The sequence below is a fragment of the Neoarius graeffei genome, chromosome 3 (assembly GCF_027579695.1).
Source record: "Neoarius graeffei isolate fNeoGra1 chromosome 3, fNeoGra1.pri, whole genome shotgun sequence".
NCBI classification, from domain to species: domain Eukaryota; kingdom Metazoa; phylum Chordata; class Actinopteri; order Siluriformes; family Ariidae; genus Neoarius; species Neoarius graeffei.
This window is the reverse complement of record NC_083571.1, coordinates 5,276,414-5,390,410: the sequence shown is the minus strand read 5'-3', so window position 1 is coordinate 5,390,410 and position 113,997 is coordinate 5,276,414. Positions and strand designations below refer to the sequence as shown.

General features: G+C 41.5%; 1 protein-coding gene across 1 annotated transcript; it reads right to left on the bottom strand.

Moving 5' to 3' along the window:
- Positions 1-6,978: 6,978 nt before the first annotated feature.
- On the bottom strand, positions 6,979-58,417 carry LOC132882489 (uncharacterized). Its single transcript, XM_060915604.1, has 6 exons — positions 58,288-58,417; positions 15,451-15,609; positions 14,903-15,058; positions 14,400-14,492; positions 14,085-14,193; positions 6,979-7,048 (listed from the first exon to the last, which is right to left on the bottom strand). Exons 1-6 carry the CDS (start codon positions 58,415-58,417, stop codon positions 6,979-6,981), a joined length of 717 nt encoding a protein of 238 aa, XP_060771587.1.
- Between the last annotated feature and the right edge of the window lie 55,580 nt (positions 58,418-113,997).

The following is a 113,997-nucleotide window of genomic DNA, read 5'->3' as shown; positions in this document are numbered from 1 at the left end:
TTGTTGCATGGTTTGTAATCGGATTTCATCAAACATCAACATTTCATAATTTGAGAATGGTCGAGCTTGTCCCTAAACCTGGTGGCAACTGTTTAGAAGATTTTAGGGTTCTGGTGATAGAACTGATGGAATATATTGTACATCCTGCAGACAAACCCCAGAAGCAGCATGAATAACGAAAACAGAACCAGGCCCAAATCGGAGCCCTGAGGTACCCCATCAATGACAGTTGCTGAAAAATGAACCAAAAATAACCGAAAAGTGGTGCTTTTAAGCTAAATAGTGACTTATTCAACCTATTAAACTGTTCGATATTTAAAGAAAAGAAATACCATGCTATCATCTGTAAAAAAAAAAAAAAAGATTAAACACCAAAAGCCAAAACAAAAGCACACGGAGGACTAAACAATCGAAAATGAGAAGGAAATTTATGACAAATTATTTGAACTTTCTGTTGCAGTAAATAAGAGAATCTTTGAGTCCATTATTAGCTCATCCGGCCGACAGGTGATGAATTTATGCCATCATGTGTTGTCTGTCATCCACATTTCATGAAAATCGCTTCTTGTCCCTCAGTTCTTCACCGATTTATATTCTTTTTGGCAGAAAGGTAGGTCTGCCTGGGGTGCATATGGCTTCTACACAAATTTGCATAATTGCAATTAATAATGAAGATACATAGTAATTAATCAATCCCTAATGAGCAGTTTCAACATAAATCGCTTCTTCTTCCTCAATACTTCACCAATTTTGATTCTTTCTAGCATGAAGGTAGGGGTACTTAGGGTGCATCTAACTTCTACCCAGATTTGCTTCATTACAATTATTAATGATGTTATGGACTAATTAAGCCTTAATGAGCAGTTCAACAAAAATTGCAGTCAATTCCTCGCCGTTCTGGATTCTTTCTGGCAAATAGGTCGGTATTCCTAGAGTGGATATTGTGTCTATATATAGCATGTATATAGTGTATATAGCTTGCAACATTTATTGCGCAAGGAAGGTGGCCCACCAACACTGGACCAGATGGGGCCTGAGTGAGCTACGCCGTCACTGATGGTCTTGTTAAAATTCCCTCCAGTTGCAGCAGCTGGAAAATCCTGCAGATATTTTCAGCTGCCCTGACGTCACCCTGTTTTTAAAAAGGTCATTGTGTTACATATATATTAGCAGTAACCTGTAATCTGTACAGGAGACGGTACGACAGGAGTCATCCAGGTCATTTATCATTTTACCCCAGGAATAAATCTGCAGCGATGAAAAGCAAATAAAAGGAGAAAACTGCAATGATGGAGCTCTCGAACAGTGCTTTTAAACCCAGATCTGGTTTTGAAGAAGAAGATGATGATCTCGTCGTTCTTTCTGAGCGGTAACAGAGATGACTTGCAAGTTTGTGGGATTGTCGGTGCAGTAAGACGAGCGGCGTGTTTCTGGCATTCGCACTCTGTGCTCCCGGCAGCGTGGGCTCTCCTCAGCACCATTACGACCCCGGAGCCTTTTAAAGCATTCTCAGTATTTCCTGCTCAATGGACATTAGCGCATAATTGCTCTGCTCAGATTGATCTTGTTAGCCGAAGGATACAAGCCTGACTTTTTCCTCGTGCACAGAGCATTTCTGGAGATGAAGCTCAACAATTCTTCAGAAATATTAGCACCCTTCAAAAATTTAGGCGTGGAATATTGCAGAAGATGAACACTCCACACAGTGATTTATTTATTTATTTATTTATTTATTTTTGGTGGTTGTTTTCACTAAAAGCTTCTGATTAATCATATTTGAAGTCATATTTGTAAATATTAGGATACAAGACCCCATCAAAACCATAGTAGCAAAAGTTTTGGCACCCATATAAAATATATTAATATTTCTACAAATGATCAGAAATTCATATAAATTGTGTTCAATTTAATGTTACACCGGTACATGTGTAAAATCTCTTCATCAGCAGTATTATGGAAAACAACAACAGCAAACTAATACAGAGCCTTGCATAAGTATTCACCCCTGTTTAAACTTGTTCCACATTCTGTAGTAATAGTGATGCAACCTGGAACTGGGATTTTATTTTACACCATGGTAATAATATTAAAATGAACGAATAGCTTCCAAAACACTGAAATCAATTTGTTTGCCATCAGAAGTGACAATTATTTCAATGGAGTCAAGCTGTGAGCAATTTAGGTGGCATGTGACCTCAGTATAAATACACCTGTTTCCCAAAGCACTGCATGTTGGTTGGTTGGTTGGTTGGTTGGTTGGTTGGTTGAAGAATATAATTAAACACACAGCATCATAAAGAAACAGAACCAAGTTCTGGTGGAAAAAAAAAGTATCAGAGTCTGTCCAGTTATTTAATAAAGCAACCAAGAAACCATGAGTAACTTTCTTGATAGTGCTACCACCACCATGCTTCACAATGGGGATGATGTTCTCAGAACAATGAAGCAGATCCCAGAATTGTCTGGTCATCGAGTTTTCAAAGGCTCTTAGACACCACCTTGAATAACAATCTGCTTTGGAAAGGAAAGTCACGTCAAAGAACGTGCTCCTGAGAAGAACCTACATTAGGAAATGAACGGCGTATGCAAAGTCATTATTCTTAAAGGGTGCCAATACTTCTGCACTCGACTCAGTAGTAGAACAGAGCAAATCAAAACCTGTTATACTAATCTGGATCTGCTCAAATCAAAATCAAATCAGTGAGAACATATGAACCGAGTGGATATATTTGATATCAGTGATTAATAATTGACGCAGATGAACAGTAGACGTGGAGACAGGAAATAAACCCAGATACTGAGCCGCACTCAGGCTGGTCACCGGGAAAATCAGCACCTTCATTTAACAAGTGAAGAACTGCAGTGTTTAGATAAAATCCTGTACAGAAGCACATTCATGCTGAACAGCTTTGGAAGTGAGACATTATTAGTAACACAAGACAAACTGAAATATCTGGCCACCAGTGGGGCTTTAAACAGATGGTGCTGCACTCGTTTTTTTCCCTCTTGTGTGTTTCTTGCTGTTGTTTTGTTGCTCTTTGAGAACTTTATTACTTTCAAAGAGCCTCACTTCTCAATAATAATAATAATAATAACCCATCCCCCACAAGTCATGTGTGTTTAAGGCAACCAAAACAACATACTCCTGGTGCCTCATGATTGTAAACACCTCTCCTGCAACTGCTACAGCGCAATGAGCGCCCTCAGTGGTGAAAGTTCACCAAATTTGGTATACATGTCAAGGGACCTATGAAGAGTTGTTGTGTCAAGTTTGATCAAGTTTGACCAATCAGAAGCCGAGATATAAATTGTTGCCTGAAAACAGCGCCCCCAGTGGCAAAAGTTCACAAAATTTGGAAGATCTGTCAGGTGACCTGTTAAGAGTGTGCGTATCAAGTTTGATCAAGATTGAGTAAATAGAAGATGAGATATTGATTTTTGAAGAATAAATGTTTTGGTTTTTCCCATGTCAGTAGGTGGCGCTATGCTGTACATGAGCGATTATGAGTTGGAAAAATAAGTGTCTACAACAGCAACGCACTATCACAAGGTAGTGGTGTGAAGGAAAAGCATTATGGAATTATTTACCAAAAACCCGTTTTGGAGCAATTGCGTCGGCCAAAAACAGCGCCCCCCATGGACGAAAATTTCCAAAACGTGGTATACATGACATGGGAGGTAGTAAGAGGGTGGCCGTGAAGTTTGACCAAAATTGAGGAAAGATTGGAATTTTTGCCCAAAAATAGCGCCCCCAGTGGCGAAATATCACAGAAATTGGGTCACATGTCAGAAGCCCAATGAGTGATTTGCTTGTGAAGTATGAGCAGTTTTGAGCAATTAGAAGATTTGTTATGAATTTTTAAGCATGTAAAATTTTGCATTGAAAATTGATTGACGTATAACTTCTGAACGGTTAATCCTACGTGAAACGTATTTAGGAACTTTTGTCAGCCATGTCTGTAGATGATGTCTATCAATTTTGGTGACATTCCTATGAACGGCCTAGGAGGAGTTGCGCCGTCTTCGTGGCCATGCATTTCGCACAAAAGTGAAATTACCTCACTTCCTGTTGGGCGTGGCTAATGCATTGGCATTAAATTTTTGTCCGGCTTAGTGAGATACATATGCGTACCAAATGGCATGCCACTACTACAAACTACATGGCACCCAGGCACCTTTATGCGGGAGGCCAAAATCACAACGACTTAGGGGGCGCTAAAGAGGCCCTGAGGCCCGCCTGGATCTGGGCTTCTGGTTCTCAGTAGCGGTGGCAGTCTAAGAAAAAGGAGCCAAATTTCGTGCGTTGTCGACCATGGCAAGCGCCCCAATAAGGGTCTTGTAAAGAGTTTGCTTGCCAAGTTTGACAAATCAGAAGCTGCAATATCATTTTTGCCATAACCAGCACCCCCAGGGGCGAAAGTGCACAAAATTTGGCATATATGTCAGGTGAGCTATGAAGAGTTTGGGTATGAAGTTTGATGACAATTGAGTAAATAGAAGATGAGATATAGATTTTTGAAGAATAAATTTTTTGGTTTTTCCCATGTCAGTAGGTGGCGCTATGCTGTACATGAGCGATTATGAGTTGGAAAAATAAGTGTCTACAACAGCAACGTACTATCACAAGGTAGTGGTGTGAAGGGAAAGCATCATGGAATTATTTACCAAAAACCCGTTTTGGAGCAATTGCGTCGGCCCAAAACAGCGCCCCCCATGGACGAAAATTCCCAAAATGTAGTATACATGACATGGGAGGTTGTAAGAGGGTGGCCGTGAAGTTTGACCAAATTTGAGGAAAGATTGGATTTTTTGCCCAAAAATAGCGCCCCCAGTGGCGAAATATCACAGAAATTGGGTAACATGTCAGAAGCCCAATGAGTGATCTGCGTGTGAAGTATGAGCAGTTTTGAGCAATCAGAAGATTTGTTATGAATTTTTAAGCATGTAAAATTTTGCAGCGAAAATTGATTGACGTATAACTTCTGAACGGTTTATCCTACGTGAAACGTATTTAGTAACTTTTGTCAGCCATGTCTGTAGATGATGTGTATCAATTTTGGTGACATTCCTATGAACGGTCTAGGAGGAGTTGCGCCGTCTTCGTGGCCATGCATTTCGCACAAAAGTGAAATTACCTCACTTCCTGTTGGGCGTGGCTAATGCATTGGCATTACATTTTTGTCCGGCTTAGTGAGATACATATGCCTACCAAATGGCATGCCACTACTACAAACTACATGGCACCCAGGCACCTTAAAGCGGGAGGCCAAAATCACAACGACTTAGGGGGCGCTATAGAGGCCCTGAGCCCCGGCCAAGTTTGGGCTTCTGGTTCTGAGTAGCGGTGGCAATTCTCGGAAGTGGCGCCAAATTTCGTGCGTTTTCGCCCATGGCAAGTGCCCCGAAAATGGCCCAACAGCGGAGAAAAATAAAGAAGAAGAAGAAGACGGAAGAAGAAGAAGAAGAAGAAGAAGAATAATAGTGAACTCTTACAAGAACAATAGGGCCTTCGCCCTATAGGGCTCGGGCCCTAATAATAATAATAAGTTAAATTTATATAGCGCCTTTTTCACACCCAAGGTCGCTTCACAATTAGCGAAGGAAGGAAAGAAAAATAAAGTTTACCAAAGGAGGGTCAGGATGTAATTCCAATGGCGTCGCTACCACAGTCCCACCAAAAGGCATACGAGGATAAGTCCCACACTGCCTGCACAGCCGCCATGATGCCACCGGGCAACATCGCTCGGAACACCGCACCAAACACAAAAGCACTGGACAACCCTGATGTTAAAAGAGCAACGAGCTCACTGTAGTCCATACCGAGGAGCACAGGCATCACCCAAGGTCTGGAGAGAACCAACGCCTAAAACTGGGTCTGGAGCTACACCACAACCAGCGGACAAAACATTCAAACAAAAAACAAATGTCAAACTATACAAACACAAAAAGAAAAAGAAAGGGAAGAAAAAAAAGAAACCACTCTGGTGAGAAGCGGCAGCCAAAATGTGTACAGTGTACTCTCAACCAGAAACGGAAATGGGGAAATTTAGTAATTTAATTCTCATCTCATTATCTGTAGCTGCTTTATCCTGTTCTACAGGGTCGCAGGCAAGCTGGAGCCTATCCCAGCTGACTACGGGTGAAAGGCGGGGTACACCCTGGACAAGTCGCCAGGTCATCACAGGGCTGACACATAGACACAGACAACCATTCACACTCACATTCACACCTACGCTCAATTTAGAGTCACCAGTTAACCTAACCTGCATGTCTTTGGACTGTGGGGGAAACCGGAGCACCCGGAGGAAACCCATGCAGACAACATGCAAGCTCCATACAGAAAGGCCCTCGCCAGCCACGGGGATCAAACCCGGACCTTCTTGCTGTGAGGCGACAGCGCTAACCACTACACCACCGTGCCGCCCGAAGCTAATTATTGTCAATAAAAAAAAAAAAAAGTTCTCAACTGGCGTGGGAATGTTGTCCAGGTACACATAAAAGACACGATAAAAAAAGAAGCAGCAAAATACAGATTTTCTAAAATAAATTAAAAATCATTCAAGCATCAAAATGTCACAATATTTGTCAGTTTATGACACAAAGACTATAGTTCACTTTATTTTCTTGTGAAAATAAGCTTTGGATTATAGCGTATTGCTTCCTGCAGTATGACATTATACTGAATATATGGTATTTTTTCAAATAAAAATTAGGAGAAAAACATAAAGATGTATTTATATCCATATTTTCTTTTAATTATTTCCAGTTTTTTTAATAATTTGTGACAATCCTGTATGAATATTTGGAATGTTTACTGTTTAGTTTACGAAGGGTGCCATTATTAACGGACCTGACTTCATGGCTCTCCTGAGAACAGCTCCAGCTGTCTAATGTGTTCAGTGTGCTGAGATGCAAGATGTTTACCTGCTCAGCCCGACACTCCGTGGTCCTCACGCCGGTGTCTCGTTAGGCGTTGCTCTAACACTCGTGCACTTCCTGTGTGCTGTCACGCACTCGCCTGGCTCGTCGGACTTTAGTGCTAATCAATCTGAGAGTGTGGGCGGAGAATTAGATTAAAGCCCTGATATAAGGAGGACGGTGAAGAGGCTTTGCAGAGGGAATGCATGAGGAAGCAGTTCACCTTTTAAACATCTGGTTCATGAGTGCCATAAATACACACCGCACTCTGTCTCGCTCTCTTTATCTCTGTTTTTCCACCAATGCAGGGCGGAGTCTGAGTGGCTCAGTGGTGCGATATTCTGACCTTGAACCAGAGATATCTTGAGCAACAGCACTTTGCCAGTTTGATTCAACCACAATACACTCACCGGCCACTTTATTAGGAACAATCCCTTGACAGCAGCACGATGCATGATACAAATCAAGCGCTTCGGTTAATGTTCAAACATCAGGATGGGAAAAACTGCGATCTCACAATGAAGTGTGACTTCCTTTCACTGTGTGTGGCATGGGTGTTGGTTTGAGCCAGATGAGTATTTTTGGTTTGAGTATTTCTGAAACTGCTGATCTCTTCCTGGGGTTTTCACACACACCAGTCTCTAGAGTTTACACAAACAGAATGGTGCGGAAAACAAAAAAACATCGAGTGAGTGAGCGAGCGAGCGACGGTTCTGTGGATGGAAAGTAAACAAACGCCTTGTTGATAAGAAAGGGTCAGAGATCAGAAAATGGACAAATTTGAGGTGGTTTGAACATTTTTTTTTTTCCAGGAAGGCTATAGTAACTCATATAATCACTCTTTACAACCGTGGTGAGCAGAAAGGCATCTCAGCATGCAACAGAAAACAGAAGAACACACTGGGTTCCACTCCTGCAGCCAAGAACAGGGATCTTAGAATCAACGACAAGAAGTTCCCATTAAAGTGGCCGGTGAGTGTATCACACAGTGAATTTTATGTTTTGGCTGTAAAAAAAATATATAAATTTGCAGTGAGACGTTTACCTACACGGACATGAACGTCATGGTCATATTGGGCTTTCGGTGATTCCTTTGAATTGTTCTGGTTCTGTGGTTGAATAATTGTACAACATATATCTTTAATAAGAAAAAAAAAGAATTTAATGATATTAATATTTTAGGTTTTCTCAAATCAACACAGGGTCAAAAATATACATACACTAACTTACTCATAGATCAGTGGTTCTCAACCGGGGGGGCGCGCCCCCCTGGTGGGGCGCGGAGGTACTCCAGGGGGGTCGCGAGTAGGCTTCATGTATGGAGGAAAAAAAAAATCTGGGGCTAACAGGCTATAGTAGCTAAGCAGATGCAACACATTTACCCATGTCAAAATGCAGGACATTGGACTATTACATACAAATCAATACTATTATAAAATCTATCATCAATCTATCATAAAATCTTGTGTGTAGGTTATTTTAAGCCCGTGACGTGAACATGACGCAACGTCACGTGAGTGAGTCTGCATACCGTGGCCACCGTGTGAGTGCTTGCCACACACACACACACACACACACACACACTAGTCTGGCTTCTTGCTGAGTTAACTCGTGCCGACTCTCGCTAGTCTACTATCATCAATCCATCGATACAGCGCAAAACCCAAACAGTCTTTTTAAAGACTACTACCCCACACTGTATTTTTGCTTTCCCCATTTCAGCTCTACCCAAATAATTTGTTGTTTTTGTTGTTTTCTTACTGCTAGTCTACTATGGATAATGCTACTACTGCTGCTACTACTACTACTACTACTAATAATAATAATAATAATGATAATAATAATAATAATAATAATCTAGCCCAGGGCTATCTATCTATCTATCTATCTATCTATCTATCTATCTATCTATCTATCTATCTATCTATCTATCTATCGGTCGATATAAGGTGCTGTAGGTCGGGTGGCGTCACTGCGGGTGAGTGTGTTTGGGGGGGGGATGGGGGCGGGGCGAGAAGAGGGGCCCCCAACTGCAATGAACCAGCTTTGGTGGGGCCCAGGTTGCAAAAGGTTGAGAACCCCTGTCATAGATTATTAATTCAGTGGTGCTGAAAGCTCCAAAGCATCTTTTAACTTGTCAAATCCAAGGTTTCTTAACTTCCTGTTAGTGATGATGATTGATTACAGCTGGTAGCTTTTCTGTGCACAACATAAAAAGGGTTTGATTGACACTCATTGCATTGACCAACACATAATACAATGGGAAAGTCCAAGGAGCTCAGTGCAGATCTGAGAAAGAGGATCATAGATTTACACACTCAGGAATGACTCTTGGAGCCATTTCTAAATGAGTACAGATTCCAAGATCATATGTTCAAACAACTGCATGCAAGTTACAAGTTCTTGGGAGGTGGAGCCACTTTGCCAAGCCGCTTTGTTGAAAGAAGACCCAAACTGTCCCCCTCAGCTGAGACGAAATGGGTTTAGATGGTCAGGAACAACCCAGGAACCACCAAAGCACAGATCTGCCATGAACTGGAAGCTGCTGGAACACTGTCTACCATCAAATGAGTTTTATATCACCGTGGACTGAGAGGCTGCCATCCAAGAAAGAAGCTCCTGCTCCAAAATCAACACCTTCAAGCTTGACGTAAGTTTGCAGCTGATCACATGGACAAAGAAAAAGCCTTCTGGAGGACAGTTTTATGGTCAGATGAGACAAAGATTGAGTTACAAAGACCAGAGGTACAAAGGAACACTGGACCTACTGTTAAGCATGGTGGTGGCAGCATCATGACACAAAGTGGATGAAATAATGAAGGATCTCGGAATTATTCGGCATGACCGGGAAACATCAGAAACTTGGACACAAATGACTGTTCCAACAGGACAATGACCCCAAACACACATCAGAGCTGGCTGTAGAGGACAAAATAAGTCCTGACCTCAACCCTGTCAAAAATATGTGGACTGTGTTTAAAAGTTAGGTCTGTTCCAGGAAACACACAAATTGAATAGAACTCTGATCATGCTGCTAAGAAGATTGGACAAATATCCAACTGACAGAAGCTTGTTTGATCAGGTGTTGAACAGTGATCGATCCCATCCCATGCCATTCTCATTATCTGTAGCCGCTTTATCCTGTTCTACAGGGTCGCAGGCAAGCTGGAGCCTATCCCAGCTGACTACGGGTGAAAGGCGGGGTTCACCCTGGACAAGTCGCCAGGTCATCACAGGGCTGACACATTGACACAGACAACCATTCACACTCACATTCACACCTACGGTCAATTTAGAGTCACCAGTTAACCTAACCTGCATGTCTTTGGACTGTGGGGGAAACCGGAGCACCCGGAGGAAACCCACGCGGACAACATGCAAACTCCGCACAGAAAGGCCCTCGCCGGCCACGGGGCTCGAACCTGGATCTTCTTGCTGTGAGGCGACAGCGCTAACCACTACACCACCCCCCAGTGATCAATGTGATCATTAAAAGTAGGACTATTCATACAGCGACATTATCTTTATATGTTACATCACATTACATTTGAAAGCAAAGGAACAAACAGCTATTTCCGTTTTCAGTCCGTATTTTCTATCCCTGACTTTTTTTTTCCAGTTTTAAATGCAGTACTGAAAATTGCAATATTCCCCATGTAAAATATTTAAGTTGCTGACTCTGAACAAAAAAAGTCTTAAAGTGAAGTGTTCTACTTCTCTCCGCTGTTTGAATCCCATTTCAAATATTTTCATTCATCTTTACTCTGGAGTAAAGTGCTAAAAAAAATCATGCTGTGCTGTTTGCTGTCTTCTCATACATTTTAATCCCACAGAGAACGGCATACTGGACACTTGAAATCCTTCTTCTCTGAAACCGAGTGGTTTTTCACTGAGTTCTGCCACACCAGAGAGGACGACTGCCATCCCTGAGCACGTTCCTCTGTCCCACTTACATCAGGAGTCAGGACTCGATAAGAGGGTTCTAATAAAACAGGGCTCTGAGGATGTGGTTTAATAAATCACTATCAGGAGATCATAAAAATAAGTGTGGTGTTTTCCACTGAAGGCTGAACCAACCACTGTATGGGAGTGACACGAGGTGTAGGTAGGTCATTTTTATTTATTTATTTTTTCTAGGAGGAACTTATTGGATTGATACGTGTTTTCGGATCATAAAAGTTTCCATCCACATATAAACATCTTTACTGGGAAAGGGAACAGCTGAACACTGAAACCATGACCTTGACCAGGACGTTATACACCTCTGTAGTAGAAGTAGATCTGCTCTTATTGAACGAGTGACTAAGATGAATGAATCTGGACCATTAGGAGTCGTTCCTGTCATGTGGTTCGTGCTGACGGACTTTGCAATTGCAAAATGCTACAGTGCTCACTTTATTTAAGACTGACCGACTCATCAACAGACAGCAACTCATGCAACTGAATGAATCAGTGGATGAATCTGAATGAATCATTGAACCGAATGAATCAGGGGATGAATCATTGAACCGAATGGACATAAATGACTCGAGTCATTAAAGGATTCCAAACTGTAAAGCCAAGCAGTTTGATAGAATATATAGAATCACAGGAGTGCCTTAAAAAGAATGAAAATAAAAATAAAATAAGAAAATAAATGCAGGAAAAAATACAAAAGAAAATAAATACAGAAATAAAATCTAATAATAAACAATAAATGCTTTTCTTTATTCCTTTTGTTATTCCCAATTGCTTTTTCATTTGACAAAATAATATTTTATTATTCTTTTGCTTTTAATTTTATTTCTTTTATTATTTTTTCTGCATTTATTACCTCACCCGCTACGGAGTAAGCAGGGCGAGGTATTGCTTTTGGTCAGATTTGTTTGTTTGCTTGTTTAAGTGCTACCTCACCCGGTATGATGAATATGAAGGAAGATATCACGAAAAAACAATTTTGACCTTTTTGGTGACCTTGACCTTGACCGCATGACCCCCAAAATGTTGGAGATTGTATTTGAGACTAATGGCTGGACAAACCTTCATGAAACTTTCAAGATAGATGGCCGTTGATCTCAAATAGAATCTCCAACATTTTGGGGGTCATTCGGTCAAGGTCAAGGTCACCAAAAATATCAAAATCGTTTTTTTTTTCACGATATCTTCCTTCATATTCATCATAAGTGCTACTGGGAGAGGTTTGTTTTGCCTGGCAACACTTGTTTTTGGTCGGGTTTCTTTGTCTATTTGTTTGTTACCTCGCCCAGGATGGAGTCCAGGGGGTGAGGTATTATTTTCGGTGGGGTTTCTTTGTTTGTTTGTTTGTTTGTTTGTTTGTTTGTTTGTTAGCAACATTATGGGAAAATGGCTGGACCAACCTTCATGAAAGTTTCAGGATAGATGGCCATTGGAATCAAATAGAACCTCCAACATTTTGGGGGTCATCCGGTCAAGATCAAGGTCACTAAAAAGGTCAAAATAATTTTTTCGCGATATCTTCCGTAACATTCATCATAAGTGCTACTGGGTGAGGTTTGTTTTGCCTGGCAACACTTGTTTGTTTGTCCGTCTGTTAACGATCTAGCGTCTAGACGGTTGCACCGATCAACTTCAAATTTTCAGAGTAGGTGGGCAATGGTCTATAGATTACCTGATTAAATTTTTGGGGTAATCAGGTCAAGGTCACTGGAAAGGTCAACCTTCCAGTCAAAATAACATATTTTCCATTATAACTCAAAAACAGTTGTTGGAAGACAGATGTTTACTATTATGAGCATATAGGAAATCCCATATGGCCTTTCATTTGGCATTATGATATTTGACCTTGAGTGACCTTGAAAGGTCAAACTCAAGGTCACGGATTTTCAGAGGGTTGTAACTTGAAAACGGTTGATGGTAGACAGACGTTTATCATTATCAACTTATAGGAAGTGCCATATGGGCTTTCATTTGGCACCATGATCTTTGACCTTGAATGACTTTGAAATGCCAAACTCAAGGTCATGGGTTTTCAAAAATTACCATTATCACCATATAGGTATAAAATAAGTGCTGCCGGGCGAGATTTGTTTTGCCTGGCAACACTTGTCTTATTATTTGTTAACATTGGATTAGCTTCTACTGTTATGCTGATGACACACAGGTGCATGTTTCAAAGCCAGAAGAAAGATGGTAGCTTCATAAACTCGAGGAACGTATGAAGGACATTAGACACTGGATGCTTATTAACTTCCTTCGACTTAATTCTGACAAGAACAAAGTACGTGTACTGTGATACATGCAGCTAGACGTAAGCTTTCTGATTACGTAGTAAATCTGGGTGGTCCTTCAGTGGCGCTGTGTGCAGCAGTAAAAGATCTGGGTGTGATTATTGCTTCCAATCTTTCATTTGAAGCTCATGTAGATAATATTACAAGGATAGTCTTCTTTTATATCAGAAATATTGCTAAAATAAGAACTATGATATCCCATGATTTGGAAAAACTAGTTCATGCTTTTTTTAATTTAGCTTATATTATTTAGTGTGACTTTTTTATTTCACACAATGGGATATCTTTGTGTGTGTGTGTGTGTGTGTGTGTGTGTGTGTGTGTGTGTAATGTGTCTAATACACCTCCCTGGACTTTCAAACATGTGCATGATATGATGTTGGAAATATGAAGTTATCTTTGAAGAAAAATCTTAGAAATAAAGAGGACTACTGCGTTGAATATTCACTTTAGATTTTATTTCATGAAAGACATATTTCTTCTGATTTTCTGCCTAATTTATTCCAGTTCCCACCCATGAGTTAAGTCTCCCCTGTCACACAACAGCTACCAATCAGGGAGGGCAACGTGCTTCTTCTGAGACACATGAATCCAGCCTACTGCATCTTTTCAAACTGCTGCTTATGCAACATCAGGGCAGCATAACTCACTCACAGATGCCCCTGAATGGCTCGTGTTGCTGTGATTGACAGGGGAGAGAGAGTCTGTCCCACCTCCCTGACAGCACGACCAATTTTTCTGTCTTGGAGTCTCAGCTGGATGGTTGTGGCATCATCAGGATTAGAACTTGAGATGATCAAGGAAAAGATTTTGTGCATTAAATGCAGCCATAAAATACAGCTGGTAAATACTTCCACATTACAGTTAGACCAAAATCATTCCAATTTTTTTTTTTAATTAGCTCTCATTAAATCGAACACATTATCTTCTGCTTTAATCAGTATTTCTTCTGTTTGTGTCTGAATTTCTAATTTGAAAACAATCCAGATTATTGTATAGATAATAAGCATGAAGGTAATAACCCCAACTCGACAACCGGAGAGAACAACACAACTGGGACGTGTATGGAAAAATAAAATTGCTTAAAAAAAAAACAGGAGCTGAAATATATAATAAAATACGCTGAAAAACAAAACTTTAAATATTGAATGATTTATGAACAGGAAAAGGTTTTAACTAAGAAAAATTCTCTTGCAAAAAGTGAACGGAAGCTTATTTGATCAAAACTCTTACCGTTTCCATATGTGCTGCTTGAACCCTGGTGTGTAACACAGTCTGTGTTCTTGGTAACCGTTCCTGGTGTAGGACAGCATTTTATCTCTTCACCTTTGGGGGAGTCCCATATACGTTTTCGTACATTGGGGGAGTGCCTGTTAGAGAGCGCACTTGTCCTGGGCCATCGGCATAGTGAGGTAGGGTGGCCAGTTCCTTTCCTCGCCGCCTTTAACTTCCCCAGTGTTTCCACCAGGTCCCCATTCACTGCTGGGTGAACAGGGAGCGAGCCCCAGATCCCCGTCAAGCCGAGGCTCGAACCAGGGACCGTTCGCTTAGCGGTCAAGCGCTCTAACCACTTGGCCACCTGCGCTCCCTCTTCACCTTTACAAAAGCAGCAAAGAAACAGAAATGATACGAAATACGAATGGTGTGAAATATTCAACGTTTAATGCATATGTACACATCATTCTGGTTAAAGTGTTGATCTGGAATTATCAGGTTATGAGAGTAAAACTGTTTACCTTCAAATTGCAGACGTGTTCCAGATATGAACTTTACTACAGTTCCCTCAGTTACTGCACAGAAATATTCTCCTCCATCCTCTTTTCTCGTTTCTCTAACGTTGAGATCAAATTTATGGCCGTTTACAGTAATACTGACATGGCTACCGTCAAATGCTTTATCAAATGATTAGCACGGTCGCTTCACAGCAAGGAGGTTCCGGGTTCGAGCCCCGTGGCCAGCGAGGGCCTTTCTGTGTGGAGTTTGCATGTTCTCCCCATGTCTGCGTGGGTTTCCTCCGGGTGCTCCGGTTTCCCCCACAATCCAAAGACATGCAGTTAGGTTAACGTGGGGCGGCCTTGGGCTGAGGTGCCCTTGAGCGAGGTACCGAACCCCTGACTGCTCCCCGGGCACTCTGGTGAGGCTGCCCACTGCTCTGGGTGTGTGTGCGTGTGTTCACTGCTTCAGATGGGTTAAATGCAGAAGATGAATTTCACTGTGCTTGAAGTGTGCATGTGACAAATAAAGGTTTCTTCTTCTTCTTCAAATATGTAGCCCAAAGTATTACTGTATGGTTTTGCCAAAAACTGAGGCACTTTTCCAAAACTCTGTCTGAACAATAGTAAATTCTTTTTGTTTGTGATCATGCTAAAGTTACACTCCATAGTTACAGCTTCTCCACGCTTTACTGTTTTCACATGAAGCTCCTTGATGCCAGAAGTTTTTACTGTAAAAAAGTGTTTCATATTTAATGTCAGTAAATTAGTTAAATATGTTAAATTACTACTGTAAGCGGGGCGGCATGGTGGTGTAGTGGTTAGCGCTGTCGCCTCACAGCAAGAAGGTCCGGGTTCGAGCCCCGTGGCCGGCAAGGGCCTTTCTGTGCGGAGTTTGCATGTTCTCCCCGTGTCCGCGTGGGTTTCCTCCGGGTGCTCCGGTTTCCCCCAAAGACATGCAGGTTAGGTTAACTGGTGACTCTAAATTGAGCGTAGGTGTGAATGTGAGTGTGAATGGTTGTCTGTGTCTATGTGTCAGCCCTGTGATGACCTGGCGACTTGTCCAGGGTGTACCCTGCCTTTCGCCCGTAGTCAGCTGGGATAGGCTCCAGCTTGCCTGCGACCCTGTAGAACAGGATAAAGCGGCTAGAGATAATGAGATGAGATGAGACATTGTCACAAAGCAGCTTTACAGAATTTGAACGACTTAAAACATGAGCGAATTTTATCCCTAATCTATCCCCAATGATGAAGCCTGTGGCGATGGTGGCAAGGAAAAACTCCCTCAGACGACATGAGGAAGAAACCTTGAGAGGAACCAGACTCAAAAGAGAACCCATCCCCATCCGGGCAACAACAGACAACGTGACTATAACATTAACAGTCCGAACATAAAGTCAGCTTCGTTGATGTTATAATCCCCCCACCAGTGGAAACCCGAGCACAAAACCGTTCACGACAACCGTAGTTCCAAAGTCAGCAAGTCAACTGCAATCCTAAAGTCAGCAAGTCAACCGCAGTCCCCAGCCACAAAAGCACCACTGCAAGAGTCCAGAGCGTTCTCCAGGTGCGACCCCCAACTGTCCACATGGGCCGCCCTCCACAGGAGTGATGCGATGAGACTCCAACCAGACACAGGGCACCAGGATGGATCAGGCAGGTCCGAGGAGCAGAAGAGGTTCAGCATCTCGATCCCAGGACCAACATGTAACTCAGAGGGACAAATTTGGGGGCGGTAGAGAAAACACAGGTTGTTAGGTATGCCCAATGCCACCTGAATACTGACTTGTGTGTTCAGTAGAAATCCAGGTCCAGACTCACACCTGATTGGATGTTGTGAACTGATTTGATTGGTCCATTAGCTGTACGTAATAAGATGTGAGGCTCACAACAAATTCTTGTCTATTCTGATGCTGTGAGGAGTCCCATGACTTTTCAGATATCTACTGGAGGTCGGGCTTTCCTGTGTGCTGAAACCTCGCTGATAGAATAAGCGTCATGAAGTGCTTTTAGGTCACCAAGAGAAATAATGTATAACCCTGCTGTGGGGGAGGGGCCGCAGGACAGGATCAGTAAGGTCCTTTCACAAATCATTTCTCTCAGGTAGAAACTGGATTGAGCATACAGTTGTGGTCAGAAGTTTACATACAGTGACCTGAATGTCATCTTGGATATGAATGTCATGGCAATATTTGGGCTTTCAGTAATTTCTTTTAACTATTTTTTTTTTTTTTTTTCTGTGGCAGAATGATTGTACAGCATACAGCTTTAATTAAAAAAAAACACTAGAATTTGGTGCACAAGTTTTAATTTTCTTTGGGTTTTCTGAAATCAACACAGAGTCAAAATTATACATACAGCATACCTAATATTTGGGTAAAATGTCTCTTCGGAAGATTCACCTTGACCAAACATTTTTTGTTTACCATGAACAAACTTCTGGTTGGATATTTCACAACTCTTCATGGTAGAATTGGTAGAGTTCAATTCATTTTTTTTCTTGGCATGAACTCGACTTATAAGCACGGTCCATATATTTCAACAGGGTTGAAGTCAGGACTTGTTTTAAGCTTAATATTAGCCTGCTTTATCCTCCACAACCAGCTCTGATGCGTGTTTGGGTTCATTGTCCTGTTGTAACTCCCAAGTCCCAAGTCGTGTTGAATTTTCTGATGGTTTATGCTGAAGAATTCTGAGGTAGTCCTCCTTCTTCATTATTCCATCCACTTTGTGCAATGAACCAGTTCCACTGGCAGCAAAACAGCCCCAGAGCATGATGATCCTACCACCACCACCAGCTGGTACAGTGTCCCTCTGTACATGGTGGTCATTGTGGCCAAACAACTCAACCTTTGTCTCATCTGACCATACAGCTTTCCTCCAGAAGGCTTTTTCTTTGTCTGTGTGGTCAGCTTCAAACTTTAGTTAAGCTGAAGGTGTCAATTTTGGAGCAGGGGCTTATTTCTTGGATAGCAGCCTCTTAGTCCATGGTGATCTGAACTGTAGACAGTGATCCATCAGCTTCCAGTTCATGGCAGGGCTGTGCCATGGTGGTTCCCAGGTTGTTCTTGACCATCCAAACCAATTTCCTTTCAGCTGAGGGTGACAGTTTGGGTTTTCTTGAAGTAAAGTGGCTTGGCAAAATGACTACACCTCACAATAACTTCGATACAATTGTTTGAACTGATCTTGGAATTTGCAGTTGTTTAGAAATGGCTCCAGGAGATGTGTATATCTGTGATTTTTTTTCTCAGATCTGCACTGAGCTCCTTGGACTTTCCTATTTTACTGTGTGTTGGTCAATCCAGTGAGTGCTGTAAACAAACGCTTTTTATGAAGGCACAGAGAAGCTACCAGCTGTAATCAATCATGATCACTAACAGGAAGTTAAGAGACCTCGGCCTTGGCAAGATAAGAGACATTTTGGAAGTTTCAGCACCTCTGAATTAATAATCTAAGTAAGCGTACGGTATGTACATTTTTGACCCTGTATGTATACTTTTGATCCTGTGTTGATTTCAGAAAACCCAAAGAAAATTGTGCACCAAATTCTAGTTTGTTTTTTAAAGCTGTATGCTGTACAATCATTCTGCCACAGAAAAAGAACAGCTCAAAAAATTCCTGAAAGCCCAAATTTTGCCATGACATTCATATCCAAGATGTCACTGTATGTAAACTTCTGACCACAACTGTATATACAGGGTTTTACGGTAGACACCAGACACTTGGGAGGAAAAAAATTCATCTGTATTATTTAAGATGAAGACAGTAGAAAAGGTTATTTTTATTCATTCTTTCTTTTAAAAAGATATACAGCAGTTAATAAGAAAGTGATGTAATTTTACGTTTACTTATTAAAAGAGGAGTGACAGGTTTTTTTTCCAAAGTGCTTAATGTTTACTGTGAAACCCTGTATATACACACACTAGAGTTTCTACACAACGAGCTTGACCACTGGTCGTTAATTTATATATTTAGTGACCGGGTCTTACCATTTATCAATGCTACATATTTCATGTATTCATTAACTTTATCAACAGAAATGCATTTACCCTTTTAAGTTTCATGATCAGTGTGTTTTTATGTGACGTTAATAGCATTTGTCATATAAATTAATCCCAGTAGTTAAGCATTTAGTATTTGTAGTTAAGTCTAAGCATTTCTAACATGAGCATGGATGAATGTAGTGTGTGATTTATGTTTGTGTATCTCCAATTACTTTCTGATACCTGAGTATGGATGTTTCAGTTTCACTCCTTTCATGCAGATTAAACACCTCAATATCACGTCGTGGTCTGGGGATCACTGTATGGAGGAGATGAACTTACTGGATAGCTGAATGAGGTTTCAGGTTTGGTGATGTTGGGGAAAGGGTTGTTATTGTCAGTGGAGGAGACAGAATTATTTATTGATAAATAGAACCACACTTTGCTCAGACTAGAGCCATGGTACTGTAACAAGATCACCCTTGTTGTTTGGGTGTTTGTACTGAGAATAATGAAAAATACATGTCTCATGTAGCTAAAATCCTCATACACCAGAACAGTACCTGATTTGCAGGTATTTCTCCATGATGACATGCTGCTTTTGTGCTGGTACAAAATAAAACCCATGAAAAAAAACAATAAAACGACGAACCTCCAGTAAAGTTGTGTATACACAAGTGATGTATGGAATTGAAATGATCCATGGCTCAGAATTTATTTCTTGTGTAGGTGCAACAGGCTTATCGAATCAGTCTTAGGTAAAAAGGGATCAGTCTCATAAATTCATTAATCATTAATTCAAGTGTCTAATAGTTTATAGCTAAACTATTAAATTCATTGGAATAACTTGGTGGTGATGCTGCTATTGTTTTAGTGAGTATTGTAGTTCTAATGTAATATGTTTACTCTAGATCTATAACATTCATATAACAACCCAATGGACGAAGGCAATTAGAATACTTGTTTGGCAGAGGTTGGCATTCAGTGAATGTTGTAGCAATAGACAGGACACAGTTTACTCCAAAGGTACCATTTAATGAAACAGCTGACATGAATTAGCAAACTAATACTGATCAGATATAGCAACAATAGCAGCCAATGAATAATTCAATATACATGGTGATGCAATGTACAACCCCGATTCCAAAAAAGTTGGGACAAAACACAAATTGTAAATAAAAATGGAATGCGATGATGTGGAAGTTTCAAAATTCCATATTTTATTCAGAATAGAACATAGATGACATATCAAATGTTTAAACTGAGAAAATGTATCATTTAAAGAGAAAAACTAGGTGAGTTTAAATTTCATGACAACAACACATCTCAAAAAAGTTGGGACAAGGCCATGTTTCCCACTGTGAGACATCCCCTTTTCTCTTTACAACAGTTTGTAAACGTCTGGGGACTGAGGAGACAAGTTGCTCAAGTTTAGGGATAGGAATGTTAACCCATTCTTGTCTAATGTAGGATTCTAGTTGCTCAACTGTCTTAGGTCTTTTTTGTCGTATCTTCCATTTTATGATGCGCCAAATGTTTTCTATGGGTGAAAGATCTGGACTGCAGGCTGGCCAGTTCAGTACCCGGACCCTTCTTCTATGCAGCCATGATGCTGTAATTGATGCAGTATGTGGTTTGGCATTGTCATGTTGGAAAATGCAAGGTCTTCCCTGAAAGAGACATCATCTGGATGGGAGCATATGTTGCTCTAGAACCCGGACATACCTTTCAGCATTGATGGTGTCTTTCCAGATGTGTAAGCTGCCCATGCCACACGCACTAATGCAACCCCATACCATCAGAGATGCAGGCTTCTGAACTGAGCACTGATAACAACTTGGGTCGTCCTTCTCCTCTTTAGTCCGAATGACACGGCGTCCCTGATTTCCATAAAGAACTTCAAATTTTGATTCGTCTGACCACAGAACAGTTTTCCACTTCGCCACAGTCCATTTTAAATGAGCCTTGGCCCAGAGAAGACGTCTGCGCTTCTGGATCGTGTTTAGATACGGCTTCTTCTTTGAACTATAGAGTTTTAGCTGGCAACGGCGGATGGCACGGTGAATTGTGTTCACAGATAATGTTCTCTGGAAATGTTCCTGAGCTCATTTTGTGATTTCCAGTACAGAAGCATGCCTGCATGTGATGCAGTGCCGTCTAAGGGCCCGAAGATCACGGGCACCCAGTATGGTTTTCCGGCCTTGACCCTTACGCACAGAGATTCTTCCAGATTCTCTGAATCTTTTGATGATATTATGCACTGTAGATGATGATATGTTCAAGCTCTTTGCAATTTTACACTGTCGAACTCCTTTCTGATATTGCTCCATTTGTCGGCGCAGAATTAGGGGGATTGGTGATCCTCTTCCCATCTTTACTTCTGAGAGCCGCTGCCACTCCAAGATGCTCTTTTTATACCCAGTCATGTTAATGACCTATTGCCAATTGACCTAATGAGTTGCAATTTGGTCCTCCAGCTGTTCCTTTTTTGTACCTTTAACTTTTCCAGCCTCTTATTGCCCCTGTCCCAACTTTTTTGAGATGTGTTGCTGTCATGAAATTTCAAATGAGCCAATATTTGGCATGAAATTTCAAAATGTCTCACTTTCGACATTTGATATGTTGTCTATGTTCTATTGTGAGTACAACATCAGTTTTTGAGATTTGTAAATTATTGCATTCCGTTTGTATTTACAATTTGTACTTTGTCCCAACTTTTTTGGAATCAGGGTTGTATACAAATAATAATCAGTAGTGTATAAAGCAATAGTCAGTAATAAGTAGAATAATAACCAGCAGTAAACAGAGTAAGAAGTCAGCAGTGAACATGATGATAACTAAGGCACTAATGGTGGTCAGAAGTAATGGGCTATATGCAAGTGTTCAGTGTAGGGGCGAGTGGATGTTAAAATGTGAGAGGGAAATCACGTGTTTATGTGTGTCTGCGTGAGAGTGTAGGCGTGTGTGTGTGCATGTGCGCGGCTGCGCACTAATGAGATGAGGAGGAGCTAGGGAGAGAGAGCATGCGCAGGTGCACAACAAGGAGGAGGCGAGTGAGGGAATGAAGCGGTGCGCGCAGGAGAGTACCAAAGGGATCTGTAGCTTAAAACTAGTCCAAGCTAGGCCTTAAACCCAAACTTCTACTCAACCCTCAGCTAATCCTGAAATCCCAATTTTGAGGGGTGTAGTGCGACGGAGGGAGTTAAAAAGAGAGAGAGAGAGAGAGAGAATGCATGCACGATCTCACTAAATACAGATAGTAAACAAAGCAAATCAAACAACACGCAGTCTAAGACCGACTTTCATGTGAATCAAAATGCGTACATTGAAACCATGAATGAATTCAAATAAACAACACTCTTCGCATTAACTAGCCACAACTAAGACTAACAATTGCCCAGATGCCAGCCTTACCTGAGATCGCTCTTGCTTGGCGACTGAAAGTGCGCCATCTGTTATCCGAAGACAGCGCGGAGCGCAGGTCCAGGGAGAAAACAGTTCTGTTCCTTTCACTTTTACAGCTCGTCAGCTGAAGATTGTTGGTGTCCTGTCGGTCGTCCGATGATCTGGAAGGAATCTTGTTTGTAGTTTGTCGATGTTGCGAAAGGGAAAAGGGATCCGGTCGCCTTTTCTCTTTAAAATACTGCGTGGGCTGCAGTACCTAACCGGTTCAGTTATTATTACAACTATGTGAAGTTCAAATACATTGAACTTTGGCTAAAGGTCCGGTATCAATAGCTCGTTCTTTGTCCTTTGTTCTTCTGTAGCACCGATGCAACGACGTCTCTTTCAGGCGTGGAATCCACTGCCAGAGAGAAAGAATTTTGATTTCGCCGCGGGTTTTAAAGCACAGTCGTGACGTCACTGTATTTGGTATCTGGTATCATCTCTGTATCCAATACCATTACAGGGAGTCAGAAAAATGGGCGGAGATAGAACATGGCATCGAGTACAGGGATTGTTGTGTTTAATGCTGTAACAGTGAAAGGGGAGAAGATGAGCCATACAGTGAAGTAGGGAATTGTGGGTACTATGGCTACGGCATGGCAGCCCCCCTACACTTGATGTGAAAACAAACCTGTGATTATAAGCCCCACCCCCTAAACAAGCCAAGAAGCAGCTATGAGAGTGTTCAGGCCAAGTGTAAAAATGCTCTTAACACGTTTGTAGACGTGTTACTGGCTGCATCAGTGCTCTCACCTTATGCAGGTTTTGTTTAACAGAAATAGCCTTGTGGTTTCTGAGGCTGAGTGTTTGAATCAGTAGCTCACACAAACTTATTTAGGGTCACTTCAACAGTCTAAATGTCTTTATGTTCGAATCTCGGGCTAAAACACAAAAGAGCTGGAGTACATTAATAAAAATATACACTACCTTTCAAAAGTTTGGGGTCACCCAGACAATTTTGTGTTTTCCATGAAAAGTCACACTTTTATTTACCACCATAAGTTGCAAAATGGGTGGCACGGTGGTGTAGTGGTTAGCGCTGTCGCCTCACAGCAAGAAGGTCCGGGTTCGAGCCCCGGGGCCGGCGAGGGCCTTTCTGTGTGGAGTTTGCATGTTCTCCCCGTGTCCACGTGGGTTTCCTCTGGGTGCTCCGGTTTCCCCCACAGTCCAAAGACATGCAGGTTAGGTTAACTGGTGACTCTAAATTGAGCGTAGGTGTGAATGTGAGTGTGAATGGTTGTCTGTGTCTATGTGTCAGCCCTGTGATGACCTGGCGACTTGTCCAGGGTGTACCCCGCCTTTCGCCCATAGTCAGCTGGGATAGGCTCCAGCTTGCCTGCGACCCTGTAGAAGGATAAAGCGGCTAGAGATAATGAGATGAGATGAAGTTGCAAAATGAATAGAAAATATAGTCAAGACATTTTCTGGCTGGGCGGCACGGTGGTGTAGTGGTTAGCACTGTCGCCTCACAGCAAGAAGGTCCGGGTTCGAGCCCCGGGGCCGGCGAGGGCCTTTCTGTGTGGAGTTTGCATGTTCTCCCCGTGTCCGTGTGGGTTTCCTCCGGGTGCTCCGGTTTCCCCCACAGTCCAAAGACATGCAGGTTAGGTTAACTGGTGACTCTAAATTGACCGTAGGTGTGAATGTGAGTGTGAATGGTTGTCTGTGTCTATGTGTCAGCCCTGTGATGACCTGGCGACTTGTCCAGGGTGTACCCCGCCTTTTGCCCATAGTCAGCTGGGATAGGATCCAGCTTGCCTGCGACCCTGTAGAACAGGATAAAGCGGCTAGAGATAATGAGATGAGATGAGATTTTTCTGGCCATTTTGAGCACTTAATCGACCCCACAAATGTGATGCTCCAGAAATTCAATCTGCTCAAAGGAAGGTCAGTTTTATAGCTTCTCTAAAGAGCTCAACTGTTTTCAGCTGTGCTAACATGATTGTACAAGGGTTTTCTAATCATCCATTAGCCTTCTGAGGCAATGAGCAAACACATTGTACCATTAGAACACTGGAGTGAGAGTTGCTGGAAATGGGCCTCTATACACCTATGGAGATATTGCACCAAAAACCAGACATTTGCAGCTAGAATAGTCATTTACCACATTAGCAATGTATAGAGTGGATTTCTGATTAGTTTAAAGTGATCTGCATTGAAAAGAACAGTGCTTTTCTTTCAAAAATAAGGACATTTCAAAGTGACCCCAAACTTTTGAACGGTAGTGTATCTAAAAAATTTCATGTAGAAAGTTGAGAGCACCACTGACTACCTCACATACGACAGATGACTTGTTGATTATTTTACTATTCCAGCACAATACAGAGTGCTGGTATTTATTTTTACCTCACCCATGATGGAGTCAGCGGGGTGAGGGACTGTAATCACTGCTGTTTGTTTGTCTGTTAACAATCTAGCGTCTAGACGGTTGCACCGATTGACTTCAAATTTTCAGCATAGGTGGACAATGGTCTGTAGATTACCTGATTATATTTTGGGCGTAATCCGCTCAAGGTGAAGGTCAAGGTTACTGGAAAGGTCAACCTTTCGGTCAAAATAACATATTTTCCATTATAACTCAAAACAAGTTGCAGAGAGACAGATGTTTACTAGTATGAGCCAATAGGAACTCCCATATGGCCTTTCATTGGGCACCATGATCTTTGACCTTGAAAGATCAAACTCAAGGTCACGGATTTTCAGAGGGGTGTAACTTGAAAACAACTGCAAGTTGGCCTAGTGGTTAGCGTGTCTGCCTCTTGATCGGGAGATCGGGAGTTCTACTCGCAGCCAGGTCATACCAAAGACCATCATAAAAATGGCTCCTACTGCCGTCTGGCAAGGCACGCTGCAATACAGAAGTGAGTGGGGAGTCAAACTCTTGCGGTTAGCAGAGGCCCAGCCCCCCACTGTAACCCTAGCTACTGTATGTAACAGGCAAGAGGCCGAAGGCTACAGAAAAGGAGATCGGTGCGGGAAGGAATTTTAACTTGAAAACAGTTGATGGTAGACAGATGTTTACCATTATCAACATATAAGAAGTCCCATATGGGCTTTCAGTTGCCGCCTTGATCTTGAATGACTTTGAAATGTCAAACTCAAGGTCATGCATTTTCATAGGACTATAACCTGACAGCTGATGATTGAGAAATATTACCATTATCAACATATAGGTATAAAATAAGTGCTGCCGAGCGAGGTTTTTTTTGCCTGACAACACTTGTTACCTCACCCGCTACAGAGTAAGCGGGGCAAGGTATTGTTTTTGGTCGGGCTTCTTTGTCTGTTTGTTTGTTTGCAATATTACGGGAAAATGGCTGGACCAATCTTTATGAAACTTTCAGGATAGACAGACATTGGGCTCAAATAGAACCGCCAACATTTTTTTTTTTGGGGGGGTCATCCAGTCAAGGTCAAGGTCACCAAAAAGGTCAAAATATTTTTTTCCATGATATCTTCTTTCATGGGCGGCACGGTGGTGTCCGCGTGGGTTTCCTCCGGGTGCTCCGGTTTCCCCCACAGTCCAAAGACATGCAGGTTAGGTTAACTGGTGACTCTAAATTGACCGTAGGTGTGAGTGTGAATGGTTGTCTGTGTCTATGTGTCGGCCCTGTGATGACCTGGCGACTTGTCCAGGGTGTACCCCGCCTTTCGCCCGTAGTCAGCTGGGATAGGCTCCAGCTTGCCTGCGACCCTGTAGAAGGATAAAGCGGCTAGAGATAATGAGATGAGATGAGATGAGATCTTCTTTCATATTCATCACAAGTGCTACCGGGCAAGGTTTGTTTTCCCTGGCAACACTTGTTTACATATTTGTTCTTTTCTATAGCTCTTCTGAGACTCCGTAGTGGTAAACACTCACAAATACATAAACATGACGACCAGTTAATTAATAATGTCATCTCCTTAAAGTCAATGGAGAGGTTTTTTTCCTCTTTATTAAGTTGTTTGGGCGGCACGGTGGTGTAGTGGTCAGCGCTGTCGCCTCACAGCAAGAAGGTCCGGGTTCGAGCCCTGTGGCCGGCGAGGGCCTTTCTGTGTGGAGTTTGCATGTTCTCCCTGTGTCCGCGTGGGTTTCCTCCGGGTGCTCCGGTTTCCCCCACAGTCCAAAGACATGCAGGTTAGGTTAACTGGTGACTCTAAATTGAGCGTAGGTGTGAATGTGAGTGTGAATGGTTGTCTGTGTCTATGTGTCAGCCCTGTGATGACCTGGCGACTTGTCCAGGGTGTACCCCGCCTTTCGCCCGTAGTCAGCTGGGATAGGCTCCAGCTCGCCTGCGACCCTGTAGAACAGGATAAAGCGGCTACAGATAATGAGACGAGATGAGATGAGATATAAGATGGCCCTCAAACCATTTGTATAAAATTTACTCACTGCCTAAAAGCGGAGCTCCTGAAGAGAGTACGAGCAAAATATTTCCAAAGGCACAAAATCCCCCTGATTAAAATAATAATATTACAGCACCATGAATGAACCATCGAATTGTATCGTGTCATGTTTTTCACCTCAATAAGACACTCACTGCATTGTCTTGTGACATTTTTGTGAGACCAATAATGAGAGACTCATCGCAGTTACGATGCATATTTATTCCTTTCTTTGATGTCGCCTGCTGTGCGCCAGAAACAACACCAGTACATTTGTTATGGTGTGACTCTGCTGGGTGCCTGGTGGACAGCAGTGAACCAGCGCTTTCACTTTTACATCACTACTGTAAAGTTACCATCCAATATCACACTCGATACGTCAAACAGGTGTCTGGTTTCATCTCTCACGTCCATGAATGTGCAACACCATTAGGACTAATGACCCTGCACCTGTTCCTGATTAGAGCTCAATCACAGCACAGACAGGTTTTGACCCTGTTTGTGTTTTTGGACTGTGAGTATTGTATTCCCTCCGATGTCCTGTCTGTGCCTCACTTCACCACTGCCTGTTTCTCGACTCTGCTTTTGCTTGTGTGTTTTCAATCAAACTCTTCCTACAATTACATCCATCTATCACCCTGACATGACACAAACGGTCAACTGTCCAACAAACAGCGAGTGGACTAATAAAACTGTTTTAACTCGTTTTATATGAAACTGTCATGAATATTTTCCATAAAATGTGTCAGTAAATAATCCCATGCTATTATTTAAAAAGCAAATTACAAATAAACGCTGGATAAAAACCCATCTATCTTAAGGAAATAAAGGTACAAATTGTGTTGTCTGGTGGTCAGGTGTTTATGAGATACGTCACCTTGCACTTACGAGCGGGTTCCCTGTGGTGGTACACGGACGTTTTTCATACATACGGTCGCAAAAGCCATTAAAAAAAAAAAATCAGGTCAATGCTTTACCATATTTTCTTAAGTATGGAGTGCCGCTCTGCACGCACAAATAAGACATACTTCGTCATGGATGGATTTCGATCTCTGGTATACGTCCTGCTGATCTGCAGCATGTTGTAAAACGTTCCTCTCGCCGACGTCTGCTGACATTTAAGTCATTGTTTACTGCACAGAAATCTGAGTAAGCACCTGCCTTTCCCCCTCACACTGACCTCCAGTAAGATTTGAATGAGGCTTTCTTAAAGATGACCTGATTATCCGTTTGTTCCTCCAGGAGCTCATTAGGTAAAAGTGCAGTGACCTTTAGGGAATCGAAATGCCTCGCTGCACAAATTTTATTGAGACGATACACAAATAAATTGACTTTCAGTAAAACACAACCACCGAGATTAACCTAATCTCACAAAATGTCACCTTCCTCTTATCTCATTAGCATTTATAGAGAGTACGAGATGCTACAAGTGACGACAAACGTTTCTAGTGCGCAGATTTAAGGTGGCATGCAAAAGTTTGTTCACCCTCAGTAGCTATATTATAAAGAAAACCAAGTAGCGTCGTACTGTATCATGTGTTTGGTATAACAGTTTCTAAAATTATACACTAGTGTATATTGAGATATTAATATAAATTTTTGGTTGTGGTCAGATGTGTACTACTAAATCACTGCAAAATACAAAGCTCGTCTTTGTCCATATATTAAATTTGCAGCGACTTTTTCTCGCTTCAGAACAGCCTCTGATTTTTGAATATGTGTATAATGATGGGAGGGGCATAACTTATAATAAACACTTAATTTATGCCTTGTTTCCCCTCCCAGTCTCTCCCACACCCAGCTATCGAAGAATGAAAGAAGTCAAGATGCTAAACAACGGCACAGGCAGTACACCATACAGCGCAACAGATCATCAAAAATTGAAATACACTGTTAATAAATATGCGTTAGCCCAGGGGTTTCAAAGTGTGGGAGAGTCGGCCCCCCCTCAGAGAGCAAATAAACAACAGCGCCCCCACACACACAATTTTTGTTGTTGCTATATATAATGTTCCATTCGTATTAAAAAAAAAGGTTGTTGTACACATTTTTATTTTTTTCTTTTACACATTTTAAACATCTGTGCTTTTTGAAAACATCTTTTTTTACACATTTAAAACATATGAGCTTTATTAAAACATCTTTTTTTTACACATTTTAAATATCTGTGCTTTTTTAAAATATCTTTTTTTACACATTTCAAACATCTGTGCTTTTTGAAAACATCTTTTTTACACATTTAAAACATATGAGCTTTATTAAAACATCTTTTTTTTACACATTTCAAACATCTGTGCTTTTTGAAAACATCTTTTTTTTACACATTTAAAACATATGAGCTTTATTAAAACATTTTTACACATTTTAAACATCTGTGCTTTATTAAAACATCTTTTTTTACACATTTTAAACATATGAGCTTTATTAAAACATCTTTTTTACACATTTTAAACATCTGTGCTTTTTGAAAGCATCTTTTTTACACATTTAAAACATATGAGATTTATTAAAACATCTTTTTTTTACACATTTTAAACATCTGTGCTTTTTTAAAATATATTTTTTTACACATTTCAAACATCTGTGCTTTTTGAAAACATCTTTTTTACACATTTAAAACATGAGATTTATTAAAACATCTTTTTTTTTACACATTTCAAACATCTGTGCTTTTTGAAAACATCTTTTTTTACACATTTAAAACATATGAGCTTTATTAAAACATTTTTACACATTTTAAACATCTGTGCTTTATTAAAACATCTTTTTTACACATTTTAAACATCTGTGCTTTTTTAAAATATATTTTTTACACATTTTAAACATCTGTGCTTTTTTAAAATATATTTTTTACACATTTTAAACATCTGTGCTTTTTGAAAACATCTTTTTTACACATTTAAAACATATGAGCTTTATTAAAACATCTTTTTTTACACATTTTAAACATCTGTGCTTTTTTAAAACCTCTTTTTTTTACACATTTTAAACATCTGTGCTTTTTTAAAAAAAAACATCTTGTTTTACACATTTTAAACATCTCATAGCATCGTTAGCTAGCACCTCTTGGCAGACAACACACTGTGGCAGTGGAGCATCTTCAGATCCAGTCCATGAAAATCCAAACTTTAAATAATTGTGGTCATACTTCCTTCTTTGTTTGCTTGGCCCAGACTCTGTCTCCTCACTCACTGTAGCTTTAAGTACTAAAAATCGATCCATTTTGTCTCTGCCAAAGGCTCGCTGAAGTTCGCTAAATGTCCGCAATAGTAACTTATTCTGATTTATTTTTCCTCACGTTGCGCCCCCCCTGAAGAACTCTGGCGCCCCCTAGGGGAGGCACACCCCACACTTTGAAAAGCCCTGCGTTAGCCTCATGTCTGTAGTTTCACAGAAAAGCAACATCTCTCTTGCTCAAAGAACAGAGAAGAATCAATGATGTAAAGACAGAAATCTCATTCTTGAAGAAGCGGATCGACAGCTGCCTGCATAGTTGGTTTGGAGAAGCCAATCTTGACAAGCCAATCAAATTCTGATAAATACGGTATAACCAAAACCACCTACCAAAATATGATGTGTTACAGTGTTGCCAGAAAAAAAACACACCTGTCTTTCATTTTTGTTAAAGGCTAAACTTTAAAAATATTTTTAGATTAGATTAGATTAGATTAGATTAGATTCACTTTATTCATCCCACATCGAGGAAATTCACGTGTTACAGTAGCAAGAAAATGTCAAACAGATAACAAATATAGCTGAAATAAAACTTAGACAAATGAAGGATTAAATACAGAGGGCTATTTGCATTATCTACCGTGAAAAAGTATAGAAAAATTGCCTTATAGACCCCTTCGCATGTTTGTAAATAAACCAACCGTTGGCAGGATGCGCGTGCAGCCTGGACTCAGAAACAATGGCGCTGCCCATAGACCGGCATTATGAGCTGTCAGATTATGCCAATCAATTGTCGTTACAAGATCGAGAATGTTACATAAATAAGTTAACTCTAACAAGTGGACATCGCCTACCGGATCCGCATTTAATTAAAGAGTGGACGGACGATGTTAGTAAGTTCCCTGGTATACAATGGCCAGATATATACTCGTACCTTATTGACAAGGCTTCAGTGTACACCCACGAAAAACTTCGTGCCTACAAGTCTTTAGACGCATATGATTATGTTGTGCGGGCATGTACAACTTGATTAACAATGGGACATTCATATTCATTTTGTTTTAATCAAATTATGCCAGTGATGTGATGGCAATGTGGCTTTAGCTACAACAGCAAATCCCAACACTAAACAGCAATTTGCAGGAGGTGATGGCATGAAAGGAATGATAGTGTAAAGAGTGCAGCTAAGAGAAATCAGAGCTGCGTAAAAAGCGAGAGGCAGAGAGCAGAAATGAAACTGAACGGGGCGGGAGCTAGGGTAGAGCAGTCAGCGTAAGTTGGCATTTAGAGTGAGGGCACACAATTTTACCTTTCCATCCTTGCTTTAAAATTGTGATTTTTGGCATACACAAATAATGATGGCACAAAATCTGGACTGCTTGAGTCAAGTGAGACCTCTCCTACAAACAAAACTGCATGCAAAGCTAAGTTAACATGCTAACAATATTCATTACATTGTGTAACTATGACCCAGCTAATCAGACAAACGTTACCAAAGTATTTTGCTACATCAATAAACGAAGACTAGAAAGAATAAAAAAGAAAGATTTAATAAATAGCCTGATCTTACCTGTGATGAAGTGGGCGCTGCAAACCCGCGCATTTTTGATGGTGCTTTCATCCCAGTCTACACGTTTGATGGCTTGTAGTCATAGACGTCGGCGATTTTTTTGGAATGGGTGAGATCCTGCTGGAATTCTGTACATTTTAACCCTATCACTGCTACGATTCTGACACCCGACAACACAACAACTAGGCATTCACTGAGTCTTTTTTGGGTCCAGGCTGCGCGCGCAATTTCCGCTTACGTATGAATGATGTTTACTGCGAAGGGGTCTATAGAGAGGCTCAGAAAAATTGCACATTACAGGTAGACTCTGTACATATACACACATATATAAATAAATTATATATATATATATATATATATATATATATATATATATATATATATATATATATATATGGGCGGCACGGTGGTGTAGTGGTTAGCGCTGTCGCCTCACAGCAAGAAGGTCCGGGTTCGAGCCCCGTGGCCGGCGAGGGCCTTTCTGTGTGGAGTTTGCATGTTCTCCCCGTGTCCGCGTGGGTTTCCTCCGGGTGCTCCGGTTTCCCCCACAGTCCAAAGACATGCAGGTTAGGTTAACTGGTGACTCTAAATTGAGCGTAGGTGTGAATGTGAGTGTGAATGGTTGTCTGTGTCTATGTGTCAGCCCTGTGATGACCTGGCAACTTGTCCAGGGTGTACCCCGCCTTTCACCCGTAGTCAGCTGGGATAGGCTCCAACTTGCCTGCGACCCTGTAGAAGGATAAAGCGGCTAGAGATAATGAGATGATATATATATATATATATATATATATATATAAGTATGCATAAAAATAGTTTAAGGCCTATATTATTGCACATAATAATTGCATCGATGAGAGATGGCAGCGGTAGTAGTGGTGAATTAGTGCAAATTAAATGACAAACAGGTTATTGGTGCTACGTTACAAGTTGTGGGTGTTATACAGTCTGACAGCAGCAGGTATGAATGACCTGCGGTATCTCTCCTTCTTATACCGTGGGTGTAGCAGTCTACTACTAAAAGAGCTGCTTAAAGCCCCCACAGCCTCATGTAGGGGGGTTGTTTTAGTTGTGATAATCTACAGTGTAATATTTTCCCTAGAGAAATGGCAAAATTAACTGATTGATTGATTGATTGATTGATTGATTGATTGATTGATTGATTGATTGATTGATTGATTGACACATTTTTGCCCAGAATGCATGGGGGATTTAAATGTTCTCATTTTACAGTTCAGCACCACATACAGCAGCATAAATAAATAAAGAACTCCGTCCATGTTCAGAAATTATCCTGAGGCTCATGATTGAAAATAAATTCCAATTTCTTCTGGGGTTTTTTTTTCATCCACTTATTTAACTGATGTTTACGCCAGCATTTTGTTCACAGATTGTCTTTATGGCATTTTGATTTAAAAAAAAAAAGCCTTGTTACTCAGAGAGCCCTCCAGCCAAACATTACTTTATAGCATGCAATCACCAGCTCTTGGCTCCAATTTCACTGAACGCTGTTATTTTTCACTCGTATTTTAAAAGCTCGGCTGGAGCGATAAGGCCGATGAAATGTGTCTCTGAAGTGTCAGCCAGAGCCCAAGTGAACCAGTGGCACTTTTATGCCAGTCGAGGCTCCCTGGCTATTTCTTAACGAGGGCCTCGATTCATACGAGGCAGCCGAAAACCCCGCGAATATGTTCTTTATTCTTCAGCGTAATTGAAGTCTTTCTTTTTTTCCTCCTTAATGGCGGCGTCCACTCAATAATCCCTTGATGCAGTGGTCTGTTTGAAGCGTGTGATGTGCGACGCGGGGCCGATCGTATGCCATTAGCAGAATGAATTACTCAAACGGTGGGGTGAAGACAAAAGAGGCTGCTTGGATCCCTTTCTATTGAACCAGGCTGATGATTATCATCAGGTCTGTCTTCAGAGGTGCCATAATGAAGCAAGGTTTAAGTTGAGGTCAGGCGGGACGACGATACCTGCTAATCGCCAAGTCAGTTAGTGCTACATCGTTATAGTGCCACAAAGTGTTTCATTCATCTTATACCACAGCAGTTTGCCAATGCTGGTATCATTTAATTTATTTATTAAAGAATAACACATTGTACTTTTTATCCATCTAGTGGTTAGCATGTCTGCTTCTCTACCGGGAGATCATGAGTTCTACGCGCGGTCAGGTCATACCAAAGACCATCAAAAAAATTGTACCTAATGCTGTCTGGCAAGGCATGCTGCAATACAGATGTGAGTGGGTAGTCAAACTCTTGCAGTTACCAGAGGACACCCCCCCACACACACTACTGTAACCCTTGCTGTATCATACAACCCCGATTCCAAAAAAGTTGGGACAAAGTACAAATTGTAAATAAAAATGGAATGCAATAATTTACAAATCTCAAAAACTGATATTGTATTCACAATAGAACATAGACAACATATCAAATGTCGAAAGTGAGACATTTTGAAATTTCATGCCAAATATTGGCTCATTTGAAATTTCATGACAGCAACACATCTCAAAAAAGTTGGGACAGGGGCAATAAGAGGCTGGAAAAGTTAAAGGTACAAAAAAGGAACAGCTGGAGGACCAAATTGCAACTCATTAGGTCAATTGGCAATAGGTCATTAACATGACTGGGTATAAAAAGAGCATCTTGGAGTGGCAGCGGCTCTCAGAAGTAAAGATGGGAAGAGGATCACCAATCCCCCTAATTCTGCGCCGACAAATAGTGGAGCAATATCAGAAAGGAGTTCGACAGTGTAAAATTGCAAAGAGTTTGAACATATCATCATCTACAGTGCATAATATCATCAAAAGATTCAGAGAATCTGGAAGAATCTCTGTGCGTAAGGGTCAAGGCCGGAAAACCATACTGGGTGCCCGTGATCTTCGGGCCCTTAGACGGCACTGCATCACATACAGGCATGCTTCTGTATTGGAAATCACAAAATGGGCTCAGGAATATTTCCAGAGAACATTATCTGTGAACACAATTCACCGTGCCATCTGCCGTTGCCAGCTAAAACTCTATAGTTCAAAGAAGAAGCCGTATCTAAACACGATCCAGAAGCGCAGACGTCTTCTCTGGGCCAAGGCTCATTTAAAATGGACTGTGGCAAAGTGGAAAACTGTTCTGTGGTCAGACGAATCAAAATGTGAAGTTCTTTATGGAAATCAGGGACGCCGTGTCATTCGGACTAAAGAGGAGAAGGACGACCCAAGTTGTTATCGGCGCTCAGTTCAGAAGCCTGCATCTCTGATGGTATGGGGTTGCATTAGTGCATGTGGCATGGGCAGCTTACACATCTGGAAAGACACCATCAATGCTGAAAGGTATATCCAGGTTCTAGAGCAACATATGCTCCCATCCAGACGACGTCTCTTTCAGGGAAGACCTTGCATTTTCCAACATGACAATGCCAAACCACATACTGCATCAATTACAGCATCATGGCTGCGTAGAAGAAGGGTCCGGGTACTGAACTGGCCAGCCTGCAGTCCAGATCTTTCACCCATAGAAAACATTTGGTGCATCATAAAACGGAAGATACGACAAAAAAGACCTAAGACAGTTGAGCAACTAGAATCCTACATTAGACAAGAATGGGTTAACATTCCTATCCCTAAACTTGAGCAACTTGTCTCCTCAGTCCCCAGACGTTTACAGACTGTTGTAAAGAGAAAAGGGGATGTCTCACAGTGGGAAACATGGCCTTGTCCCAACTTTTTTGAGATGTGTTGTTCTCATGAAATTTAAAATCACCTAATTTTTCTCTTTAAATGATACATTTTCTCAGTTTAAACATTTGATATGTCATCTATGTTCTATTCTGAATAAAATATGGAATTTTGAAACTTCCACATCATTGCATTCCGTTTTTATTTACAATTTGTACTTTGTCCCAACTTTTTTGGAATCGGGGTTGTAGATGACTTGCAATCACGTGATCAAAATGTGCTACGTCATGAGCGTCCGCCACGATGGTGGATATACAAAGCAACTCGGACGGCAGCTGCTGAAAGCATGTCTGTAAACAATGCTGAAATTTCTCACTATTACGATGATTTGAACGCTCGAGCGAAGATTTGTTACAAAGAGAAGATAGATATGTGTGGGTTTTGACCCGTATTATTTAAAAAATTCGGACTTTTCTGATGATAAGACGCTTCTACTGACCATCGAGTACCCAGATATCACGTTCTATCTGGTTCGGCTGCTGAAGAATCAAGTCCTACCTTGGACGAAACATAGCCCATGTTCTGATTGGGTGCCCAGTCTGGATTGTTTCTATTGTATAATTTTGCTGGCGCTCCTAGAAGCGAAATGCTAATACACGTGTTAAAATTATAACAATGACCGAGTGAACCACGACAAGAGAACACTCAACACGAAATAAAATTCTTCCATGATATTATCGAGAAAGCTTTTGAATCTCACCTGAGATAAAATGATCACCGCAAACACGAGCTGTTTTGGTTTTAGCCTCTGTTAGATCAGCCCTGCCGATGTTGTTCAGGCATGCTTGTCTCCTTTCCATACTGAGCCTCAGAGTTTCCTGGTCCTCTTTCCGAATCATGGACGGAATTCTAAAAAATCAGAATGTGCCACGGTCACGAGTCCTGTTGTGACCACAACCATATAGAGTACAAAGATATGGCGCAGCTAAAAGAACGCTTAAAGCAGTGGAAAAACAAAGAGAGTTGACTATGTTTTGTATGGAATGTTGCTTAACCCCGGATTTGTATCTCCACCAACATGGCCGACATCCAGGTTTCTATTTTGCTTTGACGGCACTTGCAAGTCAAGGATAGGTGAAAAGCCAAGGGCTATAGAAGTGGAGATCGGCGTCGCCCTGAAGGGTCTGGTTAGTACTGGGATAGGAGACCACCTGGGAAGACCAGGTCCTGGCATGGGAGGAACTTTGACTTTGATTGTTTTTGCTCAAAAAAAGGTGTGGTTGCACGCCAGTGATACTTAGCAGTGGTAGAGTTGACTAACGTCACACTCTGTTGTGTTTCCATCATGTGTTTTGCCACCCCTTATTCACAATACTTCACATTAAATTTTGATAGAACCTTCTGGAAAGCCAGATACCAGATGTTCAACCAGACTCTTGAAGAAGAGTCTTATCGTCCTGTTGAATCTATCTGCTTTGTTGGAATAATTTAAAAAAAGGCCCAGAATATTCTGTTCCACAGCTGTATTGAATACAGGTTCTGTAGAACTGTTAGTAATTATGAATGGAAGCTACAACTGAAAATTAAATGACCTATGAGTGGTTTTCAAAACGGGTTACACATTTTTCTTCTTCTTTTCCTCCAGATTTCCATTTCCCCCATCACATCCAGTCCACCTTTGTGTTGTTGTCCATAATCTAATTCCACTTTCAAGCACTGTGCTGTCGGCTTTATGTGATATCCACTGTTTTATGTGATAGCCATCGGTATGAAGAATTACGAGCAATCCCATGACTTCCGTTACACCAGAAGAGACATTCAAGACTAAACATTTTAAATCAGTTACTGAGAAACCTCATAAAACCATGGTGTTTATTTTTCTTCTTTCTCAAGGTCTTTTCAGTGTTTTGGCTAATAGTTGGGGAAGCCATGGCCTAATGGTTAGAGAAGCAGCTTTGGGACCCTGGTTCGATTCCTTGGACCAGCAGGACTGGATGAAGTGCCCTTGAGCAAAGCACCTAACCCCCCAGCTGCTCAGGCAAGCGTGGTCACGTACTTTGTGTCTGATTAGCCAAAGAAGAACCTAATGATGTGATTATCAGTTCAAGTGGTAGCCTGGCCAAAACTAAAACTAGTTACCAAACTGAAATCACTCCAAATGCTGAAAATAAAACCACTCACTCAAAGCCCAGACCTCAATCCAATCAAGAACCCTTTGGGTCCATCCAGAACAGGTTGATTTGTACAGACATTGTGTCACAGATCATGCGACATTCTGATTGCGCAGAGTTGGATCTTTAACAACTAATGATGCTAACCCTCCAAAAATCCATTTTAATTCCATTTTGTAATGCAACAAAACAGGACATTACCTTCATATCAGTGCTCCTCTATTCTCAAAGCACCAAAGCGTCACTTTGGACTCCAACAGTCTGGTCGAATTGCTAGTTCTTTGAGCATAATATCAAATTAGCTTGTGATATTAGCGATATTAGAGTGCATCTGAAAAACGGATAACACCTCAGAGAAAGGATTTCCATTTCTGAGCCATGCATAGAGACAAATAGCTATTTTATGCATATGAACATCAAACAAAAGAAAGAAATCACTTGCTAATGAACGGTAAAGCTGAGGCTCTCAAATCTATGCCAGTCCACGATGGACAGGACGTGGATGCGTTTGGTAATGAGGCAGCGATAAAGCCTATTGCATTATGCAGAATCAACACGTAAGTAGGCAAAAGGAGCCATTTTATTTTCTCAGATCTCATGAATATATACATACATAAAAAGTCTTTGAATTTGTTCCCAAAATAGGCCATTTCCACTCCGACAACGAATATCCAGGCATCCGTTCTCGCTCTGCGCTTCCACTTCAGACCTGCCACCGGTAAAAAGTGTCTCATTACAAGAACTCGATCTGTATATTAAACTCAGAAATGTCCACACACCTTCATACTGTGTGTCATTGCTGTAGAATTCAACCTGCTACAAAAAAAGAAAAAAAAAGGATTCGAAATTTGGTTTATTGATCATTTCTGAGCTCAATACTGGCATTGGTGATTAGTGTCGAGGCAAAGCACTGGTTCTTATTTCGTCAGTTATGAATACTGAACAAGGCTGGGGTATGATTGGTGAGGTTGACCTCAAAATGTTGAAGGAGTTTTCATGATGATTCCTCAGAAAGTCCTTCGGGAATCGCGGACGATTGCTCACACATATTATTGAGAAGGCAGCGTCGTGGTGAAGGCGATGGAAATTGGGTGTCGCTTATGATTTGAATTTTCCAAGTTGGTGTGAAAAACAAGTGAAGCCAGGGGAACACAAGGACATTGAGTACGTTGTGTTTAAATCCTAGCAGTTTTGCTCATGGGAGATCTCATCTACATCTCCATGAGAAGCTGTCATTATGTAATAATATATATATATATATATATAAACACCTCTCTACTTGGAGAAATTCCAGTGATGAGATAAATGTAGCTTGATTTAACACAGACTCCAGCTGAGTGACAGGTGATACAGTACTCTGTACACTGATGATTCAGTTTTTATTCAGGATCAGAACTCATTACACACAATCAGTAGTCCAGCAAACCAGAGTCAACTTTAATCTTCATTTACAGTGAACTCCATCATCACTGAGGGTATGAACCATTTTTACTGTTTTAAATTTCAAGTCGTAGTCCATGTTCAGATCAATTGACTCGTGTCAATTCAGAACACATTCAAATCAACTGACTCATGTCAATTCATAATTGACTCAAATCAACTGAGTTGTGCCGATTCAGAACGGACTCAAATCAACTGACTCGTGTCAATTCAGAACGGACTCAAATCAACTGACTCGTGTCAATTCAGAACGGACTCAAATCAACTGACTCGTGTCAATTCAGAATGGACTCAAATCAACTGACTCGTGTCAATTCAGAACGGACTTAAATCAACTGACTCGTGTCAATTCATAATGGATTCAAATCAATTGATTCATGTCAATTCAGAACTGACTCGAATCAATTGGCTTGTCAGTTTATAACGGATTAAAATCAATTGACTCATGTCAGTTCAGACTCAAACCACTTGACTCATGTCAATTCATAACTCATTCAAATCAGTTGAATTGTGTCTATTCAGAACTGACTCAAATCAATTGACTTGTGTCAATTCAGAATGGACTTGAATCACTTGACTCATGTCAATTCATAACTCATTCAAATCAATTGACTTGTGTCAATTCAGAACTGACTCACATCAACTGACTCATCAATCCAGAACTGACTTGAATCAATTGACTTGTGTCAATTCAGAACTGACTCAAATCAATTGACTCATTTCAATTCAAAACTGACTCAAATTAATTGACTCATGTCAATTCAGAACTGACTCGAATCAACTGACTTGTGTCAATTCATAATGGATTCAAATCAATTGATTCATGTCAGTTCAGAACTGACTCAAATCACTTGACGCATGTCAATTCATAACTCGTTCAAATCAGTTGAATTGTGTCAATTCAGAACTGACTGAAATCAATTGACTTGTGTCAATTCAGAATGGACTCGAATCACTCGACTCATGTCAATTCATAACTTATTCAAATCAATTGACTTGTGTCAATTCAGAACTGACTCACATCAACTGACTCACGTCAATTCAGAACTGACTCGAATCAATTGACTTGTGTCAATTCATAATGGATTCAAATCAATTCAAATCAAGGCTCAATATTGGGTCCAGTCCTTTTCACCATATACATCAACACCTTTGCCTCTGTTGTTGGAAATGCTAAGATCCATCTGTATGCAGATGATACAGTTTTATATTGTGATGCCTCTACCTTGTTTCAAGCGAATCAATTGTTACAGCAGTCCTTTAACTCATTACAGAGTACTTTTGCTGACCTAAGATTGATTTTAAATGCCAAAAAGACTAAGGTCATGCAGTTCACTAAATCACGATTAGCTTCCACTCCCCTAATAATAACCACCCTAGATGGCCAATGTATAGAGAAAGTCTCAGTATACAAATACTTAGGTTTGTGGATTGATGATAAGATCACTTTTAAAGTTCACATAGAGAAACTGGCCCAGAAACTGAAAATTAAGCTTGGATTCTATTTTAGAAACAAAGCATGTTTTATTCTTCAAGCTAGAAAGAAACTGATAAATGCCCCCTTTCTTCCTGTACTGGATTGTTGCGACATCTTATACATGACATCCTCTACCACCCTACACGCCCTCGATACAGTTTACCAGGGTGCACTACGTTTTATTGCGAATGCCAAACCACACACTCATTGCACTCTCTATGAGTTGACTGGTTTTAGCTCTCTCTCACTGCGCAGATGGATCCATTGGCATATTTGTATCTATAAAGGTATTATTGGCAAATTGCCTTCATATTTTTCTAATCTACTGTCTCAAATGCACTCATCTTATAGTTTGCATTCAAATAACATTATACTCTTAGGCCCTGTCCACACGGCAACGGATTCAGGTGACTCCGATACAATTGCTTATCGTTTAGGCCTGGCGTCCACACGGCACCGGCGTTTTGGGTGCCCAAAACGCAATCTTTTTGAGAACGGGTTCCAGAGTGGAAAGATCTGGCAACGTTGCCGTTGTGAAGTTGTCTGGATGAGTAGAACGTATTTGTTTATGATGACATCACAACCACATGACTGTGAGTGCTTCACGCCGGGAAGAAGTGTAACGAACTCGATGTGAGTTGTCAACAAATCCTATAACTTGGTTCATAAAACGTGCTTACAAAATATTTTCACTGTGAATATTTATTGTGTAATGGTGCAAAGTGAGAGAGAGAGAGAGAGAGAGAGAGAGAGACTCTGCCCTTAGGGCAGAGTCAATCCCGCCAGCAAAAATAGGGAAAAAAAGGAGCGATCTCACCTCTTCAGATGTTGGTTTAAGTCCTACAATACATTCCTCAAAAAGGGCGTAGAAGAGCAAATTAATCCATCAACGTGTAGCATTCAATTTATTCCGGACCATTAAAGACGCCGCCTTCCGCATAGAATCATACGTCATCCTCGCCGCCATATTGGAGAGGTCAAAGCGGAGAATAAAGATTCATGTGCTGCGTTTAACTGTACCAACAGGTTTACCGTCCAAACGAGATCACATGGGATTACCTTTCACAGGTGAGAAACAACAAATTAATCCATCAACGTGTAGCATTCAATTTATTCCGGACCATTAAAGACGCCGCCTTCCGCGTAGAATCATTCGTCATCCTCGCCGCCATATTGGATAGGTCAAAGCGGAGAATAAAGATTAGCTGCGTTTAACTGTACCAACAGGTTTGCCGTCCAAATGAGATCAAATGGGATTACCTTTCACAGGTGAGACTGGAAAAATACTTTTCATTGTATTTGGTCATTATAATGTAATTTTACGAACAGATTTTCCTGACTTTGTGGCTAATATGAAGTCTCGCACATAATAGTTTATGCGCATGCGTCCTTACTACTTCTATTGTTCTGGTGTCTCCGAAGGGACCGTCTTACAGCGCCCCTAGAGGTGTGGCATGTGTATTGCATCGTTTTCAGCAAGCGCTGCGTTGCCATATGGACCTGATATTTTACTGATCGTTGCCCATGTGGACGCGATATATTTTTAAATAACATCTCGTTGCCGTTGTCGTGTGGATGTAGCCTTAGACACACCACGAACACAGACTGAGTTAGGTAAGACAGCTTTTAACTTTGCAGCTCCCTGGTGCTGGAATCTCCTTCAAAAAGATCTTAAGTTATCTGTTGCTATTCCTCTCAACCATTTTAAAAAGCTACTCAAACACCTTAGATCTGACAGTTGTAAATGCTTTCACTAACGAACCATTCAGTTATTTCTGTGTTGTGCGGTACTTGTCTTGATTTGCTTACTTGTTTTTGTATTTTAATCTCTCCAGTGTTATGTATGTTTTGTTGAACCTGTTTTTATGTGCTCCGTTTCTATGTTTCGTCATACTTTGTGCAATGTCTATATGTCTGTATGTCAGGGCTCCCTTGTAAAAGAGGCTGAATGTCTCAATGGGACTCACCCTGGTAAAATAAAGGTCAAATAAATACAATTTAAAAAAAAATGACATGTCAATTCAGAACTGGGCGGCACGGTGGTGTAGTGGTTAGCACTGTCGCCTCACAGCAAGAAGGTCCGGGTTCGAGCCCCGTGGCCGGCGAGGGCCTTTCTGTGTGGAGTTTGCATGTTCTCCCCGTGTCCGCGTGGGTTTCCTCCGGGTGCTCCGGTTTCCCCCACAGTCCAAAGACATGCAGGTTAGGTTAACTGGTGACTCTAAATTGAGCGTAGGTGTGAATGTGAGTGTGAATGGTTGTCTGTGTCTATGTGTCAGCCCTGTGATGACCTGGCGACTTGTCCAGGGTGTACCCCGCCTTTCGCCCGTAGTCAGCTGGGATAGGCTCCAGCTCGCCTGCGACCCTGTAGAAGGATAAAGCGGCTAAAGATAATGAATTCAGAACTGACTCGCATCAACTGACTCGTGCCAATTCAAAACTCATTCAAATCAATTGACATGTCAATTCAGAACTGATTGAAATCAAGTGACTCGTGCCAATTCATACCTGGCTCAAATCAACTGAATCGTGTCAATTCATACCTGACTCAAATCAATTGAGCGAGTGAGATTTGGTTGGATTTCGTTTGATTTCACACTGTGAGTCCATGTCAGCATCTTCAGGATTGAGCGTTAAAAATATTAATTTGAGCAGACACACTGCTTTATTTGAACATGATTCCTCTGTGTGTGTGTGTGTGTGTGTGTGTAACACAGCTCGTTGCTAATAAACTCCAGTGCTGGTAATGAGTACTGCATTATACGGTGCATTATGTTCACACTGACCCTCTGCTGACCTCCAGTCTTACACGACCAGGTCACATTGATAACGGCTAACAGCTAACGGCTAATCCATCTACATGTAATCACAGAGAGATCAGTGAACAGTGCAGATGCGCAGGATCGGAGTTGAATGTCTTACAACGAGGCTCAAGGTAACGTTAAATGTTAAATGAGAGAAGAATCAATGGATAATTATAACGATTCATTCATGAAAAATATCACACATATATCACATCGCCTTACCACCGAGTCTCTGGGCAGGAAAACACACAGATACACAGTACAGCAGGGCTTTAAGTTTTATACCCTTTTACAACCCCTGGCAAAAAGTATGGAATCACCAGTCTTGGATGAGCACTCATTCAGACGTTTTATTCTGTAGAACAAACTGAGATCACAAACATGATACAATAATAAAGTCATTCCAAAGTGCAACGTCTTGGCCTTCAGAAACACTAAAATAAACGAAGAAAATACACTGTGATCGTCAGCAAATGTTACTTTTATAGACCAAGCACAGGGAAAAAATATGGAATCACTCAATTCTGAGGAAAAAAAATATGGAATCACTCAATTTTCAGGTAGAAAATAAAGGCCAATTTATGCTGACAACCCAGTCCTCGCAGATGGCATCGCAGACAGCATCTGCGTAGCCCCCCCACCTTCGCAGACGCTCTGCGCGCACCTCCCAAAAATTGTGACCACCGCAGAAGCCTCGCAGACAGCGTCGCAGACAAGAGGGCTCTGATTGGTCCACTCTACATCCGCTGTACACGCACTTCCGCTTCCCTACTTTCCCGGTTTGGTTTGTTTTCACGACCGCCATTTTTAAAAACACGAGCGAAGATGGAGCAGCACGAAGAGCGGTTGATCGAGGAAGTACGTACATCTATACGACTCCAGTTCTAGTCATTATAAAAAAAAAAAGTTCTAGTCATTATAAGTAACCGGAGGATAAACACTCCACTAACCACAGCCACCAACTACTCCTAGCGACTTCGCGCCCCCTTGCGTTGTGCCGGTGAATAACATCGCGCACGCCTATTACTCCCCGCTCAACAATAAATTACAACTGTCTGCGAAAAGCTATCTGCGAAAGCCTTGTCGCAAGAGCATGCAGAGGCCTTAAGGACTCACCCAGTCAATTTCCTTTCCCTAAATTGACACCTGCCTCAGATTAGATCTGCTCGTTAGTCTGCAGTTAGAAACAGCGCAGTTATCACACCTTGGAGGGCTGCTGGACCAAGTGGATTGGCAAGAATCATGGCTCCAACAAGAGAGATGTCTCTTGAAACAAAAGAGAGGATTGTCAAACTTCTTAAAGAAGGTAACTCTTCACGCATGGTTGCCAAAGATGTGGGCTGTTCACAGTCAGCTGTATCTAAGATATGGACCAAGTACAAACAGCATGGGAAGGTTTTTAAAGCCAAGCGTACTGGTAGACCAAGGAAGACATCAAAGCGTCAAGACAAAAAACTTAAGGCCATATGTCTTGAAAACCGAAAAAGTACAACAAAACAAATGAAGCATAAATGGGAGGAAGCTGGAGTCAATGTACAAGTATGTGACCGAACCGTGAGAAATCGCCTAAAGGAAATGGGATTTTCATATAGGAAAGCTAAAAGAAAACCATCATTGACACCTAAACAGAAAAGAACAAGACTACAATGGGCTAAGGAGAAGCAATCGTGGACTGTGGATGACTGGATGAAAGTTATCTTCAGTGATGAATCACGAATCTGCATTGGACAAGGTGATGATGCTGGAACTTTTGTTTGGTGCCGTTCCAGTGAGATTTATGAAGAGGACTGCCTGAAGAAAACATCCAAATTTCCACAATCCTTGATGATATGGGGCTGCATGTCAGGCAAAGGCACTGGGGAGATGGCTGTGGTTACTTCTTCAATAAATGCACAGGTTTACATTGACATTTTGGACAGTTTTCTTATCCCTTCAATTGAAAAGATGTTTGGGGATGATGAAATAATTTTCCAAGATGACAATGCATCGTGCCATAGAGCAAAAACTGTGAAAGCATTCTGTTAGGACTGGGACTGTTTTGGCCTCTAGAGGCCACTGTTATTTCCTTTTCTGGCCATGTTTGTTTTGGGCCTCTAGAGGTCACCACTGTGTTCTGTGTTTTGTTTTTGTCTTATTGCCTGTTTCCTGCCCCGCCCTGTCCTTAATTAGTTTGTGTATTTATACCCCTGAGTTCAGTCCTCTTGTCACGGAGTCTTTGTGCTGTTATGTTTAGCTCCAGTTACCCCTGTTCTGATTTCCTCACCCGTGTCTTTGTGGTTTTTGTACTTTGCTTTCTTTTGGACTTTGTGTTTACCATTTTGGATCCTCTGAGCGTTTGCATTTTTGCCTCTTCTTTTCTGGTTTTTTGGCTCTTTGTTTCTTTGGACTTTTTTTTTTTTTTTTTTCCTGGTTATCTTCTGAGCGTTTGGATTATACTTTTGTTTTTGCCTTAGATTGTAAATAGTGTAAATATTGTAAATAAACCTTTTGATACTTTTTCTACTTCCACCTCACGCCTCTGCATTTGAGTCATCCCCCTGGTGGCCTAGTGGGGGTTTGCTGGATTATCACACCAGCGAACCAGGTTCGAATCCCAGCAAAACCCTAACACATTCCTTGGTGAAAGACGCATCCAGTCAATGTCATGGCCTGCAAATAGTCCAGATCTCAACCCAATAGAAAACTTGTGGTGGAAATTGAAAAAAATGGTCCACGACAAGGCTCCGGCCTGCAAAGCTGATCTGGCAACTGCAATCAAAGAGAGTTGGCACCAGATTGATGAAGAATACTGTTTGTCACTCATCAAGTCCATGCCTAAGAGACTGCAAGCTGTTATAAAAGCCAGAGGTGGTGCAACTAAGTACTAGTGATGTGTTTTGAATGTTCTTTTGTTTGTCTGTTTTTCATGATTCCATATTTTTTTCCTCAGAATTGAGTGATTCCATATTTTTTTCCCTGTGCTTGGTCTGTAAAAGTAACATTTACTGACTTCCACAATGCTTTTTCTTCATATCTTTTAGTGTTTCTGAAGGCCAAGAAGGTGCACTTTGGAATGACTTTATTATTGTATCATGTTTGTGATCTGAGTTTGTTCTACAGAATAAAACATGTGAATGAGTGCTCATCCAAGACTGGTGATTCCATACTTTTTGCCAGGGGTTGTACATGTCAAATGTTATCGAAGAGATGTGATTTGTATCATTCTTTTCTCTAAAATACCAAAATTTGCTGTTTTGTTGTTATATGATTTTAGATATTTTTTCCATTTTGACAATAAATCACATGGCTACATGATGTCCTAATTCCCTCACCCTGGATAAAATGCAGTACTGAAGTATAACATGGTAACACTTCACTTTATTTAAGGAATGAATAAAACACTGCATGTCGTGCCGTTATAGGAAAATAATCAGTGTTGCGGTGGTGTGATGAAGCGGTAACACCACCCTAATGTTAATTATTAGCTTAACTGGCCAACAGGTGATGAGTTTCAGCCAGTATCTCACTGGGCTGCGACAGCTTGCGACAAATTGCGAACGTCATTCACGAGAGGGTTTCAAAAGTGTCTTGAAACACTTTTCTCAATTTCTTCGCATGAGTCGCAAAGTGTCGCTCCTTTGTCGCTGAAATTTTGAACATGTTCAAAAAATTCGTCCGACAAAATTTCTCTCAAAATGTGTCGCTGGTGTCGCAAAGCCGTCGCGAACCCTTCTTGAGTCAGTTTCCGTGAGGCTTCCTCTACTTCCCTGCCTGCTGAGGGAAAGCTGGGCTGCGACAGCCTGCGACTAGTTGGAGACACAACAATTGTGGTAAAATATGCGAATATCAATTCAGTGTGATTCCAAGTGAAAATTGCCGCTAATTCTCATATTTTATCGCAATTGTTGTGTCTCCAACTAGTTGCGGGCTGTTGCAGCCCAGTGAGATACTACCCTTATGCCATCGTGTGTCTGTTGTCCGTCAGGCGTCGTGCACATTTCATGAAAATCGCTTCTTCACTGATTTTTATTCTTGTTGGCAGGAAGGTGTCTGGGATGCATATACAGTAGTTTCTACCCAAATTTGCATAATTGCAATTAATAATGAAGATATGGAGTAATTAATCAACCCCTAATGAGCAGTTTCAACATAAATCGCTTCTTCTCCCTCAAGTCAAGTTTATTTGTATAGCGCTTTTAACAATAAACATTGTCGCAAAGCAGCTTTACAGAATTTGAACGACTTAAAACATGAGCTAATTTTATCCCTAATCTATCCCCAATGATGAAGCCTGTGGCGACGGTGGCAAGGAAAAACTCCCTCAGACGACATGAGGAAGAAACCTCGAGAGGAACCAGACTCAAAAGGGAACCCATCCTCATTTGGGCAACAACAGACAGCCTGACTATAACATTAACAGTTTAACATGAAGACAGTTTCGTTGATGTTATAAACTCTTCATTGATGGAAACTTGAGTGCAAAACTGTTCATGACAACTGCAATCCTAAAGTTAGCAAGTCAACTGCAGTCCTCAGCCATAAAAGCATTACTGTAAGAGTCCAGAGCGTCCTCCAGGTATAACCCTCAACTGTCCTCATGGGGCCGTCCTCCACAGGAGCGATGCAATAAAACTCCGACCAGACACAGGGCACCAGGATGGATCAAGCAGGTCCGAGGGGCAGAAGAGGCTGGCATCTCAATCCCAGGACCGACATGTAACTCAGAGGGACAGATTGGGGGGGGAAGAGAGAGAGAAAGAAAACACATGTTGTTAGGTATGCCCTAAAAATGACAAGTATTAAATCTGTGTGGTAGGCTCGCAGAGACGAGAGTCTTTACATCAGGCATAACACACAACAATGGCATGTTAATATGGTAAAAAATATATCATGACCTGCTCTGGCTGGATGCTTGATTGGGTGATGGGAGCACACTCCTCAGCAATGATGAGATGCAGATGGGACCCTTAGGGCTGGCCAAGACAATTCAGTTACATTTCACCGGGTCTGGGACATGCGACAGAATGTCTGACGGCTGATTCCCTGCAGGCTACGATAGCCAGTCGAGGTCTCCACCCTCTCCACCAAAAGATTTCCTGTTGACTCCATGTGACTCAGAGGGACAGATTTGGGGTGGGGGGGAGGGAAAGAAAACACAGGTTGTTAGGTATGCCCAATGTCACCTGAATAAGTAGGAGCAATACTTCAATACTTCACTGGTTTTGATTCTTTCTAACATGAAGGTAGAGGTACCTAGGGTGCATCTAACTTCTACCCAGATTTGCTTCATTACAATTATTAATGAAGTTATGGACTAATTAAGCCTTAATGAGCAGTTCAACAAAAAGGTCAATTCCTCGCCATTTTGGATTCTTTCTGGCAAATAGGTCGGTATTCCTAGGGTGGATATCGCTTCTATATATAGCATGTATATAGTGTATATAGCATGCAACATTTATTGTGCAAGGCAGGCGGCCCACTTTAGATCGTTCCTTCTGGACTAGATGGGGCTGGAGCAAGCTACGCCGTCATTGACGGTCTCGTTTTCTGATAACAGTGCATCCAAAGTATTTTGTTCCTCTTATACTACAGCACTTAGACTCTGACAATGATTATAATTTTTGTATTTATGAAAAAAAGACACATTGTACGGTATGTTTTATTCATTTATAGTTACATTTAGTGTTGGGGAATGTCTATGTCCTGAAGATGTCAGGAACAGATCTCTGACACCAGAGAATCTTTCCATAAATGTAAAAAAAAACCATCTCTGAACAGACAACTTCACCAATTACAGATGTTTTTTAATCTGTTTCAGCAGGATGAGTGGTTACTATACCTACTCATAGAAATGAATGTGAAGATGTGATTTGGAGCTGCTGTTATAGAAAACTAATCTACACCTTCCTTTATGCTTTGGTTAAACTGAATCTCCAGGGTGTGGGCTGACAGCCAAGTATAGCCGTCCAGCATTAGTGATATCTTCATAACTAAGTGGTAAATCCTAAAGAACCGTCCGTGATCCATAAATGACCCATCTCACACCCACTGTACGGTAGCTGCATGTTCTGCTCTCGGCTGCGATAAATGTACCTCCTGCTGTCAATCCTGAGCTGAGAGTGTACTCGGCAGGGATGGCTGCTTCCCACGTCTGCGATATTTATACCTGCATTTATAAGTCACATGACATCAACCTAACAGTCCAGTTATGGAAATGTCTTCATGTCTCACTCAGACGGTGTTCACTAACGTCTCAAATACAACAACAGTGTGGATCTAGAGCACTGTGTAACCAATCAGAGGAGCTTAAAAGTGAAAACCTCTGGTGTGTTGTGTCTGTAGTTTGAGTGTGATTATATCAAACAGGAACTTGTTTCCTAAATGGTGCTATAAATGGATAAATACTATGACGTGTTGTTGATTAATGAGCTAAACGGGCACTCGGTAGAGTCCATTCCTACGCCAAGCCAAATATTCAGATTTGCATCAAAATCTAGTCAGTTGTTCCGTGGCCCGTGGCTCACCTTTCCTCCAAATTTCATCCAAATTGCTGTGGTATAAGCAGAATAAAACACCACTTTTACAGTCACATGCTGTTATTGGGAATTGTTATACATACAGGACTTTCTGGACTGCCAACTGAGGTTCTCTTCCAACACAGAAGGGATCCTGAGGGAGTGCCACCAGAGGAAGGAAACTGAACTCTTTTTCTGTCAGTCAGAACATCTTGTTGACGTTCTATTATACATTCATTGAAAGTGTTTTAGCTTTTTCTATATGCTGTTGGTATTACTCCATTACTGTACAGGATAGGAACCGCCTGCATAATACTGTCAAGGTGTGTTCTAAGGGTGTTTTCACACTCGGTCCCTTTCAGCCATCTAACCGAACTCAGATCGATGACAGCATTTTTTGTGCATATGTGAACACTCCAACCGTACCCAGACCCCTTTAAAGCGAACCGAACTGAGACCACCTCAGGAGGTGGTCTCAGTACGGTTCGCTAAAAATCAACGGTACGGTTCGCCTAATCTGCGCATTGTGAACAAAAAGCGCACCGGGTTCACTTCGCCTTTTTCACTGTAGTTTAACCTTCTTCGTTTGCCGTAGTTGGTCACGTGACTGTAGCAGGGAAACTCAACTTCCTTTTGGAACTTACCACAGCCGCTGGAATAAATTTATTTTCCTTAATCTGCACTATTTTGATGAAAGAATACAGCAAGGCAAGCATGGCAGCAGACATTTTGATTCAAGAGAAAATTACCCAGAATTCCGTGCACTGGGGGTCTGAGGGCTCTAGAGGACCTGGTGTGAACAGAAAGAGGACTGAGGCCCCATCAAACCTTAACTGGACCAGAAAGAGAACCCAGTCCTCTTTGTAATAAATTCACAGTGTGAACACAAAAAGAACTGAGTTCTTTTTCTGTTGGTCCACTTTTTGGTCCACTTAAAGAGGACTGAGTCTGGTTCCTTTAAAGGGGACCAGGTGTGAAAACACCCTAAGATTATTGGACTTCCTGCTCGCCACCTGAATACTGCGTACGAGCAGCAGGCTAGCGGCCTGGCTCGTCGAATTCTTAAGGACTCGACTCATGCGTTGTTCCCGGCATTTGAGCAGCTGCCATCTGGTCGCAGGTTCCGCTGTCCGGCCTGTAAGACCCAGAGGAGGAGAGCAACCTTTGTTCCAAGTGTTATTCTCCTCCTGAACTCTACGAAGTCTTAAGACAGTTACAATAACGTAAGTCTTCTGTACAATACTCTAGTGCAATATCACATGTCCTGATGTGCAATATTACAATATCACCTTGTCACTTTAACTACAATGTCACTCTAATCATATTGTCATTTTAATTTTATCCACGCGTCATTTTATTTATTTGCCATATTTTATCTCCTGCCTTTTTTTTTTTTTTACTTTATCACTGGCAACAGGCTTGCCATTGTATATTGTACATAATACGCTGTTTGTTTGTTTTTTTGCCCACCCATTTTTGTGATTTTATTCTTTTTGTGATTTTATTTTCTTGCTCTTTTAATGTACTGCTCTTCGCCCTTCTAATTGCCCTTCGGGGATAAATAAAGTTTTGTCTAAGTCTAAGGACACTTTTTTCATGGAATAAAAACATGCTCTATTCCCTTCTAGCGGGTTTCATTGATTTGCTTGTTTAGCATGTAATATTGTTCGCATATCATGTATCCTACATGTATTACATCACTCAACCCAAAGGAGAATGAGCGTTGAATATGGTTTATGATATTGCATGGTTGTCAAGACAACATGACGTCATGCGTCGGCAGGGGCACTGCTAGAAATTTTGGGCCCTATGAAAGAATATAATATTGCCCAATCTACTGATGGTTCACCATCAATTCTGCATCTCCCGTGCGCAGCTAACGTTAGGATTGGAAAGCAACAAACCTAACGCAGTGTCATGCTCTGGCTCCGCCTACACAAGACTGTCATGAATAGGGAGAGGCATGAAATTTCAAGACTATCTATTCTAACAATTTTGCAGAAAATGGAAAACCAAACCAGAAGGTTGTTGTATTTGCTCGTTTTAAGAGACAAAATTATTAAAGATATTTTTATTAAATTAACTTACACATGGTAATCATATTAATATTGTCCTCTTAGGGCCCTCTGTCAATGCTGGGCCCGTAGAATCATCCTAATGTTTCCTCCCCTTAATGGCACCCCTGCATGTCGGAGACGTAAAACTTCCACGCTAGCAAATGAGCGACTGTGATAATTTGTAAACAAACATGGCCGCCAGGTTTGCTTCATTAAATACCGAAGATTTTGAGAGAATTTTGAAAGAGAAAGATGCATTGAACACCCGAAAGGAATGTGTATGGATAATAATAATAATATTGGCTGGCTTTTTTTCGTGGTCTATCAAATATATTCTATTCAGCTACTTGTATTCGACTTGTTCAGTATCATGCTAGCTGAATGGAATATATCTGATATACCACTCAATGCCAGGCAATATTATTTAAATAATCAACTTTCTGACTGCTTCATAACACCACGCCATTGTTGATTAATTTACTCTAATAGCATGACACGCGATTTATTCCTTACTTACATACTATTCGATTATATAACTGTAGAAACTGCACAAAGTTCATCATGTTACACATACAACCCCGATTCCAAAAAAGTTGGGACAAAGTACAAATTGTAAATAAAAACGGAATGCAATGATGTGGAAGTTTCAAAATTCCATATTTTATTCAGAATAGAACATAGATGACATATCAAATGTTTAAACTGAGAAAATGTATCATTTAAAGAGAAAAATTAGGTGATTTTAAATTTCATGACAACAACACATCTCAAAAAAGTTGGGACAAGGCCATGTTTCCCACTGTGAGACATCCCCTTTTCTCTTTACAACAGTCTGTAAACGTCTGGGGACTGAGGAGACAAGTTGCTCAAGTTTAGGGATAGGAATGTTAACCCATTCTTGTCTAATGGAGGATTCTAGTTGCTCAACTGTCTTAGGTCTTTTTTGTCGTATCTTCCGTTTTATGATGCGCCAAATGTTTTCTATGGGTGAAAGATCTGGACTGCAGGCTGGCCAGTTCAGTACCCGGACCCTTCTTCTACGCAGCCATGATGCTGTAATTGATGCAGTATGTGGTTTGGCATTGTCATGTTGGAAAATGCAAGGTCTTCCCTGAAAGAGACGTCGTCTGGATGGGAGCATATGTTGCTCTAGAACCTGGATATACCTTTCAGCATTGATGGTGTCTTTCCAGATGTGTAAGCTGCCCATGCCACACGCACTAATGCAACCCCATACCATCAGAGATGCAGGCTTCTGAACTGAGCGCTGATAACAACTTGGGTCGTCCTTCTCCTCTTTAGCCCGAATGACACGGCGTCCCTGATTTCCATAAAGAACTTCAAATTTTGATTCGTCTGACCACAGAACAGTTTTCCACTTTGCCACAGTCCATTTTAAATGAGCCTTGGCCCAGAGAAGACGTCTGCGCTTCTGGATCGTGTTTAGATACGGCTTCTTCTTTGAACTATAGAGTTTTAGCTGGCAATGGCGGATGGCACGGTGAATTGTGTTCACAGATAATGTTCTCTGGAAATATTCCTGAGCCCATTTTGTGATTTCCAATACAGAAGCATGCCTGTATGTGATGCAGTGCCGTCTAAGGGCCCGAAGATCACGGGCACCCAGTATGGTTTTCCGGCCTTGACCCTTACGCACAGAGATTCTTCCAGATTCTCTGAATCTTTTGATGATATTATGCACTGTAGATGATGATATGTTCAAACTCTTTGCAATTTTACACTGTCGAACTCCTTTCTGATATTGCTCCACTATTTGTCGGCGCAGAATTAGGGGGATTGGTGATCCTCTTCCCATCTTTACTTCTGAGAGCCGCTGCCACTCCAAGATGCTCTTTTTATACCCAGTCATGTTAATGACCTATTGCCAATTGACCTAATGAGTTGCAATTTGGTCCTCCAGCTGTTCCTTTTTTGTTCCTTTAACTTTTCCAGCCTTTTATTGCCCCTGTCCCAACTTTTTTGAGATGTGTTGCTGTCATGAAATTTCAAAACGTCTCACTTTCGACATTTGATATGTTGTATATGTTCTATTGTGAATACCATATCAGTTTTTGAGATTTGTAAATTATTGCATTCCGTTTTTATTTATAATTTGTACTTTGTCCCAACTTTTTTGGAATCGGGGTTGTATTTAAAAAAAAAAAAAAACATCCTGTGCTGATATAATCCTGATGCTGTACATCAAAGTGACCAGGATGTTTGTTTGTCGAAATTTATTTCGTTATTTGCATTTTCAGCTCAATTTATAACCTCATTCTGAGTGTGTATATGTATATACAGTGCTGTGTAAAAGTCTTAGGCGCATGTAAAGAAATGCTGTTGAGCAAAAACGGCTTAAAAATAATGAAATGAAATGTTTCAACGTTAAAAAAAATACTATAAAAGGTAATCAGTAAGCCATAATAAATGAAACAAAGTCAGTACTTGGTGTGAGACAAAATTCCACACATACCGGTAGAAAGGCCCCCATCGAGTGCTGGGCTCAAACCCAGAACCTTCATGCTATGAGGCAACAGTGCAAACCACTACACCACTGTACCGCCCTAATGGTGATGTCAAAAAATAGAAATCTATAACAACAGGGTGCCTCAGACTTTTGCACAGTACTGAATATGGAGCTGGAAATCTCCAAAACACAACCGTATGCGGTAAAGAAATAAACTGAGACAGATGAATGTGAAAGGGAAAGCGACTGATGATTGAGGCATCGGTTCCTTATTAGCCTTTACACAGACACCCAGTCAATAAAATCTTGGCACACTGTAATTCTTATCAATATTTAATGCTGAGGTGTTGAAAGGTCTCTCGTGCTGATCTAACCCAAGGCGCTTTGATTTTTTTTCCTTTCTGAAATGATAGGAAGCAAAAATGTGATTCATGTTGTGCCAATAAACTCGGATTTTTATCGGAAATAAAGCACCACTTCATTTTTTTTCTGTATCAGCCCAGTCTCCTGAATGCTTTAGGGCTCATAAAGAGTAACACCGTGTCCTCAATAGATGTAATACGATGTTATTTTAAAAAATAACCATTTTAGAGCTCATTATCTCTCTATAATGAAATATATGGAAATAAAATTTCCATTTCGGTCCATTGGCCCAGTCACAATCCAGCAACCATTTTCCACTGGTTTAATTTTCCATTCATAAGAAGAAAAAAAATCAATCAGAATTTAAGACAAAAAAAAAAACAAAATAAAGAGATTTCGAGTAGGGCGGCACGGTGGTGTAGTGGTTAGCGCTGTTGCCTCACAGCAAGAAGGTCCGGGTTTGAGCCCCGTGGCCGGCGAGGGCCTTTCTGTGCGGAGTTTGCATGTTGTTCCGGTTTCCCCCACAGTCCAAAGACATGCAGGTTAGGTTAACTGGTGACTCTAAATTGAGCGTAGGTGTGAATGTGAGTGTGAATGGTTGTCTGTGTCTATGTGTCAGCCCTGTGATGACCTGGCGACTTGTCCAGGGTGTACCCCGCCTTTCGCCCGTAGTCAGCTGGGATAGGCTCCAGCTCGCCTGCGACCCTGTAGAAGGATAAAGCGGCTAGAGATAATGAGATGAGATTTTAGGAAGGATACAAAATTTTCCTCCGTGATTGGATCTTTCGCAGGCACGAGACAACAAAGTGTTCGGGTGATTTTATTGGAAAAACAAGTCAACATGAGAGATTCGACCGGAGTTTCAAGCTGATTGAACTAACAGTGAGTGAACTGGAAGAGACAGCAACAAAACACACGGACCGGTGACAAATATCACTAAAAAACCCAAGAGGGTTGTGCCATCTTGGCGTTAAAAAACATTTAAAGCAAAAGCTCATTGCAACGCCGCAAAAAATGAACAATATATTCCGTATATACGATAGTTTTATGTAGATTAAACACTTTTAAATGTCTTTAAAGGCCAAACAAAGACATGCCGTTCTCTCATACAGATGTACAGGAGGTTCATCAGCACAGCGGCGTGCCGTCAAGGCAAGTGTTACAGCCTGGAACTGAAATCAACGTAATTGGGAATTATTTACACAAAATATCCCATTCTCTGGATTCACTGGATATGAGCAATCGTGCGCTCTGATTGGCTACTCTACAACTAGGATATCAGCTCATATACCTGCCATGAGTAGAGAAAAACAAAATGTCGGAGCCTGTTGCTGAACCAACCGAGGATGAAATAAAAACTCGACTCGAAAACAAAACCACAAAAAAGCAACAGCATATGGAATGAAAGTATGTGGTGATAAGAACATCTCATCTCATTATCTCTAGCCGCTTTATCCTGTTCTACAGGGTCGCAGGCAAGCTGGAGCCTATCCCAGCTGACTACGGGCGAAAGGCGGGGTACACCCTGGACAAGTCGCCAGGTCATCACAGGGCTGACACATAGACACAGACAACCATTCACACTCACATTCACACCTACGCTCAATTTAGAGTCACCAGTTAACCTAACCTGCATGTCTTTGGACTGTGGGGGAAACCGGAGCACCCGGAGGAAACCCACACGGATACGGGGAGAACATGCAAACTCCACACCAAAAGGCCCTCGCCGACCACGGGGCTCGAACCCGGACCTTCTTGCTGTGAGGTGACAGCGCTAACCCCTACACCACCATGCTTTTTTATTTAATTGTAATGTATACTGATGACACTCATCCATGTGGAAGGTCACGTCATATTAGAAGAGCATAAAAGGGAAATAAACGTAACCCTTTGTATGGTCTAGCTTCATTTTAGTTTTGTAAATAAGCTCTATAAGGACCTGGTCACACTACAACTCGTGATGGGTTTTGCGAATATTTGGCAGTGAAAAATTGGTAGCAATCGTGCAATACATGGCGAGTGTTCTCCAAGCTTTGCGAGTTGTTTTTTTTCCGCCTTGTGAGTGAACTTCGCAAAGAATTTCAGCACATGCATTGAAATTTGGTGGCGATGGTTTTGCTGGCAAACTAAGCAGCGAATACTCGCAGATGGGTTTGGGAATACTTCCTGAAGCTCGGGGAACCTAATGTATATTAGCTACCTTGCCTATGTGTTGGTGGCCCAGAAACCTAACTGACGAAGCTAAACATGCTACACAACATAATGCAATGGCATATGATAAGCTAACTAGCTAATGAAATGATAGAAGCAAATGAATTTAAGGTTCTTATCATCTAATAACAAATTTCCTGATAAGGCACATCATGTTTGCGCAATCGATATGATGTCAGCAGGTCACTTAGAATGTTTCAGCTTTGAGATGTAGTCTTCTGTCCTGTCGTTGAACATCAAAGCTACAACCCCAAATCAGAAAAAGTTGGGATGGTACGTTGAAATTGAAAACTGAAAACACTGATTTGTAAATAATCTTTGACCTCTGTTTCACTCAAAACAGTACACTAACACGGTATTCGATGTTTTACCTCATGAACACATTTCAATTTTGATTCTTGGAAAACACTTCAAATAAAATTTTGGACAGTAAAACATTTACCACTTTATAACGTTCTTGTTCCTTCTCACAACACTGGAAAGAGGTTTAGGGACTGAAGACACCAAGTGATGACATGTTTCAGGTCCTATTGTATCTCATTCTTCCTGCAAACAGGTCTTAAGGTTTGTCTGTTTCTAAACTCACTACACATTCTCTATTGGGAACTGAGGTGACACGCCCTCTTCTTCCACAGCTAAGCCTTTGTAATGTGTGCAGAATGTGGTTTTATGTCTGCTTGTTGAAATCTCCCTGAAAAAGACGTCGTCTTGAAGGCAGCAGACTTTGCTCCAAAATCTCACTGTACTTTTCTGCATTAATGCTCCATCACGGAAGTCTAAGTTACCTTTGCCAAGGGCACTGACACGACCCCATACCATGACACACCCTGGATTTTGGACTTATTCCAGCTAACAGTCTGGATGGTCCTTTTCACCTTCAGACCACATGACGTCCATTTCTTCCAAAAAAAGACCTGGAATACTGATCCATCTGACCACACTGTGTGATGGTCCATCCCAGATGCCTCCGAGCCCAGAGATGTCGACGAGACTTCTGGACACAGTTAACATAAGGCTTCCTTTTTGCACAGTAATGTTGTAACTGGTATTTGTGGATGTAATTCTGTATTGTAGCTTGATAAAGGTTTTTCAAAGTAATCCCGAGCCCATGTGGTTCTATAAGCTGTAGATGAATGATGGCTCTTGATGCAGTGAGGGATCTGAGATCACGGGGTTCAGATTAGGCTTGAGCCCTTTACCCTTTACATGCTGAAATTCCTCCAGATTCCTTGAACCGTTTAATGGTATTATACACTGTAGAGGATGAAATATCCAAATCACTTCCTGTCTTTCTTTGAGGATCATTGTTTTTAAACATTTCAACAATTTTCTCATGCATTTGTTGATAAACTGGAGATCCTCAGCCCGTCTTTACTCCTCAAACACTCGGCCTTTCCTGGATACTGATTTTGTCCCAAATCATGATTACAGTCACCTGTTGACATCACATCATTATTTTACCTCATTACGAACCCTAAATTTCCCCTGTTACAACTTTTTCTGATTTGGGGTTGGATTATTCAACTCTGCTAAGTCAGTCTATCTATCTATCTATCTATCTATCTATCTATCTATCTATCTATCTATCTATCTATCTATCTATCTATCTATCTATCTATCTATCTTTAACCATGAGGTGACTGTATGACATGTGACATGATGCATCTCATGGATGCACTGGGACGGACCATCAGTGATGTAACCTGGAGTCACTGGGTGTTTCTGGTCTTTCAATATCATACACCCTCTCGCAGGCGACCCAGTCAGGGTTGATCAGACCCCAGCTTGCTTCCCAGTAGCATTCATCCACGGATACGCCCTCTTCATCCAAAGCCACTGTCATGGTCCTACCTGTGGGCTTCTCTCTTCAGGTAACATCTCCACTCAGCATTACCGGCCACGCCCGCACTCACTCCCTCTTATTATCTTTCAGTGACTGTCATTGGCTGTTGCCAATCACCTGCTCTCCCCCTGTGTGTATTTAAGCTGCAGTTCTCCCTAGCCTCAGTGTCAGATCATCTGCAACTCTCAGCCTGATAACCTGCTCTGTGTTCCTACTACTCTGACTCCTGAAGATTTCCGGTTCTGTTTGACTCTGTCTGCTCTCCAGCCCCAGTAACCTGATCTGCCTTCTGTTCTGTCGACTCTGCCGCTTGCCTGCCCCTCCTGTACCTTCACCTGATCTCCAGCTCGCTCAGCCCTACAGCCACTCCTCTCTGACTATGCCTGGTCCCATCTCATCTCTGCTGCTAAGCAGGGTTGGGCCTGGTCAGTACTTGGATAGGAGACCTCAGATATCACTACCAGCCATCCCTGCCTCTCAGTTCTCCTGCCACTGGACTTCACACACATTCTTCCAACTCCCCTATTATTAATAAACTGTGGTTTGAGCGCATTTGACCTCCTCTCCTGTCTGTTCCGTGACAGCCACCTTGTGGCTTTCTTTGCGGCTTCTGCTGCATTCTTCATGGCTTTCTTCTTTGCTTCCCCTGTGATGCCCAGCATTGTAAATGCCCTGCAGAGTAACAGTCCTGCAAAGCCTCAGCAACCCACTTCCACTGGCTCACATCGGACCCACCAGCTTTGCCTTTGGCATGTGTCCACAAGCTCCTGGTACTTGGTGCACTTTCTCTCATTGGCCTCGTCCACACACTCTTCCCAGGGTACAGTTAATTCTCACATGAAAAATATACACCAAATGAAATGTTGTGTTTTATTGAAACTGAAGCCAAGAACGAGTCTTCTTTTTCTATTTGTCCACTCAGCAACTACGAACAATACACAGACAGTTCAGACACAAAATACGATTGCCCCAGCCACCCAGACTGCTGATTCTTCCTCCCCTGGCTGGAGATATCAGACATGAGAAAGTGTCACTCTGGAGTTGTCGGATAGCTGTCCCCTTATAGCCAACTGGACACTGACAGGGTGCCATTACCTTTGAGAGCATGTCCTTTTATGTTGTTTTGGTTTCAGTATGAAGAAAGAGAAGAAAGCCTTTCTCTCCCACCATTCATCCTGCATTCTGCACAGTAAGATGAAGAAAGAGAAAGTATCGTATTTTTATTTAGTTTGCATGATGAAGATACTTTACAAATTGTTAGTGATATTGTTTTATTTCGTATTTTAGCCTTACTCACCCTGAAGCTAATCCTTCTGTTTCATTACATCCATATCACGATGACAAATCTGTGGTTTGGGGTTTGGTGTCTGTTCTCACTTTCCCATGTCACGAAGTAGCCTGATGTGGACTTGTTCGAAATAAAAACGGGCTTGTCGGAATCGACCCACTTCATCAAAAACAAATCAATGAGTTTGTATACAGCAGTCAGATGAGAAAAGCGCAGGAACAGGAATCTCCTCTGGGCTTCATGGAAGAATGACAGTTTGGACTTTGCAAAAAGATAAAAAGTGCAATGTTTGGGAGAAACCCTGAGAATGTTATTCCCACTGTGAAGCATGGTGGTGGTAGCATGATGTTAAGAACGACTCATGGCCTCTTGCTTGTTTCTTCCATTGACTAATCTTCTCTTTAGCTGATCACAGATTTTACATGAACGCTTTCCTCTTGTGACATATTTTTTATATTTAAAAAACAAAACAAAACTGAATTTAATGCTGCACTGTGTGATTTTTTTGTTTGTTTGTTTGGTTTTTTTAAACAAACCCTGACTGATACTTTTCCAATACTTTGCTGCTGAAATTTTTTTGATTGGTCTTCAACAATAACAACAAAAACTTTATACAGTCCATAATTATCGACACCTTTTCAGATTTATCAATAAAAACAATTTTACAAAGCTGAGTTTCAGATCCAACAGTTATTATTGGTTAATTAATCAACAGGAAGACCCGCCCCCTCACCCTTTGAGCTTGTTGTCTGATGACGCAGCTCGTTACCCGAAATGGAATTTTTTCAGCACGATCAGCAATTTTTCGAAAAACCCGGACGTTATCATCGCAGGTAAGCATGGTGGAAAGATCACGGACATGTTTTTACTCATCAAATTCACTGATATTTCATGATCTCCTCGTCAAAACCTACTTTGTTTCTCACTCTTTCATTCGACAGCCGCCATTTTGTATCTAAACGCGCGTTTGAGAAGTCGCTCACGTGAGGTGTCGATAATAGTGATCACTTTCCACTAACGGTGTCCACCATTATCAACACCCTGTGGGATTAAGGGACATTTACAACTGTTATGGATCGATCTTTGTGTAACATTGCTGAAGTAGAACAATGAAGTACTTTAAAAAAAATAAAAGTGCTGTGATTTATAATATTTTTTTTTCTGGTTCATAACAGAATGGAATGTTTATAGAGTGGAATCTGATTGCAATAAATAGAATTAGAGCAGAATTAAATTCCGAGCATATAAAAAATTACATGCTTGAAATATTCAGATTTTTCTATTCCGTTCAGAAAATATATATATGTTATTTCCCAGCTGGGAGGTCCGTATCGTGAAATACCGTGACCGAGGTCTTGAAAGTACTGAGTGAGGCCCTCTGGGCTGAGGTCAGTATTTAAGGCCGAGGTCACGGTATTTCACCATACGGACCGACCTTAAGCTGGTAAATAATATATGTATTTTTTTTCTTTACCAAATTCTAACAGAAAACGAGAGCGCCCGAAAGGGAAAACCGAGCCGAGCCACCATTTTGAATCCTCATTCACGGCTGTAATGCAAATGGTTTCCTCCTCGGTATACAAGTGCACTTCCATGGCAGGAAAAAACTACATTTTGCCGCCTATGTAGTCCCCTATTTATACAAATAGGATTCATTCAGGATTCAGCCATGTTTTTGCTCGGCGTTAGCAACAGTTACAGGTTTTTAGCTTTCTCCTGAAATGTTTTCTTTTATTTCTTCTTCCTCAGGGTAGTAAAACTCGCTTTCGCTGTGAACACTGTCGTTATCGCTATCCATGCTGTAAAATTAATGCTATTCTCCTGAGAAATGCTGGCAAAAAATTAATATTTTTGATAATCTTATAAATAAATCTTATAAAAAAAAAAGATAAATGTTGACAAAAAATGCCGCTATGTTTGTTGTTGTGAACGACTGAGTCACCAGAGGTCCGTAACCGGGGTCCGTAACCGGGGTCCGTATCATAGGATACAGACCTGCTCGCCAGCCAATCAGGGCGCAGGATTTGATGGAAACCACACCGCAAAAAAATATATATATTTTGCAGTTTGTTGTAAATCTCTACCACATATTACAATATCAGGAGACATTTTATATTTGGGTTCGAGGAATGGCATGCGACCTTTGACCTGGATGTTCATGTGGTTACAATCTCAATTTCCTGTTGACATTTATCGGTAAACAACAAAACTAGAAATTAATACAAACAGCAACGAATGATGAACAAAATGTGATCGATGAAAATATTTAGAAAGTGGAACAAAAAGATTTTCTGATGCAGGTTAAACATTATCAGTTCATTTGTTTACGAACATTAGAATTACTTCCTCATTTACGTAAACACCGACATCCGTATATTTATATAAAAGATATTTTGGACTAAATATAAGTCTATGGAAAACACATTTTAAATAAAAACTATGTTTTCTTAACGTAATACCACATACTGATTATTTTTTATAAATAATTATCTGGATGTCGATAATTGTGGAACGGTGTCACATGATCTGATACGCTAAGTAATCAGGAATCAACTCTTTTTTTTTTTTCCAGTGGAATTTTGAGTAATTATTCAGGCACAATTTATGTATTGAAAATCTTTTCTACTTTTGCAACGGCCAAAAGATCGTTAAGGCGTCGATAATTGTAACCGCCGCTCTGTGTCGATAAAAACACAAGCCAAATAGATAGACAATATGTGGACAAATAGATGGATGCTATAATCAAAGAAAAACTGTCATGCTAAAACCATGCACAAAAGACAATCCAGAATATATGTAGAAAGTATATAGATTTAAGATAATTAGTTGTCTAATCACTAAAAGCTTCCGAAAAAGAAGATAAGTTTTTCAAAGTTTCTCAGAAGTTTTTGCAAGACTGTAGGCAACTCGGCTCGATGAATATTTCATTCCACTACTGAGGCGCCGCAGCACCTTCACTTCATGATGCTGCTCGAATGCTTATATAATCACAGTTTTCATGCTTTTTATTTGTGTAAAAAGTCGTGAATATTTATTTTTTTTAAAATTCAATTCAATATATATATATATATATATATATATATATATATATATATATATATATATATATATAACAGTTATTCCACAAAATCGAGTTGTACATGAGCTGATAGCTGACGAGGCACGTAGCACCGAGATTGAATGGAATAATTGTTTTATTCTATCCACATACACTGGATTTTGATAAACAGAGCATTTTTATTTTTAATTTTAGCAAATTCGATAAATACAAACTTTATACAAAACGTTCGACAAAATCATTTCCGCTTAAGCCAGTATCTCACTGAGCTGCGACAGCTTGCAACAAATTGCGAACGTCATTCATGAGAGAGTTTCAAAAGTGTCTTGAAACATTCGCGGGGCTTCTCAATTTCCTCGCGTGAGTCACAAAGTGTCGCTCCTTCGTCGCTGAAATTTTGAACGTGTTCAGAAAATTCATGCGACAAAATTTCTCTCAAAATAGCCACAAATGCATCACTGGTGTCGCAAAGCCATCACGAACCCTTCTCAAGTCAGTTTCCATGAGACAGGAAGTGCGAGTGTATCTCACTGGGCTGCGACAGCCTGCGACTAGTTGGAGACACAACAACTGCGATAAAATATGTGAATATCAATTCAACGTGATTCCAGTTCGCATATTTTATCGCAATTGTTGTGGCTCCAACTAGTCACAGGCTGTCGCAGCCCAGTGAGATGCTACCTTTAGAATGTAAACGAACCGGCGAAATGACAGGAGCAATTTGTGAAAAATGCGATAATAATAATAATAACAATACCGTAATTCTTGAAAAAAAAAAAAGATATGTTCTTATCACCAAATACTTCCATTCCATATGTTGTTGCTTTTTTGTGGTTTTGTTTTCAAGTCGAGTTTTTATTTTATCCTCGGTTGGTTCAGCAACAGGCTCCGACATTTTGTTTTTCTCTACTCACGGCAGGTATATGAGCTGATATCCTAGTCGTAGAGTAGCCAATCAGACGCACGATTGCTCATATCCAGTGAATCTAGAGAATGGGATATTTTGTGTAAATAATTCCCAATTACGTTGATTTCAGTTCCAGGCTGTAACACTTGCCTTGACGGCGCGCCGCTGTGCTGATGAACCTCCTGTACGTCTGTATGAGAGAACGGCACGTCTTTGTTTGGCCTTTAAAGACATTTAAAAGTGTTTAATCTACATAAAACTATCGTATATACGGAATATATTGTTAATTTTTTGCGGCGTTGCAATGAGCTTTTGCTTTAAATGTTTTTTAATGCCAAGATGGCACCACCATCTTGGGTTTTTTAGTGATATTCGTCACCGGTCCGTGTGTTTTGTTGCTGTCTCTTCCAGTTCACTCACTGTTAGTTCAATCAGCTTGAAACTCCGGTCGAATCTCTCATGTTGACTTGTTTTTCCAATAAAATCACCCGAACACTTTGCTGTCTCATGCCTGCGAAAGATCCAATCACGGAGGAAAATTTTGTATCCTTCCTAAAAAAAAAAATAATAATAATAATAATTTTTCAACAATTTTTTTATGGAGAAAAAATGAGAAGGTGTATAAATATCAGCGGAGAGAATGAACAAAAGTTTGACACTCTTATACACAGTGCATTCAAGCACCACCGTCATTAGTCATGCTCAGTGTCCGCAATGGAAGGTGAACATACCTGATAAATTGTGATCTACAAGAAGAAGTCTTTATCTGTAATTCTTACGCTGATACTCAAAACTCATCTCATCTCATTATCTCTAGCCGCTTTATCCTGTTCTACAGGGTCGCAGGCGAGCTGGAGCCTATCCCAGCTGACTACGGGCGAAAGGCGGGGTTCACCCTGGACAAGTCGCCAGGTCATCACAGGGCTGACACATAGACACAGACAACCATTCACACTCACATTCACACCTACGCTCAATTTAGAGTCACCAGTTAACCTAACCTGCATGTCTTTGGACTGTGGGGGAAACCGGAGCACCCGGAGGAAACCCACGCGGACACGGGGAGAACATGCAAACTCCACACAGAAAGGCCCTCGCCGGCTACAAACCCAGACCTTCTTGCTGTGAGGCAACAGCGCTAACCACTACACCACCGTGCCACCCTACTCAAAACTCGAAATCTCTTTATTTTGGTTTTTTTTTGGTCTTAAATTCTGATTGATTTTTTTTCTTCTCATGAATGGAAAATTAAACCAGTGGAAAATGGTTGCTGGATTGTGACCAGGTCAACGGACTGAAATGGAAATTTTATAGCACACTGTATTTTCAAATGTTCATAACGTTTTGGTTTTTTTATACATATTTACAAAATTAAACAAGTTTTATTTTTAATTCAGATCTTCATACTCTTTAATTTGATTCATTACACAACACTATAACAACGACTTTACAAAATGGCTCGTCATTGCTAGTAACACGACAAAGCGTGGAAAAAAAAACAAAGGGAAGGGGTGTCAATACTTATGCCAGACATTTTATAACAAAGGGAAATGACATATATAGTGCTCTAAACTGTGATGTAAATGTCTATGGCTGAGGACGAGATGAAAGAACATTCAGTTGATGATGCCGTCAATTTTCAAGCTAATAAACAGAACATCAAGGGGAATTTAAGAGCAGTCAATCAAGTTCACTCAGAAGCAGCTTGTGTTCTTTTATATCTGAGACGCTGAATCGATGGGAACAAACCTGAAGTGGGATCGACGTATCAGAAAACGCACTGACTCACACCTCAGGCTTTTGTTATACTCGTACACACACACAGACCGGCCACTTCCTTTATTAGGAACACCCATACAGTTAATGTTCACAATGTTCAAACATCAGAACGGGAAAAATTGTGATCTCAATTTTTGTGTGACTTTCTTTCGCTGTGTGTGGCATGGGTGTTGGTTTGAGCCAGATGAGCATTTTTGGTTTGAGTATTTCAGAAATACTCTGAAATACCAGCCCTTTGGAAGATCCTCAAGATCCTTGGTGTCCCGGTCAAGCTGCTAAACCTTCTCTCTCTCCTCTACTCCGACACCTCCTCCTGTGTGAGAGTAAACGGGCTGCTGTCAGACAACTTCATCATCAACAGTGGCGTCCGCCAGGGCTGTGTCTTGGCCCCGACAGCCTTTAACACAGCCATCGACTATGTCATGGGGAGAACTGTGGCCCAGTGTGCCTGTGGTGCTAGCTTTGGCAATGTTACCATCGCAGAGCTGGATTACGCAGACGATGTGGCAATTCTGGCCATGGAACCCCTCCAACTTGTCCTGCAGGCCATGGTTACAGAAACCCAACTGCTCGGCCTGTTGGTCAGCTGGGAAAAAACCAAGGCCTCAGTGACTACGAGACACCCCAAGCAGGACTGGTGATTAACTCCCACCCCGTTGAAGCTGTTGACAGGTTTTGCTACCTCGGAGGCACGATAACGTCTGACTGCAAGAGCGACTCTGACATCCAGCTCCGCATCGGTCGTGCCGCCTCTGTGATGGCAAGCCTTGACAGCGTATGGTCCAACAGGAAACTCTCGGTCCAAACTAATATCAGGCTGTATAACAGCCTCGTGCTGTCCATCCTTATGTATGGAGCTGAGACCTCGACTCTAACAGCTGCTCAGGAACACTGCCTGGATGCCTTCGACACCAAGTGCCAACGAAGGATCTTGGGGATTAGGTGACATGACCACGTTTCCAATGCCACCCTGCGTGAGCTCACCAACCAGGCTCCACTGTCCAACAAGATCTGCTCGGCCCGTCTCCGCCTCTTCGGCCACATCGCCAGGGTGGAGCCACCCCTGGAACCAGTCGCCCTACTGAGGGAACCAACCCCCACCACCTGGTCCCATCTCAGAGGCTGACCCAGACACACATGGTCTGACCAGCTGAGCGATGACCTGCAGGCTGCTGGCCTCAACATCACCACCGCCTGGGAGGCTGCCAGGAACAGATCCGCCTGGAGAGCCATATGCAGAGGCACCACACTCCCTTCGGGAGCATGCGGAGTTGAGTGAGTGAGAACTGATCTCCTCCTGGGGTTTTCACACACAACAATGTCTAGAGTTTACACAAACAGAATGGTGCTACAAACATAAAACAATCATAGAGTGAGCAAGCGACAGTTCTGTGGGTGGAAGATGGACAGACTGGTTTGAGTTTTTTGGCCAGGAAGGGTGTAATAACTCGTATAATCAATCAATCTTCACAACTGTGGGGAGCAGAAAAGCATCTCAGCAGAGAAGCAACAGCAGACAGAAGAACACATTGGGTTCCGCTCCTGCAGCCGAGAACAGGGATCTTAGAATCAACAACAATAGCCTGGGCCCGCCCATCCTAAGCATGACGCAACACGAGGGCCTGTTGCGAGCTTAGTCTGGTCAGGCAAGCTATCTACAGCTCTTCCAAGCTCCCGAAAAATCGGGAACCAATCAACTTTGAGCATCTCCAACGGCCCTGGGTAGAGGCGTGTTCAAGGCACTGACGTAGTAGAACTGCGACCGGAAGCCATAGATTGTTTACACAATCTATGCCGGAAGCGCTTCATTCACTAGAAACATTACGAACATGGAGCAAGTTCTCATTGAAAACGGAGCAAAGAGCAGCCCTGGAGGTATTTATTGAAAGGAAGGACGTTTTCGCCTTGCTCCCAACCGGCTTCGGTAAGAGTTTAATCTACCAGTTAGCCCCATTGCGTCGCATACGTCAGAGGAAAGAGTGATGTGATTGGTTTAAGCTTCGTCACAGCCTTTTCTGGCTTCGACCAGTAGCAAACTGAGGCATTTCAGGGAGGCGGGTCAACCACGGGCTCTGGGAAACGGTTGGGCTTAATATCTTGGCCAGACCAAATGCTCGGAGAGCTTTGTCGTGTTAGCCAGACTACAACAACAACACGTTCTTATTAGAGTGGCCGGTGAGTGAAATGCATTTATTTATTTTGTCGTTTGTTTACGTGGAACGAAGACCCGAGCCATTTGAACCGTATCCTTCAGGTGTGGTGAAGATTTCTGTGACTTTTATATAGCATTTCTGGAAGGAGTCTCCAGTGTCAGAACTTTGTAACAGTCGGAGATAAAGCTGGAACTGTAAGCAGCGTTTTGTTTGTTTGTTTGTTTGATTGTTTGAAAGAAGACAGTTTGTGAGTGAACAACCACTTATAGCCGATAACAGGAACTAACTTGTCGTAACTTTCAGAGATGTCCCACAACAATAAACAGATAAAAAAAAACAATGACATGTCATTTATTAATAAATAAGAAATTCTGATTGTTGACAAATTGCTGTTGTAAAAAAATAAAAATAATAATCAGAATCAGATCAGAAGCACTTTATTGCCAGGTAAGTTATACACACACGAGGAATTTGACTCCGGTTCGACTTAGCTTTCATAGTACAGACAGAAAGAGATGAGAGGAAAAAACACCCACACATTTCGCTCCTATCAGGACTGGAATGTGTAGGCATTAAAAAACCCCTCAGCGCAGCATTCCGTGAAGCACGGAGAAGAATTAACACAACAATTACACAAAAACATGGAAAGTACGAGAGAGCAAAGTCCCGTGGCAGCCGTCTGCGGCGCCATCTTGGATGGATGATAATAATAATAATAATAATAATAATAATAATAATGGTTTAATATCAGTGTTTCCACAAATACAGCTCTTCACCTGATATAAAAGCTAAATATACAAAATCTACTTATATTAAAAATTCTAAATACTAATTGTTAAGCTTATAATACTAAATATAAAAATAGGGGTATCAGGTGGAGCAGCACGGTGGTGTAGTGGTTAGCGCTGTCACCTCACAGCAAGAAGGTCCGGGTTCGAGCCCCGTGGCCGGCGAGGGCCTTTCTGTGCGGAGTTTGCATGTTCTCCCCGTGTCCGCGTGGGTTTCCTCCGGGTGCTCCGGTTTCCCCCACAGTCCAAAGACATGCAGGTTAGGTTAACTGGTGACTCTAAATTGAGCGTAGGTGTGAATGTGAGTGTGAATGGTTGTCTGTGTCTATGTGTCAGCCCTGTGATGACCTGGCGACTTGTCCAGGGTGTACCCCGCCTTTCGCCCGTAGTCAGCTGGGATAGGCTCCAGCTTGCCTGCGACCCTGTAGAAGGATAAAGTGGCTAGAGATGAATGAGATGAGATGATAAAAATAGGGGTATCAGGTGGAGCAGCACGGTGGTGTAGTGGTTAGCGCTGTCACCTCACAGCAAGAAGGTCCGGGTTCGAGCCCCGTGGCCGGCGAGGGCCTTTCTGTGCGGAGTTTGCATGTTCTCCCCGTGTCCGCGTGGGTTTCCTCCGGGTGCTCCGGTTTCCCCCACAGTCCAAAGACATGCAGGTTAGGTTAACTGGTGACTCTAAATTGAGCGTAGGTGTGAATGTGAGTGTGAATGGTTGTCTGTGTCTATGTGTCAGCCCTGTGATGACCTGGCGACTTGTCCAGGGTGTACCCCGCCTTTCGCCCGTAGTCAGCTGGGATAGGCTCCAGCTTGCCTGCGACCCTGTAGAAGGATAAAGTGGCTAGAGATGAATGAGATGAATTCAAATTGCTTGAAACTGCTCTCGTTGAATGCAGAAGAACATACTTTTTAAAGAATTAAAATATGTTTATCCATTCTTGAGATATTACAAATCAAAGATAAAAAAGGGCTTAATTTTTTATTAAATTGCTGCAATATTCTGTCTGAGGATCACATGGTCGAAAATGGGCCTCATTAACCAATGAGATCAAATGTTTATTTTTCTTAATAACATTTTATTTTTCAAGATATTTACATGGATATTGGCAGCACATAGATGATTGGATACTGAATACAAAGCTTAAAAATTGGTAAAAGCAAATTATGCAAATTTATATTTAATTAGTATTCATTATGCTAATTAGGTGAAATGTTAAATCGGTACACTCAGTACAAAAAAAAAGATTATTTCTAATCCCCTCTTTGTGCTCTGTAGGCTTTTGTATTTCTAAAAAGTAGGACCTACTACTGTTTCTATAAAAGAATGTAAATGATAATTTTGATTAATATTCACAGCTTTCAAGGTGAACCTTGAAAAAAAACCCTGTCTGATCCACATTTAATAAACCATTCACATTAACTGAACTGAAATCGACACTCACGTTTCTGACTTCCGTTTTTTTAATCTCATTCTGACCAGTAAGATCTCAATATGTTTCATCAAAAATATACAACTCCAGTTATATTCTAAAATAGTTATTTATTTACATGAATCAGTTTGATTTGAAAAAAAAAAAAAAGTAGGTAAAGCTATGAAAACTTACTTCAAAATCTCCAGCAAATCAGAACATCAAAACTTCATTAGAAAAAGTGAGAGAACAGAAACAGAGAACATCCCTATAAATAAAAGTTATTTGATTGATATTGACGAGTAATCCAGTGGGAAAATCTCATCTCATCTCATTATCTCTAGCCGCTTTATCCTTCTACAGGGTGGCAGGCGAGCTGGAGCCTATCCCAGCTGACTACGGGCGAAAGGCGGGGTTCACCCTGGACAAGTCGCCAGGTCATCACAGGGCTGACACATAGACACAGACAACCATTCACACTCACATTCACACCTACGCTCAATTTAGAGTCACCAGTTAACCTAACCTGCATGTCTTTGGACTGTGGGGGAAACCGGAGCACCCGGAGGAAACCCACGCGGACACGGGGAGAACATGCAAACTCCACACCGAAAGGCCCTCGCCGGCCCCGGGGCTCGAACCCGGACCTTCTTGCTGTGAGACGACAGCTCTAACCACTACACCACCGTGCCGCCCGTCCAGTGGGAAAATGATCAGAAGAAAGAGAGATAGAGAGAGAGCCTGACTGCTTTCCCGTGACTCAAAAAGAAAAGCGCCGGCAGTTCCCCGACTTCCTGACTCTGTTGTACCAACTTCAACCTGCCGTTACTCCCAAAGTACTGAACAGATCTTCACCAGATACATTTCTTTGGAAAACAGAGATTATAAGCTTTTTAATGATAGAAAATATTCAAGAGTTAAGCAGTGACAGGTTTGGAAACTTTGATGAGCGTCTGCATGGACAATTTTCACAGCACGGCCAGCGAGTGTGTGATACGCCTCATAAAAAGATATAAGAAAATTTCTTTACCAGAGATGTCCCTGTACCTGTCTTCTTAGCGCCCTAGGTGGCACATAAGGCTTCAGCAGTTTCTCTCCATTTCTTCTTGTCCGCAGCAGTCTCCCTTGCCTCATCCCATGATCTCCATCCAGCCTCAGCTCTTTCTTTCTCAACTGTCCGGCGCCATGTTGTTTTTGGCCTTCCTCGCTTCCTTTTCCCTTCTGGTGCCCAGGTCATAGCCACATTCATGAGATTGTTTCTGTCTTGCCGTAAGATGTGTCCAATCCATTGTGTCTCACTTATGCCCATGATGTCAATCTCTCTCTTTGCCATCTCTCTTGTTACCTGGGCAATATTACCGCTCTCATATAATGTCCTTACATTCCAATTACCCATCTTGGTGATGCTCTTTGGGTGTAGAAGTGGCTGCATCAGTCTGGAGGCTTCCTGCTGGCTTTGACCCCCTTGCGTCATATGTTCTCCGTTATTTGGGAAAGTGCCTCCTGCGCACCCAAGATTCAGTGAATTGTCTCTGCTTTCAGTTTCCGTAATAAGATCTTTTTTATAGGAGCGGGTTATCAGCCCTCAGCCCAACCCCCAACCTGGAGGACCAGGGGATCATTCTTCGTCTGGTTCCTACCTGTCGACCTGTTCGGCATGGGTGACCCTACTAGGAGTATTAAACTCCAGCCAACATAGCTCTAAGGGTCACTGGAACACACAAGCCACATCACCACTACAAGGTGATGATCCCAGCGATGTAGCCTCACCAGAGATACAAGGAAAAAACAAAACAAAACTTTACTTGTAAAAGTAAAATATTGGAGATACAGTGGTGCTTGAAAGTTTGTGAACCCTTTAGAATTTTCTATATTTCTGCATAAATATGACCTAAAACATCATCAGATTTTCACACAAGTCTTAAAAGTAGATAAAGAGAACCCAGTTAAACAAATGAGACAAAAATATTATACTTGCTCATTTATTTATTGAGGAAAATGATCCAATATTACATATCTGTGTGTGGCAAAAGTATGTGAACCTTTGCTTTCAGTATCTGGTGTGACCCCCTCATGCAGCAGTAACTGCAACTAAACGTTTCCGGTAACTGTTGATCAGTCCTGCACACTGGCTTGGAGGAATTTTAGCCCGTTCCTCCATACAGAACAGCTTCAACTCTGGGATGTTGGTGGGTTTCCTCACATGAACTGCTCGCTTCAGGTCCTTCCACAACATTTCCATTGGATTAAGGTCAGGACTTTGACTTGGCCAATCCAAAACATTAACTTTATTCTTCTTTAACCATTCTTTGGTAGAACGACTTGTGTGCTTAGGGTCGTTGTCTTGCTGCATGACCCACCTTCTCTTGAGATTCAGTTCATGGACAGATGTCCTGACATTTTCCTTTAGAATTCACTGGTATAATTCAGAATTCATTGTTCCATCAATGATGACAGGCCGTCCTGGCCCAGATGCAGCAAAACAGGCCCAAACCATGATACTACCACCACCATGTTTCACAGATGGGATAAGGTTCTTATGTTGGAATGCAGTGCTTTCCTTTCTCCAAACTTAATGCTTCTCATTAAACGGAAATGTTCTATTTTGGTCTCATCCATCCACAAAACATTTTTCCAATAGCCTTCTGGCTTGTCCACGTGATCTTTAGCAAACTGCAGACAAGCAGCAATGTTCTTTTTGAAGAGCAGTGGCTTTCTCCTTGCAACCCTGCCATGCACACCATTGTTGTTCAGTGTTCTCCTGATGGTGGACTCATGAACATTAACATTAGCCAATGTGAGAGAGGCCTTCAGTTGCTTAGAAGTTACCCTGGGGTCCTTTGTGACCTCACCGACTATTACACACCTTGCTCTTGGAGTGATCTTTGCTGGTCGACCACTCCTGGGGAGAGTAACAATGGTCTTGAATTTCCTCCATTTGTACACAATCTGTCTGACTGTGGTTTGGTGGAGTCCAAACTCTTTAGAGATGGTTTTGTAACCTTTTCCAGCCTGATGAGCATCAACAACGCTTTTTCTGAGGTCCTCAGAAATCTCCTTTGTTCGTGCCATGATACACTTCCACAAACATGTGTTGTGAAGATCAGACTTTGATAGATCCCTGTTCTTTAAATAAAACAGGGTGCCCACTCACACCTGATTGTCGTCCCATTGATTGTAAACACCTGACTCTAATTTCACCTTCAAATTAACTGCTAATCCTAGAGGTTCACATACTTTTGCCACTCACAGATATGTAATATTGGATCATTTTCCTCAATAAATAAATGACCAAGTATAATATTTTTGTCTCATTTGTTTAACTGGGTTCCCTTTATCTACTTTTAGGACTTGTGTGAAAATCTGATGATGTTTTAGGTCATATTTATGCAGAAATATAGAAAATTCTAAAGGGTTCACAAACTTTCAAGCACCACTGTATATGAGAAATTAATCCAATTTGAAACTTGAGCAATACTGTGATACTAACAGAGGAAATGTGATCTGAGACAAAGGGAAGGAATTAAATGATATGATTACCTCACTGATAAACAAAAAAAGTGTAAATGTAACAACGATAGTATAATGAGGGGGAAACAAAGGAGTAGAACTTTTCAGGGCGTGTTGTGATCAGAAAACGATCGACTTCAGGGTTGGAACAGCAATCCCGCTTCATCAGTTGATTATTTTACTGTTTCAGCACAATGCAGCGTGCTGTTATTTATTTTAACCTCGCTGGCGACAGAGTCAGTGCGGTGAGGGATTGTAATCAGTGCGGTTTGTTTGTTTGTTTATTTGTTTGTTTGTTTGTTTGTCTGTCTGTTAACAATCTAGCGTCTAGACTGTTCCACCCATTGACTTCAAATTTCAGGTTAGGTGGGCAATGGTCCGTAGATTACCTGATTAAATTTTGGGCATAATCGGGTCAAGGTCAAGGTCACTGGAAGGGTCAACCTTTCGGCCAAAATAACATTTTCCGTTATAACTCAAAAACGGTTGCTGATAGACAGATGTTTAGTATTATGAGCAAATAGTAACTCCCATATGGCCTTTCATTTGGCACCATGATCTTTGACCTTGAGTGACCTTGAAAGGTCAAGCTCAAGGTCATGGATTTTCAGAGGGCTGTACCGTAATTTGAAAGCAGTTGATGGTAGGCAGATATTTACCGTTATCAATTTATAAAAAGTGCCATATGGGATTTCATTTGGCACCATGACCTTGACCTTGAGTGACCCTGAAAGGTCAAACTGAAGGTCATGGGTTTTCAAAGGGCTATCACTTTAAAATGGTTCATGATAGCTGGATATTTACTGTACCATTATCAGCTTATAAGAAGTGCCATATATGGGCTTTCAGTTGCCACCATGACTTTTGACCCTGAATGACTTTGAAAGGTCAAATCTTCATAGGACTATAACCTGACAGCTGATGATTGAGAAATATTACCATTATCAACATTCAGGTATAAAATAAGTGCTGCCGGGCGAGGTTTGTTTTGCTTGGCAACACTTGCTTCAAGCAATTTAACGATGTTTGTCTTTTGAGCCCACCATCGTCCCATATGCTTTCAGCCATACTTTAATTCAGAGCTTTTCTCATGTGTTTACATATCACACTTGCTAATCTAAATAGAAGAAAATCCGACACACGAGATCACATCTAAGCGCAATCTGCTTACACATTCATCCCCAACGCTATCCCTGGCCCCCTGAGAGCCTGTGCTAATCAGTTGCTAATCCAAACCAGAGCCAGGTCTTTCTCTTGACTCCGGGCCTCATGATCCGGATTGCACCCGTGGGGGATCAGGCACGCAAACAGAAGCCTGTGGAGCAACAGCGGATAAAGGGCTCGGCTCTGGCAGGGGGAAACAGATTGATATCTGCTTTATTGATTCGCGTATCTGAATGTAAAACAGGTGGCAGTTGCAGTCGCTTCACATCCAAGCACTGGGGAGTTTAAAGACGGAGGTCTGATGAAAGGACGCGAGCTCGGGTTAACAGCTGGGGAGGCTGATTAAAAAGTATCTCCAGGAGATCAAGTGAAAATATGACGTCTTTCCAAAATCTTTATCGTCTTTCGTTTTCAGTGGATGTATTATTTTTATTATTATTATGAATACATCTCATTAAAACTACAACCATGAACAAACAGAGCAAATAAACTCCTTCCAATTATCCATGAAATAATGAAACACAAATTAACAGCCAAACAAACACTTATTCATGCAAGTAATTAATACAGTATTTTTCTTTCTTTCTTTCTTTCGGTCACAGATATGAATACAGCTTTATGATTACAGATGTTTTCTTCTTATTCTTATTACTGATTATCGATTAAAATGTCTATGAAGGTTCTTCGATCTTCTCAATTGCCTTCAAGATTAGAACAAGTCCAGCTGCAGCCTCGCAAACTTCCACCATCTTAAACTCACCCTTAAGTGTGTTTACTATAAATACGCAGGTGATTATAGGAAATCGTTTGCTCTGATTGGTCAAGCGCTTCAGACTATTCCTCAATAATCACCTCAAGCGACTCGGCTGATCACTTCGTCACTGTAATTGAGGAAGAATTACCAGTGATGAAAGAAAATGCTGTTCCTAAAATAAAAGCACTAAAGATGCTCCGAAGTTTGGTCTAAAACTATTCAGAGGTAAGGTGATTTATTTTATGTGACTCGTAGATCAGTGACAAGTCTGCGCCGCAAAGTTTTTACATTTCCATGCTGCCTTTGACACGGTGGTGTAGTGGTTCGCGCTGTCGCCTAACAGCAAGAAGGTTCTGGGTTTGAGCCCCGTGGCCGGCGAGGGCCTTTCTGTGTGGAGTTTGCATGTTCTCCCCGTGTCCACGTGGGTTTCCTCTGGGTGCTCCGGTTTCCCCCACAGTCCAAAGACATGCAGGTTAGGTTAACTGGTGACTCTAAATTGAGCGTAGGTGTGAATGTGGGTGTGAATGGTTGTCTGTGTCTATGTGTCAGCCCTGTGATGACCTGGCGACTTGTCCAGGGTGTACCCCGCCTTTCGCCCATAGTCAGCTGGGACAGGATCCAGCTTGCCTGCGACCCTGTAGAACAGGATAAAGCGGCTAGAGATAATGAGATGAGATGCTGCCTTTGAAGTTTGAAATAAATAATCTCATCTCATCTCATTATCTCTAGCCGCTTTATCCTGTTCTACAGGGTCGCAGGCGAGCTGGAGCCTATCCCAGCTGACTACGGGCGAAAGGCGGGGTACACCCTGGACAAGTCGCCAGGTGAAATAAATAATTTTATATGATTTAAAAAAAAATAGTCACTTGAGTACTGATAATAAAACAATTATCCATCTCGAGCTCAGTGAATATTGGTGATTATTCTGTCCGTTAATTATTATTGCTCGTGAGCGGATAATGAAGGGTTCTCCAGGTGCTCTGATCCTGGTTGATTCTGGATGGAATAAACTTTTGCAAATGTTTATCAGTTGATATGAAGGGCTTATTAGAATCTTTTGCAAATATTTATGTCATTAATTAAGCCAGCTTTGTTGGAGGAGGTGATATTTTCACCTCCATTTATTTGTTTGTTATCACCGTAACTCAAAAAGTAGTGAATGGATTTGGATGAAATTTGGTGGAAAGGTGAGCCATGAGCCAAGGAACACCAGGTTAGATTTTGATGCAAATCTGAATATGTGGCTTGGCTGATGGCTGGACTCTACCAAGTTCTCTTCTACTGAGTTTTCTATGAGCTGACATAAAGAGCTACTACACTACCATTCAAAAGTTTGGGGTCACTTTGAAATGTCCTTATTTTTTAAAGAAAAGCACTGTTCTTTTCAATGACGATCACTTTAAACTAATCAGAAATCCACTCTATACATTGCTAATGTGGTAAATGACTATTCTAGCTGCAAATGTGTGGTTTTTGGTGCAATATCTCCATAGGTGTATAGAGGCCCATTTCCAGCAACTCTCACTCCAGTGTTCTAATGGTACAATGTGTTTGCTCATTGCCTCAGAAGGCTAATGGATGATTAGAAAACCCTTGTACAATCATGTTAGCACAGCTGAAAACAGTTGAGCTCTTTAGAGAAGCTATAAAACTGACCTTCCTTTGAGCAGATTGAGTTTCTGGAGCATCACATTTGTGGGGTCGATTAAATGCTCAAAATGGCCAGAAAAATGTCTTGACTATATTTTCTATTCATTTTACAACTTATGGTGGTAAATAAAAGTGTGACTTTTCATGGAAAACACAAAATTGTCTGGGTGACCCCAAACTTTTGAACGGTAGTGTATACTATGTGTAATGTAGCCTTATGAACACCACACTTATGGAGTTTCTTGCATATAAACCAATAGAAATAAAGATATTTTTCTTGGAACTAATCATGGTAGGCATATCAAGTGAAAATTCAATCCAAGTTGCTTGAAACTGCTCTCGGTGAATTCAGAATTGAATGCAGAACAACATACTTTGTACAGAATTGAAATATGTTCATCCATTCTTCAGATATTACAAATCAAAGATTGAAAAAAAAACGGCTTAATTTTTAGAAAACAGCTGTAATATTCTGTAGGAAGATCGCATGGTCCAAAATGGGCCTCATTAACCAATGAGATAAAATGTCTTTTTTTTTTTCTATTTTTCAAGATATTTACATGGACATTGGCAGGGACATAGGTTGGATACTGCATACAAAGTTTGAAAAAATTAGTAACAACAAATAATGCAAATTAGTATTTAATTAGTATCCATTATGCTAATTAGGTAAACACGTTAAATCGGTTTACTCAATAAAAAAGTAATAAAAGATTATTTCTAATACCCTCGTTGTGCTCTGTAGGCCTTTGTATTTCTCAAAAATAGGACCTAGTGTTTACATTAAAGAATATAAATGATTATTTTGATTAATAATCAAATTATTACGTTTAGAAACTTTGATGAGCGTCTACATGGACAGTTTTTTTTACAGCACGGCCAGCGAGCATCTGATACGCCTAATAATGGCGGTACTTCCCTCTTGGAAATATTTAACAAATTAAAACCATCCTCTGTGCATTTATAAACGGTTTAAAATGTAAACAACAAAACAAAACCACCACCCGGAACATTTCTATCCAAACCACATGCAGTCGTGTGACTCATCCGGACATAGCGTATGATTTTTCCATTATCCTGTGATCCTACACAGGCCCGAGTCAGAGTCGCAGCGCAGATCCAGGACGGTTTGTTAATCAGAGGAACGGTGGTGTGTGTGCAGTGTAATGACTGTGTGATGGGAAGTGATCAGTGAGATTCGTCTGGGGATTCAGGGACAGGATTTCTGGCCTGGGTTTTTCTTTTCCCCACTGCAGGGAAGACATGATGAGTCCCATGACAGCGTGCGAGCTTATGTTGGATCTGGGATGGCGCTGGGACTGGGAAGCCAGAGACAGCGAGTGGAGGACAGAGGGAGGCTTCGGAGCCCATGGTGTTGAACAGCAGATGGAAAGTTGGGGCGAGTAACAGAAAAATAATGTCATGTTTGTTTTAGTGTGAAGCAGACTGTTACGCTAAATCTCTAAAATCTCTAAAATCCCTGAAAAAGATTTCAAACAAGCAGAATTCAGTGCCAACAGGATGCCTCCACCAACAACGACTCGAATCCTTCCTCTGTTCATGTGTGTGACTGAAGCACTCTTAAAACACCCTTCAAATAAGAAGAACAATCATTTCAGATGTTCGACCTTGGTGTGACCTTGTGCTGTTTGAATCAATTCCAAAATTGAGTCAGTTCATTTGTTAGATGTGATGAAAATTCCATATGGATCCCACAAACATTCAGCTGCTCGTTTTTGAAATCTCATGATAATGAGAATCTCGGAAGGACGGATGCATCAACGACCTGAAAACATAATGCCTCTACTATCCAGTGGAGCTGGGTAAAAACACCATCATGTTCAAAGTTGGGCTGAGGAAATGCTCTGAGGAACTTGCTCTGAGGACCGTGGGCTGAGGAACCTGCTCTGAGGAGTTTGGGTTGAAGAACCTGGTCTGAGGAGCTTGGGTTGAGGAACCAGAACTGAGGAGCTTGGGCTGAGGAAGCTGATCTGAGGAGCTTGGGCTGAGGAAGCTGATCTGAGGAACCTGGCCTGAGGAGCTTGGGCTGAGGAACTTGTTCTGAGGAACCTGGGCTGAGGAACCTGGGCTGAGGAACCTGGGCTGAAGAACCTGGGCTGAAGAACCTGGGCTGAGAAACCTGGGCTGAGGAGCTTGAGCTGAGGAAACTGGTCTGAGAACCTGCTCTGAGGGACCTGATCTGAGGAGCTTGGGCTGAGGAACCTGGTCTGAAGAGCTTGGGATGATGAACCTGGTCTGAGGAACCTGGTATGAAGAGCTTGGGATGATGAACCTGGTCTGAGGAACCTGGTCTGAGGAGCTTGGGCTGAGGAACCTGGTCTGATCCGCAGTTCGTCCATTAAGTCTGATGAATAAGTAGTGTTTAGTGATAACTACTGAGGACGTAAAGCACAATAAAAACACAGAGCTTGATTTCTGTAGTTCGTACATGCTTCATAACAATCCATAATGTGTATTTTAGCAAGGTAACAAATTAATAACCCAATACTCAGATCCACAAACACTGGAGACTCCTTCCATCAGCACATTTCTCCTGACGTCACCAAATCGGTGATTTTTAAAATCCTTTCAGACGAAAGTCCCTGTGAGTCAGCTGTTACTATGGAAACGATATTGTATCAGAACAAGTTCATTAATATAATCCAGCGCTGCTGTCAGAGCTGCTGCTGTTCTTCTGGGAAATTAATCAACACCTTCTGACCAATCAGAGTCCAGGATTCAGTAGCACTTCACGGAAATTCTGTAACTTGGGGAAAATGTTTTATTAGTTCAGAAAAAAAAATCAATCTAAGTTTCCCGGGGAAATGAGTGTGAGATTAATACAGTTGTGTTTTTACCGTTGGACAAATTTGCCAAATTTTATTTTTAATTAACAACCTGAACGTGATGAATCAAACCCGCTGCACTGCTGATTAATTAGTTCTAGAGATGAAAGAATGTTAGAAATGCTTTAATTTGTAATTTTGTGGATTTCGGTGTGTTAATTTGCAGAGCTGCTGATATGCCTGACACACACACACACACACACACACACACACACACACACACACACACACACACACACAGCTTCCCTAGCAACTGGAAATTGAATTAAATCTCCTGGACCTGATTGTGTAACTGATTAAAGTCGTCTCTGAGAGCAGGAGATAAATTAATTAATTGTTCTATTTTAAAAAAGCGAATAAAATTGGAAGTCTTCAAAGTGATTCGAATTCAGTAGCTTTCAGTCACTAAACAAAAATAATTGGGTGTCAGGAAAATTCTTTTCATGACCTACACTTGAAAAATCTGAAAGGAAGTCTAGCTTTAAACATGTTTATAAGAACTTATAAGAGACATTAGTGCTGTAGTTGTGCATACATGTCAACCCCTTTGGGCGTCCACCTGTAGTATCAGAGGAAGAAATCCATAAAATCAACATAAAATCCTTATAGCCTTCGAATCGCACCAAACTTAATAAATAAATAAGTAAATATAACTTGCCTGAGAACTTCGTCCAGCATGTCGAAAATCGCCTCGCCCATGCCGATATTGCACACGGGCATGTCTATGATTCTTGACTTCGCCCCTCTGTTTATGTCGAAGATCCGCACCAAAACGGCCAGTCGCTTTTCCATCTTTTTGTCATTGGATTCGTCGATCATCAAGGAAAATGGTGACGTCCGGCAGTGCTGGATGTTCGGTAGTGTAGCTTCGGGGTCCAAGCTCTTTTTGATTATTTGCGTTGTTTTGGTGCGCCTACAGCTGATAGATTTCGCAATCGTACTGTCTGTGCAAATTCGCGGCAACAGTTCTGTCAGGTGGTCCGCAACGGCTAGCGGCAAATTGTGCTGAGCAATAAAATTACAGATCGTAACTTCTGCTCTTATTACACTTGTTGGTTGATCATCGGTCTTAGGCTTTGCAAACATCGTCATTTGTGGCTGATTCTGTTTCTGGTGCAAATTTCGCTGATGTAGTTTGGACCTCACGTCGTAAACTCCAGACGCCGCAACTTTTATATCTCGCACACAAACTGTGCAGTGCGCGTACTCCTCATTTTTCGCCTGAACAATAACACCATTAAATGTCTCCTTCCATTCAGGAAGATACCGCCCGCCATATCTCATTTTCTTTCTCGGTGTTCCCATTCTTTCACTCAGCAGACGCTATTCAAAATCTCTCAGGTGTCGCTCTGCACAATGAGAAAATCGTTCGAACAATGACCGTTTGGTGCGTTTAAATGCAGATCGTGCGCATGACCGGAACGAACGAAGTCTCGCAGTCGCGATACTGCACGAGGCTTGAGGAATAAACATCCGGTTTCACATAGTCTGGGTTATCTGCCCCTGCAGACACGCTGTTCTTTGTCTATAAATCGAGCTTTTGTATGTTTTTGCGACGATCAGCTGACGATGTTCAAGTAAGATATGCAAAATAAATTTAGGTCAGAAAATACTGAAAATCCGTAAGACTTTGTTTATACGCCCGTACGCCCTTGAAATGAGCTAAAATCCGTATAATTTCCAGACAATCCGTATAGGTTGACATATATGGGTGTGTCTCTGTACAATAAGGGAGAAGAAACTCCAGTATTTTTAACAGTTATTCGATGAAATCGAGTTGTACATGAGCTGATCGCGGTTATAAGCCGTGTACGACCAGATTGAGTGGAATAACTCTTTTATTTTTTATTTTATCCACGTTCACTGGCTTTTGAGAAACGGAGCAATTTTATTTGAATTTTTTTTTTTTGCAAATTTGATGAATAAACTTGATACAAAACGTCTGACAAAACCATTTCCGCTTGGAACATAAACAAACCGGCGAAATGACAGGAGCAATTTGTGATAAATGCGATAATAATAATAATAATAATAATAATAATAATTATTATTATTATTATTACAACCCCGATTCCAAAAAAGTTGGGACAAAGTACAAATTGTAAATAAAAACGGAATGCAATGATGTGGAAGTTTCAAGATTCCATATTTTATTCAGAATAGAACATAGATGACATATCAAATGTTTAAACTGAGAAAATGTATCATTTAAAGAGAAAAATTCGGTGATTTTAAATTTCATGACAACAACACATCTCAAAAAAGTTGGGACAAGGCCATGTTTCCCACTGTGAGACATCCCCTTTTCTCTTTACAACAGTCTGTAAACGTCTGGGGACTGAGGAGACAAGTTGCTCAAGTTTAGGGATAGGAATGTTAACCCATTCTTGTCTAATGTAGGATTCTAGTTGCTCAACTGTCTTAGGTCTTTTTTGTCGTATCTTCCATTTTATGATGCGCCAAATGTTTTCTATGGGTGAAAGATCTGGACTGCAGGCTGGCCAGTTCAGTACCCGGACCCTTCTTCTACGCAGCCATGATGCTGTAATTGATGCAGTATGTGGTTTGGCATTGTCATGTTGGAAAATGCAAGGTCTTCCCTGAAAGAGACGTCGTCTGGATGGGAGCATATGTTGCTCTAGAACCTGGATATACCTTGCCAATTGACCTAATGAGTTGCAATTTGGTCCTCCAGCTGTTCCTTTTTTGTACCTTTAACTTTTCCAGCCTCTTATTGCCCCTGTCCCAACTTTTTTGAGATGTGTTGCTGTCATGAAATTTCAAATGAGCCAATATTTGGCATGAAATTTCAAAATGTCTCACTTTTGACATTTGATATGTTGTCTATGTTCTATTGTGAATGCAATATCAGTTTTTGAGATTTGTAAATTATTGCATTCCATTTTTATTTACAATTTGTACTTTGTCTCAACTTTTTTGGAATCGGGGTTGTGTTATTTTATTATTATTATTATTGAAAAATAAAAAAAGATATGTTCTTAACATCAAATACTTTTATTACATATTTTGTTGCTTTTTTTGTATTTTGGGGGTTTTGTTTTTGAGTAGAGTTTTTATTTCGTCCTCGGTTGGTTCAGCAACACACGCCGCCATTTTATTTTTCTCTACTCATGGTAGGTATATGAGCTGATATCCTAGTAGTAGAGTAGCCAATCAAAGCGTGCGATTGCTCATATCCAGTGAATGTGGATATACTGGACCTGGTTACTGGTGTTAGTTGTTCAGAAAGACAACCGTGACTGTGAATCAGCCCAAATCAACATCCATGACGTTCACTGGAGATTTGATTTTAATTCGAGCTAAATGGTGAGTTAAACAGAGCAAATTTGGAGGATATTGTAGACCTTGTTTCATTATGTTGAGTAAGATCTCAGAAGAAAAAGAAACAGAATTGTCCATAATTTTCAGAAAAAAATACAGAAAAACAGGGTGTTTATATTTTTATTTGATTTCATTTCATTTTTATTCATTGTGCTTAATTAATTTCCATGACTGGAACATATTTTAAGTGTCCCAAACATCTGTTTGCTTTTTTATAACCGTATTTTTTAAAGGAGTTAAAAAACCAAACACTTCTGCAGTCCTACCTTCCCCACATTAAAAATAACTATTATTATATTTCATGAACAAAAGTGAGAAAAAGAAAGCGTCTTTTTGTCCTATTCTGACTCCATCTGAGCTCAGTGTAACCTGGGCACACGTGACTGAGCCCCTTCGACACATTACAGCTTGGAAGAAATGCATCGAAATATTTTCCTGTAAACGAGAGGAAGCTAAACTCGGAAGAAATTCCCCGTCACGATTCTCACGTCAGATCTTCTGGAAGCTTCTTGGTGTCAATATGAAACCCTTTCTGCTTCGATGATTAAATTTGACATTTAATTTTCCAAGACATGCTCCTGAACCCTTCCTTCGCATTATTGCTAGCATTATTAGCTTTAGCATTAGCATTAGCATGCGTGTGCAGTCTGAGAAATTGCGAGTTATATTGGTTGGATTTCTTATGATAGTATATTCCGTGGCTTTGGCTCAGACTTTAATATCAGCCGAAACAATCCCACATGTTTTTTTTCCTGCTGGTGGAAAAGTTTTGGCACCCCAATCAGATTTTCCTAATTAACTTTAAACTGTGATAAATGTATTTAAACAGTCAGCGGCTGATCCACATGACACACTGCACTGCTGAATCCTGGATCCTGATTGGTCAGAAGGTGTTGATTAATTAATTTCCTCGAACCGCAGCTCTGACAGTCGTGCAGGCTCGTTTTGATACGTTATCTTTTCTATAGTAACGATAGCATAACGTGCCACATAAACGGATTAAACGTTTAAAATAATCCTTGATATGGTGAAGTTTTCAAGTTATTCTTCAATTAATGAGCAAAACAATGTGGTGTAAGAGGAATAAAACACTTGCGGAGATGCTTATATTCTCGATTTCTTCTCTGCTACGACGTTCAGTGTGTAATGATATTTTAATGTTCTGATTCATATTTCAGAGATTAGTTTTTTTTAATAGATTTTGTGTCATGCCCCTGATTGTGCCACTTTATCCACATGTCCTGTGTGTGAGGATGAAGCCAGACACACGTCTGCCAACTCCATGTGTTTATTTATTTATTTATTATCACTTATCGAGAAATAATCAAAACCATAACGCACGAGACACTCAGAAATTCATGGTACAGTCGATAACATGAAGGAGGACATGTTAGTCAGGGTGCAACAAGGAGCAGGTGATCACAATCAGCTAAACAAACCGAAAACAGGACAGGAGGATAGGTGTCGCCATGGGTGTTGCCATGGAAACCGCACTACAATTATGGGAAATCATAACAACGCATCAGCATAGACATTGAACTGTCTAACATTAAAAAAGAGAAACAGCGAGAGTGAGAAATAAATGATACCGGACCACGTCATGACCCTGACTGAGGGTAACGATCAACTGATAGATAATGAACAATGAGCAAACAATTTCCGTTTGGTTTTCCTGAACATTTCGGATCCCTATTCGAACCCTTACATCTGCTGTAAGATCTTTAGTGCTGAATGGGTTAAACACGTGTCGGGGCAGATGGAGAGGATATCAGGAGGAAATTAAACTCCTGGTTAATGGTCTCAGGGTTTATCGGTGCCGAGTCTGCAGTTCATATATTGGAGAGGTCACAGGGTGAAAGGTCACGGGGTGAAGGAAATGAAACCACACGTGCACATATGTAATAATAATTATAATAATTTTTTAAAAGGGCAGTCTTATATTGGATACAACAAAGATTGACATCGGGATTTATTTATTTATTTATTTATACCATTTTCCTTTTTCCCCCCCAGATTTTTTTTCAGTATGTAGTAAACTGTTAATTTTACATATTTCTACACACTGATTAAGAACTATAATAATAATAATAATAATAATAATAATAATAATAATAATCTCCCAGTTGCAGGGTTCTGCAGAAACACTCTGGTTCTCCATGAGGGAAATCTGAGGTCTGTAGAGTGACGTATCTTCCCCCTAAGATGAAGTCTGGCAACAGGAAATCCATATTTATGAAATCTACCTCGAAATATTTGATGTTTCTGGATCAGTGGTTAGTTTCAGGAACAGAAAGTTCTGTAACACCAAAAGAATCACATCTGAAAAATGTAAATAATGTTCTTAAAATAAATCCAGACTAAAGTAGTGTGTGTAGTTAAAGGGGAAAATGGATCCAAAATACCTGAGAACCTCTGAGTTAGTGCCATAATAATTCCATACCGGACCTGTACAACAACACTGAGGGATGGATGGATAGATTGATGTATGGTAAGTGAGTGAATGGATGGAAGAATAGATGGGTGGATGGATGAAAGAATGAATGGATGGATCAAAGAATCAATGGATGCATGGTTGGATGGATAAATGGATGGATGGATGCATGGTTGGATGGATAGATGGGTGGATGGATGAATTGATAGATGAATGGATGGATGGATGGATGGCTGAAAGAAATCATGGATGGATGATGGATGGTGGGTGAGTCAATGGATGGATGGATGGTGGATGAATGGATGGATAAATGGATGGATGGTGAGTGAGTGGATGGATGGATGGATGGATGGATGGATGGATGGATGGATGGTGGGTGAATGGATGAATAAATGGATGGCTGAAAGAATTCATGGATGGATGGATGGTGACTGAGTCGATGGATGGATGGATGGATGGATGGATGGATGGATGAAAGAATTCATGGATGGATGGTGAGTGAGTTGATTGATGGATGCATAGATGGATGGATGAAAGAATTCATGGGTGGATGGATGGTGAGTGAGTGGATTGATGAATGCACGGATGGATGCATGAATGGATGGATGAAAGAATTCATGGATGGATGGATGGATGGATGGATGGATGGATGAAAGAATTCATGGATGGATTGTGAATGAGTCGATGGATGGATGGAAGGTGAGTGAGTGAGTGAGTGGATGCATGGATGGATGGATGCATGAATGGATGGATGGATGGATGGATGAAAGAATTCATGGATGGATGGTAAGTGAGTAGATGGATGGATAAATGGATGGATGAAAGAATTCATGGATGGATGGTGAGTGAGTTGATGGATGGGTGGATGGATGGATGGTGAGTGAGTGAGTGGATGGATAAATGGATGGATGAATGATGAGCAAGTGGATGGATGGATGGATGGATGGATGAATTGGTAGGTGGATGGATGGATGGTGAGTGACTGGATGGATGGATGGATTGATGGATGGATGGATGAATGCATACATAGATTTAATAATAATAATAATAATAATAATGTTTCATTCGGGCCTCTCTAACACTAAAGGTCTTGGGAGAAAATACAGAAATAAATCGATTTATTATAAATACAGATATTAAATATGAACTCAGTTTTGTAATGAAATGGAGGACAGTGTGTGTGTGTGTGTGTGTGTGTGTGTGTGTGTGTGTGTAATAAGTCCAGGCAGGTGTAAGCTTACCCTGTTAGCGTGTCACTTCCTGTATCCTGAGGTCTGTGTGACTCGATGTTTGAGGATTCGCAGTAAATCACAGCGCTGCTTCAGACTCAAGCAGGAACTCCTTCAGTCCGGCTCTGTAATCAGCTCTGCTCCTCCAGCTCCGCTCCTCCAGCTCCGATCCTCCAGCTCTGCTCCTCCAGCTACGATCCTCCAGCCCTCCTCCTCCAGTCCTGCTCCTTCAGCCCTCCTCCTCCAGTCCTGCTCCTCCAGCTCTGATCCTCCAGCCCTCCTCCTCCAGTCCTGCTCCTTCAGCCCTCCTTCTCCAGCTCCAATCCTCCAGCTCTGCTCCTCCAGCTCCGATCCTCCAGCCCTGCTCCTCCAGCTCCAATCCTCCAGCCCTCCTCCTCCAGCCCTCTTCCTTCAGTCCTCCTCCTCCAGTTCTCCTCCTCCATCTCCGATCCTCCAGCTCCACTCCTCCAGTCCTGTTCCTCCAGCCCTGCTCCTCCAGCTCCAATCCTCCAGCCCTCCTCCTCCAGCCCTCCTCCTTCAGTCCTCCTCCTCCAGTTCTCCTCCTCCATCTCCGATCCTCCAGCTCCACTCCTCCAGTCCTGTTCCTCCAGCCCTCCTCCTCCAGCTCCAATCCTCCAGCCCTCCTCCTCCAGTCCTCCTCCTCCAGCCCTCCTCCTCCAGCTCCAATCCTCAAGCCCTGCTCCTCTAGCCCTCCTCCAGTCCTGCTCCTCTAGCCCTCCTCCTCCAGCCCTCCTCCTCCAGCCCTGCTCCTCCAGCCCTCCTCCTCCAGTCCTCCTCCTCCAGTCCTGTTCCTCCGGCCCTCCTCTTCCATCTCCGATCCTCCAGCTCCACTCCTCCAGTCCTGTTCCTCCAGCCCTCCTCCTCCAGCTCCGATCCTCCAGCTCTGATCCTCCAGCCCTCCTCATCCAGCCCTCCTCCTCCAGCCCTCCTCCTCCAGGTCCACTCCTCCAGTCCTGTTCCTCCAGCCCTCCTCCTCCAGCTCCGATCCTCCAGCTCTGATCCTCCAGCCCTCCTCATCCAGCCCTCCTCCTCATCCAGCCCTCCTCCTCCAGCCCTCCTCCTCCAGCTCCGATCCTCCAGCTCCAATCCTCCAGCCCTCCTCATCCAGCCCTCCTCCAGCGCTGCTCCTCTGACTGCTGTGTTCCATAATTATTCAAAGGTCATGCAGACTTACAGCCTCCTACAGCTTATTTCATCCTTGTGCTCACCCTAACAGACCACACACACACACACACACACACACACACACACACAGAGAGAGAGAGAGAGAGAGAGAGAGAGATTGTTTGTTATTGTGAGAAACATCTCAGTAAATGCTGCCTTTTCACTGACAGATTAATTTTCTTGTTGCTCGAATGTAAGAGAAAAAGCCAAAGTTGAGGGAGTTTAGTCGAACAGAACAGTGTGTGTGTATGTATATGTGTGTGTGTGTGTGTGTGTGTGTGTGTGTGTGTGTGTGTGTGTGTGTGTGTGTGTGTAACATTTCCCCTCCACAGCCCACGAGGAGTGTGTCTTCTTTTCACTCTTTCCCAGAATGTGTAGGTTTGAGTATGAAGGCAATAAAAGCGTCTGGCCTTGAGGGATTCACAGACAGCAAACACTTTCACTTCTTTTCACTTTTCCATGTGTGTGTGTGTGTGTGTTGGAGAGGTTTCTCCTCACTTATGTTTACTAGGAGATTAAAGATTGCAGAGAACATGCCTATATTTTTGCCAACTACAGTTTTGCTTGAAATGAAATTATTTTGACCTGAAGATCCTGAAATTCACAAAATTAGTTTCCTCCTGTAATGATAATTAGCTCAAAATCTAAGTAGGTGGAGCTTTTTGTTTGTTTGTTTGGTTGGTTGGTTGGTTGTTTTTCACTTGCTTGCCTGAATAGTCTGCTGACAGCTTCACATCTCTGTGACTTACAGTTTAGTTTGCATGATTCATTTTTCAGGGAAAAGTGAAGAAGAAGAGAAGAAGAAGAAGAAGAAGAAGAAGAAGAAGAAGAAGAAGAAAACAGAAGAAGAAAAAAGAAGGAGGAGGAGAAGAACAAGAAAGCAGAAGAAGGAGGAGGAGAAGAAAGAGGAGAATAAGAAGAAGGAAGAAGAAGAAGGAGGAGGATGAGAAGAAGAAGAACAACAAGAAAACAGAAGAAGAAAAAAGAAGGAGAAGAAGAAGGAGGAGGAAAAGAACAAGAAAACAGAAGAAGAAAAAGGAGGAGGAGGAGAAGAAGATGAAGAAGAAGGAGGAGGAGAACAAGAAAACAGAAGAAAGAGGAGGAGGAGAAGAAGAAGAAAAAGAAGGAGTAGAACAAGAAAACAGAAGGAGGAGGAGGCGAAGAAGAAGAGGGAGGAGGAGGAGAAGAAGGAGAAGGAGAAGGAGAAGAAAAATAAGAAAACAGAAGAAAAAAGAAGAATACAGAAGAAGAAAAGGAACAGAAGAAGGAAGAAGAAAACAAAAGAAGAAGAAAACATTGCGTACGAGTGCTCCAGTACTGCAGGTGGCACCGATAAAAATTCCATGACGATTTCTACGACAGTATGAAAAAGCTCGTTCCTTGGTAAAGTCAGCCATTTGTGCACAGCTCATTTGTAACAACCAATCACAGACGAGGAAGCATAACATTTACATCTAAACATTAACAAAATAAACATAAACATCTACGTTTATAGCTACATTTAATGTTGTCCCTGAAACAAATTCTCTCTTACGTTATAGCAGCTATAAACAGTCGTTCCTTCACCAGCAACTCTTAATAAGGCAAAAAAAATGTAGCTTGTGTTGTTAATTCGAAACCACAAAGAAGCGTAAACTCCTGTATCCTGAAGATGATGATGTCGCAAAACTTCATCTTCAAATTACAGCTTTACACCTGGCACTGGAGACTCCTTCCGTAAACGTGACCTGAATAAACATTAAACATCTCCTTACAGAAAACGTTGACGTATGCAATCAGTGTTCACGAGGAGCGTCTGCTGTGAATAAAGCTAGAAAATAAAGGACGTTGGTGAAGGTCACAGTTCTGGTGAAATGTTTGTGCTTGCCACAGTTCTGTCATGTTCAGATAGGTGTGAGGCGCCAACCAACTCGCCTGGACGATGCCTCATGGGGAACACGTTGGCAGAATGAGGGTTGAGGGTTTGGAAGTCGGATTAGTCCCTGCGAACGTTTCCAGCACACACAAACATTGTGGCCAATTTACAGTGATGGATGATGTGTCAATCTTGTGCCACTTCAACATTCAGTGCAGCACAAAACCTTTTTCATCCAACAATCTATCGTGTCTTCTCTGATTAGAGCCATTTACAGCTGCTGCAGATGTTTCCACTTGTCTAAAAAGCTTCTAAAAGCCTCCCCGAGCCGTGATGCATGTCATTATTCACGTCATGCACTTTTGATCACGAGCAGCTGGAACGATCGTGGTGTAGAAACAGGCTGTGGGGCTGCCTGGGTTCCTCATCCACTTACAGAGAAATAACCAACCTGTCACTCAGGCCACGCCCAATCTGAGAAACACGGACAGTATATACAGTGCATACTGTATACATGTGCATTACTGTGGTCATGAAAACTCTTTCAAATGGATCGATGTGTTTCTGTTTATTTTGTTGAAAGTTAAAGGAAAGGTTGAGGAAACGTTGATTTGTTTAGTAGTGATAAAGAGAATGATTTTAAAGGGTCATCAGTTGGATATTCATCTGAATCTTCTTCTCGGTAATGAAATAAGAAGATGTTGGCGAACCAGGGTTATGTGGTGATGTTTGTTTTCGAAAAAAAATTGTAAGAAAAAATAAATGTAATAATTTAGAGGACCAATGATTGTTTGTTTGTACAACCCCGATTCCAAAAAAGTTGGGACAAAGTGCAAATTGTAAATAAAAATGGAATGCAATGATGTGGAAGTTTCAAAATTCCATATTTTATTCAGAATAGAACATAGATGACATATCAAATGTTTAAACTGAGAAAATGTATCATTTAAAGAGAAAAATTAGGTGATTTTAAATTTCATGACAACAACACATCTCAAAAAAGTTGGGACAAGGCCATGTTTCCCACTGTGAGACATCCCCTTTTCTCTTTACAACAGTCTGTAAACGTCTGGGGACTGAGGAGACAAGTTGCTCAAGTTTAGGGATAGGAATGTTAACCCATTCTTGTCTAATGTAGGATTCTAGTTGCTCAACTGTCTTAGGTCTTTTTTGTCGTATCTTCCGTTTTATGATGCATCAAATGTTTTTTTATTTATGGGTGAAATATCTGGACTGCAGGCTGGCCAGTTCAGTACCCGGACCCTTCTTCTACGCAGCCATGATGCTGTAATTGATGCAGTATGTGGTTTGGCATTGTCATGTTGGAAAATGCAAGGTCTTCCCTGAAAGAGACGTCGTCTGGATGGGAGCATATGTTGCTCTAGAACCTGGATATACCTTTCAGCATTGATGGTGTCTTTCCAGATGTGTAAGCTGCCCATGCCACACGCACTAATGCAACCCCATACCATCAGAGATGCAGGCTTCTGAACTGAGCGCTGATAACAACTCGGGTCGTCCTTCTCCTCTTTAGTCCGAATGACACGGCGTCCCTGATTTCCATAAAGAACTTCACATTTTGATTCATCTGACCACAGAACAGTTTTCCACTTTGCCACAGTCCATTTTAAACGAGCCTTGGCCCAGAGAAGACGTCTGCGCTTCTGGATCATGTTTAGATACGGCTTCTTCTTTGAACTATAGAGTTTTAGCTGGCAACGGCGGATGGCACGGTGAATTGTGTTCACAGATAATGTTCTCTGGAAATATTCCTGAGCCCGTTTTGTGATTTCCAATACAGAAGCATGCCTGTATGTGATGCAGTGCCGTCTAAGGGCCCGAAGATCACGGGCACCCAGTATGGTTTTCCAGCCTTGACCCTTACGCACAGAGATTCTTCCAGATTCTCTGAATCTTTTGATGATATTATGCACTGTAGATGATGAGATGTTCAAACTCTTTGCAATTTTACACTGTCGAACTCCTTTCTGATATTGCTCCACTATTTGTCGGCGCAGAATTAGGGGGATTGGTGATCCTCTTCCCATCTTTACTTCTGAGAGCCGCTGCCACTCCAAGATGCTCTTTTTATACCCAGTCATGTTAATGACCTATTGCCAATTGACCTAATGAGTTGCAATTTGGTCCTCCAGCTGTTCCTTTTTTGTACCTTTAACTTTTCCAGCCTCTTATTGCCCCTGTCCCAACTTTTTTGAGATGTGTTGCTGTCATGAAATTTCAAATGAGCCAATATTTGGCATGAAATTTCAAAATGTCTCACTTTCGACATTTGATATGTTGTCTATGTTCTATTGTGAATACAATATCAGTTTTTGAGATTTGTAAATTATTGCATTCCGTTTTTATTTACAATTTGCAATACAATTTGTAAATTTGTAAATACAATTTGTAAATACAATTTTATTTACAATTTACAATCCTTGTCTATAATTGTAAAGCGTCCTTGGGTTTTTTGAAAGGCGCTATATAAATTTAACTTATTATTATTATTATTATTATTATTATTATTATTATTTGTACTTTGTCCCAACTTTTTTGGAATCGGGGTTGTATGTTTATTTGTAATAATGATTGATTGATTGATTGATTGATTGATTGATTGATTGATTGATTGATTGATTGATTGATTGATTGCAGTAATGAGGATAAGGTATACAAGGTATAATTGAAGAGTTTGGTTCCAAAACGCGATAAACACCAAATTTGAAAAAAAGTGAAACTCCCACCACCAAACCATCAGCAATTATCATATCTTGCTTATACCATATTCAGTTTTCGCCAAAATGCAAATACTTACACACTGCATTATGGCCTTTCATTCCAAAATGCAACAAGCGTCATCACCGTGTAGGTATCATGCCGCCATCTTGTGTCAGAACTACAATTCCCAGGCAACTTCCGCGTGACCTACGTCACGCGTGGACAGGATCACCTACGTCAGTCTGCCATGCACGCATAAATGGTCATGATATATTTTTTACCATATTAACATGCCATTGTGCGTCATGCCTGATGTAAAGACTCTCGTCTCTGCGAGCCTACCACACAGATTTAATACTTGTCATTTTTAGGGCATACCTAACAACGTGTTTTCTTTCTCTCTCTCTCTCTCCCCCCCCCCCCATCTGTCCCTCTGAGTTACATGTTGATCCTGGGATTGAGATGCTGGCCTCTTCTGCCCCTCGGACCTGCTTGATCCATCCTGGTGCCCTGTGTCTGGTCGGAGTTTTATCGCCCCACTCCTGTGAAGGACGGCCCCATGAGGACAGTTGAGGGTTATACCTGTTAAAACTGTTAATATTATAGTCAGGCTGTCTGTTGTTGCCCAAATGAGGATGGGTTCCCTTTTGAGTCTGGTTCCTCTCGAGGTTTCTTCCTCATGTCGTCTGAGGGAGTTTTTCCTTGCCACCGTCGCCACAGGCTTGCTCATTGGGGATAGATTAGGGATAAAATTAGCTCATGTTTTAAGTCGTTCAAATTCTGTAAAGCTGCTTTGCGACAATGTTTATTGTTAAAAGCGCTGTACAAATAAACTTGATTTGATTTGATTTGATAAATCCAAGCGGAAGCTCCACCATTTTGTCTCTCACGTCTGGCTTCCGATGAATCTGGACATATAAAGAGGCGCTCTCCACCCAAAAAGACGTCTTCTTTCTTGCAAGATCCATCACTCAGCGCGATTTTCTTTCTTACCCTTGGCAAAGGTAAACTCTAGAGTCGCGCGATCTTTAAACTCAACCTGAGTTACAACCGGTTTACTTGCATTAGAAGTGACGTCACGACTGCAGCCCAGGCAGTTAAAAGTTAAGAAGCGATTGAATCCTTTTTAACTCAAAAGCGCTGTGCATCTTATTCTGATCAGAGACTTTTCCTCACGAACGCTGAGGTTCGGACCAAGAATCCTCTGCTTTCCACGGGAACCACCCAAGTGCTCCGCTGGACCCGAAAGTTTTCTACACCTCCATCACGAGCGGCTCACGTGCTCCCACGGCGAGGCCTGAAACTACACCGGCGAATAGTTCTTCATATCTTGCTAAAGGCAGGATTAAGTAAGATTTTGGCATTTGGGCATAATTAGGATAGTCTTAGGAATTTGCTTTATTTGAAATAGTATGAATTTAAACCCAGGTTTATCTGTTACACTGTTAGACACGCAGCGTGTTGATTTATTTTGGTTCTATGTTCTCTCAATTGTTTAATAGATAGGCTGCGCATGCTTCTCTCTTTTATTCTTACTAACATTATAATTTTATTATTATACATCTTGATCTCATTAAGATTTCAGTGGATTCAGTATGGTTATGAGCTAGTGGGTTAGCTACAGTTTCCCTTTGTCTTTAGCAACACATGCTCAGTAGGCCTCACCAGGCCTAACAAACACACTTTAGCTAGGCCATAGGGCCTTTAGCAAACACACACTAGCAACACAAGGCTAATCTAGGCCTCCACCACGTGTAGTTAGCTACACGAGGCTAAACACATGGTCAAGTCCTACACACACACACACAAACACGCACTTTTAGCTAGCCACAAGCTAGGCCATACACACACACCACACATGTATATACACCTCACTGCTTGTATATATTGATTATCCATTTTTTTTATCTTTGTATAATAAATTCATTTATTATCAAAGCTGTGTGTATTCATCTTGTTGGTGAACAATATGTGAAGTCCCCAATCTTCTCAAAGAATTCAGAAAGGGTGCATATGTTATGTAATATGGTAAGTGATCGTAATAATTTGGAAATATACCATAATCTAGCTGTCTGGTAATTTATCCAGGATTAATGGTATGATTCACTAAATGATTCATTAACGATTCACTAAATGATTCACTAAATGATTAATTGAACGATTCCCTAAATGATTCATTGAACGATCCCTAAATGATTCATTGAACGATTCCCTAAATGATTCATTGGTATGATTCACTAAATGATTCATTGAACGATTCACTGAACGATTCACTTCAAATGAGTGATTCTGTGGTATGATTCAATTCAAATGAGTCAAAGTTAACGATTCAATGGGATTGATTCATTTTAATTATTGACCTTCAAAATTTAATGAGACTGATTTAACGAGATTGATCACTTAATTTCAATAATTAACTGACTGCACCCACAACTGATTTTTCTCAAAACCAGACATATCCATTTGGCCAATCAGAGGCCACCATTGGCGTGAAGTCTTCTAAGATGGCTGTGCCCATGAAGTAGGAAATCGCTTCATCACTTCTTGCATTTACTGGACAATTTCATGCTGAATTATGAATAATTTTGATAAAATAATCTAAAAAAAAATCTGTCATGGAAGAACACGGTTAAATGCACTTTAAATAGAAAGGGATATGTAGAATTTTGGGGGAAATGCCATGGCGTGGATATGTAGCAACTTGACAAAAAAAAATTACTTGGTTCAGTTAAAAGCTGTTAATTAGTTCTGGATTTCATTTTTGAAGTTGATTATCATTAAGGAGTTAGTCAATAAATTTTAAAACAGGATACAGTGCTTTTCCTTTTATCACTTTCTGCAATCAGAAAAATTGATTTTTATCGAAACAATGGAATTGGATATATAGCGTTTTGGAACCAAACTCTTCAAATTTATTTTTATTTTTTAATACATAAAATAACAGGAAGTAGATTTACCATTTCTTTGAGTGTTTTCTTTTCTTTTCATAGTATGATAATTTATTTAATTATTTATTTTCAACAACAAGCCAAAATAAGAAGTTTGCAGACATCAAATTTAATGTTAACATTATTTATTTCTAGTTTTTTTTATTTTATTTATCTCATCTCATTATCTGTAGCTGCTTTATTCTGTTCTACAGGGTCGCAGGCAAGCTGGATCCTATCCCAGCTGACTACGGGTGAAAGGCGGGGTTCACCCTGGACAAGTCGCCAGGTCATCACAGGGCTGACACATAGACACAGACAACCATTCACACTCACATTCACACCTACGCTCAATTTAGAGTCACCAGTTAACCTAACCTGCATGTCTTTGGACTGTGGGGGAAACCGGAGCACCCGGAGGAAACCCACGCGGACACGGGGAGAACATGCAAACTCCGCACAGAAAGGCCCTCGCTGGCCACGGGGCTCGAACCCGGACCTTCTGGCTATGAGGCGACAGCGCTAACCACTACACCACCGTGCCACCCTATTTTATTTATTTATTTATTTATTTATTTATTCTATCCATATTCACTGGGATATGAGCAATCGCGTGCTCTGATTATCTACTCTACTACTACTAGTCTATCAGCCCTAATCCTTGACTTGCAAGTGATGTCAAAGTAAAATAGAAACCTGGATGTCGGCCATGTTGGTGGAGATACAAATGCAGGGTTAGGCGACATTCCGTACAAAACATAGTCATGCGTGCACGACTCTCTTTGTTTTTCCACTGCTTTAAGCATTCTTTTAGCTAAGCCATATCTTTGTGCTGTATATGGTTGTGGTCACAACAGGACTCGTGACTGTGGCACGTTCCGACTTTTTAGAATTCCGTCCAAAGAGGGCGAGGAAACTCTGAGGCTTAGTACGGAGAGGAGACAAGGGGATCAGGACACTTTGTCCAACAACCATTTCATCCAATAGTTAAGACATTTTGTCCAAAGCCTTTTTCATATGCACTACCAATTATTTTATAGTTCAGGTATTCCGGTGTTCGCGAACGAAAGCCCTGCGAGAGCGCTGCTCCACACCTGAAGATATTACATGATCCAGCTGGGTTTAAAAATTAATAACTCGGCCAACGGAGCTCACAGCGAAGCCACATTTTACAGGCACCTCCCTCTAAGCCTCACTCATTGAAAGAGCATGGTCTTAGGTTGGTAGGACAGCGCCTCGGCTTGGTGTTCGTGAACAAAGCCCCTGCGAGGCGGCTGCTCCACGACTGAAGATTTAATATGATCCAGCCGGAAACATAGACATGCAAGCGAGCAGTGTGCAATGACAAGGGAGTTAAACTCATCTCAGGGTCAGCGAGTGGCACAGCCTGACGTAGTTATGCCCCTTAGTACACTCTTTAGTGTCAAACCGCACATACTATGGCACTCAATTGCTTTACAAAAATGTGTTTTGCTTTGGTCAAACTCCATTGAGAATTCCTCCTTTTTTTTCAAACAAATACCGGAAATATAAAATAACTGAAAAAGGCTTTGGACAAAATGACCTGTATTCGTACTCGATGGTCAGTAGAAGCATCTTATCTTCAGAAAAGTCTGACTTTTTAAATAATTTAGGTCAAAATCACACATATCTATCTTCTCTTTGTATCGAATCTTTAATAGTGAGAAAATTCAGCATCGTGTACAGACACGCTTTCAGCGGCTGCCGTCCGAGTTGCTTTGCTTATCCACCATCATGGCGGACGCTCATGACGTAGCACATTTTGATCATGTGGTTGCAAGTCATCTTTACCATGAGTAGAGAAAAACAAAATGGCGGAGCGTGTTGCTGAGCCAGCCGAGAACAAAATAAAAACTCGACTCGAAAACAAAACCCCGAAAAGTACAAAAAAAAAGCAACAAAATATGGAATGAAAGTATTTGATGGTAAGAACATCTCATCTCATTATCTCTAGCCGCTTTATCCTGTTCTACAGGGTCGCAGGCAAGCTGGATCCTATCCCAGCTGACTACGGGCGAAAGGCAGGGTACAGGGCCGACACATAGACACAGACAACCATTCACACTCACATTCACACCTACGCTCAATTTAGAGTCACCAGTTCAGGCTTTTGTCTAAACCGGGGAACGGGGCACTGCGCCCTCTTACTCTCGGCGTGCGCCCCCTTACCGAAATGCCGATTGAACCCCAAGTCACACTTAGGCCATGCACTTATATGCTCCTGCACAACATGCACTCTTTCTCAAAACGATCTTTTCTCCGTGAAAACATCCCAGCAACACCACGTGACAATGTGTCTGATCATCAAATACGTTATAATTACTCCAAAAATATTCCAATCATAGTAGATACACCGCCAGACGGTGCAAAAACAATCCGAATTGGCGTTTTCCAGACTGAGGCGCCATGTTGTTTACTTGTCGCGGCTGCTCTCGCGAGATTTGACATGGGTTACATACAAGGTCAGCTGACTTGTAGAGCGAGATTTCTCGAGACTGAATGACCTTTCACCCACCGGCGCGGGAGCTTTTGACAGAAGTAGTTCGCGAGTTGTTTTTGTTGACACTTGGGCATTTAAAGATGTCATCCCGCGGCACAAAGCAGAAGAAAGCCAAAGACTGTCCGGGGCAGAAGAAGATTACTTCTTTCTTTTTCAATGTTGACAAACAATTTGTTACAATTTCCCTCTCAGATAGCCTCAGAATGTCCCATTGTAGCCTCAATTTTTCAAAGGCTTCACACGGTGGAGGGGGGACGGACAACCGGCACCATCCCCCCCAGTCGCTTCGCTCCCTCACCATGGTGAGCGCCCTCATACTAAATTTTTCTAGAAAAAACCCTGCAGTTAACCTAACCTACATGTCTTTGGACTGTGGGGGAAACCGGAGCACCCGGAGGAAACCCACGCGGACAACATGCAAACTCCACACAGAAAGGCCCTCACCGGCCACGGGGCTCAAACCCGGACCTTCTTGCTGTGAGGCGACAACGCTAACCACTACACCACCGTGCCGCCACCTGATAAGAACATATATATATTTTTATTTCATTTTTCAAGAATGATTCTTATTCTCACATTTTTCACAAATTGCTCCTGTCGTTCCGCCGGTTTGTTTACATTCTAAGCGGAAATGATTTTGCCGGACGTTTTGTATAAAGTTTTTATTGATTGGATTTGCAAAAAAATAAAAATAAAAATGCTCCATTTCTCAAAATCCAGTGAATGTGGATAGAATAAAACAGTTATTCCACTCAGTCTTGGTGCTACGTGCCTCATCGGCTATCAGCTCATGTACGACTCAATTTCGTGGAATAACTGTTAAATATATGTGAGAGCACTGGTGCACAGACTGATGCACATTTACTTATTTGTTTGAGCTTTTTCTATCATAAACTCTGTTAATTCACCTTAAAATGGTGCCCTGTGGGAAAATAAGACTTTCCTTTGAATTATTGCTCACATCATGTCCTGAGGGTCCATTGCTTCAAGGACACGTGTCCATCTCCTGCTGAATGCAGACGGCAGCATGGTGCATTAACATAACGGGGTAAAAACAGTGAATAAGAACAGCTGCTGTTCCTCGTTTCCCTCCATCTCGCTCTCTGGGTCTTTCCTCATCACTATTAAAGTCTTCGTGGAAGCTCTACAGGTTCCCAGTGGTTTGTACAGACCACCGTGTAAGAGTGTTTTTACCTCTGAATAAATCCCTGCGTGTCAGATCTCTGGACACTTGACTGAGGGGAAGTTACTCAGAAATGATGCGTATCTCTAGAGTCTCTGAACAGACATTTGGGGGGGGAAAAAGGTGGAAATTTATCTTCTGAACACATGAATATGAACTTTTGGTCTCTTCATCAGGTCTGCCAACTTCCTGCATTTTCCATTCATGCGACTCTTGTACAGAATCACTTCCTTAGTCTGGTCTGTCTCCTACCAGGAAGCTCTTGTTGATTTTCCACAGGAGTTGAGCGAAGCCCCTGTGTGTCGCTTCCAGGGGACGCCCTACCCTGATCATCGTCATGCCATTTGTTTTGGTGGAGGTTTTTACGACCGGATGCCCTTCCTGACACCAACCCCCCCCCCCCCCCCCCCCCCCCCTCCCCATTTATTTGGGCTTGGGACCAGCACCAGGTTGGGCTGGCTTGCCTGCCCCAGTGGCTGAGTTACAAATATGAACAATTACCTAAAAATTCCTACAAGATAATCTTTCATTTTCAGAAGATTTATTTATTTATTTAGCAAATGTCCCTTCAGATGCTCTGTATAGTCATGGCCAAAATTTTTGAGACTGACACAAATTTTGTTTTTCACAAAGTTTGCTGCTTCAGTATTTTTAGATCTTTTTTGTCAGATGTTTCAATGCTATATTGAAGTACAATTATAAGCATTTCATAAGTTTCAAAGACTTTTATTGACAAATACATCAAGTTTATGCAAAAAGTCAATATTTACAGTGTTGACCCTTCTTTTTCAAGACTCCTGCAATCTGCCTTGGCATGCTGGATATCAGCTTCTGGGCCAAATCCTGACTGATGGCAACCAATTCTTGCATAATCAGTGCTTGGAGTTTATCACAATTTTGGGGTTTTTGTTTGTTGAGGATTGACTACAGGTTTTCGATAGGATTAAGATCTGGGTAGTTTCCTGGCCATGGACCCAAAATTTCAATGTTTTGTTCTCCAAGCCACTTAGTTATCACTTTTGCCTTGTGACATGGTGCTCCATCATACTGGAAAAAGCATTGTTCATCACCAAATTGCTCCTGGATGGTTGGGAGAAGTTGCTCTTGGAGGATGTTTTGATGCCATTCTTTATTCATGGCAGTGTTCTTAGGCAAAATTGTGAGTGAGCCCAGTCCCTTGGATGAGAAGTGACCCCACACATGAATAGTCTCAGGATGCTTTACTGTTGGCATGATGCAAGACTCATGGTAGCGCTTACCTTTTCTTCTCCCGACGATCATTTTTCCAGATGTCCCAAGCAGTCTGACGGGGGGGGGGGGGGGGGGCTTCATCAGAGAAAATAACTTTACCCCAGTCCTCTGCAGTCTGCAAAACATCCTGCAAAAAGTTATTTTCTCTGATCAAGCTCCCCAGATCTTAATCCCATCGAGAACCTGTGGTCAATCCTCAAAAAGTGGGTGGACAAACAAAAACCCAAAAATTGTGATAAACTCCAAGCACTGATTATGCAAGAATGGGCTGCCATCAGTCAAGATTTAGCCCAGAAGCTGATATCCAGCATGTCAGGGCGAATTGCAGGAGTCCTGAAAAAGACTTTATTAGGAAAGCTGAAGAACAGATCAGCACTGTTGGGCAAATTCAGGAACAGGACACAGGGAAAGGTCAGGGGTTTGGCAAACAGCATGGACCAAACAAGGAAGCAAGCAAGCAGTAATGGAGAAAGAAAGAAAGAAAGAAAGAAAGAAAGAAAGAAAGAAAGAAAGAAAGAAAGAAAGAAAGAAAATAAATCAGCATGACAGCGTAACTGTGAAGGTGAAAGAGTCCGTGTGTTGGGTGTGGTATTTGGTAGCAGCTGCATTGTGATCAGAGAGATATGGTGCAACACTGATTCTGACATTGACAAGACAATGGTATTTCTGAACAAGAATCCAAAACAAGATGTCGTCCATAAAAACGATTTATTCGTTAAAGAATGGCACATTGTACTGTTGATCAGTTTATAGATTTAACATTGGAAGCTATTTAAAGTTGGTGAAACATTCCCTCACAAGCATCTCTTGAACTTAACTAGAAGGCGCTTGGTAGAATAGAGTTCATACCTCCTTCCACCAAGCCACATATAATCAACATCAAAAACAAGTCACTTAAACCTAGAATAGTACTAAAGCTGTCCACCAAATTTCACCCAAATCTGTTCACTACTTTTTGAGTTACGTTGGGAAGAGACAAGACCTGAATACAGATCTGGATTTGCACCAAGTGGTTCCTTGGCCTGTGGTTCACCTTTCCTCCAAATTTCATCCAAATCTATTCACTCCTTTTTGAGTTACGTTGGGAACAGACAAACTAGCAAACAAATGGAGGTTAAAATATAACCTCCTCCAACACTCCCCATGGTTTGAGAAGCAGGTTTGGGACCAAAAGGTCACTGGTTCAATTCTCTGGACCAGCAGAAAACTGTGTGGGTTCGGGGAGTGAATGAACAGCACTTTCCCCTCCCTCTACAGTATATCCATAACTTAAGTGCCCTTGAACAAGGCGCCTAACCCCTGACTGCTCTGGTTATGTGTGTTTGTGTGTGTTCACAGCTCACTCGTGTGTGCATGTGTGTTCAACCCCACAGATAGGTTAAGGCTACATCCACACAACAACGGCACCGAGATTTTTTTTTTTAAATATCGCGTCCACATGGGCAACGGATCAGTAAAATTTCAGATTCATATGGCAACGCAATGCTTGCTGAAAACGATGCAATACACATGCCACACCACTACATGCGCTGTAAGACGGTCCCATCGGAGACACCAGAACAATAGTAGACGCATGCGCATAAACCCCTTCTTCTGTAGCATTAGCCTTCTTCTGTAGCATTAGCCTTTTTGAGGAATGTATTGTCGGACTTAAACCAACATCTGAAGAGGTGAGATCGCGCCTTTTTTTTTTCCCTATTTTTGCTGGCGGGATTGTTTTTGTTTTTGGAAAGTGCACGGGCGGTGCACAGTTTGGTACTGCTTCCACAGTGTTCGGACTAAAGACTCTGCCCTAAGGGCTATTCTCTCACTCTCTCTCTCTCTCTCTCTCTCTCTCACTTTGCACCATTACACAATAAATATTCACAGTGAAAATATTTTGTAAGCGCGTTTCATGAACCAAGTTATAAGATTTGTTGACAACTCGCATCGAGTTCATTACACTTCTACCCGGCGTGAAGCACTGACAGTCATGTGGTTGTGACATCATCGTAAACAAATCCGTTCTACTCATCCAGACGACTTCGCAACGGCGCCGTTGCCAGATTTTTTCACTCTGGAACCTGTTCTCAAAAGATTTCGTTTTGGGGCACCCAAAACGCTGGTGCCGTGTGGACGCCAGGCCGAAACGATAAACAATTTTATCAGATTCACCTGAATCCGTTGCCGTGTGGACAGGGCCTATATTGCAGAGGAAGATGTCCTAATGTACATGTGATGAACAAAGGCTTAAAATTCCAAAAAAGAGCTAATAAGATTAAAAAAAAAAAAAACCCAGCTTGTCATTAGTTTGAGCCAGACTGAGACCACTTCTTTTGATCGGACCAAATTTTGGTCCAAGGACTGTAGTCTGAAGCACCTTTCACACCTGCTATTTTGCTTTGGACCAACCTGAAAAGTCTGAAGAACATGAATCAGCACCTTCTGACCAATCAGAATCCAGGATTCAGCAGCAGTGTGGTGTACAGTGCATTCAGACACCTGACTACAGAAATGAGACATTAAATGAAATAAAAATCTGAAAGTTCAGTGTTAATGAGGAGTGCATCGAGATCGTATTCCCGTATTAATCGTCACAGCATGTGCGGTCTGAGTGCAATACTAAATATCACATTAACGTGAAATGCCATCATCACCTACAAAACAGAGATGTGAATTTGATTTGATTTTCTCCGACACGGACTCGCTCCTGCTGATTTCACCACACAGTACCGTAGTGTAACAACAGACGGGATACATGTATGAGCAAGTGTGGCTTTCTGTCACCACCTGTCACTTTCCAGAGAATCGGAGTGTAAGAGAGTGTGTGTGGAGCTCTGTGAGGCGTTACAGGCCCAGCGTGAGATCAGAGAGTCAAGCGTACACACAATGATCAGATACGCTGAAAGCAGTTTGAACTTGGAGCAGAATTGTCTCCGCAGGGTGAGAAGATGTCCTGAGCATCGTCCGTATGCTTGTCTAATTTATTTATTTATTTATTTATTCATTCATTTATTTGCTTTTTGGTGTCATCTCACAAGGTGAGCGAGCGTAGCTCACGGTCAGGGAGGAGGCACCTTAAAGCAAAATTTTAGCATTTTGCCATCTATTTGAAGATGTGAATGTGTTTATGGTTCCCACACTTGCATCTTTAAAAGTGTCCTTCTTGGGGAATCTTTAGAAATCTGAGTGTTTTCCTGTGAGAAAGGATTCAAGTTGAAAATTAATGTTTTAGGAAGCTAATGAGCCCTTAAAGAACCCTTGAAGAGCTGAAGAGTGTTAGCATTACAAACTCCAAATTACAGCTTGTTATTGACTTTTTAATTTCTAGAACCTGTCCAGGGTCCAGAATTTTTCAAAACTGTCCTGATTGACACTTGTCCTTCAGGGTCTTTTTGAAGGTTACACTGGATAATTAAAGGTTCTTAGGGTGCTTTCACACCTACCTTGTTTGATCCAGATCTTCAGACTTTTCACGTTAGTCCAAACCAAAATAGCAGGTGTAAAAGGTTTCTCAGATGGTTGTCCTTGGACCAAAGTTTGGTCTGACCAGAAGAGGTGATCTCAGTCCAGATCAAACTAAACCATGGTTCAGTTTGTTTGCAGTGTGAAAGCACTTTCAGACTGTTCAATTCCAGGAAGTTGAGGCAGGCCATTAAACAATAGAAGAAGATAAAGAACTGGAGGTGAAATAAAAAAATGTTTTTACTCTATTTATTCCATGTTCTCTTTTATTTGTATAGTGTTTTGGGATCATGCTGCATGGTGATTCTGCATTTTAAATTAATTGAACTGACGTCTTCACCCATCCAATGTGTTCGGGGTCAGGTCCCTTTCCTAGGGTTTCTTGGCTAAGTAAATACAGCCAGCTAGCTACTCTTCTGCTGCTTTTGGTCATGGACAATTTAGAGTCCTAACTGCATGTCTTTGGACTGTGGGGGAAACCATGCAAACATGGAAACATGCAAACTCCACACAGAAAGGCCCTTGCTGGCCCCGGGGGGGGGGGGAACCCAGGACCTTCTTGCTGTGAGGCGACAGCGCTAACCACTACACCACCGTGCCGCCCCATTCGATTTCTCATTTTATTAAATATAGAAATGCATTGTTGATAGCTATTTTGTCACTGCTATAGCAAGTTACTGTATTTCGTAGTGTTTATGTATTTTTGGCCAATATTTTGCAACCATGGTCAATTTAGATCGAACTTTTGATAGAATCTACGGCCAGTCATTTTGCCCCGCCCCCGCCTCGCGCCCCGTCCGGTGCGGTAGTGATGTCCCATTGCTCGCGCGCCGCAGCAGAGACCCGCGCGACCTTCAGCTGGTACAGTCGCTGTTCTTTTACCACCGCCGTTATTCTCATCTTTCCGGTGTGTTCTTGATTTTTCCATTGTGTCCTATTTCACCATATCAAATACCCAAACTGTATCATATTATTCATATTTAAGTGAATAATCAATTCAGTCATCATAACTTGGCATTTTTAACCCAAGCAATCAAAAAGAGAAAATTTATTCAATATTTTCACTCATCTGTGAAGGAGGGGCTTTAATTCTTCATGATGGAGTTATTTTATATGGAAATCAATTTTACAAAAGCATTTGAATTGTAATCAAACAATTTTCCACAGTGGAGGCCAGATAAAGCAAGATACTATCTTTATTCTTCTTAAACATGACAAAAGAAACATTGAGTGTTAGGGAAATGCAAAAAAAAAAGTAAAATTTGAAAATTTATTTTTTGACCATAACGTCCCAAATGAGAGAGCATTTTCTGAGACAAACCCATATGTGAATGAAGAAGGAAAATAGGAGAAAAGGAACAAAGCAAAACAAATCAGAATAATTAACTACAGCAGCTTGCTTGCACTGCACCGGATCCATGTAGAGGAATGAAGGACAAGCATGCATTTCTACACTCTTGTAAAATGTTTACTTTGAGATCTGAGGATGAACGCATGGTCTGAATCCTAATAAGCTCAACTCCACACACCCTCAGACTCCTGCTCATGAATATTCAAACCCTCACTGTACAATGAAAAAGAAAAGCTATTTCAAGCTATTTAAAGAGAGTGCTGTTAATTATTATCCCTCAAAAACACTGAGGCTCATATGCTCATCCCTTCCCGTCCTGTCTCACACCTCTTCCCAGTGTTTAATTACTCCACGACTGCCATGGTTTTCCTAACAGAAAGATCTTAATTACATTCAGAAACAGAGAAGCAGGAGCCAAGTGCTGTATATCATAAAGCTGCAGCACACATGGACGGGTGCCATTACTTTGGATTTTAAAAAGAACATGGTGTGTGATTTATTTATTTTTTTTGGAAATGACTGCACTGAGATGAATAACATTTTTCTAATCCCTGTATTGTTATTCCAGTCACCTCCTTCTAAAATAACACACTCGCCTCAGCACACACACACACACACACACACACACATATATTCGTCTAATTATGGATTTATTTTTTCACAAGAAAGCAAAGCGAGAGTAATGATGTTTTGGGCCTTTGTGTGTTGAAAAGATAAACAGCCATGGAATGAATGCTGTCAGAACTTCAGAAAGAGAGACGTAATGAACAGAGACGTAATCAGACGTGGAAAGGTGACAGTGGTGTTTCATCTCCATGCTTTCTGCAGTGCCTTGACAAGGATTTAAAGTGAGGATTAACATGATCATTCTGCTGCAAATATTACTCTATGGCATAAAGGATAGAGAAGCAGCTTTGGGACCAAAAGGTTGCCAGTTCAATTCCCTGGACCAACAGGAATGGCTAAAGTGCCCTTGAGCAAGGCACCTAACCCCCAATTGCTCCCTAGGGTGTTCTGGGTATGTTGTACATCGCTCTGGATAAGAGCATCTGCTACTGTAAATGCCTGTTATGTCATGTAACATGACAAACATAAGAGACATTACCGTACATTCATTGCATTTGGTTGACACCCTCATCCATAAAGACTTACAGAAGTGCTTAGAATCCATCCACCCATCCATTATCTGTAGCCACTTTATCCTGTACAGGGTCGCAGGCAAGCTGGAGCCTATCCCAGCTGACTATGGGTGAGAGGCAGGGCACACCCTGGACAAGTTGCCAGGTCATTGCAGGGCTGATACATACAGGCAAACAACCATTCACACTCACATTCACACCTTTAGAGCCACCAATTAACCTAACCTGCATGTCTTTGGACTGTGGGGTAAACTGGAGCACCCGGAGGAAACCCACACAGACACGGGGAGAACATGCAAACTCCACACAGAAAGGCCATTGTCGGCCACTGGGCTCGAACCCAGGACCTTCTTGGTGTGAGGCAACAGTGCTGTGCTTTGAATCGCTATTGAAATATAACTCCTGTTCCTGGCTCACAAGGTCACAGCTTAAACCTTCATGAACCTGGTTCATGAGGTCACCATCAGTCTAAAAACCCTGTTAGGGAGATAACGAAAACCTCACGGACAACACTTTTTTTTTAAGTACTAAGGTAAATACTTCATTAAGAGGTAGGTCTTAAGATGTTATTTGAAGACTGCCAGCAACTCGGCTGTTTGAATATCTCGGGGACATTCATTCCACCACCAAGGTACCAGAACAGAGAAGAGTCTTGATGCATGCCTTCCTTGCTCCTCGAGAGATGGTGGAACCAGTCAAACAGGACTAGAAGACCAGAAGGAGCATGGTGCAGTGCAGGGTGTGATAAGTGCTTTGAGGTCCATTTTGGCTTTAAATCTAGCTAGCAGTGACAGGAAGTCAGCAGAGGGAGTGTAGCAGTGGGGTGGGGTGGGAGAACTTAGGAAGATTGAAAAACAGTCAGACAGCCACATCCTGGATCAGTTACAAAGGTTGAATGGTGGCCAGAGGCAGATCTGTCTGGTGACATTTCTGTCTGGTGACATTTTTTTTTTATTAGAGTTACACTTAATATCTTAAAGATAATAAGACCTGGCAGAAGTGAGTTGCACTAGTACAGTAGTGAAATGACAAGCGGCTGAACAAGCATCTGAGTGGCTTGTGTGGATAGAAATGGACAGACCCTTCAAGGAAAAGTCAGCAGGAGTGTCCCAGATTAGCAATGTGAGAAGAAAAGGGCAGTTGATTGTCCACGGTTATGTGCAGTGGCCGAAGGAAAGATCAGAGAGTTGTCCAGGGAGATCAGAAGAACCTGACATAGGGATTACATTATAGACATTTAGCAGACGCTCTTATACAGAGCAACATACAACACACCCAGAGTAGCTTGGGGAGCAGTTGGGGGTTAGGTGCCTTGCTCAAGGGCACTTCAGCCATTCCTACTGAGGCAAGGAATCAAACTGGCAACCTTTTGGTCCCAAAGCTGCTTCTCTAACCATTAGACCATGGGATGAATCACTTGGGATGAAGAGCAGTTCAGTTTTGCTGGGATTAAGTTTCAGCTTCTGTCCATGATGAGATGTCTGCCAGACATGTTGAGATCTGAATGGAATTGAAGCCATGCAAGTACCATTAGGTAATTGCAAGTAATATCAATTCATCTATTTTCTTCTGCTTATCCAAAGTCGGGTCGCAGTGGCAGCAGGCTAAGCAGGGTATTCCAGGCATCCTGCTCCCCAGCAATGCTTTCCTTTTCCTCCTGGGGGGATCCCAAGGCTCTCCCAGGCCAGATAAGATATATAATCTCTCCAGCATGTTCTGGGTCTACCCCAAGAACTCTTCCCAGTTGGACATGCCCAGAAAACTGCCAAAGGAAGGTGCCCAGGAGGCATCCTAACCAGATGCCTGAACCAGCTCAGCTGACTCCTTTCAACATGAAGGAGCAGTGGCTCTACTCTGAGATCCCTCTGGATGTCTGAGCTCCTCACCCTGTCTCTAAGGGTGAGCCCAGGATTGCAAGTAATAATTGCAAGTAAGAATTGATTTTTTTTTTCAAATTAATAAAATGGCATGTATTTTTTCTTGTCCATGTGCTTGATTCCTTATGTGTCATCTGGATATTTGCAACACAAATAAAACCCATGGAGGAAAATAAATAATCAATAGATTATATTATCCATAACACTGTGCCAGGAATACTGCAAGCTGGCCTAGTGGTTAGCATGTCCACCTCTTGACTGAGAGATCACGAGTTCTACTTGCGGTCAGGTTATACCAAAGACCATCATAAAAATGGTACCTACTGCCATCTGGTGAGGTGCTGCAATACAGATTTGAGTGGGGAGTCAAACTCTTACGGTTACCAGAGGACTACCCCCCCCCCCCCCCCCCCCACTGTAACCCTAGCTAGAGATCAATAGAAGTGGAGATTGGTGCCGCCCAATGCTTCTTCAAGGCCTGGTTAGTACTGGGATGGAAGACTGCCTGGGAAGACCAGGTCCTGGCACGGGAGGGATTTTGACTTTGTGCTGGAAATAAAATCATACATATCTCCAATAATTGGCATGGATCCCAGATGGACACATAAATATACTTCATGGAAATAGAAATCAGGATTTGTATTTAACCTAGAGGTCAGATTTTCCAGGCTGGAGAACATAATGGTTCATGTGATTGGGGACTTGATTAGATTCCACCATCCAATTACTTTCCATGTTATTATCATTACTTCAGCCTGCTCCACACCCAATCTCTCATTTCCCTCATTATTTTTCATGTCTCTGTTGATATAAATGAAGCTATGAGCAGTCTAGCAGAACCTGTATCACTGTGTTTTTCCAATTTATGGAAATAATAATGCTCTAAAGTCACTTCATTGTTATTTAGTCCACAGCGTAATAAAAAAAAAAAAAAAAAAAAAAAAATATATATATATATATATATATATATATATATATATATATATGACCGTGGACAATCAACTGCCCTTTTCTTCTCACATTGCTAATCTGGGACACTCCTGCTGACTTTTCCTTGAAGGGTCTGTCCATTTCTATCCACACAAGCCACTCAGATGCTTGTTCAGCCGCTTGCAACCATGGGTGGCACAGTGGCGTAGTGGTTAGCGCTGTTGCCTCACAGCAAGAAGGTCTGGGTTCGAGCCCCGTGGCCGGCGAGGGCCTTTCTTTGCGGAGTTTGCATGTTCTCCCCGTGTCTGCGTGGGTTTCCTCCGGGTGCTCCGGTTTCCCCCACAGTCCAAAGACATGCAGGTTAGGTTAACTGGTGACTCTAAATTGACCGTGAGTGTGAATGGTTGTCTGTGTCTATGTGTCAGCCCTGTGATGACCTGGCGACTTGTCCAGGGTGTACCCCGCCTTTCGCCCATAGTCAGCTGGGATAGGCTCCAGTTTGCCTGCGACCCTGTAGAAGGATAAAGCGGCTAGAGATGATGAGATGAGATATAAAACCATAAGTGATATGGGTTTTTTCCCCCTTGATAATTCAGTACATAATTCTATACATGCAATAAGAAGTGATCCGACAACAGCGTCTAGAAAACAGTGGCCTGAAATGAACAAACGCAATAAAACCTTCATCAGCGTGCGAAAGGAGAACACGAGCAACTCCGCTTGCCCAACACTTCCTATTAACCTCCTCCCATCCACAAAGGATCAAAATGTCACCCCAATTAAACTCTCCTGAGTGAACTGTACAATCAGAGTCATAATAAAAACACAATCAAATCTCGAAAGTTATTTAACCTTACATGTAACGCAAATGTAGCGTAGATAGATAGAAGGAGCTTTATAATGGATTAAATTATAGAAAAGTAGGCAATTAAATTTGCTGAACCTTTATGGCAAGAAAATTCAGTACGGGTTCATTAAATCAGAGATTTGTGACCATAATATGGTATGCAATTTATTTGTCCAGAACAAGACAGGAAAACGAGCATCTCCACGATTTCAGGTTAAAGGAGCAGATGAACTCTTCCCATCCCGAATAAATATACTGAACTGATTTTAACGACACTTGTCTCATGTTAGCTCAGTTGAACAAATGCTCAGAATTTATTTCATAATGAGACCATCAGTGACGGCGTAGCTCACTCTGGCCCCGTCTAGTCCAGAAGGAACGATCTAAAGTGGGCCACCTTCCTTGCACAATAAATGTTGCATGCTATATACAGTATATACAGGCTATATATAGAAGCGATATCCACCCTAGGAATGCCGACCTATTTGCCAGAAAGAATCCAAAACAGCGAGGAATTGACCAAGAAGAAGTGATTTTTGTTGAACTGCTCATTAAGGCTTAATTAGTCCATAACTTCATTAATAATTGTAATGATTTCATTACTTCATTAATGATTGTAATGCACCCGAGGTACCCCTACCTTCATGTTAGAAAGAATCAAAATCAGTGAAGAATTGAAGAAGAAGAAGCGATTTGTGTGGAAACTGCTCGATTAATTACTCCATATCTTCATTATTAATTGCAATTATGCAAATTTGGATAGAAGCCATATGCACCCCAGGCAGACCTACTGTCCTGCCAAAAAGAATTAAAATCAGTGAAGAATTGAGAGAGAAGAAGTGATTTTCATGAAATGTGGACAACGCCAGACGGACGCCGAACACAACACACGATGGCATAAACTCATCACCTGTCAGCCGGATGAGCTAATAATGAACTCAAACATTCTCTATTTACTGCAACAAAAAGTTCAAATAATTTGTCATAAATTTCCTTCTCAGGTGGCACGGTGGTGTAGTGGTTAACGCTGTCGCCTCACAGCAAGAAGGTCCTGGGTTCGAGCCCCGTGGCCGGCGAGGGCCTTTCTGTGCGGAGTTTGCATGTTCTCCCCGTGTCCGCGTGGGTTTCCTCCGGGTGCTCCAGTTTCCCCCACAGTCCAAAGACATGCAGGTTAGGTTAACTGGTGACTCTAAAGTGAGTGTGAATGGTTGTCTGTGTCTATGTGTCAGCCCTGTGATGACCTGGCGACTTGTCCAGGGTGTACCCCGCCTTTCGCCTGTAGTCAGCTGGGATAGGCTCCAGCTTGCCTGCGACCCTGTAGAAGGATAAAGCGGCTAGAGATGATGAGAATGGGGATGAGAAATTTCCTTCTCGGTTTCGCTTGTTTAGTTCTCCATGTGCTTTTGTTTTGGCTTTAGGTGTTTAATCTTTTTGTTTTTTTAAAAAAATGATAGCTTAGAATTTCTTTTCATTAAATAGTGCACAGTTTAATAGGTTTAATAAGTCACTATTTAGCTTAAAAGCACCACTTTTTGGTTATTTTTGGTTCATTTTTCAGCAACTGTCATTGATGGGGTACCTCAGGGCTCCGTCTTGGGCCCGGTTCTGTTTTCATTATACATGCTGCTTCTGGGTTTTATCTGAAGGATGTACAATATATTCCATCACTTCTATAGCCAGAACCCTAAAATCTTCTAAACAGTTGCCATTAAGTTTAGGGAAAAGCTCGACCATTCTCAAATTATGAAATGCTGATGTTTGATGAAGTCTGATTACAAACCATGTAACAATTTATTTCCCTGGGATTTTAATGACTCATTTTATTTGAACATGATTTATTATTTTGCAGTGTTTGTGATTTCTATACTAGAACCAGAAGACTGGCAAATAGATTTCATTACCGTGTGAGCTCTGTGATTTAGTTATTTACTTATTTTATGAGCAATAATTAGCTTTCGCAAATGCATCTGATAAACTGTGTATGAGCTAGTTCAGATGTAAATTATTTCTCACCTGTTTTCCTTCCACGTTTGAACCCAAACCCTGAAAAATCTTCCTGTATTCACACTGTGGCACGTGTCCAAGTCATGCATTATTCATCGAGCGTTCCTAAACATCCTCTGCAGCAAACCCTACACTGCTTCATACGAACTGACAAGCCATGAATGGGTGCGTTTACAAATGAGCAGCCTGTTACCAGGGCTTTTTTTTTTTTTTCACTAGGACTCTAGTGACACAGCGGTGGCTTCAGAACTGATGCTGAATCTGTAATCAAGATGTCAGAATTCTTCCTGAAGCACTGTAATAAGATCATGGATTTTAAAAGACCAGAAGGATGGCATGTCATGGCATAGTCATTTCACATAGCCATACACTGAGATAGACCATGAATTGGCCTAATGGTTTGTGTGTCTGCTTCTCGACCAGAAGATCATGAGTTCTACTTGCGGTCAGGTCATACCAAAGACCATCATAAAAATGGTACCTAATACCATCTGGCAAGCCACGCTGCAATACGGATGCAAGTGGGGAAGTCAAACTCTTGTAGTTACCAGAGGAGACACCCCCCACTGTAACCCTAGCTGTATAGGCGAGAGACTGAGGGCTATTAAAACGGAGATCGGTGCTGCACCCATACGCCTTAAAGAGTTGGTTAGTATTGGGACAGGAGACTACCTGGGAAGACCAGATCCTGGCGTGAGAGGGACTTTGATTGATTGATTGATTGATTGATTGATTGACTGATACATTGAGACATGGCTGCAGTCGATATTATTGAGTAATTCCGCTCAGCGTTAAAGCAGCAGTGTGTAAGATTCGTTTCTTTAATTCCTAATCTGAGAACAAGATCTTCATGGTGAAACATGGTGGTGGTAGCATTGTGTTGAGAATTATCAGTGGCCTCCTGGTCATTCCTCTGATTAACTGGAATTTTAGTCGACGGTGTTCTCTAAACAGAGTCACGGCTGGACCACGTTCTTTCTTTCCATTCATGTTATTAACTACTTATCAACTGAGCATGAGGTCTTTACAGGAAAATATCAGATTGAGGTCTTGACAGTACGGGCCGAGCAAGCAAGGTTAATAAGGAGTTTATTGTCTAGCTTTTTTTTATTTCTAAGATTAAAATCATAGTCCAGACATATGGAGAATACGGGAGATTGTTGTCACATGTAGTACACAACCAGTACTTGGCAGAAATTCCTGCAGCTCCTTCAGTGTTGCTGTAGGCCTCTCGGCAGCCTCCCTGACCAGTTTTTGTCTTCTCTTTTCATCGATTTTGGAGGGACGTCCAGTTCTCGGTAATGTCACTGTTGTCCCATATTTTCTCCACTTCTTGATGACGGTCTTCACTGTGCTCCATGGTATATCTAATGGCGTTGAGATGTTTTTGTACCCTTCTCCTGACTGATACCTTTCAGCAATGAGATCCCTCTGATGCTTTGTAAGCTCTCTGTGAACCCTGGCTTTTGCTGGAGGAGCAACTGAGGAAATGTCTGAACTTTATTTGGGGTTAATCAGAGTCAGTTTAATTGATGGCAGGTGTGAACCCAAAAAGACTGAATGCTGTAATTAAATCAAAAGGAGCTTCAACAAAGTATTAGTTTAAGGCTGTGCACACTTATGCAACCAGCTTATTGTATGTCTTTTTTTTAAATTATAATTTCCCCCTAACAGATTTGTTTGTTTTTCAATTGAATTGTACAGGTTATAGGTCACATTAAAGGTGGGAAAATTTTTGAAATTATTTATCATGGCCTCATATTTTTTTACATCAGAAAAAACGATCATTTTAACGGGGTGTGTAAACTTTTTATATCCATTGTACATGCAAGTTTCAAAAAAATTGACAAAACAACGATCAAGTTTTGTGTGGCGTGATGAGTTCTTTCAAGGAAAACAATCAGAACAGAAATCCGTGTAGAATTCACAGAGGAGATACGATTTAACTGAATTGTGGATGACAGGTGGATGAAGGATGCCACTCCACTCCACTCCACGCCACGCCATGCCATGGCAATCGGCCTTATGGACAGATGAGCT

Excerpts from the sequence above, each read along its gene's own strand:
- LOC132882489 (XM_060915604.1), bottom strand. The coding sequence starts at position 58,417 with ATGACAGTGGCTTTGGATGAAGAGGGCGTATCCGTGGATGAATGCTAC. Across the intron at positions 14,194-14,399 it reads AAGCAGCACATATGGAAACG|TTGGGGTTATTACCTTCATG; the intron begins GTAAGAGTTTTG and ends CCGGTTGTCGAG. Across the intron at positions 7,049-14,084 it reads ATTAAAGCAGAAGATAATGT|ATTGATTAGCACTAAAGTCC; the intron begins GTTCGATTTAAT and ends CCACACTCTCAG.